Source organism: Osmia bicornis, chromosome 12, assembly GCF_907164935.1.
Source record: "Osmia bicornis bicornis chromosome 12, iOsmBic2.1, whole genome shotgun sequence".
Taxonomy (NCBI): Eukaryota; Metazoa; Arthropoda; class Insecta; order Hymenoptera; family Megachilidae; genus Osmia; species Osmia bicornis.
Window position 1 is genome coordinate 2324718 of NC_060227.1, and position 115400 is coordinate 2440117.

The 115400-nt window shown below is 44.0% G+C and overlaps 3 protein-coding genes across 9 annotated transcripts; 1 reads left to right on the forward strand and 2 right to left on the reverse strand.

Moving 5' to 3' along the window:
* Positions 1-1333: 1333 nt before the first annotated feature.
* Positions 1334-113166, forward strand: LOC114873201 (phosrestin-2-like). 7 transcript variants are annotated; one of them, XM_046288082.1, is made up of 13 exons: positions 1334-1387; positions 1453-1540; positions 2139-2285; positions 68347-68450; positions 96628-96785; positions 100875-100925; positions 101895-102030; positions 102911-103060; positions 109436-109583; positions 109841-110041; positions 110315-110478; positions 111172-111453; positions 111818-113166. In XM_046288082.1, exons 4-13 carry the CDS (start codon positions 68433-68435, stop codon positions 112115-112117), a joined length of 1608 nt encoding a protein of 535 aa, XP_046144038.1. In that variant the 5' UTR covers positions 1334-1387; positions 1453-1540; positions 2139-2285; positions 68347-68432; the 3' UTR covers positions 112118-113166. The 7 variants fall into 7 exon arrangements, with proteins under 7 accessions (XP_046144038.1, XP_046144037.1, XP_029037103.1 ...); XM_046288081.1 differs by lacking the exons at positions 1334-1387; positions 1453-1540; positions 2139-2285 and adding an exon at positions 17226-17257; XM_029181270.2 differs by lacking the exons at positions 1334-1387; positions 1453-1540; positions 2139-2285; positions 68347-68450 and adding exons at positions 91726-92323; positions 95718-96138.
* On the reverse strand, positions 25835-46347 carry LOC114873202 (homeobox protein B-H2-like). Its single transcript, XM_029181278.2, has 3 exons — positions 44921-46347; positions 35096-35318; positions 25835-28289 (listed from the first exon to the last, which is right to left on the reverse strand). Exons 1-3 carry the CDS (start codon positions 45366-45368, stop codon positions 27413-27415), a joined length of 1548 nt encoding a protein of 515 aa, XP_029037111.1. The 5' UTR covers positions 45369-46347; the 3' UTR covers positions 25835-27412.
* On the reverse strand, positions 87202-113606 carry LOC114873203 (sex-regulated protein janus-A-like). The gene is made up of 4 exons (XM_029181279.2): positions 113475-113606; positions 113177-113347; positions 87618-87745; positions 87202-87383 (listed from the first exon to the last, which is right to left on the reverse strand). The coding sequence occupies exons 1-4, from the start codon at positions 113536-113538 to the stop codon at positions 87291-87293; spliced, it is 456 nt and encodes a 151-aa protein (XP_029037112.1). The 5' UTR covers positions 113539-113606; the 3' UTR covers positions 87202-87290.
* Positions 113607-115400: the final 1794 nt, after the last annotated feature.

Genomic DNA, 115400 nt, shown 5'->3' on the forward strand with positions numbered 1-115400 from the left:
GATAAAAGTCTTTACGTTTACCCTTAACCAAAAGAAGGTTATGTTACATCGAAGTGTATGTATTGGGTGGTAGGAGCAATAAAAAAAAAAAAAAAAGTGAAACGATCACGATTGGGCACACCTGTAACTGCATGGCCATTATGCGATGTATAGTCGTGTCGATGTCGAAATTCGATCGCCTCAGCTCACCTAAGGCTTCTCGACCGTTACTCGTTGTCACCGAGATCGCCAGATTGCTTTGGATTTGCATACGATCGACACGAGACGTCCATGAGACCGGCGATCGTACTAACACATACATAACCTCGTTTCCGCACTGTATCATACAGAGAACAATCCGACGCGTTAATTACGTTGGCACAAACGAGATATACGAGAATCTCAAGGGAGAAACGTGTCACGCCGACGAAAACGATTGATTAATTAATCGACCTTACGCGAACATTGCGCCGCGAATTGAACTGTGGCGAAAAAAGTAGATTCGATTCTACTCGGTAAGTCAAAAAACGCTTGCTACCGGCTCGCACAGGATACCATTGATAGTCATCGTAATTGGACATCGTAAATCATTCTAATTAAAAAAGAAAAGCAACTCTTGCGATAGATCGATGTACGGATACGAGGTTGAAAAAAAAAATTACACGTGAAATTGTTCGTGCTGTACATTATACATATACACTGATTAGGCTTTCTTTTACACGCTACTTCCGCTTTCACTGGGCCGGAAGCGTTTCCATAATTAATTCGTAGAGAAAGATTCGTATCTGATTTAAACGAACGGTAACAAGCAAAAAAGGAAATTTCTATTCTCGTTTTCAACAGTTTGCATCGTTTATTTTTCACGCCCGTTGATCACGAGTTTTGGCGGGAACACTGTTTTGATTTACCACGTGCAAAGGATTCGGTTGGTCAAACAAATTAGTAAATTTAACGTCCACCAGAATGCGCTGCTCGATAATTGGGAGAGAAGAAAAGGTTTGCGTATTCGATAAAGTGCGCGCGTGTTCTGTGTGTGCGACAATACACAGAAAGATGTTAGAACGTTTGATTAATAACGTCAGTGCTCATTGGTCACGCTACTAACAAAGGAGCGTTCACACGTATTAAAAGTTCGCGCCTCTGCGTCCGCGTCGGTGTGTAGTCGAGAGTAGTGCGGTATAACGAGGGAATGGCGTGTCTTGCTCATAATTGAAGCGAGCACCTACAATCCAATCGTTCTTAATCATTCGAATTCATCTCGCCAGCAGTTCCGTTCGCCATTATTGCCCTGGTTGCCTTGCCGAGCTGCGAAAGTTATCCGGACCCCCATTTTGCTCCTTCTTTCCTGCCGATAGCAAGTATGCTCGACCGATCTTTGAACTGTCGTTCGATGAAATAGTTTAACATGGTATGTAATTTTCAGATGCATTCTAATCGATATTTTTGACGCTACGTATGTATCGAATCTTTTAGGTTATCTTCGACATACGAGTGGTCATGATATCGCATTGTCGATTGAAGAGGTTATCGGAGCAATGAACATTCCCGCCACCGGCGTCAGGTACAGCCGCCATTTTGTTTTTCGAACGAAATTTTTTCAATAACTGTTAGAAAAGTAGAAAATCTGAGTGAAAGATAATAGTGATTGTCGCCAAAGTGCGAGAAAAGAATGCGTGTTTAAGAAAAACGACTTAACCTCGGTAAATTAATTTAGTCGACTCTTTCTTGGCAAAGAAAAGCGAGGAGATTCGAGAAGAGGTAAAATGGCGGAGATTACGCGAAATTATGCAAATTCGTGGCATTGTAAATGGGGGGGCACTGTTTTTCGTTTTATTGGGCCGTGGCTGGCGGTATTCTCGGTCGTATAACCGAAACAAAAGCTTAGCTAACGTGGAAACAAAAGGGTGTAGGGACGAGTAGAAATCTTTTGAGGGCACACATGCAACGAATTTAACTGCTTCCCCAGACATTACTCTTGCCGGGTTTCTTTTATTCCCGCTTATTCTCTAACCATCCCTACTCCTATCGGTCTTCGTATTCTTTTCACGTGGTTTACCATTCTAACAAGCGAAACGTTATTTTTTAAATGAAAATCCTAACATTCGCCTTCGCTAAAATATAACTTTCTTTTTTCTAATAGTATTTTAAATTGATTACAGGGCCGAAGGATATTCATTTCATCGCTGAAAGGCCGGAGTCTTCGTAACAGCTTTTAAAAGGTGACAAAATCCCCTTAGAGGCACGCTTCGCGAGGGTGGACTAAGTTACAATTAATTAATTGACTTCGAGCCCCTGTAATTCATGCGGTAAGTCAAACTTAATTAATTACCCTTTCGGATCAGAAAGGGTAGGAGGTTGAACCGAGAAAGGACCTTCCACTTTCCGATTCTAAAGGGTATTTGTAGTGCTTCTGCTTCACTTATTTTGCTTTTGCCAGTAGTAAATGATATTTTTATTATTGATGCTTAATTGTAAAAAGTGTACTTTAAATGCGATAGACTTTTGTATAAATGTGTGTTTCATCTAAATTTGAGTAACACGGTGGTCAGAGTGTTAAAGAAGGAAATCATAGCGATATTTTTTAAATTAAAAATTCTTGAATATTCGATAAAAATGTATCGATAGAAACGATAAATCTGCCTAGTGTGTTACGCCAATGAAAGTATAGGTTGAAATGTCGGTCTCCCTGGAAAGACTATTAATTACAGACACCCTCTGCTATTGTACCGCTACCGATAACTTTTCTATTATCCTTTTAAAGGGGATTTAAGACCGTGCACTCTTTAGCCCGCTTATGGGGTGTATAATCCATACTATCATCATTATCGATTACCGTTTTTTTTTTTTTTTACATCTGTTCCGGAAAAAATTAAACTTGAGAATCTTATTATCCGTAGAAAATGATGTTCAGCTGTTAGAATCGTTCTCGTTATAACCGTGAAAACTAATTCTCACAGATGTTTATATCAGTTGTAAAAAATGGTAGAGGTATAATTTTGTTTGAGCCAAAAAGTTTGAGGCACGGTACACTTCTTTGTTGTTAATGGAAGGCTTGATGATTGCGGACGATCGCCGAAGGTGTCTGTCCGCTTGACACGCCGCCACTTTCTACATTGTAATTAATCAATATTACCATCGACAATGGGCTCCGAGGCAAACGCCATTCTTGCAATTTGCTGCTCCTTCTCTCCTTTGTTTACGCCGCGATTGACCGCAATTGTGATTTTAATTGCACCGCTTTGGGACCGGTCGTGGAACTGTACGCGATTTTTAATCATCATCGAACGGCGATGGTTTAAAATTACTTTGAACGGCGAAGAAAATTAATTGCCTAGCCGAGAAATTTGGCGAAAATTCGTAGACTGTAACGCGGTAGAGGTGGTAAAGGGTAATTTACTAATGATCACGAAGGATCGTTATTAACCCTTTCTGGTGGCGAGGCATCAAGCATCGGACGTGGAAGGACCATTGTCCATTCCGCTAGGTTCATTACGGTGTTCCAGTAGGGAATCAGGCCTGTGGTCTTTGGAAAAAGGAGCAAAAGAATCGGGGTGAAAGAAAAATAAGAAAAGTGTCGGGGTCAGAGGAGACTGAACGGCTACCGTGAATGGCGTTAGCCTGACCCAAGAGCTGCCGGGCATCAAAGGGCCTCAAAAGGGCCGCTTCGAACCTCGGCTGTCCGGAGCTCATTTGTTTCCACCGGCGCAAGGAAAGATCGATCGACCGATGTCTTAACCCTGGACTCTCACAGAATCATCTGCTTTCGATAAGAAAAATTCTGAAACATTAATTAGATCGGCTGGTAATTGAGTCGTGATGGAAAACTGATTACCAGGAAAGAGGAGGAGGAGGGCGGTATGGTAATTTACTCGCGTCGAGCGATCGACGTTGTTTTTACTAACAATGTATTTCTCTATCAATATTCGTTCGATTGGCAATGAATAATTTCAATAACGTACATAGTAATTGAAAATATTAGTACGAATGGTAGAAATGGAGAAGTTACGAGTTCTTTCGTCGAATAGAAATCATTGTATCGATACGTTCTCACGGGAAAAAGCGCGGTTACATTATCTTAGGTGATTGCAACGAATGAAAATTCCATTGAACGATGCAGCATAGGTTGTGCAGAGTAGTGTTCGATGGTTTTGAAAAAATTCCGACGAGGAAGAGGTTACTAGGATTGCATTTACAAGCAACGTACGGTAGTCGAGAAACGAAACGAAATTATCGATGCGATTGCCACTGAAACATCCCTCGACCGAAGGGGCCACCGACAAAGGGTCGATCAGTGGATTCTCTGCATCTAGCTTCGTTTTGTTTCTTTCGCGAAAGATAACCCCACAGTGGCCACCTTTTTGTTTGCACAGCAAGATTGCTTGCCTCTTGCTCGGAAATTGACCGAAGATTGCGGCCGACCGACGTTTGCTCTGCGGCCACGGCCTTAACTTTGCGCTACCACAAAAATATCATTCGCTTCCTCCTTTTCTCTTTCATTTTCTTCCTATCCTTCTTCCTCTTCTTCTTCTTCGTGCCATTGATTTTCTTTTGCATTTCGTTTGTTCGGTAAGAAACGACCATAGTTGACCCTTTACGAAATCGCGACGACTTATAGATTTGTATTAAAAGTAACAATTCTTCGTCAATTCTGATTCTCATCTTATTCGAATCGAATTTTTCCACCTGGAATTAACGAATGGATCAAAGTTCTTCGAAATGATATCATAAACATTTGAATGCAAGTTAACCGCAAAACTTCTCTGTCCCATCTCTTCCTCCTCGTTCCGAAGAGATGATGTCTAAGCTTATTATCGAGTCCCTCGAGAGAACCTCTCTCTTTCTCTTCGTCTTGCTCGTACGATTTGATCGAAGTTGATGGAGCGAGCACGGAGCTAACCGCCCAGAGTATTATGTGTCGAAAAATATTCAAGAAAACCTCTTCGGCCAGTCCTTCGAGGAGCAATGACTTTTGTCCGCCACGAATACTGTCAGAAGTGATTACTCGTAATGGATCGGTGTTCTTAATGCTCTCCCCGCTTCGATCCTGAATTTATCGAGCTCGGAAACCTTGGATGTTTAACCCTTTGAACGATGCGATGTAGCTAGGTCACAGTTATGGAACTTTCAGAGGAAAGAGTTTGAAATTCGTTCAATTTTCACAATTATCTCACTGATTGACCATTGAGGAAAATTCCTAAACCTGTGATGTAGGAGAAAGGCAGGATCTATGATATTTCTAACGGGCTGTAAATCATTGGTATCGTAAACGGTTAAATAGAGCCGAGATCAAGTATATAAGGAGACACGATAAACTTCGATGAAAGAGTGCATAGAAGAACCGGTTAATCGTTGCAACCGAGGATTATTAATAAAAAGAGAAACAGGAGTGATTAGCTTCTCCTAGAACGGCTAATTACGAGAGGCATTAATTAAGCACCAACGACGAGGGGATTATTAAAGAACAAATCGGTTCTCCTTACATGGGGACAAGATTTGATCGACGAGCCATGGAGTTAGCCGGGGGCAACAACGACAACCGATCGATGGATCGATCGATCGATCGGATTACCAGCCGTGCACGATCCTCGTTGCGCCCGGGAATCGTATCGACGATGTAGGATCGATTGCAGAATGAAAGACTGTGAACTAATCCGGTAGACAGAAGGGGAGGACGGACGCACGGGAAAGACGCTATTGAATTACCATAAAACGCCATGATTAACGTAAAGTAAACGAATATAACGCCGCAATGACCGCAGCCTGTTCTGTAACAGTTAAAGTATGTCCCCGCTATGGTTTCCTGTATCTCAGCTACGTTATCCCTCTTCTTTATCCATCGTTTGTACCATCATACAAACTAACACGGTGTTTCTAATTTTATTGATTCATTAAAATTCATTCCTTAACATTAGAGTCCATCTAATTGGAAAGTAATGAACGAAGGGCAAAGTCACTTTAGTGTTTCGACCCTTTCTGCGGGGCGCAAATTCCTATCGGAATGAGTTTGATTTTTCTCGCGCAGGTGAATCTCGAATTGACGTTTCTCTTTTTTTATTCTCTCTCTCTCTCCGTGAGAGGACTTAAGTGGACGATGTGCGTGCACGAGTGCGTGAGAATTGACACGCGTGCGTGCGTGTGCGTGCGCGTGACGGTGTACGGTAGGACAGAACATATGATACATATGGGAACGTTAGGCTCTGTGGTTTGAAGCCCGTAACGTGTGGCCAGGGCCGTGTACGAGCTGTAAAGCGCCCGAAGGAGAGAAGGTAATCGCGATCGGGAAAGAGTAACGAAGAAAAGGAGGAGAATATTCGAACGATAGCCGATTGCTTCTGCGTCTCGCTCGGTATCACCGCTCGATTTAGCCTTCGAGGATTGCGCAAATCGAGCAGGCTTGATTTCCGATCGATTGCAGTATCTCCGATGACAGGAATTAACGCTGTAGTCTAAATTAATTTAACTGCGCTCTTTGTAATATTGAAATTAGACTCGTGATTCGTTGTTACATTACATAAGTTTGTAAGAGAATCGTTTGGCTGATCGATTACAAACTCTCCGTTGCGGCGAGACCGCATTCCGTCTTTAACCGGTCCCTTCGTCTATCCGTTAGTTCGGTAGAACTTAAACTCTTCACTATCCAGATTTAACAATAAGTACCGTGCGTCACCGACCTTCCGGTCGGATCCTCGGTGTCTGTAGGGGTGCATGCCTCGAGGAGTATCTTGAGACAGAGGCAACAGGTCCAAGTGGTATCTATATCTTAGCATCTCCCCTGGCTCCGGCTGATTGATAAAATACCAACGATCTGCATACCGACACGTATCCGCGTGAACGTGCACTCGCGTTACTCGGGCTTCTGAATCCCGCGTCTACCAACCCGCCGAAAGGATACTCGTGGAACGTGCGGGTAAACAGAGAAATCATCTTTTTTTCTCTTGTTACCACTGGTTCCTGACTAATCACGTAATCGAGTAACAAGAATTCCGGGAACCCACTTCGTACTCGATCGTTTCTCCTCTCTGTTAGCGTATACACGGTCCATTTCAGTCCTCAATCTTGGTAATCGGTTTTAATCTTTCGTTGAATGAGATCTTATATTGCGCATTGCGAATTCCATCGATTTATTCATTACATCTCGGATGTTGGAATCGCGTCGCTTTAGAGTCTCATTTTCCCATGTCCTAAATTATCGATCACCTAGCAAATGTATCTTAATTGATGAGGTGATCAATTGAAAAAAAATATAGGGTACTCTTAGGGAGAGTACGATTTAAAGAAGAAAACAGGCAACATGTTGTGGAATAAATATGCAATAATTTAAAAAGTTGCACAAAGCTTGAATTATCGAGGTCCATTGAGAGAACGATCCTCCCCGTCGGGAATGTAGGTAAGAAGTATTCGTCATAATTTCAGGTCGTATAAAATTGGAATCGCGTGGTGTTTAAATCCGCCGATGTCTGGGACGTAAAGCGTAATTTATCGGATTAGGAGCGGGTCGTTTCGTTCCGAGTAGTAACGAGTGCATCGACGCGCGATACACCTTAGGCGGGAATAAAATCGCCGGGAGTGACGAAGGGTCGCGGCAAAAACGCGCCCTCGAACAGCTAATTTTTCATTCGTCTTCTCGGTCTATTTGGCCCCCTCTGCTCCCTTGCATGCTACCACTTACGTGTAGATCGGCCAAAGCATCCATCAACCGCGCGGCGGTGGTGACTTCGAGATGCAGAAAAACTTAATTACCTTCATTAAGCGAGGCTGCCTTGCCTTACCTTCGTTGCTCGGCTGCGTGATCGCAGCTGATCAGTCCACGATTTCGTCCGCGCTACGTGCTTGGATCGTTTCCGACCGATTCGTCTTGGATCGCCTGTCAAATCAACATTCCCGACACCATATGAAAATTAATTTTCGGCCCAACCAAAGGATGATTCCTTTCGTTCATTAACCGACGCGTCGCGAACGACATTTGGATATGGTCGTACGATCCGGCGGATAATTTTAGTTTCATTTTCACAGAAGATCCAATGAATCAGGTATATGGGAAAATTGTTTGCAAGTTCATCAAAGAATAAGGGTTGAAATTAAAATGGATAGAACTAGAATTTGTTATTCGGCTCGTGCCGTTGCAGGAGAGAAAATGCAGTGCGTGTACGCGTGCATTCGGTCTCGCGGTAACGCACGAGATATTATACAATGCCTTCCCCTTCTTTTTTTTCTTCCCCTCACCCCGTCCGCTTAATGACTCGCCGCCGTAGTGCCGCCAAAGGGGCGAGCTTCGTGCCGTTTTATTTTCACTTCCGCAGGCACCCTATAGGCACCCGCTATTAATTGCCGTCGTTCCGCACCGACTTTGCCGCGAATCCATCTACAACCACCATCAGGGCGAATACTTCTGCGTGCCCGCGGGGTTTCCGCGCTTAAACTCGCGACGACCCAAAAGGCCGCGTTAATTTCTCGCTCCGTTCGGTCGATGAACTCGCTGCGACGACAATCATTATCGATAGAATTGAAACGATTTTACTTTAAATTATCGATGTCATTTTCTCGATACGTTAGTGAACGTGTTAACACCAGTGACGTATTAATTAACCCTTTCGTCTATCGAGACTACAACCAACTCGGTTAATAAAGTTTCCACAATTATAGTATCAAGGTCGAAGCTAAAGGTTGCTTTAGCAATCGCTCGATGACCTCTGAACAGCATTGTACCGCTCTTTCCCGCGTTATCGACGGAAAAATCTAGCATCACCTACGACAGGTACATGCTCGCGAACGGTAAACAATTAAGAACAGATAACTGTATCAGTTACTGTATCATACATTAGGCGTATTGTCAGCAACGTCTTCATGGTATCTTGAACGCGTATGTATAATCCGGAGGTCGGACGTGAAGGTACGAGGGGGACAGGTGTGGAGAGGAACAGACCGATTAAGGAGGTGTCTATGGGAATTTATGCTCGCGTTAATTCACGGCAGCGAGAGTTTCAGGCTGTTGCTCTTACCCGATGCCGCTTCGTTATAGTCCTTTGCTCTCGTTTAACGGCCAGCAATAACGAGCTGACTACCCAGCGATAATAAAGCAGCAACGATAATGACAGTAAGAAGGCAGCCTCGTCGTGCCATTACTCTTATCGTCATCTTCGAACCGCGCATTCCCATTGTCGTGTAGTGGAAAATTGCCTCCGTTGAAATACCAGTGAAACACACTACGTGTATTCCTTAGATTCATATCGTGTCGTTGCTAGTTAATTTCCTCTTTTAGTTCGATTGCGTTACCTTTCTTTCGACGTTTTTTTTATTAATTATTTACGATTTTAATCATCGATGACTGGCGTGGGAACGAACGCGATACGAACAAGCATTTGGTCAGTCGAAAGGAATTCGACGATTGTTTTCTAAGATGATATTCAACACGGTAGCAGAAACGGGCCGTCGTTCGCGAATACCACGCAATCACGTCGAATTACACGACTGATTGGATCGTTTATGCTGATCCTTTGAACTTCATCCTTTTCCCTACCACAACCCCCGGTCTGAGGATACACCTCCGCGATGCGGCCAGATCCTGGCTCCGTTAGAGTTCACGTTTGACCAAATAAGGAGGGAATAAAATAAGGAACGATGCCCGGTCGTGGATCGGTCTGCGGTCAGGGACAATCAGCCGGCGAATTACCGATATGATTGCTACTGAAATATTCTCGCCGACAAAGGTCGAAAACGTTCCTCTTCGGTTCGTGCGCGATCAAATCTTGGCAACTTTCTGTTTGCACTAGAGCTGTTGATTTACGAGATAACCGATTACACCCGGCTAGACAAAAAAATACATTTTACTCTCGTTCAGGAGACAGTTCTAGGATAAAGATTACACGCGGAGCTAGCGTGGCTTATTAAATTAGGATGATACCGGTGTCCCACGTCTCGGACAATTACGATCCGATGGGTGTTTTTAAAGATCATCGCCGTGGCCGGTACGGTCAATTAGTGATCGGGATCGTCACCCGGGCTCGCGTATCGTATTTCCAACGTGGGAGGTCCGCGGTATCTCTTCCGATAGGATGAACCCGTGGAACTCCGTAAGAGGCTTCCACGTCGTGCCCTCTGCTGCCTTCGGAAATCCTTGGATTACGTGGAATCCGGGAGAAAAATGTTTCCACCGCCCTGGCGACAACCTTATTGAATATCCAGTTTAAACCGCAAGGGAAAAAAAACCGAGCATCCTTTATTACCGGAAAAATGCAACCTTCCAAGACTTTGTTGCACGACACGACGGTAACTCGTCGACCGAGGGAAGGATCGATGCGCGGCTGTAATTCGAGGCTCGATTACGCGTCAGCGTCGATCAATTAACGAGAATCATTAATATGTAGATCGTAGCCGAAAGTGAATGGACGTGGAAGGTGTCCACATGTCCTGGGACGGACGAATTCGGGTGCGATCATGCAAGAAATCTGGCCGAACGAACTGGAAGGGACGGGGATCCCCGTAACACGATCGGGCCAGTACGATCACTTCAGGTGATCCCTGGACGAGGCACACGAATGTATGTAAACGTGAAATCGTGATACGGAGAGAGATCGTCGCCCGGGTTGAAACCGGCACGCTCGTCCTCGCTTCTTTACTAGAAACCTGACCAACGTTCCTCTGTCTCCGACGATTACCATGTATTTCTGTCTCTTGAATAACGACGAGTATAATATTTCAGAAATATGACTGTTCGAAAATGGGTTTGAAAGAACGAAAAAAAGAAAAGGCAAACTCTTTCGGCACGGTCTTCGTGCGTTGCGAATCGCTGGTAGATGAAATTCGACCGAGAAAATTCTCCGGGGAGGAGTACTGTGAACTCGCCTTAAGGGTTGTTAGGGCTAATGGAGGGTGTCGCGACAAAAGGAGGAACCGGGTGTCCCTCCAGCTTGTTGACTAAATAAAGGATTGCAAATTTTCGATTCGAACGGCCACGGGTTCCTGCATTTGTCTGACTAACGGTCGTCGATTTGTCACACGGCTTACACCGGCCTTCTGTAACTTTTCGATGCCTGAAGCTCTGCGAATAAACGATTTTAACGCGGCTTTCTCGACAATGAATCGCTAACTGGTCTAATGTACCGAGAAAATTATCGTCGACAAGACGCGTCGTAAACGTCCGTTTACCCAGAAAATGGGCATCGTTCGGTGCGTCCCTAGGGATTAATAAAATCTTCTTTGACAATTTCTATGATCGCGAGGGCATATGGAAAATTTTTGCGTTTTTACGCTGCTACAAAGTACGATTTTCGTAAAATGTTCGATAGAAACGTGTTCCATCCTCGCGGATCTTTCAGGCACGTCTCTGTTCTGGCCTCTGTAATTTTGCGCTAATCTCGCTCGCCGCGAGGAGAAAATGTTATCCCCGGTGCCAATCGCGAACGTAATCTTTCTATCTATTACAGACGACCCAACTCGTCCCGCGTATCTCAGCGAACTTTTGATCTTACCATCGGTATATTACATAATGCACACGAACACGCGAGAAGTTGTTCCTCGAGGTGAAATCACATGTTTACCGATCTTCAACGTAAAATTTCATCGTCGCTTATATTTTATATACCCGCTGACGATCCTCGATTGGCAGGCTTTCCTTGATTTCCACGACGACGTGATTATTTTCCACGGTTTCGCGTCGGTAACATAATCTTCGACACCAATCGAGCCTGTTAACGCGACAATATTTCACGATATTACTCGTGGAAATTGTGAAAGTATTTTCATTAGGATAATCGAGTGGCTTGGCCTCGATTTGTAATTTCTTCTTTTTCTTTTCTCCCTCGATTCGACCGGGACCGAAACACGTTGCAGCACGCGTACGCGCGTTTCACCTAGTAATTTATGGAAATTAAAAAGGAAATGAAGTACAACTGAAATCGTAAAGAAAGAAACAGCTGAATTACTCGTAGCACGTTGCCGCGAAGATGAACCTACCGATCTTATCGGGGCAACGTTTATGCATGGATCCGCGCAGGTGTTCGCCACCCTTTAAGAAGTAATTTACAACGCTGGTATCAATAGCTCGGCGTTGTTGTAACACACGGGCTACCGTCGCTTTAAATAACCTTTTAAAAAAAACCTTGGAATAATGATGATCAATGCGCGGTTTCGGGACTACGATTATTCATAAACCCGCTAATCGACAATCTTAACGTTTATTACATCTCATCGAATCGTTGATGATGCTCTTAACGCGTGCCGATCGAGAGATCCAGCCGGATAACGAATCGAAACGGGTCGTATATTACAAGAATTGTCTTTCGATCGGTTACACCGTGTGATGCAATTAATTTCGTGTTATAGCAGGTCGATTTTAATTTACAGCACCGGTTGCAGTTCACGTCGGTGCAAATTAAATTAAATAAAGATAAGTGCTAATTGTTTGAGAGCCGCTGGCTACAGATGTCCCCGCCTAATTAGACCGGGCCCCACCACCGAAATTACACCTTTCGAGCCAACTCGAATGAAACACAATTCATTATCTCGAACTCGTGCAGGTTTAAGCTGCACCGAATTCTCGTGCCTCTTCTTTCTTACCTTCTACCGCTAATTGCAAGTTAAATTCTGAACGGTAGGATCGGTACGTTTAGAAAAGGCAAGTACGGAATCGAGGGTGCGCGAGGGAAAGTGGAAACAATTTAGCTCACAATACTCGCGTCCTCTCAGCTGTCCATTGCGGAGGGGTAAAGGCCATTAAAAAGGTTTGTCCCGAGACCGTTGTTTACGCGGCGGAAGTGGGCTATAATCAGAGCGTGGTGCACAAAACCACAAGGCAACGATATTACTGTCATTTCAACGGGCTCTCCCTCGACCGACGAATCCTCCCTCGCATCGAACAGCAAAATCGGCCGGGGAGGAAACCTGACAGACCTGGAAATTAAATGGCTCGGATTGCTGCGTCGTTATTAAGGGCAAAGGAGAACGGGTAATTACCACCGATCGCGTTTGACTCGTGGAAGAGAAAGAAAAAAAAAAAATAAAGAACGAAGTTGCTTGTGATTGCGAACGATCGTGTCGCCGAACGGGGTCCAATCATCGTAGCCTGGCCCTTATTATCAATCTCGAACCAGCATCGAGCCGTGTTCGATACCGACTCTTTCCACCGAAGGCGAATCGACGAAAATTAAGTGTCCCTCTGGTATCTTTCTGCGGATCGTTCCACGCGATTATGGGGTAATACCGTTTTGCCCGATGATAATGATAGATTTCAAAAAGAACATCGCGGTGTCCGTATCGTTTTATGCACCGGGACAGAAACCACCCCTTGCGTGGCATCTTCCTCGCATTAGACACAAAAATGATTTTCAGATCATCTAAATCTGTCTCCCTTTGGCCGGACGATCGGGAACCGATAGTCGACGAAATCATCTTGCCCGTTACTTTAATTGAAATCAGATTTTAGCCACGAAAACCGGCGTCTCCCGGGACGGTGATTACACGGAACGATTTCATCGAACGTTCGATTGGAAATCGTGATCAACGGTGGGCTGTACGCTTCTGATCGTTGTTATTGCTCGATCATTACCGTGCCAGTCAATTTCGACTTGCTGAAAATTGAACAATCGTTACGAAAGATATTTTTTATAATAGTCTCTTGGACGACAACGAAATTGAGCACCGTCTCAGGATGCCCTCTTGTTAAAGAGAACAAAGTGGATCGTCCAATTATCGAAAGACTTTCACGATGAAAGAGCTAGATCGTGATCAATCAATTATACGAATAGTTTTATGATTAAGTACCGTTTCGTCATCTAGTATCCACGATGTATTCCTCAAAATTTCAATGGATCCACGAGGACTAATTAGCCCCTGAAATCGTAGCCTCTTTTTTTTATAAACACCTTGCCCACCTAACTGAAAAATCCTCGGGGTCCTAGACCGAAGGTATCAGTAGAACGGATTGGGTCGTATTTCACCCTGTAAATCTAAGCAAAGCAGCAACGTGTCTGCCGGTGACATCTTCCTCATCGATCGGCAATAATGTGCGGTACGCCGTGAATGATGCCTTTACGGTCGTTCTTACTCTCTCTCTCTCTGCGGCTTAATTTATCGTTTTATGGTCCTTTCGGGGGCTGCGAGTCGGACCGTGGTTCTTCTGGAGAACCCCATCGGCGTCGAATGGGCCGAGCCCGGCAGAAAGCAGAGAAAAGAGCTGACGATGCAAAATGAGAAAGAAGGAGGAACGTAGGGACACGGGAAGAAGGTACGAAGAAGACCGAGAAAGATGACGGGGGAGGAAGAAAGACAAATGAACGGCGAAACAAAAGGGCATCGACGCGATAGATGGAGTGGGGTTTTGACCAGTCGAGCAGAGGGTAAAAGGAAGAAGGGATGAGAGGGCAAGCAACCTTCTAGGAGGCGTGGCACACGCGGTATTAAGCAACCGCGCCACCGCATTGTAAAGGGCAAAGTGTTATTGTTCCGAGCGGTTCGAGAAGCTCGACTTAATTGGATTTCAAAACGAATTGTTTGCACACTTACCGCGACACTGTCACCATCCAAAACCGAAGCTTCTACGACACATAGAAGCTCGCCAAGTTCCTCCCCGATCTATATAAAATTATCCGTTTAACTGTGCGTTACGTTCAACCCTGTTTCGCACCGGATGCGAGTAACTTTCGCTCGCGGGAGAGCGATACAGAAGAAATAATGAAAGAGCCGAAAGCAGGGTTTCGGGGAGGAGGAAGAGGGTGGATGATGAGGGAAGAAGTAACGAGACGCTCATCCGCGTTTTCAAGTCCATTCAAAAAGGTGAGAAGGTGTATTTCGAACGGTGTGTAATTAGAGTTATTACTTTAACAAGCCTGTTACCAAAGGAAAAAAACTATAAGAGCGGCGCGGCGCGGGCGTGGAAAGGGGATGCGGTAAAAGGGGTGAAGGGAAGGAGGCGAGGTACTGGTCGAGCCATTGTTACCGGCTAATGCTGGCCTTCTTTGCATCATAAAGGCAATGCGCGGACCTGGCCTTTTATGCAGGCGACCGTGCACCGGGGATAGTGCTATACCCACACCGATGCATCGTTTTACACGCGTACGCGTGCAAAATACACGCGAAAACCGCACGTAAGTACGCGGGCGGTGGCCCGTGCTACTTGCCTTCACCGTCTGCTATCTGTACGCTAAGTTATCGGAGCCGATTAATTTCACTTAAGGTACCAGCTGGTTAGCTCCGCTTCTTATTTGTCGAGCTTCGCGTCGAAGAACACAAGGTTGCAACGTGATTTTAACCCTTCCGCGAACGAATATCGATGATGTGGTAAAATAATTATTTGAAAGTCTTGGAATGAATTTTTATGGGTCACCTCGGATATGTACTTTCTCCGTAAGACAGATATTCGGTCTGTTCGTTTCGATGCGACGCGAAAGGCCTGGATCCTTTTGAAGGACCTGCCGACGGGTTTTCAGGCAAACGCAAGGACGCGTCGCAAGCTGCAGAAACCGCTGCGGAATAATTTGTCAAACTTGTCACCGGGGACAGCGGTGCGACCGTGGTTTCGCCTAATGAAGCGTCACGAAATTCCTCTGCGAAACACATTGACGATTTATCCGGCCCATTGCACCCGACTAGCGCGTTATGGGAACGGTCTTATTTCACGGGACGTTACGACGTCTTTACCTCCGTTCCGCGTTCCTTTTTGCAAGAAACTTTCACGAACCGAGCCTGCCTATTCGCCAGTTTATTTACATGATGCGTGCAAACCGCGATGTAAACACGGGACGACGTTGAAATCGTCTCTTTCTCTACGCGCCATTAAATTAATTACCTCGCCGTGTTGCAAACGGAACGATCTTCCACTTAACGTAGCCCCTCGATCGTTTCTTTCCGTCTATTTTAATTAACGAACGCCTAAATTATGCATCCACCTAACGCTCTCGTGATGCACTTTGGAATTAATGACCGATGTTAATTCACCGAGTCAATAGTGTGAATTTCCGACCGACCAGGACATCGTAAGATCAACGCGGTCGAAGCCGGGGTTTAATGGCTGCGATTAATTATAATTTATTGCCGGGATGTAAATTAATCACGTAGAGAACGATCTTCAGTTGGAATGGACGACTATCAACTTTTCTATTGCAAAGAAAGAAGTATCTAATATAGCGGGTAATAGCTTTGAAAACATTTGGCGTTAAGAGTTGGCAGAGCCGTTTCGTTGGCGAATCACGGCACGACGTAGTTCACAGTTTTGTCTGGGTTCATTAGCAAGGCCGCGGTGACGGTAGTTGGATTGGGCGCGAAAGTTTTTAACCCCGGTATTTTTGTAATTAAAATTAACAACCGGCACCTTGCCAAATTGTCTTCTTACGGTACGTTCCTCGGCGATCCGCCTTGGCAACGCAAGTAAGCGTCGAGCGAAGAAAGGACGCTCGATGCTTGCCATCATCAATAAGTGTCATCGCGTTATACGCTTATCTTTACACGTATATATACGCGTATTATATAACTCGTGCACCGTGCAAGTATTTAGCGTACAACGGTGTGTGCCACCATTATTTCGCGAATTAATCATCATTTTTTCCCTCGCGACCCTTCGTATGCAGATTTCTATTAAACTTTATTTCTTCCACGTCACCTTTATCTTTTGTCGGCGCGTACAGGAAATGTTTCTCTTTGATTCAACGACTTGCATCGAAATCCGTCAGATCGTTGGTTAGAGAGAAAAACTTGGAGACGTGATTTTCGTAACTTCACCACCGTGCTCACGAGTCTCGTCGTTATCGAAAATACTTATCCGACGGCGAGAAAAGGAAAAGAAGGACAGAAATGGGGAAGGTAGTAGTTAAAAGACGGCAGTGCTACCATCATCAATACGTGTCACGGGATACATAGTGCTCTCGATATATACAGGGTGTTCACTTATGGGCGGGTATATTTTGAGGGGGTGGTAACGAGGTGATTCTAAACAATTTTTTCCCCTGCCAAAATTCCTGTTAAGCCTTAATTTTTGAATTACTAAAGGAAAATAGCGAACAATCAAAGCGGGTATAATACGCAGGATGAGCTTCGGGAGTGTCGGTTACGAACCGAGCTCGAGCGAAGTCGTGCAACCTTGTTTACTAATGCGACAACTAGTAGTTTGTTCGAGGCCTCGGTCGAGCACGGTTCTCATAGCCGTGCTAATTAGTCGCTGTTTGTTCATTCGTAATTTAAACACTTTGGTGCAGAAAGAAGTTGTTGAAAATCACCCCAAAGGATGCCCTTGCCGAACACCCTGTACACAGAACGCCTTTAAAGTCAATCGTATTTTTCAGCATGTTTGGTGAGTCGTTTCGAACAATAATGGTGGTGGTTTTTTGTTATTGAATTATTTGGAAAGTTATATTTCTTTTCTTTTCGTATTTGTATCTTGTAACGTTTATTTAGAAATCGTGCATATAAGATACAATATATTACTACAGTACAGAAAATAAAGGTATATTGCGAGACACAGGCAATAGTTAGTAGGCAGTGATAAAGTGTACGCATATGATATGCGTTAATTATCGGGACACTCTGTATATTGAAAACTCGCACAAATGCACAATGTTGCACACCGACGAGCGCGTATTTACTACGGGACCGCCTTAATTATCTCTCGCCCTCTCTTTTGGCGCGACCACTGGTTATACGAGCACGTTGCTGGTGCTTTTCTGATATCTGCCGCGATCGGTCAGTTCGTTCTAACGACCGGACACGCCACACTGTATAAATTCGAGCCGTCGACCGTGTAAAGACGATTCACGCGTGTTCGAGAGGAACCAATAAGCAGCTGCTTTCTCATCGGCCTTTCGTCGTTATCGGTATGGGAAGACGAAGAGGTTGAAATTCGAGTTGACATTAACATCGTCTCGAAATACCTCTGAGAAATTAACGAATTTTATCGTTCGCGAATGTTACTCGCGGGCCAAGGTGATTCGTGGCCGAGAAAAATTAATCGAATATTTCGGGATAGATTCCTTAAGATCAGCGAGGCCAATTCGAAAAGAGTCGTATTAGAGACGGTATTCGGTAGTCGAGCGTAGCGGCGGCGGCGTCGGCCTCGAACCTGGTGGATCGTTGAAATGATTCCACTTATCCGCTACGGGGAGTCCCCGAAGAATCCAGTGCCGGTACAAAAGCCGATGGAAGCGAACTCGATCGCCGCAGGACGCCTGGCTACCGAAGATATTTCATTTACCGGACAAAAACTGCCCCCTCTTCTTCCCTCCACCTCGGTTCTTTAACGCTCGAGGACGGAGAGCTAAGGGAGGAATTCGAATTAATATTCGGCGCTGACGTATGAAATTACAGGCAGCCTTGTCTGCCTGTTCCTGTCATCGTCGTTCGCCTTCTTCCTTCTCCTTCGCGTTGTTGTTGTTACCGGTGTTGTTGTTGTTACCGTTCCCGTCTCGACGCCTTTCTCGCCATCCCGCTAGGAAACAAATGACCGACGATCATCCTGTCCACTCGAGACACAATGGGAAACGTCTCTCGGACACCATGTCGCGTCCACGCATCTTGTAACCTGGTGTTCTTTTTAAAATGCGCGCTCAATTTGGCTACCGATTTTGGTATAATGAAGATCATTTTGTACCGGTTGCGGCCCCGTTCATTGTCGTTCGCTTTCTCGGACCATCCTCGAGCCACGATGAATGGTAAAGAGGAATACCCTGTCGGCCTTGTAATTCCACGTCCGCCGCTCTTCCTCCTCGATTACATATATTTTCTCGGGATTTAGACAAAGATTCGAATACGACGAAAATCAATCTCCTTTCGTTTCATATTGATCGAGAAGCCTTTGGAAGTTCTTTCCGTGATGGGCAACAACGATTCTTCCGGAATCGAAATACGAAGCAAACGAAGACTTCTCACCTGTTGGCCCCATTGTCCGCGAGATAATTTGGTTAAAGTAACTAATCGTTCGCCCTTTTCAGTCCTGCCGCTTATATACCACGATGCCGAACCCGCGGCCCCTTTTGTCGTAATTAATAGTCCTCCCCGCGAGTCCCTACTGCTTCTCCTCTAAATGATTCTTCATCCATCATCGTGCGGCTAACTTTTCAGCCTTTGCCTTTCGATTTCCCCAAAAAACCGCTTCCCATCGGTGCTTGGTCAGTTCATTTTCTTTCTATCTAAATATCATCAACATCCGTTTACAACCAATTTACGTTATCCTCGAAGTCGTTTAAATAGAAACGTCTTTCGAGCGAAAATCAATTTCTTTCGTCGATTGAAACAGAAATGTCGATTATTCATCGTGCTCGTTTCGAGGCGGCACGGTTTTCGCCGGCTCGTCTTTATTCATTCTTTTATCCCCTGCCACCCCAGAAGTCGTTTCGGTGGATAATATCACGATCTTGAATTCGTTCGGCGAGTCATCGCTTAAAATGATAGTAATTGTTCGTTAATTCGAAAGGAAGAATCCATTTCCATCTTGCGTTTCGAAGAGAATGTTGCTTCGTGAAGGAATAAGAAAAGAAAAAAAAATTGGCCAGCTGTGGCGGCTTTTAAGCGACACACCTGCTAATTTCTTCAAATACCGCGACTAGTCCTTTTCCAAAGAAAAAAAAAGGAAAGAAACCTCTTTGAAAAAATTTCTTGAAACAATTTTCACAACGATATTCGTCCCCAGAGGTTGTAGACTCTCGAGTTCTCTTTAACCCGGGAATGTGTGTTAAAAAGAAAGAAAGGAAAGCAACAATGTTCATAAAGCAGTCTCCGGGGAAAAGTCGTAAATTCTCGGCTATGTATTTTACAAATGATTTACGAAACTCGCATGCAAATGCCGGCCGCGACGTTAAAACGATAAGTTACAAAAATGTTGATAGTCGAAATATATCGTCGATTGGTAAATCTGATTCTCGCTTCCACCTTTCTCCTCTCTATCGTCGTTCGATCTATTCTTTCTCACCACCTTTCCTCTTCATCCTATCCCGTTTATCCTCTCTGTTTTACTTTCTATCCCTGCTTTCCCTCTGGTCGCACCGAGGCGGTCGCGCGCACACGCGAGAACGCGACTGCACATGCAATCGCATCTCGATGACCGTACCTGCCGGTGATTTAACGACTTGTCACCCACTTTATCAATTTACCGCCGCTGGAGACCTCGGCTTTACGCACGTAAACTGGCCATCCAATGTGTACTTATAGTTTCTACCCACCGCGCGAGCTCTATCGGTTTAAGTAATGATTCTGTCTTCGCGTTGACTGCCGAACGGTTGCTACGAACATTACTCACCAATAATCTGAAATTCAAAATTACCGCTAGCGTTCGGCTAATAGCAATCACGTGTACGAGGAAAATTTCCATTTGTTTCAACATCCTCAACTGTCATACGCGATTGAATGAAATGGTAATCTACTTAATTAATTTTCGATACTCGTACCGTTGTCTTTCCATCGGAATTCCGAGAAAACAGTTTAGCAGGACATAGGAAATCGCTTTAACGAGGAACCCTGTAAAACAATACTTTCCACGAAGGTGAAGGAAAAAATACGTTACAAGGATGGTATATCTCGAACCGACCACGGGACCGAAAAATGGTCGGGATCGAGAACGAAGATAAGGCCCGGGGACGTTGTGTCCCCCGTGTTTTCGGAGTTTGCGTGGTAATTGTCCGGCCATATGCTCGTTCGAAACTCGCCCACCGAAACGTTCGATGGTCAAGCAAGCTCGAACATCGTCTCGATTATTCCAACCACTTTCTTCTTTTTTTTTTTCTTCATCATCTTAATTACAATATTTAAATTCCTCTACGGCCATGTGTTCGCTCGGCATTTCCGCGTCCTCGAGCTTTTATCTTGCACGCACACATGCCGTTGCGTCTATTCGGGATCGTGTTGATCGCGTGGGTACCGGCACGCAAATTACGAGAGAAAACTGTTGGCTAAACATTCGGTTATCGTGATCGCGCCACGATAATTCATTACCTTAATACGGCCACATCAGATACTACGTCGTAAGTGGCCGCTCTGATCGGACACCCCGTGTGTTTCGATCATTTCTGAAAGTGCCGGCTGAATTATTTTGTCGGTACACGCGAAACACCGTGATCAATCGTTGCCTTCGGTTTCTTCCCAGTGAAATTTCACTGTTCAATCTTAATTTTTCTTTTTTTTTTTTTTTTTGCAAATGACTTAATTACTCAAGCTCGCACGAGGGTGAGCTCTATCTTCTCGACTAATAACGTAGAGAGGGAGGGTAACAGGTAGGGTGGCGATAGAGCATCGCGTTGAAACGATCCTGGCTACCGGACGATTTGTCATCGGATGGGTAACGACGGGCAAGCGACAAATCTCGTTCGTCCGGTGTATTGATGAGCATCGATGATGCACGCTACTCGATAATGACAAGTTACCATCGATTATATCGTTTTCCATGGGACACCTGCACGCGCCGTGCGTATCGCCACGAAACGGGTGCGCAATTAAAATATTCGATTTTACGATAAGCTCATCTTGATGTATGGATCTCCTTACTTGGATGTTCCACAATTTATCGCGGTCTTTTATCGTGAATTATAGCGGATAGAGTTACGTTTTCGATGGAGATATACGAGCGAAAGGAGAGTGTTACTTTTCGACTGATTTGAAGACGACAAAATGACAAATGTGACGTTGCGTTTCTCAATAACGTAGATTATGTTTCGCCAAATGGCAGCGTTATGCAGTTAAGAATTAAAACGATGTCGGTTTTTGCAAGGATAATTGCAAGGTAAAGGTACACGAATTTCGTGAGCTCCGGAGCAGTTGCGAGCAATTATTGGCCCGTGTTCGGCATTATGGCTCAATTTGCGCGAACGTCCTGGAAATACGAGGAGATTCCTGTTGATTTTTAAAACGCACGCACGCACGCGTTTACGCAAGTAGCTGTTCGCACTGTTGGCACGATTACTCCCGGTGAATTCCCCTTTTATATTTCTTTTATTTTCACCTTCCCGTCCAGTCCATCCTCGGTTCTGTCACGTCGACTCGACCAACTGGTTTCGTCTTAATCTTCTTCGACGAATCTTCGTGTCGCGAGAAGTCGAAGAAGAAGAAGATCGTTAACGGCGATGGTTCACGAAGTTTGCTTCGTCGTCGAAGCGATACGTTTCGACGTTTCGACGAACGATTACGCCCGGTAAATCGTGGCTAATCGTTTTCTCGCGCCAGCTATCCCTCTAAATCGACCGTTTCTCTTTTTGCCATCGTTACAGCTGTCCAGAAGGAATCCTTGTGTCTCTATCGGGCTCTGTTCTAAACGCGTATAACAGGAGTAACGTCGTTCGAAACGTTTTTCACAGAAATTTACCACGGTCTTGTAGGCTCGGCTCGTTACACCAGCGTGTTTAAGAGTGTATCAGAGCAGCAGGATCTAGAAATAATGAAACTTTCCTGCCAATTTGTTAACTGTTTAACGTACCCTCGTAAAATCCCGCATAAATTACGGTTAATCGTCGTCGCTTCGTGCTGATTTTACACTCGAGCTCGCCTCGAGGCTGAGACTCTCAAAGAACTTCATTGGATATTCTTCAATTAATTACGCTAGCCTTGCGTTCTTGCGTACCACTGTGCACGCTTCCCGTGGAATCTACACGGGGTTAGACAAAACGACGGAAAACACTTGTAAAGATGTACGCTTCTTCGTTAACAAATTGTATGTCAGAATATTAGGTGCACGTAACAAATTCTCACAAGAAGGGCACACGATCTTAGGGAATGTAAGGAATTACAAAATTCATTACAGAGAATTTCACGTTTAATTCATTTTTCACAAGTTCCATTTAGAAATTTAAACGGATAATTCTTCGGAATTTGGACCAAATCGGTATCCCGGAAATTGATCACTTCCGTTCTCCGTGTTCGTGAGTTACAAACGTTCTCCCTTATCTCGATTTCGAGGGAGTCGATTAAGGTGCGCGATTCGAACGGTCATTTTTCTAGAAGACCGCTTGAAATGGACGCAAATGCGTGCTCTTTGGGCGCGCGCATCGGTCAACAGGATGAAAGCAAAGGTGTGGAAGAGAGAAAGGGAAGAAAATAAAAGGTTGAGAGAAGGAGAAGGTGACCGGAAGTGGGAGCAATTAACGATATAAGTGGTTCGCTGGTCTCGGGACTCCGATAAGATCGGCTAACTCGAGTCCTAGCTACTTTTCTTGCGACCATTCGATGGGAAGATAGTAAGCTCGACGAGGCAGGTGCCTTTTGGACACATTATACGCTCTTACTCACCTCGATCCACCTTTTTCTTTTTTTTTCTCCTCCCTTCCCCAGGCCGAGTTGGCCCTCGTTGTTCTACCATTTCTTCTGCCACCTTTTTCTCCCGGTTCGCGCGTGCAAGCGGAACGCTTTGTTGCATCGCATCGCGACGATGTTCGATTCGCGACGACGACGTCCAACGAAATAACTTTATTTACCGGCATCGATAATCGATAAATTGCCCGACGACCGGTTATTTGCATTTTATTAAATGTCCACCCGTTTAATCGCGTTCCGCTATCATACCCTCTTTGCCTTATGTTTCCAGGCAACGCGTTATTAATATTAAGTAGGTGTCGCTATCGATTCCTGGTAAGACTGCAGGAAACGATTTCAATCCTTAGATAACGGGATAGCAATCGATTGACCTCGCTGATTACCAGATATTATCGTTTCTTTTTCGTGTTACCGATCGATCGGAAGATATGATTTTTCATCGAATATCGTGTATGTTGGTGCACACCTTTCCGTCAATTATGACTTCATTATCTAGTCGTGGACGAGGGTTGAGCTTCTTGACTGTGTTTTGCTAAGTTTTTCGTACAACGGAGAAAATTGAGGTTGCAAGGGGTTTAGAAGAATGGACAGGGCCGGCCCTGGGTCTAGGCAGACTAGGTGGCCACATACGGCCCCCATAAGACGATTTTGCGTCTAAGAATGCAAGAAGAGTAATGTTTACTCGAATACTAATCGAAGTAAAAGCAAATCTAAATTAATTATACAGGCTTTAATGTTAATTTTATAAATTTTATTATAAGATTTCCGGACCCCAGAAATCTCAGAGCCGACCCTGGGGCTCGATTTCGTTTGATCAACACGAACAGGTAAATTCGTGGGTCGTTGTTGAAGGATCAGGGGAACAGGATGCGGGGGCAGTACTTCTGTTCCGGTGATTCTCTTTTGTCGCCAGTTTCAGGATGCAGAAACCCGGCAAAAGCTCGATTTGACCGTGGGTTAACCACATCCTCTTGCTGGCTCTTTTCTTCTTCTTCTTCTTTGGTTTCCATCGGGCGTACACCTTCGGGAAACGAAGCTGCGTGGGGAAGGTGAACTCGAAGGGGAAAAAAAAGGAAAGGAGAAAAAATTGGAACTGTGATTTCCTACCGCTTTCAGTTAATAAGCGTATCCGTTCTCCGGCTGACGGCCTGCAATTATGCATGAAGCGCGAGCGGTCGCGGTTCTTCAAAGATTTTACGAGCCGAGCGTTAAGTATACGCGATATTTAACGCGTTCTGCCCGACACTGTCCCACGGAAGTGACGCTCGTTTCGTTTCGGTGGCAAACGCTTCCGTAGAAAGTGAGAACGGAGAAAAAAGAAGAGCACGATTTAATATTTCACTTTCCTTCTCCCCTCGACTCGCACAGCGTGTAAAAAAAAAATGAATTAGTTGTAACTCACCGTAGACGATTCCACGCTCTGCGATCGTCAATGATATTTTATTGTAAACGTATCTCGTGTTGATTACCCGCAAAGTTAAATCGATATTTCCGCGAAATATATCGCGTTTCCTAAATCATACCGCATATGTTTCTTGCTGTAATTACTGCATCGTGCGATTAGTATACATTTCAACTTCAACTTCAATTATGTACATCTACCAGCTCGAGTATATCCTTTCACCGGAGGATCGTTAGCGCGTTATCGTGACGAAATCTCAGTTTCTCGATGCGTTTCCTGTCAACCGTACGTCCAAAGCTTCGCGAACTCCGAAAAAAACTTAATAACATAATTACTTGATAGCCGTGACAAGCAAATTATCGTCTGAATATTCATTCAGGGTTCCCGAAAAAAATGTATGTTTACACAGAGCGCACGGTTCGCTTCGAATTACTTCAGGAAAAGAGAGAAAAAGGGAGAGGACGGTTGGGAAAAATCGTTAACACGGTGCCAGTGGCCGACCGCTAATGGGGCCGAAATTAATTTCACGTAATTGGGGATACGAGAGAATGCTGCCGCGTCCTGCTGGCTACCCGTTTTACCCTAATAGGAATAAAATAAGCCCTTGTGCAGCAGTTAGCGCTCGCTCCTACATAATTGCAGCGTCGGCTGACCAACGCCGGAAATAAGCAAACGCGATTAAGGGCCGAGGAGCACGCTGTCACGCTTCTCGGCTTTTACCTTCGATGTAAGGCCCTTGCAAATTACATCGTACGCGTATTCACGTGTCTGTGCCAGCCTGTTGAAATTCGTCCGGTAATCAAGACGAGACTACCGTTTCAACTGCTCTCCTTTTTATTATCCTTCTTTCCTGAAATTCTTTCACGCGAATCATTCAGGAAATTTTCTTTGGTACTGCTCGAACTTAGTTTACTTGTTTCGATCTTTCAAAAAGAAACTGACACTCGTCGTTTTAACTTCCCGAGGTGAAAAGAAAGCGTTAATTCAAGCATTCAATTTAATTTTATACCTCGTCGTATTTGCAACATAATAATGCAACCTAGATATAATGAAATGCAGTGGAAGTCGAGCAACGAAAACATTTCTTGCCACATTGATATTCTGTCTCGATAACTTCTGTTTGCCTTATTAATGCTAACGAACTTGTTTTATTCGACGTAAAACAAGGGACTAAGGATAATAATGACAGAGCAGAAGTTAAATTCAGTATAATATATTTTCCATATAATAATTCTCGCTATACAGACATTATTTTACAAAGCATGATTTATACTATGCACTTGTTGCTGCAATTACTTAACGTTAAGTCGCACGATACCGTGAGACTCGATTCCTCTAATCGTAAGTTTTCTCGTTTCTTTTTTTTTTTATTTTTTCATTTTAAACCACGTATACCTTCCTCGTCTCGTACAACCTAATTTTATACATTCATAATACTGGTATTTCATCGGCGAATGCGAAAACGTCGTGTCCGAATCGTGTACCTCGATCCTACGTTATTCATAATAAAGACAATGGTTTCCACGATTCGGACACGTTTCTCGCGTTCTTCTACGTATACTGAAATCTGAAAAATACTTTGAAATATCTGGTTATCACGGTTGGTTTCCATCTTACGCCCTAGAAAAACATCTGCGATCCCGACGAGTCCAACCGTATGGGCCACCTTGTATCAGACTTCGTCTGCGAGCCTGGCTATTTACAGTTTAACGCGACGAAATGAAATCCTAATCGTATTTACAACGGGAGGTATCTCCCAAGTTACAAGAGTTGAGTTTAGAATCGCATCGTTAACTCGTTGCGTATTCGACTTTTTCAAAAAAAAGAAATAGAGAGAGGTCCTTTATCATTTTGCAATTTAGTCGTTCGAGGTAATAAATTGTTAACCGAAGAAAAAATATTCCTTGGGGTGCAGAAGGCAGAAGAGGATACGCAACGAGCTAATCAGCCGATCCGAAGGGAACAGGGGTGAAAAATGCTGGTCTCGTCTTTGGAACACGAGAAGCGCTCGAATAGTTCGACGGTCTCCTCTGCGTCCTCTTTTCCGACTTCTTTTTGTCGAGCGACCGCTTGTAATTTCGTGTCATTTCAGATTTCTTCCCCCGCAGGCAGATCCTCTCTAATGTCATATTAATTGTAGATTCGCGTTCGTACGCGATTGGCTCGTTTCCTGCCCGCTGATCGTTCCCGACGCTCGATCTAGTCATCTTCAAACTTATTTTCTCTCCCACCTCTCTTCCTCTTTTTTATCCGCGTCGACGAAAGTTAGTCGCTCGACGTTCGATTTTTTTACCAATTAATATCCTAACCATATTGGTGATTCCTGTCGACGAGGTTGGACTACGAATGTTTATGCAATTCCAACGCGGAGCACTTTTTTAAATATGTGACGCTGGTAGCGAACAGAAGTCGCATAGACATCCGCAGTCGCTGTTGACAAAAACAACAAACCCTTTGAGTACACAATCATCACGATCGAGCATTAAATACTGATTCACCGTACCCCTGTTCGTTCATAAACGTACCGTTCGAATCACAAACTTTGGTTAACCACACAATGCTTCCTCCGTTCTCATTATCGTGGAAATCCCGGACGTCCGTTCCGTGTCACTTCCTGCGTTCCACCTCACGAAATCGACCGTTCCAGCGTTAATTCCGTGTCAATATCGCGGAGTTTAACCCCTTTCGTTTCCACTTTCTTAGCTGCTCGAATATGAAAGACTCGAGACATCTTCGAGCCGCGGAAGATTAACCGTCCTCCTTTTCGATAGAACGCGATGGAATCTCGTCTATCGATCTTTCTTCATTATCTATGCCCTAGATATCGTGTATACTCTCCTCGTCGCTGTCCGCCCTTATACTCTGAGGGCTGTCCTCTCCGTGGATCGGTGATCGGTCGCGACTGCTGCTCCTGTCTCTCTGTCTGCTCGTCCTGTTCAGATTCTCCCTTTCAGGGCTGACTCTGTAGTAATTAGCCATCGGAAGAGCTGAATTGCCTGTTAACGAACCGATACTGTTGCTAGGACCTGCTTGAAGCATGCTGGCTGGATAGAGTCTCTCGTCCTTGCGTACGGGAGATCGTTCCCTTAACGCTGGACTCTTGCTCCTGTCCCTTTGTCTAGGTACTCGGTTCATGTTCTCCCTGTCCCTGTTGTCCGTCACTTCAGGGCTGTCTCTGTAGTAATTGCTCAGGTTCGAACTCGCCGTGAGAGTTCCAAGGGAGTTACTCGATCCAGCCTGTACCATCGTCGGTGTGTATAATCTTTCATCCTTCCTCAACGGCGATCTGTCTCTTATCACAGGACTTCTGCTTCTGTCCCTTTGCCTCGACGATCTCTCCAGGTTCTCTCTGTCCCTTCCGTCGGTTATTTCTGGACTGTCTCTGTAGTAGTTGCTCATGGTCGATAAACTAGAGCTGGCTGTCAAGGAGCCTAGCGGATTACTCGGTCCTGCCAGGATCATCGTTGGGGGGTACAGTCTGTAGGGTAGAGGTTTTTGTAAGGTCACAGCCGCGGATGCTTGCTGGAAGAAGAGTCCGTTGGTTGGTAACGCGTGTGCACCTGGGTAAGGCCAGTATCGTCCTGCCGCAGGATGCACAGGAACCGCGGCTGCTCCGCTTCCGTAAAGCTCCTGGAAAGCCGCAACTGCCATATTGTTCTCGAACACGACCATCGTCTGCCTCTTCCACTTTGTTCTGTAACGAAAATAACGAGGAAGCTTAGATTTTTATTATTTCTCCTTTTCGTTTTCGTATCATGAATAAATGTTCGTTTTCCCTGAAACGTATCCTACTTTCGTTTAATCTAACATTCTCGAGTGATTATATAGCGTTCGGGACTTAACGATCGTGTGTGGCTATTCATGAGCTGAAAAAAAAAACTCTCATGCTTTTCTACGATTTCATTAAACGCTACCTTCCTCGTCTCCTTTCCCTTCGATCGCCTCTCAATCTCCGTTCGCCTATGTAAATCTCGATCTGGGACAATTACGGTAAAACGGGTTGGCGTGCCGACGGGTGGTTACGTTGGCCACACTGTTGGCCGGCTGATTATACTAACAAATAGCCCGTGGAGTTTCGCTGCCTAATCATCGCGTATCATGCCACGCGCTCGCCACTTCCTGCGAACCTTAAAGCGCCCTTAGAAGCGAGGGTTGATACCGGCGAACAACATTCGTGAAACTCTTGGTATACACAACGAAATTCACTGTACGTGGAATATAAAACATTGTCTCTTGCCTTTGTTACTCGAATACCGTGAATTTTATAACGGCATCGGAATCGGACCAATTACGCAACTCGTTGTACTGCGTACAGTAATTATTAAAGAGCGGAGAGGAAGATTACAGTGCCGTGTCTGGATCGGGAACGTTGTGATTTAGTTCTTTCTCTCACTCGGCTTACGGCACGTTTGTTATTACTGTAAACGCAACATTACACTTCATTGTCTCGCGATTGCGTATCGTCGTCTCAGGATTACAACGTGTCATGGACAAAAATCAGCTGTTACACGGTTGCGAAGGAGCGATCCGATAAAACAATTTTTCATCGATGCAAAACACAATTTGCTTGATAATCGACGGCAGTTATACGCGTGATCGATCCTCGTTTAATATGGATTCACGCTTCGATAGTTGACGATCGAACGGTAATTACCTCTGGAATAATTAGAAAGAAAAAAAAAATAGCCAGACGAGCTTTTACGCGAAAGTACCAATAAAATTTTCACCAACCGAGCCTGTCCACCACCACCGTCAAACGTCACGATTATCCCCGACGATAAATCAGCCCGGTGGTTTCGCCACCCTCTCAATTAAAAGCCGACGATTCGCTCGCTGCGGAATTCGAGGCGATAATTAACGAGCTTCGTCGACGAGGGGGGGTGGCATTCGTTACCTTTTTTCCATAAAAACCGGCGGCACGAGATAAAAATTAAAAACAAAAAAAAAATGGTTATAGCTTCGAAACGAGGCCGCGAATTTTACGAGAGGATCCAGCAGGGGGTGGTGGTAGCGATGGTGGTGAGTTGAAGTTCGTTGTCGAGGTAATTAATAATCAGGAGATCCGTGGCTGGCAAGGGACAAAGCGGCTCTAACGGATATGCAGCTCGCACGGAAAATTCGACAATTAATATATTTTGTGGGGTGCATATAACCCAGCCCGTTCCCTCTTCGACTCGCGTTCGTCTCTCTTTCTCTGGTACTTGGTGTTGGATCGTTTGAAAATCTGGGCCACTCTCTCTCTCGATATACCCCTGCTTTCGGCCTTTTGTAACGTTCCAGCCTCGCATGGAGGGGTAGCAGTAAAATCGTTCATGAATTTTAAACAGCCACCTCTGAATCGAGCCACGATCATTTCTCATTTTTCTGCCGGCACGTTGGAGAAAAGAAGACCACCGAACGATTCAATGAAACAAGAGAAGGAGAGAGAGAGAGAGAGAGAAAGGGGTGAAAGAACGTAGACGACAAGTTGCAATGAAAACCACTCGTGCGATTATGTGATGAGTAATGTTTTTTAATACCCCCGCCAAGGGTTCGCCGGTCATTTTCGAGTGCAGCCACTCTAAAACACCCTTAATTGCAGTAGCAGCTCTTTGTATCGGCATTGAATAACCACGGGAGGGAGAAAGAGAGACGAAGGGTCGGAAGTGACGACGGAAAGAGCCGAGAGTCATTGATTTATCGTTCTCGAGAGGTTACCCAGGGGGTTGCTTAGATCTTGCCTGGAATAAAACGAAGGGTAAAAGGGGGGCGGGCTCTGGCATGGCCGAGAGAAGTGTCAAGAAACTGTAACGATTCAGCTTAATGATCGTCGACTCTTTGAAACGAAGTAAAGGGATCGTTATTCCGATGACTCTGGGAAAGATTCCTTCGATCGGTGAATCCTTGAAATTCTAACGGAAAATTTTACGCCTTTCGATCGATATCGATACGTATCGATAAGTATTCAATGGAAAGTGGTAGCGAAGTTACCTTGCTAATTCGAACATAGCAAATTGAAGCATTAGTAAGGTATCAAGAGAGTTTACTTAAATCAACGGAGGATAAAAAATGACGAGACCAACGCGCGGTTGAAAGGGGGAGGGAAATGCTGAGGGGGAGAGTTAATGCATTTATAATGGTGTTTGGAACTGGTCGGTGGTTTTGCGGTTACAAGTCCTCGCGACGCTAATGCAGCCAAGCTGTTCGTTTGCCGTAATAATAACGGCGACAGATAGGAAGGAGCATAGAATAGGGCGACATATTTTTCAATTATTATTTGCTCGACTGACTACGGGGACACATGTTCCTTCGGGGTCCACGCAGAGCGTTACAAAGGGTGAACCATGAACTGGAAGGTTGAATGGAAGGCGAACTAATTTTCCGCCGTGTTACGCTGTTAATATTTTCCTAACGTCGAACTTTGACAAATGTAATAATTGATCCTGAACCTGTTTCAAAGATCCCGTTAAACTATCTTTTTTCCAATCGGGGAACAATGTAACCGAGGAGAAAGTCGGCGTAAATATAGCAATTACCTAAAGCATCGTATCAAAGCGTGTTGCCGGAGGTAAACGCGAGCAAGCTTCATCAAGACGATCAGTTAATTAGAGACACCGACAAAAACATTTCCATTGAAACCAGTAAATTAGGTGCAAATTTTACCGCGGCAAAGGGACGTGTAGAGAAATGCAGAGAAGAAACGGCATCGTTTTTCTTTTTTTTCTTCTCTTTTCACCAGTCTCTGGTAATAGCGTGGCGACATCGCTAACGCGTCGTGTGATACATCGCAATCGTGAGAATCCGGCTTCGTTGTTTCTCCAGGCTTCTCGGTGCCCACACCGGAAGAACGTACGAGCTTCCCACGCCTGCTGGTAAACCGCTTCATAACGGATCGTCTTGATTTCTCGGCTAGCCAAATGCACTCGTTTCGATCGGATCCTTCGCCGACCACGGTTAGTCGACGGAAAAATTCGTGTCACGGAACTGTACACGATTTCGTGTTGCGATTTCAAGTCGAACGAAGGTAAGGAGGGGTTCGAAGGAATTTCACGAAATGGCTGGAAAAAATTCAGGCTAAACAGTGCCGGGACTCGTTGGACGATAAGGGAAGGGCGGTGCACGGGGATAACGATGCATTTGCATGAGCATTTTTCCACCTTCCACTCGAGTTTCTCGTCTAAAAATACATATCGAGTGGCACGGTCATTTCGTTTTAGAAAGCCACAGTTTTCTCGTTTCGTTACCGGATACCCGGGTAAATATTTCGAGGATGAAACTCACGGAATTTTTAAGAGTTTGATGCGTCTTATTATCGCCTCGGCGTCTCTATTCCCTGTTATACGCGTATTCATAGTTCTTATCCAATGTTTGTATGAGGTATTACTTCTGAATAGCCATGTAGTAAAACATTATAGCGTGTTCCATGGTTGATGGTGTGTTTAGCGCTGATGGTATATAACGAGCGCAAAACCGTGTGAAGGATTCCTGTGCCCCTTCCACGTTACAGGACAATCCTGTTCTCTGTGACGTTTTCACTTGCTCGTATTTTCATCTAAGCCGCGGGAAGCACGATGGCTTCTTCAGCTCGGAACGTAATAGAATACTCAGCTACTCCACTTTCCTCTCGTTTACCACCAATTATGAAATCAAACATCAATCTCGAACCAGCTATATTTCTGATATATCCTCGATTAAATCTTATCGAAGATTTCAACTGTGAAAATTAAGAAAAATAAATTTCCATCGCAAACTTAACGGTGATCCTTGATTCCGAGTTAATTCCACGGCTTCGATTAGCAGTCGTGTACGTACACTTGTTTACCATTAACGCTGGAGATCTTCAACGACGTTACGTGTAAAGATTAACGCCACGTTTCATTAGGAAAGAAAATCGGTACACTTGACGATCGATCGATCAGCGTGTCGTGTGTGAACGCCACTCACCATCCGATTTATGACCGCGTACGTAATTAACCGATAAGTAGGCAGCAGGAGTAACCTAACGAGTCCTAATGACTTCTGAATAATCGGGTCCGATGCGTACCGAGCGTACACGGAGGGAAAAAGCGTGGAACGAGCGGTATCGCTGATCGGTAGCGGGCAATTTAGCGTCCGAGACCGCGATCGATTTCGCGGAAAGCACGTTTTGCCGGGAGAAAATCACGGTAACTGGACGTTTTAAATGGTAGCATGGAGATTCAAGAGCGAGTAAATAGTGGTCGAGGCAAGTGTTCATTATCGGCCGGGCCGACCAGTTTCGTTTTACCGGCCTCGCTCCTTCCTCGTCGTTCTTTTGCCAGATTACCGGGCGATTTGCGAATCAAAACCGAACGCGTTTAATTACCCGTTGACCTTCGTTTACGGGAAGTTTGTTTTGCCGAGAATGTTGTCGATGCAAATTCGTGGAACGTCGATCGATCGTACCCTTAATCCTTTAAGTAGCTTTAATCTTTCAGCTGCACAGTTGTGACACGGCGTACAGTTTTATATACAATGTCCGTTTCGATGTTGAAAAATAAAGTAAAGGAAAGTCGGATCGGCGGATAGAGTCGATTTCAGGTTGTTCAGCGGCATCCTTTGTGCCCGAAAGTGGTTTTCACCGAGTCATGCAGTGGCGCCTGCAATTTCGTCCTCCCGATACTTCGCGGTCCTCCTATCTACTTTTCATCATCACGCTCGTTAGTCACGAGGATCCGGTGGTTAACGAGCACCGAGAAAAATTAAAATCTTTGACTTTTCATTGTCTTCGGGAATTACTCGGACACGCTCGATTTTCTCCACTCGAGACGAAAGGTAGAAGGAAGAAAGGTTTTTGAAAAATTATTCCACCTTCAGGAGGGAAACTGTTTCGCTGAAAGTTCTTCGAGCTCGTTAACAATCCTTCTGCCGTCTAACGGCATTCTCAACGGTGAAAGAAGAATTTCTAATCAAAGCTGATTCAATTAGACCCGACGCCCGCGCCCGCGCCCGCTTGCATTTTAATACGTACACATTGAAACGCACCTTCCTTCGCCCACTCTACATTCTTTTGTCATCGAAATGGAAGTCAGAAAACGCGGCGCTTCTAGACTTTTATTGAAAATGTGAATTTCAAAACGCGTCGCGATGCACAAAAGAATACTTCAAAGAGGAAGACGAGGGTAGTCGAGCTGCTGCTCGTTGGAATAATTAATTAATCAAACGTTTAACGCTTTAATTGAAAGTTTTTATTTAAGAGAAATGGATTAAGAGGAAAGTGCGAGGTTCGGTTCGAGGAAAAGTTGGAGATATAATGACGTTTCATGTTGAGAAATCGTTTAGCAATGAAGCGTTATAGTAGCGCATAGTAGCTAAAGGGTTAATAGGGGTCGAGGATAGCCGCGTGGAAGAAAGGTTTGCCGTCTCTGGTAGGTGGTAGTTTGCCGGAGTAAAAGGGATACAAAATCCGTCGTCGTGGCGCCCGAGGTGTGGTCGGCGCCTCCGCGAAAAGGCGCCGAGTCACTCTCTTGCCAGCTTCGTGTACCGAGCAACAAAACTTTAAGCGGGCACTTAAGAAGCCAGCCGACAGAAGCGTCACTAATTTTCCCGGCTTTTTGCGGCTCTCTTGCCAGCCTTTCGTTCTTTCGTTCTTTCATTCAAACCGACGATAATCATGGCACGCGTACTTTCATCCTTGTCGATTAATTAACTCCTTACAAGTTTCCACGGTATTTTCTCTCGCGAAACTATCGCGATTAGATCCATCCATACTTGTATAAGTAAATATTTCATCTTGAACGAAAATAAGAGCTCGAATGAACAAGTATTGGTTTTTGCCGTTTAATAAACAACCGAGAAAGATTGTCGTGCAACAAAGAAAGGCGCGAATCACGATCCTTGAACGATACTGAAAGGATCCAATAAGGCGTGGTGAACGAAAAGCCTGAAGGAACAATGGACGATTGACTTTGTATAAACGGTTGAAAACAGAAGAGGCGAAGATAAGAAAGCGTGGAAGAAGTCGATCCTGATTCGGCTCCTTGGATCGCAACATTTTCGTTACTTTGTGCGCGGGTAGAAGGGATGCACCCTCATCAGAGCTCAAGGAAGATGAGAAGCGTAACAGCCGCGGTCGTTCGCTCGTGACGGCGCGTATCGAATCCGTAAATGGAAATCGCGGCAGCCAACAAAGGCGCTGTTTACGTGGTTAAACGCAAGGATCACGGGGCCTCTTTTCGATTCTTGCACGAACATCTCGAAAAGTCACGGTATACCTCTTTCACCGAGTCTCGCGAACGTGTACACCGATAATCGAGCCAGCGTGAACCGATGGTATCTTTAGAAAACCTTCGGACGTATTCAGAATCGAAGCTTTTTTATTCGAAACGAGCGTAAAACTCGACGACAAAACAATACGCTTTGTCTTTTCAACGAAGAAAAATATCAGAAGCTTGACACGGTTACGTCAGACGGAGCTACGAGATCATCTATACCCCCATTGTGAAGAAGGATAAACGTGATCCTTTCGAAAGTATCATAAATCTCGCGAGCTTTTAATCCTACCTTCTGTTCTGGTACCATGTCTTGACTTGGGTGTCGGTCAGCTGCAATTTCGCTGCCAGCTCCATCCTGTCCTGTACGCTCAGATACTTTTGTCGCTCGAAACTCCTCTCCAGGGTTTGCAGTTGATGATCCGTGAAAGCTGTACGCGCCTTTCGTTGTTTCTTGCTTTGCGCCGAGCTCAGGGTGCCGGACGAGGAACTTTTCGGGTCGTCCTCCTTGCCGCCTGAAAGTCGTGGAACGTTCGTTTAAATCTCGCTGAAAATCAGACAGTCGGTTTACTTTATTCGTTCGATTCGTTTACTTTTCAAACGATAGGACTTTCCTTTGGAATTATTAGATAATTATTACGATTATCAGAAGTTGAACCCGATACGAGGGAACCATCCGGTTAAGAGACAAAGGTAGAGGGGTAAAGGTTTACGGGGTGGGGTGTCGAAGTCGAAGAGGCTTTATCGGTGTTCTGTAGGGGAAGTAATCGATGCGGTGGTACGGTTCGGTTTAGCTGGTCCCCGCATGGCGATCGCAGCCGCCTGCCTCTCTATCGGCTGAGAGATCCTTTTGTTCTCCGGTTCGAGTCCGCGCAGCTGAGAGCCGATTGGCTGCTATCGCGGATTGGACCACGCAGTCGCGTCGAGACGCCGCAAATTATCCCCCCGGTTCGTCGGCGCCAACGGAGAGAGGGTGGGATTCCCCGAGGAAACCGATTACACCCGATACGCGTCGGCAAGTTGCGCTTCTACGCGCGCCGACACTCGTACACGCTTGCACGCGCGCGCATCCACGCTCAGCCTCGATCAAATCTGACCCGTACACGAACGATACATACACCACTGTCCTCGGTTCATCCCCCTGAAATCCCGTTAACGCTCTTCTTTTTATTTCTCTCTTCCCGTCGCGAAAAGGACGCAATTTCCTAGCCATCTTGGTGGAACAAACGTGTCGAGGAAAAGTTCGTTTCAAAGAAAAGGTCGTGCGATTTATTTATTTAACAGTCGTTCGCAATTAGAAGAAACTTTGAAAAAAAGGTTGCACTTCGGACAGTCTTTTCTTATCAACAAAATATGTACCGAGGTATCTAATTATAGGTGTATAATCTAGAGTGCGCCATATTATGGGAAACCAGTTTTCATGCGTTTTAAAACAGTCAGTGATAAATATACTTATTAACGAACGAATTGGCGCGTAGTTGTTGGGAACATCGAAGCAAAATTCGAAGGTTCCTTATCGAAGGGTCGGAGTGAATCCCGCGAGGGGTGCAATCAGCCGGGCAAAGCCCATGGGAGACGCTCTGCGGGTTTGTAAAAGTATCTAAAGGACTGTTGTCGCGAGCTCATCGATTGGAACGGTCGTGGGTGGTGCGGAAAAGAAACGGTCTGCAGGACGAGGGTGGCGGGGAGGAAATGGATAGACGGCGCGGAGAAAGATAGGAGAGTGGAAGGATAGAGAGGCAACGGATTGAGTTAACTCGAACGAAAGCGTGGCTCTTAGCCTCCGTTTGATCGGGCAGATTCGCTCGAACGGATCCGGGACTGGTCCGCCATGTTGGCAAAGATGGCCGACGATCCCTCAGGAAAGAGGAATTTCATCGTAGACTGGAACGATTCGACAAAGACGGACAGAGACAGGGAAACGGAGGTTGGAAAACTAAATTTACTATGTGATACACTTAGAGGACGGCTACGTCTGAACCGACGCAGTCCTCCCTTTCTTTTTTTTTTTTTTTAGACGCTTCCAAGACGTTGGACTGAAACTTTTTTCACCCTCTTGGCAACCCCACCCGCAAACAGAAAAAGAGAGTTTCAAGTAACTCGAGAAGCATCGCGAAACAGTTGCTTCCTTTCCTCTTCTTCCTTCTTGCCTCCCGCGAAAAAAAAGTGCTTTTCAGACTTTCTTCTACCGTTTACTCCCACAGCACGTACCCGAAGGCTTTATCCTTCAGCTAGGATATCTTTATGGGGCTGTTCCTCGCGCTCTACATACGTTTCACTTTACCACCACCGCTAACGACGGTCAATGTTCTCGAAACGGATTCGGGAAAAATCGTTTTTCCACTAGCTGTGATTCGGGAAAAATATTGCATCGAACAGCGAAATATGGGGTTGCAGAAGTGCAACGCGAATGCACACCATTATTGTTCGAAAAGTCTGGTTTATATTTGATCGACCCTCTGCTATTTTTCTTCGTATTGTTTTTTTTTCCGACGATTGTTTTAATCCGATGAAAAATGAAGCGACTATTTTTCGAGGAAGTTCTTTCTCTCGGCGAGTACAGTAACCGTGGAAGCATTTCCAGCCACTCATTTTTCTTCCTTTCGTCGTTGACGTTATTCTCTTGACTTCCCCGCCACCTGTTTCCATTACACGACGCTTCGAGTTTCGCCCACCTTTTTTCCTTGCTTCTTCCACAACTGGATGCTGTCTCGCCGAAGAATTTTCAACAAACATCATGCATCTTCGCGTTGTCCATACATCTTCTCGGAAACTTTATTGTTCTCGCGGTATAAGTTTCCATCGATTCGTGTTTCGAAACTCTTCAGAGAAATATTTTTCGTTTGTTTTTTTATCGAAACAACGGACCGAATTTTTATACCAATAAAATTACTAGCTAACGGAATTTCCATCGAATCCGTGCAATCAAAGGGTGAATGAAAAAATAAAAAGAGAGCGTCAGCGGATCGTTTCTCTGAATTGGTTCGATTTTAACCGGTCAACCTTTCCCAGCACGGAGATTACGCGATCACATACGTGGCTTTGCGTTACTTTAATTACGTTTCGTACGTGTAATCGTTGCGGCGAACGTCAGGAATACGACGGTGCACCGGATGCACGTCGTGTATGCACCCATGAAAATTGTCGTGTTTCGTGTGCGAGGAACGGAGAGAGAAAACGAGAGGCTCGCGTGCTACGAGCCACCGACACGAGCCTCTACAATGTACAGAACGTAAAAGTGAGATTAACAGGATGTTTATCGAGCAATTATTCGCTGGCGCAATTAGTGCCAGCACGGTCGTGTCCGCGTCACCGACAGGTATCGTCTTCTCCCGACCAGTCCACCTTCTTTTTTTTTCCGTTTTACAACGAAACCGCGACACCTGCAGGATGTACAGACGATTACGGTGTGCGAGCATACCTGGCCGAGTGATTGCAGTGCTTCCAGCAAGTATTCCTTTGTTGATTCTTTTTTTTTCCAGAAAATTTGTGAAATTTTCCACTCAAGAATAGTGAAAAATTAACTCTTGAAATACTCTATTATTCACTGCAATCACGATGGTATATGCATTCTTCTTGAAAGCCTTAATGTTAGTAATAAGCTTGTTACTATCTCGCAGATAGAAAGGATTGACTAGTAGAGACTGATAGGACGGGTGTGAGCAAAGCGTTAAAAGCTCAACTGTTCAGTTTACCATAGATAAAGAGTTAACTAAAATATGTTATTGCGACTAAAAGATTTTCTTACTCTATCTTTTTAATTGCCTCTATTTAACCTCGAATTTAACGTTAAAAGACTAATGGCTGTTCAAGTCATAGGACTTAAAAAAAATATATTTCTCGTATGGAATGGTAAAATGAAATTAAGAAACATTCCCATCGGATCGCAGCCTCTTGAATCGTTCTTTTTATCGTGCGGTTTACATCTACATTCCTCGAATATTAACGGCATTGCGCCAGCTTTGCGGCTAAAAGCACACACCTGCGAACTAGTTAGTCACGGCAAAACTTGCACGACAATGAGCGAATAAAATCTCGCCGCATAATGGAACCCCGTTCTTTCGTTGCCTATTAATTAGAGCTGCAACGAAAGTGAGAAATTTGGAGAAATTCGAAAGAATTTCATATTTTTCAAAATTCCAGTCACACTCTCTCGTTTGCCCTGTTACACTGGCCCTTCTTAGTTCGCTGTGTACGCACCCTCTCTTATTGTGTACAAGGGCGACGTTTCTCGACGGGGGTAGAATCTGACCCCTCTTCTGTATTGTGTTACCGTGTCGCCACCTTTGGGGGTAGAGTACACCGGGGATAATGTTATAGGGCTAAGGTTTTATTGCCTGCCCACTCTATTTGCAGTCAACCCCGTAGGGGACAAACTGTCGTCGAGAATTTGAAAAACAAACTACGGAGATGGTGTCCAATTACTACCCCACGCGTGATATACACGGGATAATTGTTATTTAAGCGTCGATCTCACCCTAGCCCTACTGTAAGTAGTAAATCAGTGAAACAATGACTACGCGAATGAATTTTTTAATTCGGTTCCTGGTCATCCTCGAGAAGAATTTAGCCGCGATAGAGTCGAGGGCGTTTTTCGAAGGATCACGATGGCGGAATAAGGACAGGGAGGTGTCGAGTGTCGGCTTGTACAATGATCTGTCGCAGCGTGGAAACATTATAGGGAAAAATGCAATCGGGAGTTACTGTCAGATCGAATTATGCGAGCCTAAGGTTTCGCGGGGTGCATAACGAGCGCGTTTCTCGAATTTCACCAGGTGCATTCCGCGTGGCCGGTGAATAGGAATACGGACTACTGCGCCCTCGGATCGCGTCCGGCTACATAATTAGGTAGGACACGGTGTAAAGTTTTACGCGTTTTCCACGACCGCAAACACTTTTATTTTATCATCGATAAAACGTCGCGCACTGTGTTGACGGTCTTGAGAGAAATTCCATTCCATCCCTTAACATAGTCAACGAAACTGGATACAGGAAATAAATTCTCTTAAATATTACCAGTGAATTTCCATCGTATCGCGTTTCATTCACGGGAAATCATCCCTTGACGAGTTTGTCGCCGGTGAAAAGGTTGAAAGAACAGGGTGAAACGGGGACAGAGGATGTTGTAGGGTAGCAAGGGGAACAAAGTATATACTGAGCAATGAGTAGCTTACCCTAATTGCAAGTAACCAGCAGGGAGGTAGCTAGTCGTCAAGAGACTCTCAACTTCAAATCGGATTTGTTTATATTGACAAATCGAATGTTCCGCGTCCGTTGAACGAATACCACTAAAGTCTCGATCTTTCGAAAAGTTTGACCCATCGATATCATTGTAAATAGGGATTGTCAATTAGAAGACTTTAAAAGACGGTAATGTACGGGTCGGGAGGGGTCGCGAATACTGGAAATTGGAGCAGTTTCGAATGATCGAATGTCGGTGATTCGTTCCAGCAACACCGAAACTCGGTCCTTGCGACATCAAGGCCGGGCTTGGTCACGCAAAACTCGTGTTAGCGACTCGCCGAGTGGCCTGCTAGCAAGTCGTCAGCGTTCTTCTATGGGGTTCGTGAGTACACGTGTCCTACCTCCCTCTATACACGAGCTGGTATTCGTGACTACTATGCTCGCGTGTTAATTGCCAACTGCATTCGGCGTAATACGTGGAAAGAAATTTTGGCGAAGCTAGACGCTAGAGCCAATTAACCACGGTGACGTTGACGAACGGTGCTTTCTTTTTCTCGTCGTCAGAGACTGGTCGAAAATCGTACCGAGAATAGATACCCTTCGTCGTCGAGATAATAAGAGGAAGCTAACGATTTCTGTTAGATCTATTATTTCCGCCCGGTTCGGTCACGAAAGAATAGTGAAATTGCAAAATTGCAAAAGAATGGGTTATCAAAGTCGAACGGTTCGCTATCTAACGAAGCTTTCCAGATTTCTATTAGAGATTTCCACGTATCTCGAGTGTACCGAGAAGAACCGTTTTTCCATCGTTCGCAAATGAATTTATCGGTCGGAAAATAGCCGTGAGATCGGAAATTTTTCACAATACACCAAGGAATATCTTGAAGAATGCAATCAGAGTAGATGATCGTACGGTTAACTCGCTGGAACACGTGCAAACCAGCCGGTGTTTACAAAGTGGCCGATCTTAGATTAAGCGAACGTGATTAATTATTCTAGCGCTAGCAGAGTCAACCGTTTGAAACAATACACTCTGACCCGATTAACTTTCTTCCTGTACAATGATGTTTCCCTCGGGTAGTCGTCATAGTTTTTCAACACCTAATGCTTAACCTTCCTTTTCAAAGCTTCTTTTTTTTACATAAAAATTGTAACTTTCTGTAAATACTGTCCATTTAGAAGCTTTCTAAGAAGGAATCCCTGCGATGTACGGTTGGTATCGCGATAAAAAACACTGAAATGGTCTGTTTATGGGTAATGCAAAGCGAGGTCAACACTGTCAACGTTGGAACGAGCTAGTTAAGAGGATTTCCGATCACGAATCTCGTTAAGAAAACGTTGAAAAGCAACCGTGCGAATCCCAACGACAGCGGTGCGCGACTGTCTGTCGTTGGAACGTTAGCGAAGGAATGTTTAGCTAAATAACAGCCTGTCGATTCCCCTTGCGACAAGTTTCTCCGACTGCAGTAAAACAGTAAAATTACCGACGATTTTGATCGATTAAAATTCCGGCCGCGAAAGGTTAAAGGGTTGCGCCCTTGCGCTTCGGTACCGTTGAGACTTTGAAATCTCTGACGTTTAGAAGGACACCTTTTGACGCGGTGGTAAGGACGCGTTCGGTGCCTCGACTATCCAGAGCACACAGGATTAATCCTTGGCCAAGATAGTCTCGTCAAAAAGTTGACAGCCGGTTCTCGTTTGTCAGCCTAGTCTCTCGCATATGCGAAGCGTAGAATAAAAAAAGAAAGAAAGAAAGAAAAAGGGGAGTAAAAGAAGAGCTGAAGTCGGAGCCTCTTTCGTCTCGGTGGCTAGAAGAGAGAGAGAGAGAGAGAGAGAGAGAAAGGTGCTCTCATAGAATTCCTAATCCGCGCGGAGATCTAAACGGTTGCCAATCATTTCCGGTTCTCGGATTAGTCGCGCGCGAAAAGTCGGCGGATCCCTTGTAAGGGCGTGAAACTGGCTGTGGCCCACGGACCTTCCGGCTCCACGCCAACCGACGCCAACAATACAACCCGGGGACGAATGTTGGCTTCGTAAGCGGATTACAAACGATTTGTACACGCGCCCGAAAAATATCTCTATTTTGCGAGTCGCGAGACCGGCTCTTTCACGCGTTTCTACGCTCGTCGAATTATACCCGACCTTCGATCGCGATCGTTCCTCGCCTTTTCACCGTATCAGAAATGGCAAAAACTCTTCCATCGCAATCGTAGTCTTCCCGTGAAAATAATTGTGAGAATTCACTGATTTTAGATAAGTCTAACACCTGTCGGCGGTAATGAGGCGTTCGATACCTCGTGTTGCAAATTCAATCACGCGATATCTGCCAATAATTTTTATTATATCTTGACATTTATTCGAAAGAAATTTTCATTCCAAGTAGAATTATGGTACTCTGTTCTCAACGGTGACACTTATTGTGGTACAGTTTGCATCAGATCGTATCTAAAGGAAACGTATAAAAATCTACGAGTGATCGCGGAAAATTGTCGAGACCGGTGCCATGCCGGCATGTACGACGGCAATTACATCGGCGTTACTCCTTCTAATTGGCTTTCATTAATTCTTTATTGGACTGAACGAGCCATGGTGGACGGACTCGCGGCGACCGTCAATTACTCCCACGAGATTAGAATGTACGCATAAAGCAGATACAAGATAACTACTCGCTAATAATCACCCTCTTTCCAATATTAAACCCTTTCGCTGCATCGTTGTCTATCGATCAGTAGAAACTTCATAGACGATTAGCTTGCGAGTAATTTATCGTTAACGACGAACCGAACGAAACAATTTACTAAACAGCATTTCGCAAAACTGGTAAATCGGGATGGAAAAGTGTTAGAAAAAAAAAAAAAAAAAAAAGGATATTTCGAAGGCGTTGATAGATCGGCGAGGATGGAACGCGTCTAATCATCGGTTCGATCATCCGGAAAGCGTGCTGGCCAGCAATTACAACGCCGTTACTCCTTCTAATTGGCCTTCATTAATTCTTCAGTGGACGCCCGGCGACGATTAGCCGCGTGAGGTTAACCGCGACTGATAACGGCCTCGAGCGTACGCTGTTTAGTCGAAAGAAAAGCGTCGACCAGGCACGATATCGGCCATTTATCGCGACACACTCTTCCCTAGCCACGTTTCAACCTTTCGAATCGCATTTCGCGATCGCTCCCTCTTTTGCTAGACGATAGATCTGCTCCGTACACCCCTTTTTCCACTAGTATTTTCCTTGCTATGGATATCAGTTCGGCAGGGACGATGATTGTTGGACAAACATGATCATACTTGATCGCTTATTACGTCTAAATCAATGAAATTAGGGTAACGATGTTGAATCTTGTATCGATAGAGAACGATGATATTTGGCGAGAATAGGAATTGTTCGGAGGAGGATAAAAGGTTCTTTCCGTTTTTGCAAGAAAACCGTGTTCCGTTTGGTTCTCACAGTCAGAAGCGGTATTAGTGCTCGGAACCGTGTCTCTAATCACGTAGCCGTAGTCATGCGCGTAATTGTTCTTAATGTACTTTTTGTGGGAAACAAGCCGATTACGATGTAAGCGTATGAACTTAGCCTCGAAGGAAAGTGCCGGTGGAACGTCGATCGACGACGAGCCACGTAAAACGGGAATGGGAACCGTCCTGGCAGCGGGATAAAAAGAAATTTAAAAAAAAGCAGTCGCAAATTGACGGAAATTGTTTCGAGATGATTGGTATTAACCGTACTTTTGCTCGATGCCTCGCCAACTCGAAGTCGGACTCTGACGAATGACCGTAATTAAAATTCTTTTTTCTTTTTCACCGCGATAATGTCCGATGTTCGCCGTTTATACAAACAAGGAAACGATCTCGGATAGGAATTTCCAGTCGCGTCTCGAGGGAAAAGAAAATTTATAAACGGTAACCGAGTACGGATAATGGACGGAAGTGTCGAAACGGTCAGCTTCGAGGGAGTAATAACGATTCGGGATTCCATTAACCTGAAAAAAACCGCGGAGCCCTCTAATTAGGTGGACAAAGCCGAAAACGAACAAGTTCTATGAAATTTCGAAACCCAAATCGATCACGAGATATTACGTTCACCGTTCTGAAGGGTCAACACCCGTGGAGTATCGGTGAATTAAAGAAGAGGACCGAGGTAAACAGGTCAGAAATGATGAATGAAGGAAGCCATCGATTCGTTTCTTCCTCGATCTCGTCGATCAAAGATCTTCCTTCGGCAATAACCTTTGCGATAACTCGACGAATTACCTCCAGATCCCATCAAACTTGCTCGTTAAATTTATCAGCGTACCGGGATCGAAAAAGAGCAGATTAAAAAGGGTGGAAGAAAGAAGTTTCAGTTATTCGAAATCGGCAAACAAGAATACCAGCCTTAAACGGTTGAAATGAAAGTTTACGGGAGAGAAGAATCGAAGGTAACAAATGAGGGTAAGATAATTAAAGCGTACGGATCGGCGAGGTCCAATTTGAGACCATTAAAATGCTTAAACGATGTCGGGACAGAAGAGGGGCTTCCAAGAGGAAGACCTTTTTTCATCCGCCGGGAAATATTTGATTCCCGAAGCGTTTCGTTCCGCAAGCCAGCAGCGACGGACGACTCGGGTCTCTCTCGCCGAGTGGAACATCCGGTCGGGACGGTAGTCCGGCCCATAAATGTCCTTGACACCTCTGCGTGAAAGTCCACGCGGCACAGGTGACCAAACCGAATGGTGAAAATTAATTTCGCGCCTCCTTCGGCTCTCCCTTTCCCTCCTCGTTCTTAACCAATTAACAATCGTCTCGTCCGGGAACACGATCGAAGGCTACGCGTTGATACTCGAAATCACGTCCAACCGTTTCGCGTAACGACATAATCGTCGAACGTTCGCGTTTGTTTCGCGGAAATCTCCGGCGAGCCGATGAAACCGAGATAAGGACATAATTGACCGCTTACCATTCGAAGTAACGGAAGCACCATCGTGATGACTGGCGTCGCTATCCTCGTCGAGATTGCTGTTGCTCAACGACGTCCTCGACTGGTGTCTGACACTTAGGTCCCTGGGTGTCGACGGTGGGCTACCGGGTGGTTCTTGCGTTTGCAGACCCGCCTGGTGCATCTTGCTGGACGCCCCTCCGAGAATATCGGTGATCATGAAACGTGATCTCTGGGGCATCGTGGTCGATGCGTCTCCGCGTTCCAAACCGTTGTTACCAGCGTGATTATTGTTCCTCGCGTCGAGTCCGTTCGACAATCGTTCAACGTTAACTCCGTTCCTCTCGACGATGTTTTCGAGCCGATGCGCCTCCAGGCCGGACATCCTGCTCAGGTTGAGACCGTTATTGGCCACGGTGACGCCGCTCAAAGCCGCCACGTGGTGGTTCTGATGATGATGGACCGTCATCACGGTAGACGTAGGTGGTTCGTTCGGGCTACGGGCACCTGCAGGTGCCTCTGTCGCCACCCCAGGACTCGCCCGGTACCTGGGAGACAGAATCTTGCCGTCGGTGACCGCGTCGCGTTCGTCAGGATTCCTTTTCGCTGATTCGTATTCCTCTTAGACAGCTACCAACTGCACTTCACTGTATCCTAGATTGATATCCAATCCCGGACCGTTGATTCTTCTTCCGGTGTCTCTTCGCCTTCGACACTCCCATCGATTCGAGTCAGAATTAATTAAAACGAACGATCAAGGAAGCTCGCGGTTGATTTCGAAGCGAGAATCGAGAGTAAATGGCGCGTGAGATGGTCGTGATGCACCTTGCGCTTCCGCCCGTTCACTCGGTCGCTCCACCTCCGCATCCACCTTCCTTCTCTTCTTCCTTCTCTCGTCGTCGTCGTTGTTATTGTTGTTCTTAGCCGCAATTAAGGGGCCGCTCCGCTGCTCTCGTCGGTTAATTGCTAATTGGCCGCTCAACATAATTGCCACGCGTAACAGCTAGCCCGCCGGCCATTTCCGCTTTCCTTTCGCTCCTTTTCTTCGCCCGTTTAATTATCTGACAGAGTAAACCTCCTTCTCGTTTCCTCGCGATCGCAACGATGAACACGATCGAAGGTTCTTCGTCACAGAATTAATCAAACACGATCGTTGACCGATCGATCACCGAACCATCGAACGTCTTTTATCCGGAAATACAACTTGCACACTCTTGCCGTTTTGAAACGCGACTGGGTTCACTTTGCCGATCGATCCCGATCACCAACTCGCGCGCAACGAGGAGCCGGAAGGAACTGCGCGGCAATTACGAGATGCACCGAGATCACGATATCCTTTTTCCGGCTCGAAGGACAGAGAGGAAGAGCGTTAAAATCTATCGTGTTGTCTGTCTGACGAGGGAGCGGTTGGATGCTTGGAGCGAGGCGTGCGTGTGCATCGGGTTGCCTCGACTGATCTGCTCGCACTGAGCGGACCAGGCGCCTCCGCTCGTTCCTGGGGCGGCCATATCGCTGTTCTGGCACGCCCTAAACATTCCCCTCTGTCGTTCTTCCTCCGCCAATCCGCGTACGCGGCGTTAACTAGCCGGCCAATCGGCTTCTCGGCAAGCTCGGCGCCTCCACTGCGTGGCGCGGCTACGCCCAACTAATTTGAAATGTGTTTCAGCGGTAATTCGATATAAAATTGTAGTTAATATCTTTCATTAGAGCGCAAGGGAGAGGGGGATTTTGCTCGAACTCTCGGGCTTTCGTAGTGTTGGCAACCTGAAAGGGTGGGTAGTTGCGGATCAGAGGGGACGAGGGAGAGATTGATACGAACCGTTCTCCCACTTTGCAGAACGACGACGTTTCTCTACTCGCTCTCGTTCCACTCGTCTTCCTCTCCTCGTCCGCTCGAGATCGCTTGCCGAAGCAGTCGAGCGGTAGGAGAGTGGTCCGATCCGACCACCTGGAAGGGGTTGAAGAGCCATCGAGAACGAAGGGTGGTCCTAGCTTCGAGCTTCTATCGCGAATCAACCGAGCCACCTCTCACACGCTACACTCTTATCGAGTCTCTACTGGGTGTTAATTTTTTTTTTTTTTTCATCTGATTCTTCGCGTTTCGTTAAACAGCCATTTGCAAAAGAAACTTAGGTTTCTATTAAATCACATTACTTGTCCCGCTGATTAAATACATTGTTCTGGTTTTACCCTCTGAAAAAAGAACTGTCTTTGGTTTTGTACACGCGCCATATGGGCAGCTCGCGTTAATGCCAGTCCACCTATCGTTTCCCCTAATTAAATGATGCCACTACCCCTAATTTCTATAATTCCTCCATTTAAACGCGGTGTAGCGTGTCTAACTCGATTTCCATTCGAGCCAACTAATACCTTTATAATTATTCCTCACGAATATCGATTCGAAATACATTGTTTCGAGCGTGAACGATTTCCATCGGCGAGCTGTCGAAACGATTCGAACAGTTTTCGGAAGAATGGGGCCAATACGCGGTCGAAAATTCGAGCGGAGAGAGTTGGCATAGAGAGGTCGAAACACCTTCGAGCAGATGGTCGTTAGATTCGATTCAGTGATCCGCTGGTGGCGAAATTTTTCGTGGAAAGTTACGTTTCCTTTTTCGAAGCAACCTTAGTCGGCCTCCTTCTACTGGTCGATCGATCGACCAGGGAAGGGAAACGGAAACGTTCGAGATGATACGGGGCGCGGAGAAAGCGATGGTTTATACGATTCTGCGTGGTTAAATGAGATATTAAAAGCGAAGGAAAAGAAAAGTGAAACGATATATCAGTGTCTTTTTTTTTCGCTTTCCTCCGGTGTGTTTCTCTACGAACGAGGCAAAGTACGAAGCGGTCTTGCTTCGATGAAAAAACAGGTTAACGGAGCCTGTAATGAGACTATCAAACCGTGACACGATTTAAACCACGGCTAGCCGCAAGAAGGCAACGCGCCGCTTAGTTTTCCTTCGCTCCCACCCCCTTGTCTTTCTCTCTCCCTCTGTGTTTGCACCTACGCCTAGCGTTGCCCTTTTGCGGATGTGCATACGTTTTTGCCGCGTGCGACCTGCACCTGGATACGTTAACGCGTTCGTTTGTGGGCGGCTCATTAAAGGAACATGAGAATTAGTCACGAGTGTCGGGGCCAGAAGGCGACGAAAACGAAAGCCTTCGAGGTCGTTAAAGAACGACCAGCAAAGCGTTTTCTTCCCTCAACGCGATCTGCCTAATCGCGCAACCATCGTTTTTCACGCTTACGAGTTTTCTTCTAATAATTTCATAGAATATTTTTCATATTCGCAAGCAAGTAAATGCTTGATCAAGATTAAAAATTCTTTAAGACTGTGACCTACACGCGTTGATTCCCTCTCTTTTCAACGCAGCGTGTAAGAAATCGGGAAATGTTGAAGAGTCAGCTAGGTGTGAACTGATGCGCTTAGGTTGTTGAATTTTTTAAAAGCTGGACGCGAGCTCCAATTAACAGGGATACACGTATCGCGTGAACAGCTTAGACAAGTGAACCCACGTGTCGGTTATTAAATATACATGAGAGTCTGACCGTCTAGCCTGGAAGACCAAGTGAAAAGTTAAAAGCGTTAAAACTGTTCTCATCAACTTGCAATTAACCTTCATGAATCCCGTGTAGCCTCGGCTTCGTTCGCTAGAACGAGCTTTCGAACTAGCTTCACCTAAAAGGCCATTTAAAAGACTCCTTACGCTCGTGTCATACCGATACGAACGATAAAAGAAAATTCGTGTACCAGCCTAATAACCTGATTCCAACCTTTCCAGCGGCGAAATGTTTCACAAAATAATGTTACATAAATCGCTCGTAAAAACCGCTTTACGACGGAATAAAAATACTAAAGGTAGGCACACGATTTCCGGCCGGCAGAACGCGTCACGAAAGATCGTTTCGTTTCGAGTACCTTGAAATACCTGGTCATAGCGGTTCTTTCTTATTTTTTCATGGTCTGCATCTTCGTTTCCGGTCGAAATTCGTTCTTCAAAAATAACATATCAAAGATTAATTCTGTCAAGGATGTTCGATGTTTAACAGACACCTGTTCCATGTTACGGGATCTTTATTTTTCTTTCAAAGACAAACGGTTGAATTTTCAACGATACCAGATCGTCCTCGGAGGAAGAGGAAAGAAGGATCACACGGCGGTCAAGCGATAAACGTCCGAAAATTAACGATCCTTTAAAACGCTCGTAAAATTCGGCCAGATAAGGATCCACCTTCCACTTGCTTCCTCGGCGAGGCCCGTATCGGCCGGCACGCACGAAACGCACTCGCGAGCTCACAAATTACTCCCACGCGAGGGAACAGTGTTTCGCGCGTGCAACCTGCGCTCGCGCTCAGCCCACGCGTGGAACCTCTCCTCGCGAAAAATCAAATTCTCTCTTGCCGTTGAATTACGAGCGACAGGAATACGGTTGGAAAGGAACGTTTTACCCTGTTTAACCTTCTTCGAGATGGTACCGTTTCCCGGCATTACGCTACCTATCTTTCATTTCAATTTCATAATCGTTCGGAGTCGAATTCGTCCGGTTCTCACGAGGCGATAATCAGTCTCTGTGTCTGTGTAACGAAGGCGTGCTCGCGCGAATAAGCCGCGTTGTAGATACGCGGGCAAAGCGAGCGTGAGCAAACACGCGAACACTGGCAAATGCTGAAGGAACGCTCACCTCGCTCGTATAGAGTAAACGTAGCGTCGCTATGGGGCACACGTTCACGCGTTTACATCGCTGCCAGACCTCATACCGTGTCCAATGCATATTCATACGGCCATACATTATACCGAGCGGTGCACGCGGCAGGCCAGAGCTGATCTTAGATTAAGGTAAACGCCGGTTAAGTTAACGGCTAAACTTCCATAAGTCGGAGGCGCTCGCATGCGCATCGCCGCGAAAACCAAAGCCTTTCCGTTTCTTCTTATCGTCTATTCGAACCTTTCGTTAAGGATTCCCTCATATCGAATTTTAAATGATACTCGAACCAATTAATTAGCTCATCGTTATCTACGATTATTTCTATCCCGCTCTTTCACTTCGGTATTTTCACCCTGTTACTCTCTCACCCTTTCTCGAGCGCGCTTGGAACAGGCGGTGCGTGTACGGCGCCGGTTGGCAACCCGATCCGATCTTACGTTTGTTATGCTAAGCGCTCATTAAGATCGTAATGTGTTCTTGCGGGCGCGATAGCGGAAATTTGGCTCGCAAAGAGAGAGAGGAACGGCGACGGTGGTCTTGCGAGCTTCAGGTAAACGCGGGTTTAATCGAACGTACAACTACCTCGCGTTTCACCACCGAACAACGCTTTTGTCGATGCAAATTACCCTCTGCATTAACGTTACGAGTCTTTACGCGAACCGGCTGGTGAAATACGGCTAGCCAGCTTGTTGGAAGTTCTACGTTATACTTCTTTAACATAGGCTTTGCGAATTTTCACATTTAAGATGAAATCCAGAGAATCGTTAATCCTCGGGAGGATGGAAAGTTGACGAGTAAATAACAATCGCCAGCGATTTCTTAATCTCGTTCGCGTCGACTCATTATGCACGGATTCGCGCAAGCTATCCGAGTTTCCACGGGCCGGCATGCATGGGAAATTAATTAAAAACGACTCGGAGAAGGTTGGCAAGATATTGACAGGATACGCGGCCGCGGCGGAAGTTGCCTAAAGTGGCTTGCCAAATCGACGATTCGTCAGCGCGGGGTGTCGAAACGAATTCGTAACTCGACCGAGCTTCTCACCTGCCGAACTTAATAATCGTGCATAACATCGGTTGGTTTTATAACACTTTTACGTAAGCGTTTTTAACATCGGTTTAACAAGATTTCAGATTGTCTATGGAAAATGCAATCGTGCCTCTATTGTCAGCGCGGCAATTAGAGAGAATAGAGAAACGAGAACTCCCTTATTCCCGTTCGTATCCGATTTCCTCTAAGAGCTTCCATTACGGGCAATTTGCATTGATAGGGAGCCAGGGTAACCTTGAAAACAATGTAACAGCCACTTTGCATATCGCGCACGAGGAAAATCGAACGTACCATCCAGGGAAAGGGGCGGAGAAATTTGCAATTTCGTTCATCTAACGTTACGCTAAAGTTTCGTTAGGGGGGTTGAAAGGTTCGCGTACGGCCCTGTCCACCCCCTCGAGCGTAATCTCGAGTGCGCTCATTAGTGTGACGCTCGGCCACAAAGGTGAAAGAGAAAAGCGTTTCCAGGTAATGGCGGTAGTTTTCTATAGCAATTAAGATAATATTTGCATTTGGGGGTTGTGATTTCCTGCAGGTGTTTCTGACCGACGAGGGTCGAAGGGCTCTCGTTAAGCGTAACGTGTGTTCCGCCTGTTACGAATACACGTATCTCTTTCGTGTGTTGTACGCAGCTGCATAGGCGTCGAGGAACGCGCAAGGGAAAAGTCCTTAGGTTAAGTTAGGCTGCCCTGATAGAGAGGAAATCAGCGCGTGTGCCCTCCGTCGAGAAGCGGGCGCAAGTGGCGCGTATGACACATCGAGGGGTTTGTTCGTTTGCGCGGTATACACGCGAGGCGACGGTGGCGAGAATTAGCGGGCGAGAGGGCTGAACGAGCCAGGGGGGGCCAGTCCAGGGCAGCTATTAGATCTTTCTCATGCTGATAAAACTGTATAATGGACTTAATCGCTTTGCGCCCGGCCCTCGACTAAATTTTCGTTATTTTTCATGGCTGCCTGGCCGGCCACCGGCGCAGACCACCAGCTATCACCACCGTGGATCTAACTCTCGTTTTTCGGCCTCTCTATCGCCACCCTTCGTCTCTCGCTCGTTCCTCTCTTCCACTCTCTCTATTCTTCGCTCCCCTTTCGCCTTGCCCGGCCCTTTGTTCCGTGGCCGCGAATCCATTGATCCCGCGGGGACGCGGAACACGCACGTCCGGTGCTAGCACTCGCCGATGAAACACTTTTACGGGCATCCATCGTTCGGGATATTTTCGAAACAAAGAAAGGGAACGACGAGAGGGCAATGTCAAGATTATTTGTTGCACGTCCCGTCTCGTCGATACGGATTTTTCACCGGCTCGTTACACTGTTCCCTTCTTTCCGTTCCATTTCACTGTTTAACCATCGAATCGTGAGGCAAGAGATGGATCTTCCACGAGATCTCAATTCATTTTTTATCCTCCTCCTGCACAACTATCCGTTTGTCGATCCTCAACGACGCTTCGTTCGTGTTTTCTAACGCGTCGATCGTTATCGGACGAATGCAGATCCTGCCGGCGGAATGTAATCTTGTGAGAGGTAACCAGCAGGCTGTGTTCCACGAAACGTAGCATCGTTTCCTGGTGTAGATCGATCGTACAATTTCCTACGGTTTCACGGATCGGCCGTGTAACTTTTCCCATTTCCTCGGGCCAACGGTAGCGAACGGCGAACCGAGCGGTGTGTGTAGCACGAGTAGCCGGCCAATCGAGCAATCCTCGGATTCCATGCCGGATCGGGTAACCAGCAATTTGCATGTTGTGCTAGTCGATGGCGCCCGAGACTGCTTTTTAAGGCGGTTACAACCATTACGGTAATGCTCGGGGTCGTGCGAGTCAATGCCACGGAATCGACTTACGGACCGCCTTGAAATCCCGCAGCTCTACCGGAATCCACCAGTCTAGGATATCTAACGCAAGAGCAAACATTCTATCGAGATTAGTGCTCTGCTTGTTGCAAAATATCAATATGTTTTTTTATCAATTCAGAACCCTTACGTCGAGGGTTAGTGTAAAAGTAGAAATTAAAACGAAAGGGGTGAGGATTCAGCTACTCGCGATGCAAATGCAAATGGTCTCGCATATACAGTGGGTGATCAAATTATTCACATTAAATAATTTTTAATCAGTAATCCTCTGCTGATAATATACAAAAAGATACTTATAAAAATAAACAAATACATTTAAAAGATTATATTTACATTCGTATGTTAGTATTTTCTAACGCCGCCTTTTGCTACAATTACTGCCTCAATTATTTTTGGCATACTTTCGTTTTGATTGCTTTATTTCTGACCCATACTTCTATCAAACGTTCAATCAATTGATATTTATTACTAATAATAAATGTTCCCACAAATCGTCGATGGGGTTGAGGTCCGGAAAATTTCGATACTCATAATAAAAAATAACAAAAACTTTGTTTAACTAGGTTTTCATGTAAAATCGTCAATTTCAATCATCCACTGTATTACCGTAGCAATTAAAGCTGTCTTTGTAACCGTGGGAATGCGAACCTTATAGAGATATGCGATACAGTTACTCATAAGAACAAGCCAGGTAATCTCGAGTAACTAAACTAATATACAAACTTGCTTATATTTATCTGTTGTAACTGGTGACAAAACGAGTGCTTGGCAAACAAATTCGCGCGTGCCCCTTATCTATACTGAACCCTTTGAATTTGCGGCAGGTGCGAAGGCGAGTCGACGTGAATGAAACTTTTACGTACACTACTCTTTAAGTATTTCGATCGCGAAAGTGTCTGCAGGGTTGGTCGTTAAATTCCGCCTTTAACGGAATTTACGCGAGACAGCGGAGGAGGTAAAGGCAAGTCCAGGTCGACGAGACGAAATTACTCGCATACATCTCCAAAACTATCACCCCTTTGAGCGAACTTGGTAGCAGAGTTTCTGTATTAACTCGAGCGGCTGGTAACTAGGGAGAGAGAAAGAGAGAGAGAGAGAGAAAGAGAAGAGGAACTAAGAGTACTCGCGCGAGTTTGCTCGCCGTTTCTTGGCTGGCCGCGCGTTTCAGCTTGGTTCGTCTCGGAGTAGCTCATTAGCATAGAAACAGCGGTAAACTCGTGGCTAGCTTACCGAGCTAACAGCGTGTAAAATAACCGCTAAGTTGTCAAGACAATGCTGGTACGCGGCGGTAGCACGGCGACGAGTAAAGTCCGTCTCTGAAGAACGCAACGCCACGGGCTAAGTCCTCGGCGAATTACTTCCTTCGTCGCGGCATTGTACGTCCATCGCTCGAGACGTCTTCCAACTTCCGCTTTCCTCCTTCTCGCTTTGCGCTTTCCGCCTCTTATCTCGACCGCTCGAAAATCAGTGGTTGTTTGATGCGAAAGGAAAAAATTTGAAAAACAATTCCGCTCTCTTTAGGCTCGCATTTACATCATAATTACGATACGTTGCAATAAAGATAATGTAAATTCCCTAAACTAGGGGAAAACGCTCGAGACGTCTTCCAACTTCCGCTTTCCGCCTCTTATCTCGACTGTTCGAAAATCAATGGTTGTTTGATGCGAAAAAAAAAAGAAAAAAAAAAAGAAATTCCGCTCTCTTTAGGCTCGTATTTACATCATAATTACGATACGTTGCAATAAAGATAATGTAAATTCCCTAAACTAGGGGAAAACAGTTGATAAGGATCAATGAGAACAAAAGGTAGGATCGTTTCGTCCGGAAGTTGTTGTTCCCAACAAAACAGTAGAAATTTTAATTGAACGATGCTGTTTCGAAATGTGCTGATACACGCACATAGCCAGGCATATATAATTCAGCAACAAAATCCGGCTGATTATCGAAGGTTCGTGCGTTCATGGTTTGTTGGATTCGCGATAGCGAATTGAATTCACTACGTGGACGTGTAACGCCGAAGCAATTTCATATAATATAAATCACCGTAATGGCGGTGAATTAGCCTGATGTCAGGAAGCGGCTGTACTTCATTATGTGCTACGGCAGTCGTGAAAAACTTTTTCGCGTTTGCTTTTGCGATTTTGTTGCTAAATACGAGCGATTTTATCGCTGGATTAATATTTATACATACGTACACAGGCGTACGCGGGCAGCGTACCACGTAGCGAGGATGGTGTTGCTAATTCGTTGTTTCATTTTCTTGCTCATTCCGCCTTCCTCCTTTGGCCTTCCCTCCCCATGAATATGGATACGTTGGATGAGTTATGAAAAGAAACAATGCAACCGCGTGCCCGTTATGTGCACACGCCGACGTTGATGTGCTTTTGCTTCGAACCAGGCCAAGGGATTTCTCTAATCGCGAATCGTTGCCAATTAGTGAATTCTCACAGAAACTTCTGTTACTTCTTCTTCTTCTCTTTTTTGAATTTCTAATCATTGCAACTTTCCATCCAGTCTATGAATAGCTACAAATATACCGTTTCCTCGTTAAACAAAATCAACTGTTCGTTCTTTCAAATATCTAAATCCTCTCGATCGCGTTTGGTATCATCGGTGATAAAAATAGCTATGGAAGCGTTTTTCATAGGAAAAGTTTAACGTTTGGAAGTGGGAAATTTCGTTGGATCATCAGGCAGAATTCCTCGAAGCAATTACGTTATTCTGGTTGATACAAGTTGTCGAGGCTCGATTGGAACGATTACATCGACGACATCGCCTTTACGGGGACAGAAAATTCCTTCAAGGACTGACTTAATGATTACCTAAAGCTCGATCGCGATAACATCTCGCAGGAAGTGGCGAATGCGTTTCACCGTCCACCGAAAAGAGAAGAAAAAGAAATATACACGTACATTGACTGAAATATGACGAAGTTTTGTAGGAGTATTGTGTAGAAATCGCGTGATACCAAAAGGAAGGAGGTCGACGAATCGCGATCAAAAGCGACGTTCTTAATCGCCGACAGGGTTACGCGTTCTCGTTCGTTTCTTCGTTTCGAGGAACTCGAGCGTTTCTTCTTGAAAGAAAACTCAGCGTTGAGCGTTCGTTTTGTAACCTTTCAAAAACGCTTTACCATTCTTACACTTTTTCACCGGTAATTAACGATAACATTTTCCTTTCTAATCGAGGAGAAATCAAACACCGTCGAGGTGAAAGTTTATCCTAAGAATTTAACTTCATTTTTCATCGAAAATCAAAACGTTTATTTCAATGTTTAAAAATTCGCCTTTCAGAATCTTTGGATCTAAATATCCTTGTTAAGGAAACGTTACTATGTTGTACGCGGAACAGTAGACGCATCCGTGCAAACTTTTTCTTCTTCCCGGGTGTCTTCTTAACCGAAGACACCCAACAATAAAAGTCCCTTCGCGTTGTTCCGCCAGCTCTTTCTAATCTCCGACGGTTTCCTCTTTTTTTTTTTCTCGTTTGCGAAACGCAATTAAACCAATTACCGCGACCAGAGCGGAGAAATGAACGCGCGGGAGTTACGTAAAGTAATTGGAAGGCTCGACGATGTGAGCGCGCGAGCGAGCGCGTGTACGCGGATTTCCTAAAACGATAATTAACGAGTTATTAAGCGCCGGCTATCCTGCGTTCGACGTTGCTCGTCATTATCCGCGTTTCACACGAGCGCCGAGTGAAATCGTCGGCGATTATTCGTGGATACTGGAAAAAAAATAGCGAGCATAGACAATCGGATCAACCGGGAATAATTTTTAATTCCATACCGCTGATAATAAAATAACGTTGTTAAGCGCAACGGTGCGCTAACATCGGATAAACGCCACGAAATGTATCGATGCTCTCGAAATCGATGGAAACAAGCGTTCCGCAAGCGAGGGTAATTATAATCAAACAACCTCGAATAGCATCTAAAATACGGCTTGAAAACCGTGAAAATAATTAACGTTATAGGGCTGAGTGCTCGTCAATGATGGTTGTCGGATAACGCTTATACTTGTTAAATTACATACATTCACCGAAGCAACCTGCGAGGCTACGGTACGTGAAAGCGGCCATTATCTAGTTTTACTTTTACGCAACTGTGTTACACCTTGCCAAAACGTCGTCTACTTTTCGGAATACAATTATTCTTGTGAAACGGTGTGTGCATAAAAAAGGAGTTGGTAAAATTGCATTGTTCAAGATGTTTCCTAACTCGTTCGTGACCATTTCTTGCATTGAGTAATAACCAGGAGGTTGATAAGATACTCCCTTAACCACATTTCAAGACTCGTTCGAACAGAATCTCGGCTACACGGTGGAATACTACAATTTTCCGAACGATCTAAGATCGAAAAGCTCAATACGGTATTTCCGGATGATTCGAGTAGCATTCGAGTTGGTGAGGAAATATCAGAAGGAGGTTTCACGCGTGCCTGCAGGAGACGAAGAGGAAGATGCTGGAGAACCGCGTGATTGCACGTCTTCCTTGGACCATGATGGCCGCTCTGAGCACCGCTATTGGTCGATGGGTAATCACACGTTCTCCCTTCTCCATCCGTATGTTCAAAGATACCCAGAGAGCCACCGTCCAAGTCCAGGCGCTGTCATTACTCGATCATTTTTTGTTTCAACGGCATTTAATTTGAATCGTTCCCCACTTTCTTCCCCGTAGTAGTCTTCTTCTTCTTCTTCTTCTTCTCCTCGGTATATGTTCGCGTTGGAACGGGTCGAGCAGAAAGCTCGGTTGCTTTATCTCTCCCTCGAACCCTTCTCCGTATCGTTCTAGACTCCGTGTTCTTATTTTGTAGCGGGCAAACCGTGGCCGAAAGCCGTTGCTTTATCCGACTGGCCACGATCCATCCTCCTTCGGACGACATGTTATTACGAAGAGGACGGTAATGGATGTTGCTACGATGGAGGAACGCGCGTGGATAGCATATAACAATTTGCTCGTGTTACCGGCGAGCAATTAGGGATCATCGTTGCCGAGGAATTGTCCCTGTATCCACTTTGGTGTCCTCTTTGCTGGCGACCTAACCCTTTGACGGTGGGACCGCTAGGGATGCACGAATGAATCGACAAGCGTATTTCGTTTAACGCTTCAGGATTCCTTCGTTCGATTTTCAAATACCGACTCGACGCATCGTCTAACGCGTTGATCTCGATTTTCGTCGTCTAGAAAGATTCAAGTCGAAGAGGCAAAAAGCTCGAGAGTCCCTGAAACGATCTAGGAGGCTCGTTTTTCCCCTCGAGTCACGAGATTACACTCATTCAGAGATTTCGACCGGTCCTTTCAGTGGTCCACCTGTTCCTTTTTTTTCTCTCTTTCGTCGCTGAATGGACCGGTGGTTTCTCCGCTGGATCGAAGCATCGCTCGTGCCCCCGGGGTGTCTTTCATTCACTCGAGGAGAACGAAGAAGAAGCGGTTCTGGAAAAGGAGAAGCGGGGGAGGTCTGGGAGAAGAAGAAACCGTGGCCACTGTTGCACCACGAAATTAGTTCGTCGTGTACCTGTTTTGGAGCGACGATTCCAGACGGGTCCCTCGTGTCCCTTGCGTGGGACGATTCCGAGGACTGTTACCTGGCGCCAAGCGATTCGGTCCCGCTTTGGAAGGCCACGGAATCACACGGCTACGAATCCTTAATTGACCCGATGCAACAACGGAACAGAACGAATCGTCGAATTCCAGGATCTCGTTCCTACCACGATATTCAGTCTTATCGATCGTGAACTCGTGCGGAGGCTCTATAGAGATCCCGCGACAAGGGACTCGATTAACCCTTTAAACGATATCGGCGTCAATTTGTTTTTTCTAACAACTGGATCGAAGCAGAGAATTTCACGCTATTTCCTGGATTCATTCTCAGAGAAACTACTGTGGGAAACTGTACGGAGCAAGGAATAGGAGACGATAGAATTAGAGATGATGATGTGTTTGATACGCGGCATTCCGCCGCGCGACCAACACGAAAATTACAAGAAATGAAATGACACACCCGCCGCGGATTATCTCTCGAAAACGACTTATTAAGTCCTCTCGAGACCGGGCGATCAACACGAGCTGTTCGTGTGGACCCCGCGTACAATTACCATCGAGAGTCTCCCTTTCTCATCCACCCTTTTTCTTTTTTTTTTCTTTTCATCTTATTCCTCGTATCCCGTTGTCGTCGATCGTTCCTGCAGAAAATCCCGAGTTCCGATGGTATGTAATTTCGATAATCAATCGAATGAACGTCGTTTAATTTTTATAATAACCTCCGTGCCGCCTCTATATCTCGCATGGGAATCGAAGCTGCTCTCAAGTCTGTGTGTGCTCGATGCAATAAAACGAAACTGGCTGCTTAGGACTCGAAGCAAATGACAGAGAAAGAAGGGGTCGAAGAGGATGAAGAAGAGAAAATTGGTATCATTCGTAACGCGATCGATTCGCTTGGATTCCACGAAGATACAACCGGGGAGAAGCAGGGGGATAATGGCAGAACCGATGCTATAGAAATCCTTGTAACACAGGCTGTCTCCAAAATTGCCGCTGCAAACGGACAGATTCGCGATTCGTATCATTTTCTGTTTTTCAATTACACAAAATGACACTTCCGTGAGTTACATTGCGTCTTTGAAAACGTTGCGTTTACGTCCGTCATCCACGACGGCGCAAACGTTTAAAGGGTTAAACGCGACATACCGAATGTTTGAAGATTTCTCGGCAGATTTTAGAGTACCGTCCGTGTCGTCCGATCCCGTGGGCAACGTCCGTCCGCTCGACTATCTAAACACCAAAATAATGACCGTGTCTTATCGCAGCGACGAAGAAGGTACAACGTCTAATTATGTTCGTAGCCCTTCTAACTTTCGCTACGAGTTTCCTCCCTTCTCGTTGTCTCCATTATTTCTCTCGGTGTTTCTCATTTATCCCTCGAGCGATTCTCCACGCTGTATCGTTGTCCGCAATTGCACTTTCCACACGGTTTTACAAACGGAAAGGGGATGCGTGTAGCTTAGACTCCTCCCAGTAGCAGTGGCTGTTAATTAGTCCGTTTGAAACATTCACGCGTGGTGTGCGGCTTAATTGAATCGACGTATTACCATTCTACGTTGAGAAGCCTTGAAAGCATAAGCAGCTGAACGATTAAGCTGATATTATAGTTTCAAGTGTAGCCTGGCTCGTTTGTTTGTCGTGGTTGGACCTTCGTTTCCTTCTTTCTTGTATGTTAATTAATAACCGCGGGCTTTTAATTAAAGCAAATTTTTTTCTTCCACACCATGTTGCATGCGATTCGAACGTCCATAGGATATTCTTTTTAAACACTTTGATTCTATTTTGTAATTTCGCTTAGATCACTTCCTCCTTCGCGAAAGGCAAACCTCGGTTACCTTATTCATCCGCAATCATTAGTATTATTGCAATTTTCTTCGAAACCGCACTAGCGTAACCACTACTGTTGATTAATAACGTTAGATTCAACGTAATTAACCCGACGATCCTGCGGTTGTATCCAGTTTGCCGTAGAAACATCTTGGTCTTGGCTTATCGGCCTCGATCGGCGTCGAATCAGCCTCGGGAAGCGTTTTACTTCTGAATTCGCATACGCTTAGTTTGAACGCACGATTTCCAAGCTTACCGCGTTCATCTGATATCGCACGCGATTATATATACCTATATGAATCATAATTATCTGGTAAAGGTATCTTCATTAAAGGGGGTGCTCGCGTTTTGTAAGCGATGGCACTGCAAAAGGGGTCCCTTATCTGCTTTGCGCGTTACATAGTTGCAGTAATTACGATACATATTACGGTCCACGGAGCGAGTTAATTCGGATCGCGACCAAGAAACATCGGGGCAAACAAGTACGGTAGTTTGGTTACGCGAAAGAGCGATAAAAAAGGCGGTAACGTTATTCAATAGTTGGAATCATTGCTGAAGATTTTTGACAAAAATTTTGGCAATCTGTGGATACAAAGAGAAGGGTTAAATAGGTTCGTGTAAATCGAGTTATTGCTAAAGATTTTTGACAAAAAGTTTGACAAAAATTTAGGCAATCTGTGGATACAAAGAGAAGGGTTGAAATCGGTTCGTGTAAATCGATCCTTTTACCGAACGATGTCTCGAGACTTTTATTTTCCGATGGAGTTTCTTTTTGTTGGAGGGGTCGACGAGCACGAGGTGCGGACCTAAAACGCTCTATCTTCGGGAGGAAGGGACACGATTAGTACGAGGCACTCGCGTTATCTTAACAGGGAACGGGTATTCGCTGGTACCAGGGCCTCGCCTTAATCTTACCTAATCATGGCTCTATTTAGATCCACGCTGAAGCCCGAAGGATATCCTCCTTTAAGAGGATATCCGTGTTTAACTCGACCGCGTTCGCTTTACGACTCTTTAATCGTCCGAAATTTGTTGCTGACCACTAAAAACGTCTTCCTGTCAGCTTGTTTCGGGTACTTCCTCAAAACAGCCCTCTTCACGCTTACGAACACACCACCGCGTTGCTTCCTCGAAATTTTCGATCAGAAGAATTTCTCTGTCCGACGTGCTGTTTTATCGATCGTAGCCGGCAATCATTTAAGTATTAAAAGGTACGGGAGAGAATATTCGTAGATGGGCTGGATAATTTAATGATTAGAACGAGCGGAAGAATTATTTCTACCTACCGAGATAGGTTAAAACGTTTCAGCCAGTCGGCTGGCAAATTGCACCGTGAATTTTCGAATTACCCAATTTTCACCACGCTCATCAGTCGACCTATCATTTCGATCGAAGAAGCAAATGGGAGAAGAGTGCAGAAAATCGTAATTGCATCGATTGCATCGCGGCCGGGTGTCATTACCGCGATCGCGAACAAGAAGAAAACGATCGGGGAATAATAAAAGGAAGACAGGAAACGGGGGGGATTAATATGAAAGAAGGGAACAGGGACCGTAAAGTTGAAGCTTTTTCGATTGATTCAACTGGTGTGAAAAGTGTCATGAATTATCCCCGGTCGGTCGTGATTTAGATTTACGAAAATTGATTCCCCTGATGTGCCTGAAAGAACAAAGTGTTGGGGAACGGCGAGCATGTACGCTCGCTTCGGGACGATTCGTTCGGGCGTGACATTAAAATTAATAACATTTCAGTCGTATGTTATCGTTGTTATTACCGGGCAGGTGGTATGCCGTGCAGTATATGTGCCTGTATGCTTTCCTAGTTACGGTGGTTTGATTTCGCGTGACTGGCCGATATTGAACTGGACACCCGTACAAATACGACGCCGCAGTACACGGTGCTCGCCAACCGTTGGATGTGGTTTCTATGCATAGTCTAGAACCGAGATCGTCTGGATATCCGAATACTAATTCGATTCGATGCTCGTCCAGCGGAGATCGACCGACGAATATTGGAATCTGTACGCGTTCTACGTTACAACGCTAGTCGCCGGATGAATTGACAATTTCAAAATTAACTTTCGCCAAGAATTTCCGTCGTGAATTTATAAAAATGATGGACACCGGTAAACGAAGAATCCAAGCTTTACGATCCACTCTGGAACGGACACGATTCGTTCTTTCCGAAAAGCATCGTAACTCCGTTTCATCGCTCTGATCTTCTTACTGGTCGATTTACGAGCGGATCAAACGCGGATTACCAGGTGAAAACGAAATACTCGTCAGTTACGCGATTTTCCGATTCCGAAAGGCCGCTTGCAGCTTCTAACTCCGGAATAACGCGAGAGAAAAAAATATGATAAGCCAGGCGTAAATATTCGATTTCTCCAGCTGGACCGAACTTAGATCAGAAAAACTCCAAAGAATCTTTTGAAACTCTCTTCTGGTTTCTTTGAGAAAACGCGTCGTCGATGGTTTTCGAAAGGCAATCGTAGGAGGCAGAGAAATAATATTACAGCAGGGGACAGGCGGATAAGGAGGTAGGAAAGGTGGCAGATAAAAGGACGAGGAACGAACAAAAGCACGATCACCATTTGTCATGAGGGTAAACGATGCGACGACGTACGGTACGTTATAAAGTATAAACGGTGCCCGCGGAGATTACGAAAGTCTGTCGCGATGATAATGCGTTTCGCGCGACACGCACGCGAGACACCGCTCGAAAGGTGTGTCCCGTTTGGATACCTTCAAACTACAACCAACTTATTATCAGATTCCTAACACAGTCTCAGCAAAGTATTCGAACCACGTCATGCTGCAACTTTAAGGTGTATACAAATTACACGATACAGAGTGTTTCAAAAAGAAACGTTTTCAAAATTGAGATTTTTTCAAAGAGACATAAAAGAAAAAAGGTAGAGTTATATATAAAAGAAGAAAATTCGTTTCAACATTGTCCGCTTGTTCTTTTTTTGTCTGTAAGAAGACAGGTATACCGGTGAATGGAGACGTTTAATTTGTGAACAGGTCCTCCTATCGGCCCGTTAACTCGCCTTATAAATTAGCTACAAGACCACGTAGCCAGATAAAGTAGTATACGCGTGCTTTCCACCTCGGATCGCCCTTTCTTCGACCAGGTAAATGTACACGAAATTAAGATATCTGCCGGCGAGGACCGCTAGAGACTAAATCGTTCCCATTTATATAAGAGCTCGCACTGAAACATCTCACTGACGATTTATCGTTCAACGCCTTCGTACCAAATTTGCTCCGCAATCTGCTGAATTTCATCGTTCCAACGGAATGACACACAACCGACACGTGAGCAAAAACTGCCACATAAATTACCTAGTAATTTATCGACGCGGTTGTATCAGATACGTTTAGATTGTAAGGTGCACAGGTGTCGGACCTTTTGACTTTCGAATCCCTGGTATTGCTCGTATGTTATGTTAGGTTCACCTTTGTATCAGGCGCAAATGACGGTGAACTTGTTCCTTATTTTTCTAACGAAGCATTCGATGCTATGCTAGATCCGAGCTATACCTAGTCTAATGTTACACCCGGTTTCGATTTTATGCAAAAAAAAAAAAAAATAATGCAGACAGATTCCGAAGAGATCTCGAGACGTTAGCGAGTGTTTTGTAACGCGAGGCAGGCGCGTGACGAGAAACGTTGGAAATAAGAGCACTCTTGCGTTCGAAACGACTCGCGAAGCGGATTCGACGTCTCGATTCGTCGAAGCGTTGATTGTCAGCCTTCTAATATCGCATTACGTAAGTAATGGCTAATAATCGCTTCGAATATCATTGGGAATGAAAGAATATCTGCAAAAATGTGTAGAAAGACTTGGAAGGAATATCGAGAGAAGTGTCGAGCGCGCACCTCTAACTGCGAGAAAACGCGAGTTCTTGTCTCGAATCCCCTGGTAATTGAATCTAACTGTCCCGTCTATTTCTGTTATTATCATTATTACGTGTCACCTTGTCGCCGTTTGTAATCACTGCGATTACCTTCGTTCGGTTTATTGATTTCCATCGCCTCGAGGACGAAAGGAAATTCCATCTGCTCGAGGATACGCTTAACGCCAGACACTTAACCCTTTGCCTCGCGATTTCTTTCCTGACTGCGCCAATCTACGATTACGCAATCTCCTGCTTTTATCGTTCCGAATTCATGGACGATCAGGAACGAGTCCTCGCTCGTTCGTCGAGACTTCTTTCGGGATCAGCTAGAACAAGAGGGACACAAGTCTACGCCGGGATACCGTAAAGTTTCGTCTTTATTACCAGGTGACGGTGAGGGCGGTTGTTCGTCTAAGGAGGGGGGGAAAGATGAAGGCGGGAGAGGGGGATGATTGATGCAGGCTGGTTATCGGGGACACGGACCGAAGAAGATAGTCGATCCACGGGTCTCATTACCGCGACACGGGATGCTCATATTATCGTCATTTTTATTAAACACAGCTCGTACGTTTTCGTTGGCAACCACGATAAAATCCCACCCAGGTAAACGTTCGATGAAATATTAACCATTCGCGGTCCATTTATTCTCTGCGTTATCCTAATTTGTTTCGAATCGATACTCGCGCCAGGAATTTCATGGATATCCTGAATAAAATGAAAGACGAAAGAAAGGTAACGATCGTTTAGATGTACCATCGAGGCTGAGCATTGAAATTGAAAAAGCAACGTGGATGGCCACGCTCGCTTGCCTCGTAATAATTGACTCGGCAATGCGTATAAACCGCAACATGGCCGACCGACGGATAATTAACTAACAATTAGGCTGCACGTAGAGAACCGCCATTGGACTGGGATCATAGGTAAAGGATAAACGAACGGCATATGGTTCATTTTCTGTAGGAGTAAAGGTTCGCTCGAGGAAATTGACGATTCATTCGGGGATGCTTGACTTCTGTCGTGCCGTTTTCTCCGTTCTTTCCTTTTTCTCTTTCATCCGGCTCTTTCTCTTTCGCCTCCGTTTGCGCTACCAGTTGTCTGTCATCGATGTCAGCCGAGCCAACTCTGCCCGTATATATTTTTCATTATTCGTTGCTCGCGTGGCCGTTCGGCCGCGAAAACACGCCACCACAAGCCGTAACCGCAACTTCCTCGATCTCCTGCCTGCCTTTCCATCGGTCTAATGCCTCTCATTGGTGTTCCACCGATGCGTGATCGGCGAACAGAACTAACGACGGTAAAAGTTAAAAGGATTCGCGATGACTCTTGGAAACGGTAATGATCGCTCGGTCGATGCTTAAATCGATCTCGAACACGCTCGATCGACGTATCGCAACCTGCGACAATGAGAATATTCGACATTTTATTTTATAAACGCTTCGACGTATGCTGTTGCACGCGAAGAGACAAAAACAGTCGTAAACGATCAACGAAGAATCGTAATGGAATTCCATGCTCGTTTCGAGCGATGCAGATCGAAACGTTTCGTGTACACGATGATTCGTGTAAACTGGTCCGACGAAATTTTGCAGATTCACTTTCGCTCGAGTTTTCCCCGATAATTCAATATAATAGGAGAGGCGGGCGGCTCGCATGGTAATTGGTGTTAACGAACACGCTCTGTCATTCACGACAGCGAAAATGACTGCGGCCGAGTGGAGCGTTTCCGGCTCACCGGCCAACTTCCGCGGCAGAACAATGGGAGCGCTTAACGCACCGGCGAAAGTCGTTAGTCAGTGTTATAACATTCCTCGTCGGTATGCGCGCCATGCTGGCCGAACGCGTTAATCTAATTTTCTGGGCATCGATTAATGCCGCTGCGAACATGGCCACGCGGATAAACGATCAAAAAATGGAAATCTAGTCGATGCGAAACGTTTTTCTCTACCATCGTCGAGGGTTTTTAAATACTTCAAAGCATCTTTGTGAAAAGTAATCAAAGGAGATGGCCATCTCCATACCCGTTTCACGATTTTGATACTCATGGGTTCATTTGAAAGGTATTATCGTCTAGTTTAACATATCCGGAAACTAGGATGCCGAAATCACGATTTCGACCACTCCCCATAAAGCCCCGTGTTAAAATGGTCAACTTTGGGCGCCATTTTGACCATGTTCCCATTAATCGATTTGGATAAAACTTGGTATAGATCATCTTGGCAGCCGATTCTATGGATTCCATAGGTTAAAAATTTGCCGGGACAATGGGGATCGACTAAGGTATGGAGATGACCATCTCCTTTCGAATGATGATCAGAATTTCATGGGAATCGAACGATCGATACACCATCTGCCGCGTTTCTTCGCTTTTCCAAATCATCTTCTTCGCGTAGAATCTCTAAAATGATGGAAACAAACATCCGCGCGGCAAGGAGCACCACAGGGGGTGTCAGCTTCCTGTTACGATCTTCTTCTTTCCACTTCTTGAATCGTGAACAAATTAGAGCTACCGAAAAGCGGTCCTTTTTCATGAATAGCGTGATTCATCATTAAGAAAAAAAAATTCTAAACACGTGTTCGCGTGTGGGTGATCTTGGAAGTGGTCCTGAAAGAAGCCGCGGGCGGTAGAAGAAGAAAAAAAAAAACAATGTCCCCGAAAATTGAGCGAAATTAGTGAAAATCCTTGTGGTTATATAGAAGCTGTCCGGGTCAGGGTCCAATTATACTATTCCCATTCACGTGGATCCTTCGGACTTGCCCTCTGGCCACGCCGTGTCTCGAAATCTCTTTTTAATGGTCGATTCTCGAATCCGTGTTCCATTCTCTTCACGACTCCGTCACATCCGGCACGATTTACGAGCAAATTAAAAGATCGACACGACCGACGACGCGTTCGTTAACGAGCGACCAGGCGATTCGATGTCGAACATCGGGAAGGTTGTACATGGTTTCGATCCTCGACGATCGATTCCTGTCTTTCAAGAACGACTTCATTTTCCGAGAAAGATTTTAAACAGTTTTTATTACGAACTGACAAATCCATTTTGAGTGTAGGTAATAGGAGAAAATCCATTAGACGTCGATTACATAGGGAAACGAACGTATCGAATGGAAAATGTTAGGTGGCGAAACGACGCGTTTAAAAAACCATTTGCGGTCCAACGGGTCTGTGATTTTAGTCGATAAATTAACGGGCCCTACTGTCGGTAATTACCTCGAATTCTCTGGCGAGCATTCTCCACTTTACCAATTTTCTCGATTACCGGCATGAAAAGCCCCTTAAGTGACCGCCTGTCCAAGCTAACCGGAAGGTTCTCTCTCGTCCGGCGACCCCTGCTTTATTATCCTCCATTTTCCCTGACGGAAGTTCAGACTTTATAATGTAAAAATAACATTCTCGATTGAAAATCCAGTGAAATTTTAAACCTTCACATAGGTGGAACAAAGGCAAGAACAATAGAAGAAAGGATATCAAGCGCTATAAATCCGTGAAAATCGAATTAACCGTACGCAATTAGGAATAACAAATGCGGCGGTGGGCGTTAATGAGCGTCACCGGAAGCGTGCGCGTACACGCGAAGAAGGGGAAGTCCGGGGAGAAGAGCGGGGTTCGCGTGCGACAGAAAGAGAAAGGGGGAGATAGAGAAAGCAAGAGAGTACCTCCTGCGGTTGGCTCTCAGCTTCCGGTTCGCTTGGGGGCTCACCGCGAAGGGGACAGAATGCACCGGTGGTGCAGCTCGCGATAAAATCGTCTAATTGTTTCGCTAAGCGTATGTGAATGTCCAACACGCGTTCGCTTGTTCCTTTCGTGCGTCACGTACAACGTATTTTTCCTCTGCCACGCCGCTTCTTTTTTACATTTTTTTTTTCCCGCCTTCCAAACCACCCCACCCTTCCCCTTCCTGGACAGAGGTTAACCCTTTGCCAACAAAAGAATCGTATCGCCAGCTACTGACCGACGCGAATGTAAATCGGCTACGGGAAATCAGTTTATGCTGATGTTTCTCGCACTCGCTGCCAGATGGAACGTTTGCAATAGCGACTTTCTCGCAAGTAGGGTAAAGTTGCTCAAATCGTACCCCTTAAGAAAAAGCTCGTATAAATGTTAGGATTTATCAAATAAAAAATTATATGTGTTATTCAAAATTTTTGTGAACAAATTCAATACTCTGAATGATTTTACATAAAATAAATTAAATATTTAAAAACTTGTAGTGGTACCACTTAGGAAACCTGTAAGCAACAATAATAATTAAAGCCTATTTTTTTGTTATTTCTGTATTCTTTTGTTAACTCCAGCGCATAGATCATGCACCCATGCTTTACATTTCAAGCATCGAATCATATTTTCCTCCCGGTCTTCTGCACAAATATTACGAAACCAATCAGAGTCAGTTTTATTGGTTTTCCTTTTTTTAATTTTTGATGTAGGTACTTTTTTGTTGACTACTGCTTTTCTTGTATATAGATACCGTTACATGCGCAGTTGTCGCAAAATTCAAAAGGTACGAATTAAGCAACTTTACCCTACCTCTTCAACTTCTAACAAACATGTTCTCTTTCTGTTTCAGGAGCGATTTCACGGAATGTCACGGACGAAGGGCTAATAGTGTTGCTAACTACGTTATACACGGTGGTTCGACCGGACCATACCCGCATGAGTGTCGTGACAACGGTGAGTCGTTTTCTGATAACATCGTTCCCTCGTGCCAACCGATCGCGCTTAGATTTTCGCTTAGATTGCTTTGGCTATTAGACGACGACCTTCGAGTCCTTTTCACCGTGTGATTGCTGTTTTATTTCGAACTGAATCAAGGACGACGCTTTCATGATTCTCCGTTCGAGAAAGCGTCCAGGTTACTTAACAAATTCAACGGAAATGTAGCACCGGTGCTCGATTCGAAAAGTAGATAGCGAAAATTTGCATGATCGAACGAGCAATTTCACCGTTATGACCATGAATTTGTGTTGATTGGAATTTTCTTCTAATTTATTCGTATTTTGTTGAAATTTGTTTGAAATACAATGGTTTAAGCTAGTGGTTGAATAAAGTAATAAAGTCTGTCTGGTGAGGATAAACTCGCGGCCAATTACGAGCGTCTCACGACGTTAGAATATAAAAGAGCGACACGCGGAAAGAGCGAATTGCTCGTCGACGAAAGCGCGACGCGACGCTTTGAATCCTAAATCGGTCGTCTGAAGCTTCGACGGCATTAAAATCGCGACCGCGAACAATCAACGCGTTTCCGACGCCTTTGAGGGAAACAGAGCTGTTAATATCGAGCCGCTTTGAGCTTGGAGATGCTCGTCGACATGAATTTTAAGCGAATTCCCGGCGACCTGCTGTCTCGCGGATGAACCGTTCCACCAATCGCGACAAACTAATTTTCTATTCAAAGTTTCAACACCTCTTTGTGTATATCCATCCCGAGTACATTCATTTTGTGCGAAGAAAATGGATAGAACCTTTTGACTTTTAACCTTAAAGGTTCGTGATAATGAACATTAATTTTATAATAATAATTTCTATTGAATATTCAGGGTCATTTCGCTCGGAGATCCTTGATGGCGCTTAGAAATCGTGTGAAAAGTTATCGCGTGACCCAGTCCCGGCCAATGATCGACTCATTAAGAACGAACAATGACGAAACTGACCCGTAACACAAGGACTACGTTAGATGATTTCGCAAGAAAGAAAGATTGAGCTAGCGTGATGCGGATCCGCCCAGACGACAGATACAGTCCGCAGAAAACTAACAAGGACCAGGAGCCATCGTGACGGGCTTTCATCGAGCGTCGATACCCTTCTCGCACCCTCCTGGTCCTTTCGTGACCGTGAAATTTCACTGAACATAATTTCCTCGAGTGTGAAACTATTTGCTTTCTCGGCGGGGCGCAGTCCGGCAACGATTTGCCGCGCGAAATCGCGTGACGCTTTTAAGGGATATAGCGAAATTGCCTTTGCCTTTCTGATTTTCTAATTGTTTCTTGCTCTCGCGTGACAGTCTCTGAACGTGTTTCTTTATTCTTTGGTTGACACAATTTATTTTAAGAAAAACGCAATGCCGCCGATGGAATATATTTAACGTAGTTCGATATGTTTTCTTATGCTTCTGTTTCTCGATAAGAATTTCTTTGTTATTGGCATATTTAATTTAAAAATCCGCCGTGCGTGCAACGATCGCGCCATCAGCTGTCCAAGGTTTCACACCTTTTAACGGCAGAAAAAGGATCTCTGGTGAAACGATCTCCATAATTCGTGCAAATAGAAGACGAACCGCGGCTCGGTTTCAATGATCGTAAACGAAACAATTCGCGAGTCATCCACGAAAGTGTCGGACATAGAATTTTTTGAACGCGTGATGCCAGGATCGCGTGACGAGGATCGAAAACAGTTGCGAGGAGAATCGCGTTGCGGTTTGTCCGTCATGTGTTTCGGAAGTTGGTCGTTCATTTTTATGTTTATTTATCCCCGATCTCTCCGGTTCGTTTGAATGGTCTAGCGAAGGAAATCTGGATGGTGCCCGAAGCGGGAGCGTGCGAGCGGATAGCAGCTGGTCGAGCGGGAGATCACGAAACGCAAAGTGCACGCGGCTGCATAATACGCGTGCGCAACATATGGAGAGGCGGTCAGGTTTGCTCGTGCAACAACAATTCGCGGTTTCTCGATTTTACGTCGAGATTAGCGGCCCACCATCCTTCCGTTGGACGTGCGTGAGCCTTTTTTCGTAGCTCGTGATCGCATTTCGAACAAAGATGCACCGATGCAAGCGGTGTTTTTTTCGACGCTCGTGCAGCCATGCATCTTTGTACCGTTTCGTTACGAGGCCTTTCGTTTCGAAATTTCAACAGATTTTATTTTTAATTCGGATCGCGATTCGCGGTGTAATGGAGGGACAAATTAATCGTAAGCGAACACTCGCGCCAAAGAGTTATCAATTCCGAATATATGACAGCGTGCGGTTATCAAACGGAAATCAGGCTACCCGGCGGAAGAGTTCGCGATCGACAAACGCGAAACCCGATAGCCTGATTTCCGGAAACCGACTCTGCGGACCACACCTTACGGGAATCGTCAGAACGTGACTAGTATGGGAACCGAGTTTGGTCAGTCATGATATTCATGGCCTGAGACCACCTCGGGGCCAACACGGCTGGCGACCCGATACCGAGCCAGTTATTTGATCCGAGGACTGGAGATTTGAATATTTCGGAAAGAGTGAGATTCATGTATATTTTATTCCCCGTTTCCCGAAGATGGTAGTACACGCGTGGCCGGACGATGCAGCATCAAAAGGATCTATCCGCGAGGTGAACTTTTGAAGATCTATCGATACCGTGTCGCTCGGGGAACGCCGATACCTTTCTCGAAAATTTCCTCTGGGCACCGGTCATCGCAAAAACGACCCTAATCAAATTTCAATCTTCCATTTTCTCGCTTATTCGTATTCTCTATAGAGTCACTCCGAAGCTTTGCATTTTCCTTCGCCTTTTTAAAGGCTTCCTCCAATTGTACAATTTTACCCTAGAATTCCAGCTTAGACTAATGCTCGAATGGAAATTTCCTTGCAACGTTCTCGTAAACGTGACTAATCGTTCCTCTGTCGTTCCTAAAATACGAAAACCGGAGCGACGATAAGATGGTAAACGTTTTGCATAAGTCGGGTTATCTAACGTCAGCCTACGACCGAGGAGGATCAATCATTTAGCTGGAACGAAAAGATACGAAACGGTTAGTCGATCTGTATGATCAACTGGTTTTGCTGGAAATGTAAATATCAATAACGACCGCGTTTCGTACGATTAAAAACGAAAGAAACAAATGAACCGTCAAAGTTTCGTTCCGCTCCATTAACAACGATAAACGTCAGAACGGTGAATTTAATGGCGATAGACGGTGGACGAGTGGCATTAACGAAATAACTAACCGCGACGTTTTGCGTGGACAATCAACGTCAGTCAGTCAGACTGGACGAACGACGGGTTCGAGGTAGACCGGAAGTCGAGCACCAGGCGAACGAGGTACATTCGATCGGGTACTCTTTCGAAAAGGGGTGGTTACCCTATCCGCCGACGACCAGCCTCGATTTACGAGCGGCTGGAAAGAGTTGAAAGCTCGTGATTTAGGGTATTTCGCGTTGATTCTCGGATTCATCGGCAGACGATGATGGTTTTTGAAAAGATTACATGGGAAAGGGTTAACGAGGATTTTAGAAGGGCAGACAGGTTTGTTGCCGATAGCAACGTTCACCCGTCACCACCCTCGTTCCAGCTCGTATCCAATATTCGACAGGGAGTCGGTGAGGTGTTACGGTAATACACGATCGAGGAATGCCATTTGCCGGTGCTTGATTTATGCATTACAGAATATAGAGACACGCGGTGTCCCCGTTGGGGATTCGAACACCGGTGCCGTGGAGCGAGCAACGTGAGTATTATTCAAAGTGTTGCTCATTTGGACACGTGGACAGAGGACGGAGTAAATCGGGCTTTGACCGTACTCAACGACACGTGACGACACGTGGCAACGCGTTTCGTGGCTCGCGCGTTACGACGCTCCTACTTTGGTACGGATGTTTACAAGCTGCTTGGAAATCTCGCTAAGAAACTCCGATTTTTCAAACGAAGAAAGGAAACGGTAAATAATCCCCTAACGCGAACGCGAGTCGTGTCTTTTATTGCACCCTGAAATTTTTCCTCGGACAGGAAAAGAGTTTTACGTTTGAAAAAAAAAATCCTGCCTCGAGAGGGAATTACCTTCGTCGCGGCTTTATAAAGCAGCGTATTACTCGAATAAAAGTGACTCTGCTGTCTTCGCTAGGAAATCCGAAATCAGCTCCGGCAAAGTTACTATTAGTTGGAAAAAGCGACTGGAATTTATTTAAAAAGCCAGACGAGCTTTTCAGACGATTCTTTACGAGCCATGCAACCGCTTCCATGGAACGGAGTTTCACGCGTCTCGAAAAGAATGGATCCGCGTAAAACCGTCCGAGGAGAGGGTGAATCAGGAGGACCGGAAGGACCACGATATCAAACCGTCTCGACTAGGGGGTTGTAAGAGACAATCTGGTAAAACGTTGACTTTAAAAACGAACGGGAAATCTAATCCATTTCGCGACTAGCTTTTACACGAGTGCTCTCGAGGTTAGTCAGCGTTAATGAGAATGCCTCGAAGCGAACTCGATCCACGAACGAATCGGTGCGGAATAGGAAACGATCGAGTTTACGATGGAACGCGGAAAAGAGTAGCTGCTGGACATTCCAGAGATTTTCTCTGACGGCTCCGTGCAACTCGACTCCTCCTCGTTACTCGACCGAATCGAATAACTCTTTCGTTTATTAAAACTGTGTCACCGACGAGTTTGCCTTCAAAGCCCTCTGCATCGACTTTATCCAGGTTCGCGGGTACAAAGTTTACCCGTTAATAAGTAATCTAGTTAGTAGAACCCTTTAGAAACTGAAATTATAGAACTCGGAATAAAATTCAAGTTTATCTCGACACCCTCGCGTCACGAGAGAAAAGGGTCAAACAAGTTGGCGAAAAGTTGATCGTAACCGAGTATTAATTTCTGCTATGCAGTCGAAGTTAATCGAATTTGACGTTCGGTCGAACTCGACGTAGCCGCGTTCTCAGAGGAACAATGAATTCTTGCCCCAGAGAATTTGCAAGCGGCACTCTAATCGCCGACACGAAAACCGCTGGCCAACCCCCTCGACAAAAGGCGTACTCGAGTTGCGCCATCAAATCGTTCGCTACCAGTTGCATGTTCGAGGACCTTTGAAAGAACGCTGCCACTCCAGCTTCATCGAATGAAAATCTTTCTCGATAGTGTATTTAACGGTCGAGTACCGGACGGATCCCTACGGGCGATCGTGTACCGGGTGATCGTAAAGCGTCGAGGAGAAGTGAAAAGTAATAATGAAAGTCAGACGGGATCTTTAGCGTTTCGTGGAAAATTGCTGGATTATGTGGCAGCGATTCCTCGAAATCGCATGAGGGAAGGAAATAAAGTGGAACGGAAGGAAACAATCGTACGCAATGAAAGTTGGCAATCGCATGTTTGCAAACGCGGCTCGATATGCTAATCCGTCGGTGGTTAACATTTTTATTCTTTCCAAGATAATTTTTTTTTTCTGTCCGTTTATAAGGCAACAATTTCGAAAGAGCACCCCGTACACTCTTCAAAGTCCACGGTCCTGTTTTTTTTATTCCACGTTGGCCATTTATGGGTGGCGTGCCACTTGACAGGACGCACGGCGTCACGGGGTAATCAAAGTGCCATTATCCATGGGAAATTGTAACCCTCCAATCTCTCTTTCTCACCCCTCCACCTTCTTGCCACGTATTCATACGAGCTATCGCGAATCAACTCCTCTCTCTTTCTCTGTCGCAGGGGTTGCGAGAAGCACCCCAACTTGACCTCTTCGTCGCGCTTATACTCGATACGGTGTATCGACGGGGTGGTCGTTACGTAAACCCCTGCCTCCCTCTTGTAACGCGCGTTACAAGGGAAGGGTCGACGAGTGGCACGCTGTCAAAGCGGAGTCAACCGCTGAAAAATGGCCGCGACTTGTCACGAAGGATTCGATGTAATCGTAACTCTCATCGGTCAACCCAGCCTTTTTCAATTTTAATTGTTTTCTGATACAAATGATCGATCGCGATTCCTCGCGTTTTTCCTACGAATTTTTATTGTGTCGAGTCAATTTTGTAACACGAAAGGTCAGGATTTGTTTTACCGATTGAAAATTTGATCGAGCAATCTATCTCTCGATTCTCTCGATTCAAGTCCAGTCTTTTCATCAGCTGAAAATCCATTTTACTCATAGACGTATTACTCCGTCGAGGAGGCTCTCGAAGCAAGTCTGCGCTGGAAAAAGCGAAGGGGATCGCACCCTCGAAACGTAACCGATGCGAGTGTCGATTTCTCGATGCTCGTGGGATCGGCGTTTCAGTCGTTCACTTGGCAGTCCGCTCGAAGAAAAGGTGCGCTCGCGAAGAAAATTTTAAGGACTCGACTTCCGAAACACTGGACACGTTATTGTATCCCTAGTGGGAAGCCAGGGGGACGAAGGGAGTTGGGAAAGAAACTTGAAACGTGTGATCGAAGGTTAATGCGATCGGCTAGTGAAATGGAAACGAGTGCTACACTGGCCACCATGGAAACACTTGTCTCGCAAGTGTCGCGAAAATACGAGTCTCGTATTCGAAGGGTCGTAAGTGACATCTTATCGAGGCTACCGATCGTGAAATTGTAATTGTACAAATTAAACGAAGTTTCCGAATGATCACTTTACCGTGAGAAAATTCTAACATGGATTTAACAAATAAAGTGATAAAAAGTAAAAGTTTGGAAACACAGACTCGAGAGGACGGAGAGAAAGTAGTAATCTGCCGGAGACAGTTTGCCCTCGAGCCAATCAGCCACCCTTAAGCTATTATCCGTCCGTACGATTACGCGAGCGGTGCAAAGCTGAGCAGAAAATCAGACTTCGATAATCGATGCCCGGCTCGGTTGGCTTGCTGTTAACCCCTTGATATTTAACCCCGTAATTAGCGCGATGTCAACCACGGACTCGACGAATCCCCCGAGCGTCCAAGAGAGACCACTTGATTTCCGTGGTTTTACCCGCACGCAGACGTATTGGTTGCTTTCGTTGGTGGTGCGAAAGATTCGTATAGGGGGTGGAGATACGCGTTATGATAGAACGAACCGATTCTCGCAGCCTCTCGCCTGCGAACCCCTCCGTTGGGGGTTGTTTCCGTGGTAGCGTGATTTTCTGATTAGCACCGGGTCGACTGGCTGCGGTTAACCGTTGTTAGGTTGCCGCTCGATTGGTATGCATGGGCTGGGATTCGTGCCCACGGTACAACCCCTGAACCACGACCGTGCCTTCTCTCTTCTCCTACACGCCATCCACCACCCGTTGCATCGACGATTACTTCCCTACCTCTCCTGGACCAAGCAACACAATTTTTTTTTTTTTTTTACCATTCGAAAACCCAGCCCGTCTGCACCATCGCAATTTCAACATTTTTTTATTCGATATAATCGTATGATTAAAGATGTAATTCGTGGCATAGAAGAATTTAAAGGCAGCTTAAAAGATCCCTTTTGCGGGATGAAATGGTTACGAGAGGATTGGGAGTAAAGGAAAAACGGAGGACCATCCGAAGCACTCGTTTGTCCGCGCTTACCTCCTCTTTTAAGGTTCTTGTAGCGTCCCGGAAGTACGAAATCTAATTTAACCTCCCGCCCGATCGCGTCGCTTTTCCCTGCCTCGAAATTCCCTCGCGTTGGCCTCGCATCGAAGTAAAAATGTCCACGATTCGAGAACCCCGTCGAATCACCTGGGACTAAAAACCATGTAGTGCTTGATTATTTCCCCGAAAAGGGTGACCAGCAACGTTTGAGATTGCTTTTAAAAATTCCTTGCCTCGCTTCTTACGAAACGCGGATATATTTTTCTACCAGTTACAGGGAGCATAACGTTTACTCGTTATCGGAGTTTTTGCTGATTCCGATGGAAATTCGGCATCGACGTGGATAAAAACGCGCGTCTTCGGGCGATGCGTTGGTCGAGAGGGAAAAAAGGGAAAGCACGGGGCAGGCGTACGTCGAGAAAAGTTTTCGCCAAACCGGATACAAGGAAGTTCCACCGTATTCGCGTATCCGGCGCCATAAATCTTAGCCTCTTCCCGCCTTCTCCTGCCTGCTGGCCAAGTCACCCTGTCCGACGAATAAATTTCTCAACCAGCCCTTTCCAACTCACCATCGGTCGATTCCAATTCGATTTCCAATACGAGAAATTGCATAAAAGTTCCATCGTGATCTTTTGGTACATTCTGTTTTACCGACTGATCTATATTTTGAAATTTTTCTATTCAACAATTCCACGATATTAAATTATTAGCGTCTTCTCATTATAATTATTGGTACAAAAGAAATGATTTTAAGTAAGAAAATTTATGAATATTTTTGCTTCTGTTGGTAAAACAGATATAGATCTTCGTTTCTGCAGTACCGACAGATTGTTCCATTGATAATTTCCTGTAGTTGTTTGAAATATGAAAACGTTATACTCCCTCGATAATCCTGGAAAGCTTCGATTCGCTTATTCTATGGACAAGAATTTATGAGCTATCCATGACGGGGTTGCTTCGGCGCGTTAAGAGGATCGTATAATAAGATAATTAACGGGGAGTTGACAAATTGAATCGATAGCGAATGTATTCTTTTGATCGCGGCTATAGTCGGGCTGACTTTCGTCATAAATATTTCATGGCTACCGACGTCCCTGTATCCATGGAAAATCGAAGAACGTTCAACGATCCATCCCCCTCTGGCACCGTGCGAGACACACCCTCGAGAAATTTTCACGCAGAAAGCATGAAAAACCGATAATCTTCCATCGATCAGTATCAGAGGATGTAAAGAAGCGTTTCTCGGAAATGGAAATGCCGCTTTCAGTGAAAAAAGAAGGAAGAATCACGCGCGGAATGACGAAGAGGATGATCCGGATTGGATAAAGGAAAATTTCGTATTAAAAATATTAATTTCTTCTAATGCCCTGATCGATGTTCTGAAAATATCTGTAGACGCTCGGTTTGTCTGAAGGAAAAGGGTACGGCGTTAAGAGTTAGATAAGCGGGCCTACAGGAAGCCATTAAACCGTGGAACAGGGTGAAAGGAAGGAGGATGATATCAGAGCGATCCGGCGATTGGCTGCGATGCAATTTCGCATGGTACGCCGGCGGCACGTTGGCCGAAGGTGTTAAATTCACTGGATGTACGTCGGACGAGCCATTCTGGGGTAGCCGACAAATCCGATCGTATTTTCATCGACGCCAAATTGGCAATATCCTCGCCGGTGACGATTCCTGAATTATGCATCAGCCTCGGGGACAGTCGCTTCGAAGTTTATCCATCCCGCTCGTTTCCATCCGCAGCTCTGCCAGTTCCACCCGTTCGACTCTCTTCACCGGGGCGAGTTTTCTGCCCTCGTAGCTCTACCACCCTCGCAAAACCATCCTCTCCCGATCACGCTCTACGCCACCCTCTGCTTCCTTGTCTTCTCTTCTCTTCCTCCCTCCTTCTATCTATCTACCCATCCTTCAGACCCTTTCTCCAATGGGAAACGTCACTTATTGGTCGAACGAAAGGCAGGAAAAAGAGAGGACACCCTCGAATCCGACCAATCGCGGTGAACGTCCGTGATAATACTCGCGATATCTGCCCTGGTACAGACCGATGCAAAAGTAACCCTTGCTCAAGGGACGTCGCAAGAGTAATCGAGAACAACCCACTGCATTCACGGATGTCCAATCGAGCTCACTCTGAATATATTTTCTTTTTATAGAGGGTATTTCAAAATAGGAGAATTAAGATTCATTCCCATAAGAGAATTCCAGGAAAGGACAGTAATAAGAGTGATCCGTCGATTAGACGTTTCCGTGAACGAGCGAGGAGGGTAACGAAGCGTTGCGAATGGAGGAAAAAGTGAAATCCGTGGAGGATAATCGAATGGAGCGTTTGGAAACGGCCCTTAAGCCTTTATGAGAGGGGACAGACAATAGAAGGTAAAAGTAAAGCGTCGTTCTTGGAACGGAGGGCTCTGCTCACCCCAATAATAAAATGATAAGAACCCCACAGCCCGTTCGCCCTGCTACACCGTTTCCCACCCCCTTAACCCTCTGTACCGTTTCCTTCGACCGGAGCTGCCTCGTATATAAATGTCGATATTATTGTAACGAAGCGCTTTCGATTGCGATTTCTCCTTCCGCGACTTCTCTATTGCTCAGGCACGAACGCTCGCAAATTCGTCGAATCAACTTCCGGATTGATGGTTTCCGGATCGCGCGCATGCCAGAAAGAGCGACGACCTTACGAAATTGTTTCGATTTAGCTTTTTCTTTTAGGTAATTCGTTTAATAAACAATCGTTGAGACGTAAGCGATGCATGTGTAAAAGATTTATTCAATTTCGTCGACGGAATTCTCGTCTCGCTATGGTTGTACAAAAGAATTTTTCAAATTGAGCCTCGATGATGGTGCGTATTTCCCGAGCTAATTTTCCATGCTGCAGAAACGCAGAAAGGGATCGACAGTTTTCCATTCGCGAAGTCTACTCGAATTTAGTACTTGGACTCTTAGAGAAATAAAAAAAATTAATCAAATGTATATCGAGCGTCGCGTGTCCGATGAGGCTCGTTCGTGATTCTGAAAAACAGAGCTTCCCCCGACACGGTGCCGCGTTCTGTCACGGCTTTTCACCTTCTTCAGGATCCTCGAGGATGTACGTGATGAGACTCGACGAATTTAAGACGAAAGCACCGCGTCAGACACGCGACAAAGAATACACACGAACAGTCGATTCCTCCACCCTTTTGCGTTTCGTTCTTCAGATCCTTCGAATCAGTTCGAAAATGAAGAAGCAATAGAATTTTTTAATCGTCGAACGAACAGCTGGCAGACGAGTCGACCGAAAATCATTAAACCACCACTGGATCCAGGAGACCGAATATCATTATCTGATTAGACTTCGCTGAAAACTGAAATCCTCTCTGCGATTGGTTCGTTCCGTACCCAAGCCTCCTCTTCTATCGTGCCCTGAAGAGTTCATGAAAAACATATTATGGAAATATGGAAACTTAAAAGTCCTAAAAATTGTACCAACCTTCAAGGTTTCTTCTTCTTTTTCTTCTCCGATCTCCTGGGATTGCAAGGTTTTTGCCTCTTGCAATCCTGTTTATCCTGGGGACAGTAGTGAGCCTCCAATGGACAGACATACTTTTCTCTAACGTTACACGGTTTCACAGGCTTCGATTGTTCCTTTTTCTCTTTCTTCGTATCGTAACAAGGACACGGACCAGGATGCATTTTCGGGGGTGGTGGACAAGGACAAAGTACTACAGGTTTCGTAGGTGGCTTAGGAAGAGGAAGAGGCGGGCAAATCTCCTTCGGTTTCGCTAAAGTTCGAACTTCCACGCAGGGCTCCTGCTCAGGTGGTTCTGGACATGGTTTCGGTGGGGCAAACTTCGGCGCGGGACACTTTGCCGGTCCATACTCCATCTTCGCTGGTTTGGTGAACTGAGGGATATGACACTTTCCAATTGGTACACACGTCTGTACGCAATCTTCCTTCTTCTTCTTCTTCTTCTTTTTCTTCTTCCATTTCTTTTTCTGCATTTTCTTCGATTGATCGCTGCACTTTTGCCTCTTCTTGCCACAGTCATCCCTCCTGCAGGATTTCGCGCAGGTTTTCGTGTTTTCATCGTGGCATATCTCTCCCACGTTCTCGCAACTGGACTTGTCCGATTTCTTCAACAGCATCGTAGATACGTGCAGCTTTCTATATTGATATCTTAGAGGAAGAAATCTAGAGATCGCCTGATACGTAGACATCTTTCTTTTCTTTGGCTTCCTTTTGGGACACTTCGGACAGGATGGAACATCGTCTGGGCATTTAGTCGGCTTTGCTGCTTTCTTGCAAGGTGGACAGGGTTTAGGGCAAGGACACGGAGGTGGTGGTTTGGGACAGGGACAAGGGCAGCAGGGTGGTGGCGGCGGACAGGGTGGAGGCTCGGGACATTCCGCGCAAGGTGGACAAGGTGGGCAGGCTCTTGGTGCAGGCGGAGGTGGGCAAGGTAGAGGTTTGGGACAGGGGATCGGCGGAGGGCAAGGTGGACAAGGTGGCGGTGGTGGGCAACAGGGCGGCGGACAAGGTAACGGGCAAGGACAGGGTTCGCAAGGCGGTGGTGGTGGACATTCCTTTTGCGGTGGACACTCGGGACACTTTGGAGCTCTCGGACACTTGGGCAGGGGCGGTGCAGGAGGCGGTGGACAGGGTGGAGGGCACCTGGGTGGTTTAGGTATCTTCGGCGGAGGTGGAGGTGGCGGTGGGGCTGGAATCTTTGGAGGTCTTGGAAGTCTCGGCAGCTTCGGTGGCGGAGGACACTTTCGGTAGCATATTTTTGGCGGTGGAGGCTTCTCCGGTGGTTTCGGACACGGAGTGGGACACGGTGGTGGACAAGGTGGTCGAGGACGGTCGGGACACTTGGGGTTCACTGGTCGTCGACGACAGCAAGGTGGTGCCGGTGGGATACACTTTTCCATTGGAGGGCAGGGTTTCTGACGCTCGCTTGGCTGTCTGCATGGTCCTCTCCTTTGATTACTCGAACCTGGCGACTTTGGCGGACGCGTCGAGGGTGGCTTCTTCTTACCTTTACCCATCAGATTGGAGGTCGTTTGAAGAAACCTCGTTTGTTCTTGCTTTATGTAGTTGGTCAGTTCGTTCGATAACCAGACCACATTAGACCTGGTGCTGAAGTTTCTATCAGAGACGAGTCCTGGGTTATAAAATCTCGACGAACACGCCCAATTCCAAGTGTTTCCTGAATAATTTCCAAAAGATGATCCCAAACAGTATTGGCTCCTTGCTCGAAGGCAGTTCCTAAGCGTCGCCTTCGAAAATCTCAGAAGGTTTCCCAAAGATTCCGTTCTGTCTTCGTGTTTGGCCTACGACGAAGACAATAGAGACGTTTGATCGATGTTTTAATCTTTCTAGTCTGGTACGCCGCTATCTCCACGTACCCTCTGTCTCTCGACCGGACGACAACGTTTAACAACATTTTCTCGTCTTGCACGGTTTCTTGGGCGGACACTTTACGCAGAACGGCTTCTTTTCCGGCTTCGGTTTCGGGGGATAACCCGGTGGCCCCATGGGCGTACAGGGACCCTTTGGCGGATGACAAGGACTCTTGTCCGGCCAATTCGGCGGATCCTCGCCGCAGTCTGGTTCGCCCAAACGTAGCTCCCTCTGTCTCACACCCTGGATATACATCAGACGACGATGCTTTATATCGTGCTCTTTCTCGCCTTTGTCCTCCTAGCCCACCTCCCTCCTACACCGACGTATTTCGACCACGCTCGAGAAAATGAGGCAAGAAAGGTATTAGCCTGTCCAATAAGTTCGTGCCTTTTGTCGTTTCGTGAATGCGAGGCAAGAAATGAAAAGAAAAGAAAATGATCACCAACTTATTGGACAATCTAACGGTCCTCTTCAACACCTTGCAAGACGAAACCCGCGACGAAATCGTGTCCACGATCTTCTTTCGTGGAAGTGTTTGGTGGCTGATGTATCTTTGGGGGGGACGATTTTAAACGAGTTCAGAGGTTACGAATAATCCTTAAGACTTTAGACGAAACGTGTCGCGTTAACTGTTCGACGCTTTACTCCAAATCCTCTTCGTGGTACGGTCTTCCGCCGGGCATATCCGTAAATTGGTTACTATCTCCGCCGTAGTCTTCTTCGAACTCGTCGCCTTGTGGGAAATAATCGTCGTTTCGCGTTCTGTCGCCGTTGGTCGCGAGGATACCGCCGTTCCTCGCGACGAACCTTGACATCCAATCGGTCGTTTGATCGATCGTCGACGGGATCATGGATCCTTCGGAGCTCGAGGTCATCGACAAAGGGCCCCTGTTCCTTTGCTTCTTAGCTACCTTCATTTCGAGCGGACCAGTGTTCGTCCTCTGCGGGGAGAGAGGATGATCCGATATTTTCGATCGTTTTTCTATACGTGTATGTGTGTGTGCTATTTTTTTTATTTTGTTTTTTGTTAGAACGGTTTGTTGTTTATTTTTTTTGCTTAACGTTCGGCTCGTATCGTCACGGTTATCATTTCTTTTTTTTTTTTTTTTTTATTATTTTGAGATGAGGAAGAGGCAGAAGGGAGGTGGAGCCATAGCGACGAGTCTCGTGATTAATTGTTTTTAAGACTCGTGGACGAGTCTCGGTCTCGCGTGATGCTCGATCATCGTCATCGAGTATTTCGCGAACGATTCGATAATATGCCTTCATTTGGCAGCCGAGTTATCTGAATGGAAAATAATTTGTGCAACTTACTTCGAAAACCTTATCATTCTGATGTTGGTGCCTGTTCAGGGACCCCGATGTTGGCTGCAGCTGCAATTGAAACCAACAGACTCGCATTGTTTTTCGTTTTCTTTTTATGTTTGAAAGAGGATATTAAGACGCAAAAAATACGTTCGCTTATTATTTACAGTGGCTGATCAAATTATTAGAGTCATAATACAAAGCAATTGAATTGCCTAGAAATTCTTCGGACTTCAACCCCATCGAAAATTTGTGGAAATATTTATTATTAGTAATAAATATCAATTGATTGAACGTTTGATAGAAGTATGGGCTAAGAATAAAGCAATCAAAATGAATTCTTTAAAATGCATCGAAAGACTTTTTTGTATATTAATAGTGGAGAATTATTGATCAAAAGTTACACAATATAAAAACCTTAAAATTGTGGCTCTATTTCTACAGAAACACGAAAAACCTATTTTTCATATCATAGCTCTAATAATTTGATCACCCATTGTAATATCTGATCCTTAAAGTGTTAAAAAATAATTGACCTATTATTAAAACGTCATTTCGTTTGGAGGAACAAGATTGTACTTTATTTTAAATAATATTATTTCAATTGGACAAGACGTTACAAAAATTTCAATTTTATAAATAGCTACAATTTTTTACTTATTCCTACCATTTTCATTTGCTTCAATGATTTTTCATTGCTCCAGTGAAACACATTTATTGACGCAACAGGTTTCACTCGCACTACACAAAATTTCCCATTCCATTTTATCAATTCAAACGAGTGGACACAAAAGTTACGGGAAAACGGCGGAATCTAATTATCCCCATAAGTTTCATTCATGAAACAATTCGGGGACAAAGGTACTTCACCCGCAACCCTCGATCTTTCGAGGTGTCGTTTGAAATTTAAATTGAAGCAACAGTAGAAAACTTTCGATTTCCATCCGATTTTCCACCACTCGTTGAGCAGCCAGGTGCTCGAACCACTGGAGGGCACTTTTCACTTTCAGCCTGTTTCTTCTTTCCTTTCTTCATCATCGCTTTCTTCGGTCCAGCATCGACATCCTTCTTTTTAGTAACCTCGCTAGAAGTGCTTTCTTTCCTTTCTGCAGCCTTCTTTGTCTTCTTACACGGCGACTCCTTAGTGTCATCCTTCCTAAACTTGCTGCAAGGGTCCTCCTTGCTGACCTCCTTGCAAGATTTTCCATAAAGATCCTCATTCCACAGTTTCTTGCATGGATCCTTGTCATCCTTCTTAGACTTGCTGACCTCCTTGCAAGATTTTCCATAAAGATCCTCATTCCACAGTTTCTTGCATGGATCGCCCCCCTCTTCTCGTTTGGACGATTTTCCACATGTGTCCTGTTGCCTGTACTTCTTGCAAGGATCCTTATCCTGTTTCTTACAAGAATCCTTATCCCGTTTCTTACACGAAGTTCTCTTCTGGGTCTTACAAGGTTCAGCATCTCCTGAACCACACTTCTTCGAACCTCGATCCTGATCGCTTCGTTTACACGTCACCTGTTTTTGTTGGGAACATTCGTTCTTGCACTTTTTACGAGAACTACTCTTTTTGCAGATATCATCTTGTGGTTGTTTTTTCTCGCAGCATTTGCGAATTTTGTTCTTCAGCCAGGAGCCGGAGTCCTTGGAATCCTTGCAAGAGAAAAGGATCGAAAAAGGGGGAGCTTCCTCTACTGCGAATAAAGAATCGAGGTTGTAGGAGGTCAGACTCGAAGAGGATCCTGCTTTACGTCTGTTGGTCCTTAAGTTCTCCAGGAACTCTGCGATCCTGGAGGATACTTTCATTGGCTGTGGTTGATCGTTCGAGTCGCTGTTTATTTCCGACTCTTCCATCGATTCCTCGATGCTAGACGCACTTATGTCTTCCGTTACTTCGAGGTTTGATCCTTGAGATTTGGAATCATTGATGCTATCATTGATGCTCAGAGAATTGGAACTTGTTTTCTGTGTATGCGGAGTGAAATCACTGATAGAGGTAGAAGCGTTCAGCTTCTCTATTTGATGAAGTTGTTTAGAATAATTCTCATCCTGAACACAGTTGATTTTATTGATCTTGCTGCTTCCGGATTTGATATTCTGAACATCGTTAGCGGTGTCTTCGGGTTTCACATCGAAAAACTTGTAGAAGAACCATGATAGGGATCTTCTTCTCTGTTGAACCAACCCGTACAACATTTTCGGTTTCTTGTCAGAGAGAATGGCTGGAATGGTCCAATTTTTTGACTTCGTACTACTGGAATATGTATTCTTTATTTTCGGCTCAGTTTTCTTTGCTCGAATCCTCTTGTTATCGATCTTTGATGCTGTCAAGAGTCGATGATGATCGACATTTGCTGTAATCCCTTTCTCAACGTGTTTACCTATCATTTTATTAATCTTTTCACCAATTTCGCTTTTTCTCTTCTTCGAAGAACATCTTTTATCGACAATCTCGGTGATGAAACTGTTCTTCGCTGTTGAAACTGTTCTCTCTTTGCTGGAGGTAACGATACTGGAAACTGGTCTGATAAAATGTGACTCTTGTTCCATGTTTCTATTTATTGGAAACTTTTCATCGTATAGAAAAGCGACATTCGAATACTGTCGTCGTGCGTAAGACGAGGTTGGGATTTTAGAATGATCCTTCGATAGATGGTTTATGAAATCTGGGAACTGTCTACGAAGTTCGGAAACGATCCGGCTATTGGGCCGGAAGTTATCAGGTCCCATTTCACCGAGAACTCGAGGACCTCGTTGATTCATAGCGTACGCGTTCTTGAGCCCCTGAGAACAGACGGAGAGACGATTTCAAGGTGAACGATCGGTTTTTCCAAAGGAGGAGGAGATAGAGGAAATAAGAGTGATTTTAAAGGGTACATTTTCATGGAAGTTTTGGAGGCTTTAAGAGTGCTCGAAGCCTGTCCATCGTCTCTCGTCGTAAATTTCTCGAGGAACAAGGGGCATTATCGTTAAAAATCTTAATGAAACGTTGAAAAATTCTATCGATATTCGTTTAACCCTTTGCGAACGGATGCTTGTTAGCTTTTTGTGGAACAATTAAACTCGAATGTGCCAGTCTGTCACTCGAAATGCAAATCTTCTAAATATAAAAAGCATATTCTCATCCCTATCCTCCTCCTCATCCTATTATCGTCATCGACTAGGCACTCTGTCACGTATTACTTTATCAAACACGCTATTTCCAGACGATTGGAATCAATAAAATATCGAATTCAGAGCAAAGAATTAAACGACCGCACACATGACTCTAAATTATGTCAGTCATCGTGTTATTTCGCGATTTTAATTCTTTAAATAATGCAAATTTCTTACCTGCGATCCCATTCTGTCGGTTTTCATTATTTGCTCTGCTGCACTCTCTTCGGCGAGGGGTAGACGACGTAGGTTTTCAATTAGTTCTTGGGTTTCAATCTATTTACGCGAAACATATTTTTATTTAATTATAATTACACTTGTGACCAGAAGTTTGGATAATTCTTACCGGTTCGATGTTGCCTCTACTCGATTGTGATGTTTCCAACATCGAAAACAGCGTCGATTTCTAATTAAAGCGATCGCGTTTAAGTAGCAGCTCATTTCCAAATTATCTGGGAAAATTCTTACCTCGGAATTAATCGGTTCACCGATGTTCAGATTATGCAGGCGGTTCGGTATCGATGTAAATCTTTTATTCAACGAAGCCACGTCGTACAACGCGAGGACATCGAGTTTCGAGGTTTGCTTCAGCATCTGCGACAAGGATCGGCTGATTCCGCCTGTGCCTCCAATCATCGCCAGCTATACGAATTTTGTTAACAAGAAAGAGAGAAATTATCTGTCAATTAAGAAGGACGAGTCGGATGGATCGGATCGTATCCGAAAAAATTGTGCACCTTGTTTTCATCACCAACGTGATACTTCCGCTGACTGATGGTCTTCACGATTGATTTAGCGGCCCGGGAAAACATTGTTAATCCTGTCGGTGAATTACTAGAAATTTTTGTAACGCCTTCATCGAGCGCACGACATGTCCAAAATATGGCAACTAACGGTCTCGGTTGTCAAGTGCAACGAATTTTGCAATTGTTTTTCCGCGGAATCGAATCGGAAAGTGTGCCTTGCATGCGGGGAAATGAAAATCGCTTTTTCATTTGATATCATCCCTCGCTTTTTTAAGATCATACCATTAACGTCCTCTAGCAGCGAACGATGGAATTATCGATACCTTCAGAGGTCATTTTACCATCTTTGGAACATTACGTGTTACCACAGGCGAGTTGCAAGGTAGATTTACCATAAAATGGAAGATTAGCCTCATACTATTTTCATGTCACACCCTGCTATACCAACTACAATCGGTATCCTGTCGCGCCTTGTTTAATGGTAAGAATTAAAATTATAGACGGCAGATACGACAGCGACAATTTTCCATCTGGGTCATTTTATCGCCCATCACTAGATGGTGCTTATGGTATTTTCTAAGAACGCGTAGGTTTTTTTAAAAAGGATAAAGAAGGGAGTCTTGTATAAATCATACAAATTCTTTATTAAATTACTTATTCGCTATTATTACGCAGGTATAAATAATTGCTCGATGTAAAATCATTTTCTTCTTCTTAGTATCCTTCGTCTGAGCTGCTAATGGTGTAATCGGGAAATCTCTTTTCCAGTATACCGACAGTCACATCGTGATCAGCCTTTCCAAAGCCCTAAAACCAAAAGCAAACGTATGTTATACATCGGGTATTTGCTCATCTGTTCAATAAATAAATGGTATGGAGTATAGCAGGGTGTGTGCTGAAACAAATTTGCATAGAGACAGGACAGGTGTCAAGTGTCTCACAAACTGACGGGAGAAAATGATTGGTGGGAAAGAAGATGGTTAATCGATCAGATCGTCGAGGCGACGAAGTTCGTTAGAACGTGATAATTCGTTAGCTCACCTGAGAATATCCGTACACCTTGAGGATTCTCTCGTCAGGATCGTGCTCGATTCTTCCACCCCCTAAACATTTAGCCCTCAGCCCGGGAATCGATTGTAACTGCAACCCAGTCTCGTCGAAAATGTCAGCTAAAACAAACATTTTATCTTACTAAAAGAGAGAACAACAGAAAGAAAAATATCCATATTGTAATGTAAATGGGTTAAAATGAAATTTTCTCTTTTACGATGTTCTATTGAAGAACCCGTTTTTATTCTCTCGCTACAGACAAATCAATATTCCCTCTATCTGAAGCAGAAAAATGAAAGAAAATCTCGCAATGGTTTCCTTGACCAAAGGAAAGTTTATATTCATTTCCAGCGACCAAAAAAATTAGTCAAACGAACGTTAAAGTATATTATTACACTTTTACACGATTATAGAAATCATAACGAAGGTCGTGTTTCCATGAATAATGAATTCATCCAATAAACTACGGGGTATGGATCGAACAAAGCTTTCGAATAACCAAATAAATCGAACGTTTACGCTGTATTAGTTGTGCATTCGATCGAAGCGTACACTTCGTTTATAAATTCTACCTCGGATAAACTATACACGCTGCTTTTCCATTTTCAATCTATCCAAAAGGTATACGAACCAATCAATTGTCAAAAACACAACATTGTTGTAAAATCGATTCAGTTGTCATCAGTACATCGATTCAGTACAATTCGGAATAAAAGAATTGATCGGTGGTGGTTTAAAGCTTGGTATTGCAATGTTTTCAAAAGCTTCATTTTTTTTTTACTTCTGTATGCTATCGCTTTCAATCGTTTTGATCATTTTTAAAATACAATTTCAACGCGATGACGAGGATGACAGGTGACTGGCACCAGCAGTCTCTCGTGTTTCATTCGTCCACGACATTCCACCAGTCCATCGTGGTATCATACGTGATAGGTATCCAAAGAGTTAAGACTCGTACAAAATTGCAAACCTTGATATCGAGTCTGATTTCACGCAAAGGTCGTAGGATCGTTGCGAATTCGGTGTTTAACGCAGTTCGTGTGGTCGTGACGGGCTTTGTGTCAAGTTGAAACACAAGGTGGTGCCGTGTTAACGTCGAAAACGTTATCCGCGCTTCGTTGCGATTCCTCCTTGGCCAGAGAATCGAAACCGAACCTGGAAATTGACTGCAAAGCGGAAGCGCCGGCAAATTAAACCACCAGTCACTGAATGAAAATCTGTGCGTTTTAAATAAATGATAGTCGTAAGAGGTTCTTCCTCGGCATTAATCTGCGCGATGAACGAACATGGTCGAAGGGTGTACCAATTATCGAGGAACGGTGAAGAGGCTGTCGTATGGAAAAGGTCGCGGGAAGTTAATTAGGGCGGCATAATCATTGTCCTCAAGTTCATTATCCCAACAGGGAGAGACGATTAGCCGTGAAGGCGGATTACAGGGTGAAACAAGCATATCCTCGAGGTGTTTGCGTAAATCCTCGAATACCGGAAACGAAGGTTCGATGACCGGGGAAAATTTATTTTTCTACTATTTCGTCTAGCTTTTTTCATTTTAAAAGCGGAAGTCGTTACTCGACTAACGCTCCCTTACTCTGTTTCGCACTTAGCGATTTACCCGATCGTGCTTTTAGTACCCACTGCGAGATGCTAGTTTCTCATCGATTTCTGGTAATTTCCAAGTTGTATCCCTCTTACCTTTGCTCGACAATGTTACACGGCTCTCATAGTGGCCTGTAAAGGTAACCGATGTATGTACACACAGAACGCAGCCTTTACTTTGCTGAAGATTTAAAGGGCGATCGCACGCCACTCAATTACAAGCGGTACGCTGACTACTTCCGGTCCGATTGGCCGAGCGACGATCGTGTAGCAGGAAACGAGAGATGCCTTTGTGAAGAGGACAGTCTTTCGAGTACGAGTCTTTGAGCTTGTTCTTTGAAACGGAAACGTTATCCCCTACCTTTCTCTTCTTTCTTCTTCGCTTTCATTTTATTTTCTCCCTTTGCAGGGGATCCGATATGATTCGAAAACACGTTTCGATACACTTTCAACAGGTTAAACGAAGTTGAATTTCTGTAAGTAGTTGAATTATAAACTCGATGTTCGATGGTAGACGAAAAGGGGTAGTGTGTTAGAATGTTAACGTGAAAATTTCGATAATATCGAACTGGTAAGGATCTCCTGAAACTTGTCAAGAATTTCAGCTATGTTTGTCTTCGAATTGTTGGAAAATTTGCAACAGGGAATATTAAACGTTCATCGGTAGACGCACGAATTTCTGGGTTTGAAGTTTCGACAAACGCGATCACGTCGACAGGTTATTCAATAATGTCTGTGTCTGGAGTTTCGAGGTTTACGATCGTCCGCCGAGAAGAGGAGGTAATGAAATATACGTGGTAACAAATGAATCGCCAAGTTTCCAAGAAACTCACAGGAAATCGATGCTGTTCCCTCGACGTTTCCGCCTGACTTCGCCTCTAAAGTTTCGTACCGTAACGGGGCCAAAAGTTGGCCGGAAATTTCTCGCCAACTTTTTCTCAATTAATCGTCGATGAAAATACATTTTTTGCTCGTTTGAAAAATAAACTGGCAATTGACCTATCATCGTACAAGCCCCAGTTAAACGCTGTAAATATTTTAGAGGATGTAACCATTTATTTTTCTTTTACCATGGGAAAAACGGTGTCAGAGGGTTTAATATCAAACGATAAGCGAAACCCACGCAATATCGAATTGCTCTGACACATTGGAACTTTTATCCGCGATGAAAAAGATATTTAAAAAAAAAAAATAAAATAAAATAAAAAAAGAGTTGGGGTTTGCACGTTGTAAGAGCAATTAACCTTCTGTATAGGGGGTTGAAAACGATCCAAAGCGATCAGTTTCAAGCATTTTTCTTGAAAACGATGCAGAGACTCTCTTCTCAGGATCATTCGACAGATTATCCCAGATAAAAAGCGAGGTCGTGCCTAAACGTCGATCCCACGGTATTTCGGCCTATCGTTCGGAGAATCGATAATTGCCCATGACGAGAGCGAGGGTGAAAAGAGTCCTGGCTGTGGTATAAAGCGACCTGGGGAAAAAAGAGCTCGCATAATATTTCCAGCTCGTATGAACGATACACTCGTACACGCGACCTCGAACTTTCCTAGACGCTTTCTTTTCTTAGCCTAAAACTTAGAAATTCCTCAAGCTCCACGAGATTCTTCGAAATAAAGAATGACTTTTTGCACGAGAGAAGTGCGAAAGAGCTGGATAAAGTCCTTTGTCTCTGGACCCTAGAGCCTAGCATCTTTTTCACGTGGCTACTTTAGCCTTCCAATGGCTTACTTTTAGAACCGATAGAATCAGAATACCCCATAGTATTTCATACCGCTGAAAGGAACTGCCGGCATTAGGAACCGAACCCAAGTCTGACCCGCTACATCGTCAGTTCTTTGGTATCCCTACTTTTACGACTCTTTTTATTGGGTACAGGGCTCCACGATTCCGTATAACTGAAAGTGGTAGTTTCGGAAACCGTGTTTACTACAACCTTTTCATTAGGTGTAAAATATGTTGATACAGAGTGACGTTTTTCCTACGAAATCTGTAATTTAAGAGGACTTTTTGTTTGATTAATAGAAATTCACGTTTGGATAAGCGGATTGTACCTCGAAATTTGACTAGTTCGTTCGGGAGTTTACACAAGAGCTTTTACTCAGAATTTCCGGTAAAGTGGGTATAATCAGGGAGATAAAAGGGAATAAAAATAACCTAGATAGAAGAGATAAGTGATAGTGGTTTTTCGTCGTGAAAAATTGTTTCAGACATTTATTATTAGGTCGACTACTAGTAGACATAATTAGAAAGTGTACTGATACACAAATTACACTGTAATTTAAATACCTCCTGAGTCTTTTTATTACAATAGAAAATCATTAACATGAAGTTAACCATTCAGTAAGGGATTAAATGAAAAACTGTAAATAAAGAATTCAATTGTAATCTGAAATCTTTTGAAACAAAGTTGGTAAAAACTTTGCGAACAGTGTAAGAGAACTACAGTTATGAATGATTAATGATCAATTCGATGAAAAAAAACAGGTCAGCAGGGAAAAGAGACAAGCACGTTAGGCAAACACGCTTCAACAAGTAGAAATACGCGAGGAATGTACGCGCGAAAGCGAGTAAGCAATCGAACAGCTAGATATTTCGCATCATAACAGCGAGTAGAAGACGACAGGTGCCTGGACGCCTGCGTCTGTTCGCTCAGTAGTCGGCGAGCCGTGCTAGACGTCGCACGTCTGACGCATCGTTGAGTTATACTACTTGCGCGCGACTCCCGCGGTCGCGTTTCGAGAAAAACAACATTTTCCTATCGAATTACCGATTCTATCGATTACCAAAAATCAACAGCAATAATTCACGAACACTTTCTGCGAATTTCGAATAAATTTAACAATTTATATTCAGAATTGTCCAAAGAACTTGATTAAGAAAAAAATCGAAATTCTGAATTAATAAAAAGGAATCGTATCGAGATTTTGATTTGTTGAAGTTGATATCGAAGAATGTGAACATTGAAAATTGTGTGTTGATCGAAGTGATTCACCGGAAACCTGTTCTAGCATAAAGGTGAACACAGTGTCGTAAAGACATTTGCGTTTGTTTATGGTCTCAGTTGTGATCTGGCAATTCGTGTGGCGTGTACAGTGCTCGTAAGTAAAACCAGCCAGTACACCAGCTCTGTCAGGGAATTGGGGTGGAAATTTCGAATCGAATCGTTGTTAATCTTCGATGAGAATAAATAATGATTTGAATGAAGCCTTCGAAAACATGTTTGGGAAACGGTGTCCTAATCAGGGTTAAATATCTTTTTATTTGCAATGAAATTACAGAAATATGCGATTCCATTTAGAAGGACAAAGATGACCTCAAAAGCTTTAAACCACATTTACGTGGGTCAGCCACGAAGGTGTTAATATAATAAGGAAACTCCAATTCTAGTATTCTTAAACAGGGATGAGAGGCCAAAATTGGTTAAAATATAGCGTGGAACGAGTTCGTTCGAACGCACCTGTTCCACGGTTCAGGAAAGACAGGTAATTCTCGGAGGCTTTCCATTATTCAACGTGTTGTTAGAGCCTGCCCGGGCTAAAACTAAGTATCTTAATCTTGGGGGTTTCGTTGACGGTATACGGACAGGAATAATTTTGATTATAAATGAGATAAAGTAAATTTTCGCGGTGATACACGGAGAGAGATTATTTAAATTAGAAAAGAGGAATTAAATTTGCGGTGGTGGATTTCTTTCAGCTCTGCGATCACTTTATTTGATAAAAGAAGAATATAAAGATTCGGGAAAGAGACACAATTGGAAGGAGTTTAACTTGGATAAATATCGGTGAATATTTGTTGAACCGTCTGTTCCTTTGTGTCAAGGTTCTCTTGGAGACCTTGAATCTCCTGCGAGAACCACAAAAAGCGATGTTGAACGTTCTTTAATATTTTTAAACCCTCGTATCTCCTTCTCTTCGGTTTTTATCTCTTCGGTGATCAAACATTCCCATGGTAACACACTAGGATTTATGGTGCTTTCACTTTTTAAATTTTAAACTATTCCTTCGGTCGTGTTCTCGGGATTTTTATTCGCTTGGAATTACAAAAAGAAAGAGATACGAAAAACTTGCATACGAAATGATCGAAGAACCCGTCGAATACTGGTAGCAGGAAGCGTCTCTCCTGGTAAGTCGCTCATGAAAGATGGATGAGTATCGTGGATTATAGAATTTTCCTATGGTCGAAAAATCAACTGGGCGTGTCTTCGAAAATTTATCTCCCTCGAGGTTTCAACATATGGGGAATAATTTATCCCTCCATCTTCTAAAACGGATCCTACGCGCACCACTGCTATTTCAGAAATTCCTAATCTCCAGAGACGTGACTGCGAATTAACTCACGATTAACTCTAATATCTTTGAACGAAATTCCGCTCATTTTTCATCCTAACGCAAATACGACTTCATTAACGCTCTGAGTTTAATATAAACATATTAAATAAACAAGTAACCTGAGCGCCCTTAAGGTGAAATTTCATCCTGCTACTGCACGATAGTATGACATTAGTTTTAGTATAACTCCGAACGTCGTACTGAAAATTTATATATGATTCGTAGAACGATATTTCAGTTTTCTTCCAAAGATCCGTAATCCAATAATTACAACTTAATTACTCGAGGGATAATTAACGGACTAGTGTGAGAACGCGTTCACCTGACAATCGGTTAATCAAGATAGGCTTTCGTGTCCGATTACACCTGGTATTACGTGTTCTTACGCAAAGGACAATATAATAACGGCTTACAATTAACGAACTGTATCATCAGGTTTACGCAACGTTCGTTTACTCGTAATCCAATGACGAATGGCATGTTACCTTCGCACACGGACACGTATGCTTTCAATTTTTCTTTCGTACCTTTCGCTCGCGATTCACATCGCTTCTTTATTTTTCCCTTCAATTTTCCGACCTGTTATTTTCGATGTTGAAACTAGCCTAGAGGGTAAACAGAGAGACGAACAAGTGTCGGACAATTAAATCAGTGCAACCGCGACTGTCGATTTCCGCAAACGCACTGATTGCCCTCGCTTATACCGGAACACGAAAATATCTCGTTTTCCTCGTGGCTTCCATAGTTCTCATCGAAATTTTTAAACGAAAAGCTTTCACCTTAAAAAAAAGGTGTAAAAGGTACAAAATGAAAAGAATCTAAAATTAAGTTAAAACGATCACTGTCCGAAACTAATTTTGAATAATTTTACTCGTTTATAAGTAATGTCGTTTGGTCGATGCCGTAGTAAAATTGAAAATGAAGATGAATTATAGCGTGAAGTAATCGTGACTGACAGGTAGATAATCGGATACGTCTAGACGTGCAAAAACAAATTCCGACACGAAAGGAGTTGGTGTTCGGCATGCTACATTGAATTTCACACCCTTACTTAATACTAGCAGGGCGTGAAGAAATTCGTAGTAGATTATCCGACCTGATCCTTGATATAAAAAATAAAATTCAAGCTAGAAAGAATACGTGATGTATTAGCCAGTTATTAATTTCCTATCTGAAACTTTCCATCTGTTAATTAGAATTCTCTCTAACTTCTTTTATTTTCGTTTATACAATTACTTTACATTTAAGGCATCAATCATTAGTAAACCCCCTCACAGTTGTTCATTTGTTAAAGTACTATTATAAATTCGGTACACCCGATAACCTTTGGCTCTTGAATGCATTAAACGAAAACAACTTCGGGTTCGAAGTTTTAATAGAACCTTCTAAGGAAGTTGGTTAATTTATCCAGTGCAAATGAGAATTAAATCAAAGACCTTTGAACTTTACTACCCTCCCGTTACGTTTCGCACAATAATGTAAAATTCATGCTGGAGCAATTAAAAAATGAATCAACTTACCGATTCCATTAAAGATATTACGTACGCTACTTGGCTATCGCAAAAGGGAAGTCGGGAATAAACATCGAAAGTCTGCCGGAAGGGAAAGCACGATCCTGATACGCGATATCAAATGGCAGTCTGAAACCCCTTATTTTCTCTGGTATGAAAAGTGTTTCGGGACTTGGAGGGATATTAGAGGTACGTCCGGAAAATGGATATCGATACGATATTTCCAGAACGTCGTATTACTTCCGGAAACGTTCAATAAGCAGGCATAATCAGGAGACTGGGAAACAGTATCCTTTCAGAAGTTTGAATTTGAAATCCTTTTTTTTCTTTTCTATAAGTCAGAGAAGATCTTATTACGTCGACGATCGACCGTCGTTCAAGTAACTTCTCATCGACGATTAAGAGAGGGAATTTATTCCGCTAGACAGCCTTCGACCTTTCTGACTTGTCACGAGGGGTGAAAACTGGGAGAAAGAAAATCTGGAATTGTATATGGAACAGCGTGGTTATGATTAATATCTTGGCTCTCCGATTCAATCACGTAGTTCAAACAATTCATCCATTTCTGATTCTGAACGCGTAGCTTTTTCGTAGCCTTAGGTCACCGTTTCCAACAAATTCATTTGTTTACACGTTGATTGCCAACACAGCGCAAGCGCGTTAGAAAATCAGGAAACTAAATCCTGGCAATCAAAGTGTTAATAATCTCGTACGATAGTTTGCCTTTGGCAACGAACGGGTTAAATTGAATTTGTTCGCCATCGGGTAACCGTGAATTGGTCAAAAGGAAAATTTACAGCCGAGCGAATGGCAAATAGCTGGTCGCGATGCGACAAAACATGCAATTACCGATGAACGAGGGAAGCCGAAAGTTTGGCTGAAAACTATCGATAAGTGTCAAACTATTCGGTGACTGTTTTGTGCGTGGTTTGCTATTGTTTCCTGGGCCTGTGCGGCCACCGCGAAAAGATCAAGGAGGAGATGGCCGAAGAGGAGAGACACGGGGAACCGGAAGCAACCGGTGCAACGTCCGATTCCAGCGAACATCGAGTACCTCTTTATCCTATTACGGTATGGAACACCCGGTATATTAGACGCGTTAAATCGAAAACTGACACGATCGTTATTATATTAATTGGCGAGCTAACAAGCTTAATTGAAAAATGACACGATGATATTCTGAATAATTGCAATCACAGCGCGTGTCTGATTATACGCGGTCTTTTTTCACTGCGGCAGTCAACGCGTTAACAACCTGTCCTCCGACCAACGACATTCTGTTTAATGCGGTTAGGTAAAAAATCAATTCGATTGACATTTTCTATGAAAATGAACATTTTATATTTTCCGTATAAAAAATAAAAATGAAATGGTCGTTATTAGATTCATTATACAAGAAAAAAATGCTCAGATTTTATCAGAATTTAATTGAAACATTCAAATCTATGTACATAAATTTTCCTACGAACTGAATGAAATGCTAAAATATGTGCATGTACAGACTGCAATATATTAATCGATATTTACAATTGTAAATAACCGTGTTCCGTTTGATCATAGGTGGAAACTAAAGGGAAGGATAACGAGGGGATAGAAGATGAAGCGAAGGACCAAAAGGTTGAGAAAAAAGATAGGATCGTATCGGAAAACCAAGCCCAGAGATTACAACAGACCCAATCGTTGCCACATCTGCAGCCCACCGACACGCAACTGGACAGGTGAGCACGCAATTTGTTCCGTAGGCTATATCGGCCGATAATATCGGCGACATCCAAGCCATAAAGGATCTCATGGCTTTTCTAACAATTTACGATCGTAACCGCGCCCATTTTAGTCGTATGTCAACGCGAAACACGTGGAAAATGCGGTAATGGCCGTGGAGAAATCGCGAACAGACAAAAAAGAAAACAGGCACTGTCCGTGTCATTAGGCTAATTGCAAAGCTCGAACTCTGTCTTTTTCGTCTTTCGTATCCACTTTTGATGGACGTGGTTAGTTTTTATTTCTGAAGAGAAAAACAAGATCCAAGCTCGTTCGGTATAACGGAATATCCTAAGCTTTTCTTGGCACGCTTGCTAAGATTTTTTATAACGAAAAGGGAGATCGTGTTTAAAAATTATACGACGCATGAATAACAAAAGAATACAAAAGTTGAATTATAACAATTAATTTGATGGAACGAATAAAAGAATAAATCCGCTTTCCATGAAAATCCGAAAACCTTTCTATACGAGGAAAGGGAGGCAGGTGTTCGTTAACTGAGTTAATTAATTTGCGCGGCTATTTTCCGCCGGCTAGGAAAGCGGATCTGTGCAGGGCACAGGAAAACCCGGTTTGTACGAATGGACTTTGATTCGGCATAAATTTGATTTAACGAGGAATACGATCTCCAACGACACGTGTTTTGATCACGAAATTTCCTCGCTCCGTTATCGAGAGTTCCGTTTGAAATTCGAACACGAAGCCTGTGAAATTCGCCGTTTTGCCTTCAAAGTCGAATTGGATCCTGGTCCTTTTGCTACAAAAACTGTTATGATAGTCATAAATTAACTAACTATTCATTACTGTATTTCATTTATCCTCGAAGTGACAAAGCAAATGTTTCATGTAATAAGCATACCATAAAACACCATCACCGTTTCATCCGTGAATTAATTGCACCGGAGAAAAGCTCGTTCGTTAAATTTTAACGCAAGCAAGCTGTAATAAGAGAACGCTATGATAAATTTTCATCATCGTTCATCGTCAAGCCGTTTCGAATATTCGTCCGGTAAACTTCCTTCGATCAAGATGTTTCTCACGATCAGCAGATTTGCTTTATTCGTTGGCTCGAATAAACAACAGAACGAAGAACGATGGCGAAATGCGAGTCCGCAACAGATGGTCCGTGAACAACCACAAGATTCGAGAGATACGCGACTGATTAATTACGACCAGCTAATTAATTCACACTCAGACAGTCGAAGGGCCGATCCCACTAGTCGGCGAGGAAATTGAAACTTGGCAAACGTGGTAGGAAATTTTGCTTGTAGACCAGGTGGTTCGATCGAGAAAGGTTCGAATGGATTTTATCCATCAGCGACATTTGTTCTTATAAAGAAAATGAATCGTGACGAAATAAACAATAACCGTGATCCCCTATAAATACCGGGAATCCGTCCGGAAAGTCGGCGACGCACGGTATCGGATATTTCATTAATTTTCCTCTATCAACTTATCTTACTTTCATGTGAAATATCTTTTCACATTTTTCCTGCTTTAAATAAATGTTTCAAAGTAGATGCTACATAATTTACCGTTCTAAAGGTAAAACACAATGTACGGCAATAAAATTGCTAAATAACATCTTTACTTTGTAACTCGACAACATTTTCCTCCCGTCATTATTCTTGTCTTAACTTTTACGCCTTGATAGGTAATCTTAACAAGAAAAGCCTCTCAACAAGAGTCAATGAAGGTATTATATTTAAGACCAAACCTATTGTTCAGCTTTTCATTCACTCTCGATTCTCTGCAAGTCATTAATTCGTTTCCCCTAATTAATCTATTTCATTAGTCTCGTAGCTTCACCGTTTTCAAAGTAGCATGCCAATTTAACGCGTTAAATGCTGCAATGAAAACAAACGTGTGCGTTAAGAAAAGGTATAATTATAGTTATTCATTTAACAATTAAAATTTTCCACTCACCCCGTTACGAAATTGATACAGTTCTATTTAAAATTTTCTTTGAAAAATAATGCAAAGCGTACATTTACAACAAAAAAGGAATCGGCAATTGTTGATAAAATATTATGGCAACAATTCGATAAATAAAAGGTAAATTGGTGAATCCGATTTGGTCGGAAATTTATTCAGCTTCATCGTCATTGCATTTATTATATGCACGAACGGCGACGTAACCGTGCGATATTATTTTTCGTTTATCCGTAAACAGCGTGGAAATATTTTCATTTAATTTATCGAGCTATCCTGCGAACCGTAAAGAAACGTTTAATGAAAATCAGCATCGAAATAATGACGACCAGATATTAACGTTGCAATTAATGAGTTATACATTCGAAGAAAGAAACAAAGTCCTCTCTCGGAATGGAATCGTTAACGAAACGATGTTCCGCTGATCAATTAGTACCTTTACACTAATTGCATCGCGTGTAATTTGATATCGCATCCCGGGTATCATTGCATCGCAGAGATACGAGCATTCATCGATGCAAATATCAAACTCGCGTTCAACAATTCACAAACGAGCGTCATTGTTGGGAACAATGGAAAAACCACGAACAACTGCGAGCTCGTTTGCGAAATTATACGATGTATCCGTTAATTGATAAAAATTGGAAAGGCGTACAGATAGTAATGGGTCGCGAAGATTCTCTAACAGAACAAATTGAGAACTTGATTTAAAGTTCTACCCGTTTCGCATTTGTTTTATCCACGCACCCTCTACTTTTCTTTTTCGATTATTTTTCCACCTACTCGTATGAACGTGCTCGTAGATGAGACCGGGATATTTATGGTTATGTTGCGTAAATCCATGGAGGGCGTATATCCTAGCAGCGTTCGCGCGAACGTGCGAAACAACCTCCGACAACATTTTTTATCTTGTCTTCAGCTGGCTACGTTGAAGGCTTCATTATCCTTCTCTATTCTCGGTTGTATCGCATTCTCGTCGATGGTAGAAACGGTAAAGTACAGCTAATCTCCACCGGACACTTGAAATTATTTTCAAACTACTGTTTCAAGAGTTCGAAGAGTACTTATCGAAGAGTTTGTCGCGAAACTTTGTCGAAGGAACTTGTTAACAGGTTGGCTGTTATGAAGGGATACCGGAGACCTCGCATTATACGTAACTGGGTAATTAAATAAAAGGAAAGAAAAGCAGAAGTTTACGAAGCGTTACGTGGTATTTAATTAGCGGAAAATACAGAGCTTAACCGTAGCTCGAATTTTCAACGCGAATTCCTGTTTAACCGAGACATTCCTCGCGTGGATAAAAGGAAACGTAACGGGAAATCCTTGACCCGATATCATCGTTCGCGAACTCCATAGATTTCCCAGCAAAAGAAAACGAACCCCTCTTCGAATCCTCCAATCATCTTTTTTTTCCCTTTACGACTGGTTATTAGTTTTCCGAAACAGCCAAGCTTGGCTATAATTCGTCCTTCCCTTTTCTCCTTTTTTTCAAGACAATCACTATACAGGACCGGCGCGTTTATTCCCCTTATAAATTTCACCAGATGCCGCCCAACGCGATATTTATTCCCTTGTTCCCTTGATGCGAACGATGCACAATAAAGCAGAAAACGAACGAGTGATTTCAAGTAGATAGATGATGGAAAAGGTAGCAACGTTTGTTAGCTGGTATCGTTACCGTAAAAAATAACGACAGTCATTGGCTCTTGAAATAAAAGTCGGGCCCTTAATGGACGAAGGGAGTGAACGGTAACAGGGTCGGTGAAAATGGGCCAGAACGATCGTCGGTCGGAAAAATTCAAAAGGCTTTAATGTATTCCATTCTCGATCCATCGCGTCGCGTTACTGCGACGAATTCTTGAATAAATCATAACCGTCAGACGGAAGAGGAGAGTTTGCGAGGAAGACCCAACCCAAAAAATACGATCGAACAGTTTTACTCCGGCATAAAAAGGGCTGTTCGAAGGTGAACCCAAGGGTTGATTCACAGTATCGGAATCTCGTTTCCGATTCCCTCTGGTCAAAGATCGTTTACGACCAGAGAACTGTTCCGTGAGCAAACGAGGAATAGAATTGAATTCCGTGCTGAAGAATCGTAATTTCTTTTATTTCAGAAAAGTGGAGATCACGATCGACAACGCGTCAGACTCCATCAGTAGTCAAAGGTAATTATAAACGCTTTTTATTAGAATATTTATGACCATCTATTTCGAGATGTAGAAAAAATATTGATCCAAAGGAAAGTTGTGTACCTCGCGGAGGTGGAACATCCCCCCGTTTGGTAGGAAAACGCGGCTGAGAGAAAGTTTCTCGAGCGAGTGGGCAATGGTTACACGACAACGAACCTCGTTACGATCATCTCCGGAAATATAAACAAACGTGGTTGTTAAACAAGCGAAAAAAGAACCTCGCCACCGGTGGTCCGTTGCGTCATCAAACTCTAACGAACTCGGATAACCGAAAGATATCCATCTTCTTTCCTCGTGCGGTGAAACTTTTTCTTGGAATTACATTCAATTTTTATAATTTCAAGAAACATTTCCGCTGTTCACTTTCGTTCCTCGTTACGCGTTCCAAACAAAATAACTCCTCGCGTAATGGATTTAAAACACTTTCAAAGTTATCCCAGTTTTTAAATTCGCGCAACGCTTGGCGAATGTGAAAATTTTCGTTAAAACGTTGAAGGATCGTTTCTCGAAGAGGATAGGATTCACGCTGGAATAGCGATAACTGTCGATGCAGTTGGTGTGACGGGCAAACAGATCTCGCATACTGGTGTCTGATAATTTAGCAAGGATGAGAAGGGCGGGGAGGCTTAGTCCTCCATGTCCCCGAGAGAAATGCATTCAGAGCAACGTAACAGGCTGCGGTTTCGGATTAAACCGTTGAATAAATATCCGGTGCCGCATCGATCAGCGATGTCGTGATTGTCCGTGTTGCTAACAGTGATCGATAGGATTATTAACAGCGTCCTTCTAATCACACAGGACTGCCATGAAAATGATCAAAGCGTCCCTTTGTGTCTCATATTTTCTCCGTATAAAACGACGAGGCTTCGATTGATCTCCGCTTACGAAAGATCTTTAATCCGTTCGAGATCAGGTTCTGATAGATGATTTTTTTTTCTTCCACAGGGTGTACAAGAAGTCGTCGCCAAACAACAAACTGACGCTTTATTTGGCGAGCAGGGATTTGATAGTGAGCGAGTCGAGGATCGACAAACTGCAGGGCGTGCTGTTGGTTGACCCTGACTACTTGCAAGACAAAAGGGTGAGTTAACGCTTCGCCGCCGCAGTAGTAACAGCCACGTATAGTCAGCCATAAGCAGTCTTTTTAAACCATTAACTGCTACATTTTTATTTTTGATATTTTTATTTAACATTTTATTTAATATAATCCTATTGCAAGTGATAAAAAAAGATATACATATTGAAATCCCTATTTGGGGATCGCGGAAGCAAATGGATTTATTTCGAATTGTTATTTATTGTAATTCGCGCAAAGTCGGTCAAAGTAATTTCGTTTTCCTGCTGAACTTTTCAAATACCTTCACTTCTTCTCAAGAATTATTGCAAGAAAAGCTGCCGAGTCCAAAGAATATTTTCATAAAGTCGCCGGTGTCTCGTTAGATCTTTCAGAGGAAGTTAAAGCGTTCTACGGTTACCTTCTGCAGCTGCGCGTCAAAAGAATAACAGCTTCCACGATAAAACTTTCAAGCTTTTTTTCGTATTTTCACGTCCGCAAGAACTCGGGGAATGTTTTTGTTTTTTTTTTAAACGTTGACACACTTTCGAAAGCAATTTAATTCAACAAACCAATCTAATTCAACGAGGCATCGTCGATTATTCGAATCATCCTGAATTTTCTCGATTTCCAAATCAGTAAATTCGAAGAAAAAAGCTTCTTCGTGTATCTGACAAGGTCGTTACGTAAAAATATTCTCCGTCAAATCGAAAAATTATACCATCCGGAAACTTGACTAAGGGACTGTCAATTGGCTCGATGGATTCCATTATCGATGCATCGAATAATTGGCCGGAAGGTATAATGAATGCGGAGAATCGAGATAATATCCATGAAACGCTAACGAACCCGGACGTAATTATTTGCTTTCCTATTTACTAATTAGCCGTCGCGTTGAATGTTTCAGGTGTACGGGCAAATCACGTTGACTTTTCGATACGGTCGAGAGGATGAAGAGGTAATGGGACTGAAATTCTGCAACGAGGCTGTTATGTGCCTAGCTCAATTGTATCCACCGTTTTCTGGCTCTGATCACCAGGATACCACACCTTTGCAGGTCTGTATACCTAATCAACCCTTTGACTGTGCCTTTGCTCGTTGTACCACCGAGAAACTACGCTTCGAATGAACGGTTTAACCTTCAAACACCAGGTTAATCGTGACCCAGTTCATTAAAATTTTATATCAAAAAATTTACGAGTTACATGCTCGAGGAAGAAATCTGAAATTTGTCAATTTAAGAAACGTATGCTTGCTTTTACGCTTGTTCGGATGATTTTTTCTTCTTTTTCTCCTTCATTCTTGCCTTTCGTTCACAAGGAAGGTTTAATCGACCGCGAAACCGGAAGAAGCACTCAGACAAACAGGCGTTTTTCTGTGAAACTAGGGAGAAATTTTATAGCGTTCTTCTGTATCCATGAGAGAAATCAACCCTTTGCCTCGGTAATATTTTAGTTTCAACCACACGCTTCGTAATTCATCGAATCCATAGTCGATTTTCGATGCAAACAACGGGAAGGTTAATATTTGCATAGACGTACGAAATTAACCGAGCTGGTATCAATTTCATTTCCGCAGAGAAGGTATAACATGCGATCGGCTCGTTACAGCGGTCAGCTAACCGTGTAAGGTTCGAACGAACAAGGCGTTAAGGGATCTGATAGATCGTTGATCCGTTCGGAAATGAGGCATTAAGCTTATGAAATACGGGACGCGTGTTATATAGGTCGTAAGCCTCGTAACTGATACGCGCCGCGTCACCGAACAACCTGCATCGAACCGTTCCGATAGCAACACCCTCATCTCTCTCTTCCTTCTCCTGCAACATTTTACATTAACTGCTTCTAAAAGCCTCCATCAAACCTCTAACATACACCTACGAGTATAATTTTTATCTTATTATCCTGCGATGTAAAAGAGATGAAACGTAAAAAGATCAACCCTTTGTTCTTTAACCCTTTCGCTAGCAAATGTGATTATAGTCGTTCGACGAAACGATTTTCATTTCCTGCAAGTTGTTTATTCCCTTAATTTATTTCTTTTAATCTTGGATTTACCACTTCGATTGCCTTCAGAAGGTTTAATTACCAAACGCCTTGATTCTTGCGTGAAAGAACGGCCGTGATTCGTTTATCGAGAAAGCAAAGCTCATTACTGGGATTCGAAGGGATTGTTCCGCAACCACCGAACGCGATCAATTGCGGAAAGGATCGTAATTTCGCAGATAAATCGTCGGGATACTGTCCAACCGTCTACGGTAAGCATTAAGAACACGGTAATCTCGGTGTGTACGAAACGGGAACGTGAGTAATTGAAATGGATGGAAGTTAGAATCTGGCGAGAGTACTTCTATGAACGTTCGTTTCGCGAGGAGAATGGAAAAGGAGCCACGGGGGTGGTTGCGAGGTAAAAAGCCTTCAGGAATTGCGACGAAACGTAACCAAGGTGTCCGAACAACGTAGAGAAAGAAAGAAACGACCCTCCACGGGCAAACAACTCGTAAACTCCGACGATCCTCTGGCAACAGGAACAATTCAGGAAATATGAATGGAATTTCGAGCGGGGAAAACTTAATTCCGTCGTTGAGACGAATGAAAATCGATCGAGACGACTAAGAATCCTGGATGTTATTCAATAGAAGGCGAAACATTGCAATAAGACCTGGTCGCAACGGTTCTCTCGTCTGGACGAGATGGAAATAAAGGTTACGCAACGATAACAAGATACTCCTTGGCTAGCTATTTTTTCCCCTCGAATTCTTCGGCTTCTAAAATCATCTTGGAACACTTGTCGTTTCCTCTAGCTTCGCTCATCGTTGCGCGAATTTACGTAACGACCAGAGAATGTGTCTCTTTAAATTTAACAGAGCAAGGAAAAGACTCGTTGGTGGAACGTTTCGGTAATTGAAACGGAGAACGGCGCAGACATCGACTCGAAAATTGCGAAGGATAACAACTTGGCGGAATGATAATCGTCGGGTAAGAAGTAGTTGCTTTATCGTTGGAAAGATAATCTTATGAAACGACGTTGTTCAATATTTGTCTCGGAACGTCGAGTCTTATTGATCGTATCGACTTGTTTATACTACTGGGAGTTATACTGAAATTTATCTGATCGTTTTGAATTCATAAAACGATCCTGTTTGAAGTGACACAGTTGTAGAATAATTGATCCTTAAGAGTAATGTTTTTCGAGGAATTACTTAACCCTTTATGTACTTCAGAAAGAGAAAAGTCCAAGTGCAAGTAATGAAGTACGAATAAGCAAGGTTCGTCAATCAAGATCCTGCAGGAATTGGCTGATGGTTACACCTGGATACCCTTGACACTGACCCTGACCTGCAGTCAGGTCGCCCAGTGCAACCTGGAAATTATTTATCAGTCTTCTCCCTTTTCCTGGATATTTCACGCCACCTACGACGGCTACGCGATAGATTATTCATTTCATCGATGAATTGCAATCGATATAGGATAATCTTTACCCAAGAATTCTTCCATATTCCCACGTTTTTCATTATGTATCGAGTTTACAAGTTCTCACTTAAAACTCTTCGAAATTCAAAGACTTGTTAATTAAATAATCATTAAAATAAGAAAGTCTATTAACAAACTCATCTGCATCCAGAGTGAAAAATCACGGTAAAAGGAACTCCTGATTCGATGTTACCTCGTCGATGGGGTATCTCTTCACCTGTTCTACTTTTATTTCCGTGATGAGTTGCTTTCCATGAAATGGAGAGGAGAAAATATAAGGTGTTAGAAAATGAATTCAAGGCTTTAAAAAATGAGGATCTAGAGCGACTTTGAAATATTCCAACGAGAATTCTTTAACGTCCAATATGCAAATGATTATTGACGTAAAAATTAAGATTTCCGTTGTAACTTATCTACCTTTTTTCTTCTCAAATACTCTGTATACGCGAGAACTCGTATTCTCGTCGCAGATATTCGATAGCCATCGATGGACGCGAAATTCTTCCAATAGAAACGTCATATCTCGCGAGGCAAACTGGAGAAAAGCAATTCCGTCGCGATATGACATGATTTTCATCCTGTTTTCCCTATCGTCTTTTATACTGCCACGTGGAGAATTTTTTAACCATCAGCAAGTCCGTTCTATCCGATGCGTTAACAAACCTATCGACTGAGCATTAATTGGTAACCAAAGATGATTCGTTTTTCTTCTAAAAGGATTTCGAATCGCGCAGCGTGACGCAAACAGGTTCGATCCTGTGCACCGAATGACCCTGGCCTCTATATCCTGAACGCAGCATCTCCCTGTGGCAAATGTTGCCTGAATATGCTATCTAATTTTACGAAGAAAGGATTTAAATGGAAGAGAATAAAACGAACGCTTCCTCGAGGAGGAAGGATAAAGAGATTCTTATTTCGACAAATAGAACTTCGAAACGGAGACTTCCGGGGAAGGTTTCGTCTTTCTCTTTGAATAGCTCCTTTAATGCGTCGTCAAATAATCATTTTCTGCCATTTCTTCGAACGCTGTTATTCTAAAAATAAAAATTTCAATATTCCATCCTCGCAGGGATCGTTGTATGTGTTTCAGGACTCTCAGGGAATAAAAATCACCCTTGAATCTTACATAAACATGAAAGAGCGCAAGTTTTTCTCTTCGACACCTTTTCCCATACTTTGAATCGCATTCCTAATCGATCAACCGTGTCGAAGATAAAAGTCGAACACGCCTCTTGAATTCGAGATTCTTCGAAACCTTTCCATGTTTGATACGAGACAGAAGAAACGAGTTAACGATGACCGGAACTTTGGGATTCCTAAGCTGGCGCGAAACTCGCCCACTCACGAGATATCAGAACGTATCGTTGAAAGTTTCGTCGCGGAAACTTTCTCCGATACTTTGCCCGCCATTTAGCGTCCGATCCGATGTTTGTCTTAAACAACCGTAAAATGTCCGTTCGCAGTCCCCTGAAAAAGTTTGCCCAACTTCGCGTTTACGCTGTCCTAACATTGTATTTCGAAACGGAAACGATGAAAGCTTTTAAACGAAGTGCTAGGTCCACTGGAATGTTGTATACGTTTTGGAGCGAGCGAAGTTTTCCGGTTTTAAAAGAATTGAAATTCAGGAAAAATATTTGCCATATACGGCAATCGTGTATGTTGGTTTGTAACGATCAATAGCGATCGGATGGCGAAAGAAAGGTGAAAAATCCAATAAACGAAGAACGGCATCTTCTCCCGAACGACCCTTCAACGTCTCCTCCTCGTCCCTTTCTCATCTTTTTATGCCATCAAAGGCAACGTGTTCGGGTCGTAAAGGTATCGAGTATAAATCTTACGCATCGTTGGTCGCGCCTATCTTCAAAGAATATTTCTTAATAGAAAAAGATCTCCTGCACCTGCACGAATAAATCCCTTTGAAACGCACCGTTCGCCTTCGCGTTTTCTTTTCTTCTTTTTCATTTTTATTTTCGTCGGCTAGTTTCCAAGGATTAAACAGCAACGCGAGCGTCCAATTTCCACGATATTCGCGGTTCTTTTCGAGCTCTTCTAGGACTCGCTGAAAACCGCGCGAAAGGATTTTCTCGGCGAATTTATTAGAGCGGAACTGAAAATTCTCCACTTGCGAAATATCAAGATTTTCCACTACCCATTCCGAACACTTACACGCAAGGTGTTGATAAAATGAACAAGGCGTATGAATATTTTCCATAAATTAAATTTAATCTCTTTCTACAATGTTGATTTACCAGAAGGTAGAACATTACAACAGAACGTTTCTAACAAACGTGTCACAGGAAAAACATCGATACGAAACTACAACTCAATGTTCTGTTTACCACTAGAATGAATAGAGCTTTTCACGCAGTAGTATCTATTGAACATTTTTCACCGCGTTACGATTCTGTTCAACTAAACTGACGTATACACGCGGATGTACAACAATGCGGTATCTCGACAATGCTTGACACTTAGCTGCGCGATAAGCCTGGACAAGCATCCTTTTGCAATACAAAAGCGACACGTGACAGAGGGAATAATTCATAACGTGATTTGTAGCCAGGGAAGAAGGCAACGCTTCGACCAATCTTCGATTTTCTCTCGTAACGTGTTTCCATTTTATCTTCAATTAAATTACGGTTGTACAATATTTTCTCCATCATTTCGTTGGATATTATTGTTGGACACACCAGTTGCTATGCTGCTAATTGGAAATTGATAATATCGGGGAACGCAATCGTTCAATGGCGATGAACGAAAAGCCAATTGTATCGATTAGGCAAATCTGTAGGCGAAATTTATATTTTCCCTCCTTCCCCCCGCCATAATTATCTTAGATGGCAGTGTATACACCTGCTAATGACTGTTGAGCAGTTCGAACGAGAGCGAGTATTCAGTATTGCGAGTTAGGTCGTCGGGAATAAACAAATATAGACACTGACTACGGATTTCTTTCCTCGACCACGCCTAAACGGCCTCCTATCATAATTATATACTTTTCCTCCCAATTCTCCCTACAAATCTCTATATCCATAATGGAGATGGTATGCAAAATCACTAACGATGATTTATCACAGTGATTTTCTTATCTTGAATGATTGCTTTCCTTGATTTAACTATTTTTGTATAAAATGCTTCAATATAGCTTGTATAGAAATATCTGAGCATAATGCGTAAAGAACGTTCAATTAATCATAAGTTTTGGCTAGTCAATGTTAATTACGGTTTTTACTTTCGACCAATCAGAAGCGAGCATGAAAAATCACGAATCACTGTGAAAAATGATCGTGATTAGGAACGAAAGTGATCGAATCACTCGTGATTCACAAGTAACAGTTCTAGCCATCACTAATCCATAAGCCTTATGGTTTCTCGCATCCATGCAGAAATTACACGTCCAATCCTATGGATCTAAAGATCATTTCATGCCCATTTAGAGACACCGGCTTACGCAAAAGCAGTGCGGTTGATTGAGTTATTACAGATTGACAGATCGACTCAGGGAAATTTGTACCTGTTGACCGATCGATAGAGGATTTACAGACAAATTAGCGAGCAAGATTACACCTATCAACACTGAATGTTAATTAACAGAGATTTCGATGTACGTGTCGCGCTATATCGAGCGACCAAATCAAACTAAGTAGTCGAGGTTTCCATTTGATACGACAATTTCACGAAACGTTCAAGGGTTTCTCAGATTTCTCCTCGTCCTCGAATAGGGTTCTTTTGTCTTCCGAGAATAAAAAGAGGAAATGATCGAAAAGGAGCCGCTTCGATTCGAGCACCCTTGTTTCTCCTCTCCCTCGATTTCTTCGTGAATTCTTATAATAAGGTAAATTCCCTCGAGTGGAGCACCCCGATTTTTATTATCATTACCGGTATAAAAATATTAATCGAGTCACGTCTGTGAACTTCTGAATAATGTTTTAATAAAACACTCTGTTCTGCCTGTTCAGGAGGCGTTAGTGAAGAGATTGGGTTCGAACGCTCACGCGTTCACCATGGAAATCACGTCTTTAGCACCCCCATCGGTGCAATTGGTGCCGGCGAAGGAATACAATGGGGCACCTATAGGTACCAGCTACGACGTCAGAGCTTACGTGGGTGAGTAAGTGGAATCGATGCTAATTTACACAGAATTTCTTAGTCGAAGGTGAATCACTCGGTTGGTAACCATTCAAATTTAATCTTACACTGTATTTTCAATGTTTCAAATAGCTTCGTTTGATAATTAGAATACCTAGGATCGCTTTAAATTTCAAGAACCTTTCTCCACCGATATTCGTCTCGCATAGAAATTCTGTACATAACTACAGTCAGCTATTGAACTTCGTTATTGTACACGACACGTGAAAATTTAGCCGAACGAGCAGACGAGAAATTGCATCGGAAAACGACCGTCAGAATGGGTATCCGTGTAATACAACGAACCTCGAAACCACCGTTACCAGATACTGGGGTCTACAGTGTTCCAGTATCCAGCAGCCCGTTCCTTGCTTCTAGAAGTCAAGCTTGCAAAACGAGAGTCACGTTCGCTGAGAACGAGATCGCGGAAGACGAAGGTAAGCTCTTTTTTCCGAAGTTATCCTTAGAATGGAGATTCGAAGTTTTCCGAGGAGCATAAAAATTTGTCAAAGAAAATACGAAAACATCCAACCAGCTGGATCAACGAAGAAGCATTTTAGACTATTTTAAAATTCATTCATACTCCTCGTCGCTTATGTTCCAAATCCAATTTTAACCCAGAAAACAGATCTCGACCGGGTCGTAAGTCCTTGCAACTACTCCAGGACACCCTACAGATTGTTGCAATTTATCGAACGTCTGATTTTCAGAGAATACAGCACCGCACGCTGCAGTGGAAAAACCTTTTCTATTGAGCGACGGTCGCGTGGGTTTGGAAGCCAAACTGGACCGTGCGATTTATGCCCACGGAGATTCAATCGCAGTTCACGTCAACGTCAATAACAACAGCAGTAAATCCGTGAGAAGGATCAAGGTGGGTTCTATCTTTTATCGCGAAACCAATCCCATGGGCGCACTATATTGCTTTCCAAAGTTGAACGATAAAACGTTATGCGACAAGTTGAACTGTGTAAATCTAATATTTGACGGTACGGGTGTAATTGTTAAAAGTAAAGGACAGGGAGTTGCGATTAAACAGCCGAGATACTCTAATCAGCGAACACGTCTAAGCAATTCGTTCGGAGCACCAGCACCCACGATCTCGTAGGGTATTAAAGCCGCGCGAAATTTAATTCTCCGTACATGCTCGTGTAATCCAGCTACGTATCATGCTTAAAGGAGAATCGGAAACGTTACGGCTCTATCTTGACTTAACTATCGCGTTTCTCAATCTTTCGCGAAGAAACTTCGTGAGAAGTTGAGATTACTCTTGTGATTTTATAAAAGGATAATAGATGTAATTAATCGAACTCTCCTCGCAGATCAGTTTTCCACTTCGTTTGTTACACCGTACGTTGTCGACAAACGCGTCTCGAAAATTCGATGAAACGAAACTAATCCTCGAGTTTAGGTGGCTTAAAGTTACGGCCACAACTAAAACAAAGTGTAAACTTTTGTGTGCAGAGGACGAGTTCGAAATCCTCGATACGGCTAATTGAATCGCACCGTTTCCCTAGAAGTTGCTCGGTACACGGTGAAGCTGATTAGACCCCCGATTGTTTCGCAGGTGTTCATCGTGCAACACGTGGACGTGTGCATGTTCAGCAACGGGAAGTTCAAGAACGTGGTGGCTTTGTTGTCGTCGCGAGAAGGCTGCCCGATAGGTCCTGGCTCGTCGTTGCAGAAAAGCTACACCCTCAGACCAATAAGAGGTTCGACGAAAAATTGGATCGCTTTGGAGGACAGCTACATGAAAGCAGGAGCTACATTAGCATCGACTGTCGTTTGCCCTGGAAATGGTCCAGAAGACAGAAACGTCTTCGCGATATACGTTTCGTATTACGTAAAGGTAATCATTTTCAGGGAAGGTGGACAAAAACGACGTGCAATCAGGGACAGACTATCCGGATCGCTTGAAATTCCCGATAAAAACGTGAAATTTAAATTTGAATGTATACCTAGCAATCCAGTCCCTCTCTTCTTGGCCGAGAATAACTCAGAAGGGGAGCATACGACCTTTAGAACAACGATCCGGTTCAAACTTAGCACGATTATAGGGAAGCCCAAAAGTAATAACTTTGCGCGTCTCTCCATAATAAAGGGGAAATTCATGTTTATAGGGCTATAGTCTACAACTGTGATATAAAAATTATCATTTTTTTCAACTCTACATGATAAAGTAATCAATCTTCATCACGCTCTCCCTTTCACAGGTGAAGCTGTTGATCTCAGGAATGGGTGGCGAGGTGTCCCTTAAATTACCGTTCACGTTGATGCACAGCAACACAGACTCGGAGTTAGTAGGATTTCCATCTCCGATCAGAGATCCAGGAAAGCTATCAGCAAATTATGGAAGAACCTGTGAGGAAATCACCGACAATCTAGAGAAACCGGAAGATAACGGGCACAAGTACAAGGGTAGCAAACTGGAGCCAATTAAGGAGAAACTGAAAGAATCGAGGGACATCGACGTGGATCTAATAGAACACTGCGAAGAAGGTGACAGCACCTGAGGGCAGGCGCAAGCGACCGAAACATCATCGACAAAGAACAATGAAGTAAAAAACGTGAAGAACACGAATCACAAAAACTGCAAATTGGGCTTTGATATACAAAGAGCTTGGTGTTGCTTTAGGAGAGCTTCTTAGTAACGGGGGAAGATACAGAACGCATAGAAAAATACCTATGGTGTTTTCTTTTTATCGTGAAAGAATAAGAAGTCGAGATGTTTAATAACTGGTGCAATAGAGAAAGAGAAGAGAACATTGGTGGAAACGTATGACTTTTAAAACAAAATTTGTAATTCTTATTTAATTATTTACAAAACGTTTATTCTTAACATTTTGCCACAGAGTCATCAGTGACTGGCACCTCAAATTTAATACTTAACTTATATCTTTAATGAGTATTACTTTACTGTAGTAGTCAATATGTTACTGAACTGAATCAAGCATGTTTCTCTGGAAAAATTGGTTTACAATTAACTTCAGTAATTGCAAATACAGCTACAATTTCTGCAGTTCCTATTCACCCTATTTCTAAGATGAAAGTCATACTGCCCTTCTAACTATTTGCAGAGCAAACTCATATTTCATGACATAATGTAAAACTTATCCCATCCACATGCTTAAAATCAATCATAAACATTAAACAAGATTGAACATTTCAAAATCTATTTTTTTAGCTGAAAAATGTCTATTATTATCAAACCTGATTCTTACTTATTTTGAAATAAATGTATCAAGTAATTAAATACATAAAAATGTTATACCTTTTAGGATAAGTTAATGGAGCAGGTGTCTTTGATGGTAATCAATGCCTAAACTGTGTACTTACTTCATTGTATATGCATGCTCATGCATACAGGTGTAAAACTGTACAGACTATATCTTTATCATTGTAAATAGAATATGACTGTATTAGGGTATGTGTGAAACTCTAGCCTAATGCTATGTAACTTCTAAATAATTTACAACTAAATAAAATTTTTGTGTAAAATCTTGCTGTAAAACATATTTTGTCCTTATGAATAATATGAGAATATCAAGTATATTAAATCCAAATGTACTCACAATGCCATTGTGATTTCGCATAACCTCTAACAATGGTTTTGCTAACATTATTCGTGTCATCGTGAACTTGAATTAAAATGTATTTAAATCTTCCATGTCCTTCGATATCCACATCAGGCACTTTGTCTAACAATTGCGACATCCTACCCAATCGTCTACTATCCGAAAATGCTGCGAAAAAAACATAACTTTTAATACCACATAACCTCCTTTCAAATCTTTTTGGCAATAACTAATCTTTTTTTATCAATAAGATATCACATGGGGTCGGTTAAGGACCGGTATTTTCTATAAATACCTTGGAAAAATATATGTCGGCTTTTCAACGCTTTGATTCCAAAATTCCTGAATCTTATAGCCATGTATATACAGTGACTACAGATACAAAAGAATACATCTTTTTGATCTCGAAGAGTAATCCTTCTAGGGATCCCAGGCACCCCCCAGTGTGTTTTACGGGACTCTGTATACGGACCTGATATCATATCGGGGTGTTTGGGACCCCGGCGACTCTACATACCGACATATCATTCCGGGGTATTCAGGACCCCGACGCATCGGTAGCGCTATCTGCATACCGACATCATATCATCTTGGGGTGTTAGGGACCCCGAAGCATAGGTAATTTTCTTTACATACCGACATTATGCCATCCGGGGGTCTCAGGAACCACGGTGACTTTCTGCGCACCGCATTAATATCATGTGGGGTATCGAGGACCCCGGCGACTCTCATTGCGCACCAACAAAATATCATATTGGGGTATCGAGGAGCCCAGCGACATTGCGCACTGACCGAAATAATCTTGGGGTGTCAGGGACCCCGGCGACTTTCTTTGCGTACCGACAAAATATCATCTTGGGGTATCGAGGACCCCGACGATTCTGCGGACTGGTCAAAATCATTTTGGGGTGCCAGGGACCCCGGGACGCACCACACACCAACTTGATATTATCTTGGGGTTTCAGGGACCCCGGCGACTCTCTTTGCGCACTAACAAAATATCATATTGGGGTATCGAGGACCCCAGCGACTCTGCGCACTGACCGAAATAATCTTGGGGTGTCAGGGACCCCGGCGACTTTCTTTGCGTACCGACAAAATATCATCTTGGGGTATCGAGGACCCCGACGATTCTGCGGACTGGTCAAAATCATTTTGGGGTGCCAGGGACCCCGGGACGCACCACACACCAACTTGATATTATCTTGGGGTTTCAGGGACCCCGGCGACTCTCTTTGCGCACTAACAAAATATCATATTGGGGTATCAAGGACCCCGGTAGCTCATCGCACACCAACCAAATAACATCTTGGGATATCGGGGACCCCGGTAACTCATTGCACACCAACCAAATAACATCTTGGGGTATCGGGAACCCCGGCTACTCACTACGCACCAACCTAATATTATCTTGGGATTTCAGGGACCCCGGCGACTCTCATTGCGCACCAACAAAATGTCATCTTGGGGTATCGGGGACCCCGGCAACTCACCGCGCACCAACTAAATAACATCTTGGGGTATCGGGGACCCCGACGAATCATTCCGTGTACCAACTTATCATCTTGGGGCGTCAAGGACCCCGCCGACTTTTTCTGCGCACCGATGTAATATTTTACTGTACTATCATTGTAAGCATACAATATCTCAGCGTCACTCACAGACATGTTTTCGCGTTATTAAAAGATGAATTTGCTGTATTTATCTTCGTAGCTTATTGAATAAACTCGTTAGGAACATGAACATGTTAATTCTATTACATCTGTGTGCCTCGCCTATTATTTTATCCTTTTATTTATTATTTTACTCCTATTTTCGGGCCTCGCGTGGACCATCCTCCCAAGTCATTTATTATTTTATCCCTCTTCATGGGCCTTGGCTCAATCTTCCCAATTATTTATTATTTTTTTGTCTTAAGGGCCTCACGAGTCCCAACCCTTTATCACTGCATCCCTTACATGTCTGCATCCTTAACATCCCTATATCCCTCATATTACTACATTCCCTATATTCCTGCATCTCGTATATACCGGCATTCCTTATACCTTGGCATCCCTTACATCTCTGTATCCCTTACACTCCTGAATTCTCCCTGCATCTCTTGTATCCTTTCAACCCTTATAATAAATATATTATAAATAAAATACTTATGGCCACTGGTTCGAGTAAAGGTAAGTAAAGGTAAGTAAAGGTAAGTAAAGTCTCGTAAATAATAATTTTA

What these genes read in the sequence shown, in the direction of transcription:
- LOC114873201 (XM_046288081.1), top strand. An exon ending in GCATGAGTGTCGTGACAACG is followed by an intron (nt 68,451 to 96,627) that starts GTGAGTCGTTTT and finishes GTTTGATCATAG; the next exon opens with GTGGAAACTAAAGGGAAGGA. An exon ending in ACTACTTGCAAGACAAAAGG is followed by an intron (nt 102,031 to 102,910) that starts GTGAGTTAACGC and finishes TGAATGTTTCAG; the next exon opens with GTGTACGGGCAAATCACGTT.
- LOC114873202 (XM_029181278.2), bottom strand. Translation starts at nt 45,368, where the DNA reads ATGACGGTCCATCATCATCAGAACCACCACGTGGCGGCTTTGAGCGGC. An exon ending in TGCTTCCGTTACTTCGAATG is followed by an intron (nt 35,319 to 44,920) that starts GTAAGCGGTCAA and finishes CACGACTTTCAG; the next exon opens with GCGGCAAGGAGGACGACCCG. An exon ending in ACATGGTACCAGAACAGAAG is followed by an intron (nt 28,290 to 35,095) that starts GTAGGATTAAAA and finishes TTTTCGTTACAG; the next exon opens with AACAAAGTGGAAGAGGCAGA.
- LOC114873203 (XM_029181279.2), bottom strand. Translation starts at nt 113,538, where the DNA reads ATGGCTATAAGATTCAGGAATTTTGGAATCAAAGCGTTGAAAAGCCGA. An exon ending in TGCGAAATCACAATGGCATT is followed by an intron (nt 87,746 to 113,176) that starts GTGAGTACATTT and finishes TGTTTGTTTTAG; the next exon opens with CTGACATTTTCGACGAGACT. An exon ending in AGGTGTACGGATATTCTCAG is followed by an intron (nt 87,384 to 87,617) that starts GTGAGCTAACGA and finishes TTTTGGTTTTAG; the next exon opens with GGCTTTGGAAAGGCTGATCA.